The sequence below is a fragment of the Ascidia mentula genome, chromosome 5 (genome assembly GCF_947561715.1).
Source record: "Ascidia mentula chromosome 5, kaAscMent1.1, whole genome shotgun sequence".
NCBI classification, from domain to species: Eukaryota; Metazoa; Chordata; class Ascidiacea; order Phlebobranchia; family Ascidiidae; genus Ascidia; species Ascidia mentula.
In genome coordinates, this window is record NC_138570.1 from 17,252,638 (window position 1) to 17,362,609 (window position 109,972).

General features: G+C 39.1%; 3 protein-coding genes and 1 long non-coding RNA gene across 4 annotated transcripts; 1 reads left to right on the forward strand and 3 right to left on the reverse strand.

Annotated features, from left to right (window-relative positions):
- Positions 1-43,594: 43,594 nt before the first annotated feature.
- Positions 43,595-78,410, forward strand: LOC145904046 (complement receptor type 1-like). The gene is made up of 63 exons (XM_082992268.1): positions 43,595-43,822; positions 47,379-47,490; positions 47,849-48,013; positions 48,911-49,047; positions 50,081-50,151; positions 51,326-51,505; positions 51,744-51,882; positions 51,976-52,061; positions 52,168-52,341; positions 52,554-52,736; positions 52,858-53,037; positions 53,301-53,431; positions 53,636-53,717; positions 54,473-54,673; positions 55,004-55,180; positions 55,465-55,588; positions 55,744-55,829; positions 56,210-56,332; positions 56,562-56,741; positions 56,921-57,097; positions 57,302-57,540; positions 57,759-57,912; positions 58,078-58,254; positions 58,503-58,795; positions 58,989-59,145; positions 59,357-59,533; positions 59,744-59,994; positions 60,241-60,394; positions 60,549-60,725; positions 60,921-61,147; positions 61,343-61,499; positions 61,714-61,890; positions 61,990-62,210; positions 62,365-62,524; positions 62,657-62,833; positions 62,987-63,210; positions 63,301-63,457; positions 63,618-63,794; positions 64,097-64,335; positions 64,522-64,675; positions 64,744-64,974; positions 65,304-65,551; positions 65,765-65,921; positions 66,077-66,274; positions 66,355-66,578; positions 66,756-66,909; positions 67,113-67,313; positions 67,483-67,724; positions 68,048-68,207; positions 68,425-68,610; positions 68,763-68,968; positions 69,072-69,225; positions 69,435-69,611; positions 69,769-69,841; positions 69,924-70,030; positions 70,199-70,378; positions 70,598-70,679; positions 70,794-70,900; positions 70,987-71,090; positions 71,160-71,316; positions 77,137-77,297; positions 77,372-77,526; positions 77,725-78,410. Exons 1-63 carry the CDS (start codon positions 43,665-43,667, stop codon positions 77,780-77,782), a joined length of 10,437 nt encoding a protein of 3,478 aa, XP_082848394.1. The 5' UTR covers positions 43,595-43,664; the 3' UTR covers positions 77,783-78,410.
- On the reverse strand, positions 73,463-75,092 carry LOC145904048 (uncharacterized). The gene is made up of 3 exons (XM_082992269.1): positions 74,498-75,092; positions 74,132-74,262; positions 73,463-73,877 (listed from the first exon to the last, which is right to left on the reverse strand). Exons 1-3 carry the CDS (start codon positions 74,926-74,928, stop codon positions 73,516-73,518), a joined length of 924 nt encoding a protein of 307 aa, XP_082848395.1. The 5' UTR covers positions 74,929-75,092; the 3' UTR covers positions 73,463-73,515.
- Positions 78,411-94,577: 16,167 nt separating the features above from the next.
- LOC145903720 (uncharacterized) lies at positions 94,578-96,329 on the reverse strand. Its single transcript, XM_082991848.1, has 3 exons — positions 96,204-96,329; positions 95,597-95,791; positions 94,578-95,169 (listed from the first exon to the last, which is right to left on the reverse strand). Exons 1-3 carry the CDS (start codon positions 96,280-96,282, stop codon positions 94,835-94,837), a joined length of 609 nt encoding a protein of 202 aa, XP_082847974.1. The 5' UTR covers positions 96,283-96,329; the 3' UTR covers positions 94,578-94,834.
- A 7,059-nt stretch (positions 96,330-103,388) lies between these two features.
- Positions 103,389-107,004, reverse strand: LOC145903341 (uncharacterized). The gene is made up of 5 exons (XR_014402639.1): positions 106,939-107,004; positions 104,962-105,101; positions 104,343-104,419; positions 104,151-104,232; positions 103,389-103,796 (listed from the first exon to the last, which is right to left on the reverse strand). It is a non-coding gene; the product is annotated as an uncharacterized LOC145903341 (long non-coding RNA).
- Between the last annotated feature and the right edge of the window lie 2,968 nt (positions 107,005-109,972).

Sequence of the window (109,972 nt, forward strand, 5' to 3'; positions counted from 1 at the left end):
TTTTTCTGTAAACAGACATAGCGACCTACGAAGCTTACAATTCAACCTACAAATAATTACGTGTAATAGAATCATGCCGATATCTCGCATGATGACCAATCAATTACGCTCAAAATTTTAAGAGTTTCTGGAAAATATTACTTACATTTAAAAGGTTTTGCAACTGTTAGAGGATTCGAAACATTCACAGCAGGGCAAGCGTTATTTGCTACAGTTTTGTAAGTTTTCAGATAGTGTTGAGTTTAGATAAAGTTGCCATTTCGCATGTCAGAAGAGAAATTCAAATGTTACTGATAACGTTATTTGCTACAGCTTTTCGGGTGAACTAACATTGCACGACGGTTTCCAAGTGTTTTGCTTGGCGGAACAATGAACAGAAGCAAGAAATTTAAAACAGCGGAAACACGGAAACACAAACCACGCAAGCCCAAACGGAGAACAAACTATTCATTACAAGATGTTGCGGTTATTACAAATTACAAGGTGTTATATACACACAACAGCGCTTACATACCATTGTCGCATAATTTGCGGAATGTGTAGCAATCTATTCTGCGTAATTTTCACTTGTGTGTGTGGTGGTATTTTGATGCAATTACCCACCGTTTAAAGGCGTGAACGTTAGCTTTGTTATTAGTTCAAATTTCTTCAGTAACACACGGAGAAACTTATACGATGGCAACGTTTTAAGAAAGTTAGTTAACATTGGCATAGCACAATAGTTAACTGCACCGAAAGTAAACAAATTGTAAGGTTAAATGAACAACTAGAGAATTTTGTAGCATAATTTTCAAACTCGCAAAATAATTAAAATTGATCAGGTAATCGTTATAGGTGGGTCTGTGGTCACACTCCAGTGTGAGGTCGAATGTGAATATTCAAGCTTCCTTTATGTTTGTACATTTTTAAGCAAAACGTGCATTGAAAAGGTTTTTCTCCGTTGTGAGTTCGAATGTGTTTGTTTAGATATACTTGCATGCTAAACACCTTCGAACAAAATGTGCATTCAAACGGTTTCTCTTCAGTATGAGTTCGAATGTGTCTTTTTAGATTTTCTTTCAAGCTAAACACTTGCGAACAAAGAGTGCATTGAAAAGGTTTCTCTCCGGTATGAGTTCGTTTGTGTATTTTTAAATACGATCCCCTTGCGAAACACTTTTCGCAAACATCGCATCTGAAAGGCTTTTCTCCGGTGTGAGTTCGAATGTGTTTGTTTAGATTATCTTGCATGCCAAACACCTTCGAACAAAATGGACATTGATAAGGTTTCTCTCCAGTATGGGTTCGTTTGTGGATTTTCAATTTCGATCCTGTTATGAAACACTTTTCGCAAACCTCGCATCTAAAAGGTTTCTCTCCAGTATGAGTTCGAATGTGTCTGCTTAGATGTGCTTTAGAGCCAAACCCTTGCGAACAAAGAGTGCATTTAAAAGGTTTCTCTCCAGTATGAGTTCGTTTGTGAATTTTCAATTTTGATCCTGCTATGAAACACTTTTCGCAAACCTCGCAACTGAAAGGTTCCTCTTCAGTGTGAGTTCGAATGTGCATGATCAGAGCATCTTTATAACAAAACATTTTAGAACAAAATGTGCACTTTTGAGGTTTCTCACAAGTTCTGTTTCGAATGTGTCTGCTTAAATTTCCTTTCTGGTTAAACATTTTCGAACAAGACATGCACTTGTAAGATTTCGCTTCAGTTTTTATTCGTTTGTGGATTTGAAAGGATGCACTTTTTGGTATTTTTTCCCAACGTAATGGCTTCTCTTCTGTGTGAATGATGTCATGCTTCTCCAGTAAGTCTTTGGTTTGAAACGACTTTTCACAGATCTTGCAGTAAAACTGTTCCATTTTTGTTTGTGCTGCGTTTTCTTTTTGGACAACAAAGGTGGAATTTCTTGTCCACCAGCAATGATCGAAATCCACAGTACAACGTAAGTGTAGATTAGCCTTACACCTATGCCAACAATAAAGCAAATTGATTATTTTGCACCCTCTGTCTGGACATTTACTACAGTTTTAGGACGTACATTAAAACAAAAAAAATGGACTCGACACAAAGCGCAACAAAAGTTACCACATTTGTACCTGCAGTTCACTTCTTAATTTTCGTGTAGCCTTTCTCAAAATACACCAAATTTCTCGACAAATAACGTTACTAATTCTGTAATTACGCATTCGTATATCTGATATTATACGTAGGAGTGCATCCGAGTACGTGAAAAGCTCTGCGTCTAAAAAGGTTGATAGGTGTGTCAATATTTAAAGGTTGAAGTGCCAAAGAAAGAAGTTTTTGAGCTGTGGTTAGAGGTTTTACGGAGTGGTTGTTATCTACGTCTTGGAGGGTGGGGTGTTAATTTCGGCGATACAAAGGGATGGGAAATGACGAGAACACAAAACGTGCCAACTTCCAACCGGGGGGTTTGAATCAAACAACTGCGCAAAAGTCGACAGACTGAAGGTTGCAATGACTAGATAAGAGTATACGGGTCATCACCACTTCCAAATAGTAGTTGTGATTTCGAATTACAAACAGTATGTTCATCAGCATATAACTAGACACAGGTTTTCTATGCTTACTCATTATAACTAATGGTGTTTACTTTTTTTCAAACAAAATAATCATTCTCTGTTTCCTTATCCTTCACCCATGCAAAATCTTCATTCACCCTGCGACGAACCAACCACCAGATTAAGAAACACTGCTCTGCAACAAAGGCAACAAACCAACGACAAACCACACGTTGTTTACACCTTTACTGTTTCCCTATGCTCAGCTCACACAGTTTGGCGGGCAAAGTTCACACAGTTCGGCGCCTAAAGTTCACAGAATTTGGTGTATAACTTTCACAATGTTTGGTGCGTCGTGTTACTCAACAAAAGACCCAACAAAACAGGGCAGATATTAGTTGAGTATTTGGAAGCAGTAGAAGAACAAATATTTCATTTAGCGTTGTGAAGCAACGGTTGAACCTGAAAGTACGTTGATTTTTTTTGCAATTTAAACAACTCTGTCTAGTAAACAATCAAAATAAGAAACATTACATAAATTCGCACATTTATGAAAGTTTCTGCCACACGCAACATACAAATGACAATACATGACTGGCAATAAACAGTTGCAAAGCACATTATATACGTAACAAAGGCAGTGGAGACTGGAGAACAAATGTAATTGACACCAAACTTCGTGAACGCATTTCAGCAAACTGTGTGAACATAGCCAACAGGGCAAGCGTTATTTGCTACAGTTTTCTTAGTTTTCAGAAAACGTTAGGCTTATATAAATTTGCTGTTTCGCAAGACAGGAGAGAAATACAAATGTTACTGATAACGTTATTTGCTAAAGTTTTTCGGTTAAATTAATTTTACATGACGGTTTCAATGGTTTTCGCTTGGCGGAACAATGAACAGAAGTAGCAAATCTGGAATAGCGGAACGACGACAAAGCTCGGAAAATACTACTACACCTGGTCACAAGGTTTTTCCCAAACTTGATCCACATATAAGGATGCATAAAATGGAAATCTGTGCGAATTTTAATGATTGGGTGTAAACAGGGCCACCGCCTGTCATTTTAGCGTTAATATTCGCACAGATTTCTATGTTACATAGGCTTACATGTGGATCAAGTTTGGAAAAAACTTTGTGACCCGGTGTAAAAGTATCTTCCGCAAAACTCACGCAAGCTTATACAGAGAACAAACTATTTCATTACAAGGTGTTGTGGTCATTACAAGGTATTATATACACACGGCAGCGCCTACGTGCCACAGCCGCGGAATGTGTAGCAATCCATTTTGCGTTTACTTGTGTATCTGATGGTACTTTCATACAATTTCCTATACCGTTTAAGGCGTGAGTGTTAGCATTGTTTTTCATTCTATTAATATTCTATACGTTCATTCTATTAACTGCAGCCATAGCAGCTTGGAGGAAAAACACTCTTGCTTGGCGATTGCTGTCTCAGCCCATTAGCGTATGAGTCTCTAGTAGGAATTGACGGGCAGTAGATTATGGAGACTGTCATTTCAGAGCAAGTTCACCAAACCTGGCTTAGCATGGGCAACTGTTATAACTCTGAGTATTGTAATTAAACAAAACCGAAGGGTGACAACAATCTTGTGATTGGTAATACTTCGATTCAGCAACTTGCTAAAGAAATATATCATAACTTATTTCCACCTGGTATGGAACGTGTGTTCTGTTTTGCCCATGGAACCAAATGGTAATTTATGACGCGATGGTGGGACTTAGTGAAAAGGTACAGCAACCAAACAATAAGCCTACGATTCAGCCTATCAATAATTATGTGCAAAAGAATCATGTTTCTATCTCGTAGGCTCGCCAAATAACCCACGCTAAAACTTGTCGAAAGTTTCTGGTAAAAGTTATTACCAGTATGACTGCGTCAGTGAATCAATTGCTTGAACCGCTGAAACCTTCATGACATATGTTGCATTTGAGAGGTTTTGAAACCGTTTGATGATTGGACTTGATGCCTTGTTCGAAACATGCACAGCAGCAGTGACAAGGCGCGGTTAATCACATTGTGCTTAGCAAAGTCACCAAGATACACTCTATATATTGTCCCTTATCGGAAAAAATCTTTCTCTCTAAAACTGAAATAACACTTTTAACGCTTCATGACTTATTGCTGCCAAATTTCAAAACAATTTTTGCTACTATAGTTTTACAAGTTTGTTTATCGTTTTAAAACATTTCCTTGCCGCGCCCAACTCTTGTAAGTTCAATACTATCGGATTTTTGTAAAATATTAATGGCATTGAGTATAAATGTGATACATATTACACTTGTTGTCATGTACATTACCATTGTGGAATTATCCTTTATATCCAAACACGAGTACAGATTATTTCTCTTTAACAAGATAGAATTCACTTTACGATGGTCATTCAGTTAAGCCCGTTCTACTTTCTTACGTGTACATAAGTTCCCTACACACTTTTGATAACTCCAGATGCAGGACTCGATATTGACCCACAAACTGCGAAACAGCGGCGTAGGATGTTGTTGAGAGTATCACCATGTTTGATTAACATTAGTGTTTTTTTGTTCAAATTTCAATAGTAAAGCACGAAGGAAGTTAAAAACTGACGATGACGAAGGTGTCGTTGTAGAAAAGTTACTTCACACTGGCGTATCATTATAGTTAATTGCACCAAAAGTAAACTCGCAAAAAAATTCAAATTGATTATATAATCGTTATAGGTGGGTCTATGGGCACACTCCAGTATGAGTTCGAATGTGTCTTTTTAAATTTCCGTTTTGGCTGAACCCTTGTGAACAAAACGTGCATGTTTTACTTACACCGTTTCTCCCCCTGTGTGAATTCGCACGTGCTTGAATAAACAGCAGGTTGGGAAACGCAACAAAAGAACAAAAGTGTGACCTTATGTCAAATGCACTGATCAAATGGGATTTTCTTTTCATCTGCTAACTAATTTTGCTAAGACCCAGCTTCAAGCTGACACCCGGCATATAGGTCGCAACACAAACAGTTATGCGTTACAGAGTTGGGTCGAATGTAAAGACCAAGCAAAGCATTTGATAGCCTGTCAACTTGATTGCGAACAGGTCATGACCAGTGCGGTTCATTCAAAAGTCTATATCATTCGTTTACTGAAGAATTATTGACGAGACTGAAAAAAAGATGGCACGTACCAAGCAGCAGTAAGCGCAGCGATATAACAGCAAAGAAAGCAAGTTTGTTTATGGCTAGTTGCCTCGGATTACGGATATTTGGATTATATCATCTGGGATTTTCCGGAACGTATTCCAGCACCACAAATCCAAACTGAGCGGTTGAATAAACTGTCTTAAAGAGTTTGCGCACTGAAGTATAGCAGGTCCTACGCAACCTGCGGGAACATCGTATGCTGCAGAAGCAGCGATAAACGTTGCCCCCTCCGTAAATGAGGATCCCTCCCTTATCGACTGCCAAGGTGAGGTAAAGGCCCGTTTTATACCCGGGCTGAACCAGGAGGCAATTTACGCCCTCCTCAAGGAGATCAATTACCCTATCACTAATTTGGATGGAATAATTCTCCTTCCAAATGGCAAGGTTATATTTTACACACCAAACGATGCGCAAGCAAAAAAGTTAGCAAAGCTGATCACAGACTCCTCGTCGGCGGTCTACGCTAACGCGTGGACTAACGACGAGGAGCGACTGGTGATCAGTTACGTTCCACCTAAAGTTAAAAAAAAGCCAATTTAGGCACTCTTGAGCCAATATGCTCCCGTGTCACGAGGCTGGCGTCTATATGATGAATATAGAATCAGTAACGACAAAAGGGCCTTCGTTCTGAAGAGGTCAGTGCTAAAAAGAAATCCAATACCAAAGGAGCTGAAACTTGGACAACACGTGGTTTCAGCTTATCATCCCTCGCAGCCACCGCACTGCGACCATTGCAAGGTCGATGGCCACAACAAGGCTGAATGCCACATCCTCGCAGAAAAGGGAAAGAAGAAACACACCAAACACAAACAGATAGAGACCGATGAGACCAAGGAGCAGAGCGATCATGACGCTAACTCCACCGAGGAAAACGGGGACACTTCCTCTCCCGATGAAGAATCCACCTCCGCCTCCACAACAACTGATGAGGAAGCCTTAACCGAATTTACATCCCCATTAAAATCCACAAGCAAGTTGTCACCAAGACTCATACCCCTTATAATTGAAGCACGCGCTCAAATCCAAGCCCAAGACTCGGCACCAGGTGACATTCCATCTGATCTCCGACGCGCCGATCATCCACCAACAACCTCTACCCCGTTTAAGCCGGTGGTAGGAAGAAAGCAAAAAAGGAAGAAAAGCCCCTCACCCAAGAAACAACATTCAAGGTGCTGTCACACTATGTTTCCGCCCGACGAACCGATCTACACTTGCAAATGCAAGATCGATCACCTTCGATGCTCGTGCGGGCAGTGAACCACCAAAGCATCTTATACAGGCAAACGATGTCCTAATACAACCTGTAAACGGCTACATATGCAGTGTACCTGTGGTCGTTATCATGCAATCGCAGAAGCACAAACCTGCTACTGCGAAATTAGGATAACGCAGGACTTCATTGACACTATGTGACGTGTTTTTTCGACGTACTTTATCCCAACCCCTTGGATTAAATATCCCTTTTCGCCTGTCAAATGTTAGCCCAATAACCTTTCTGCAAACAGGACGTGTCCAGCGTGACTCCATAGGAAACCGCACATTGGAACGCATATTCGTTTCACAATTTAGTGACAAAGAACTTAAAATGAAACGGTTTGAGTGATTCAATTTTAAATAGACGTATCACGGTGCAAAATTTTTGAACCTTTAGCGAACAGGAAATGGGTGTACTAGAGCAGCTCACTGAAACGCCGATTCGTTTATATTTCCCAGTCCAATTGAAAATAGATAGCAGTATCATGACTTGTCTGCCAAGTTCTAATTTGCTTGAATGTAAAGCAAAAAAATGAAGATTGTAGTGGAATATAGTTTTCAGGCTTCAATATATCTGTAATACTTGTCTGTATAATTTTGAGTCTTTTGGATGCAAAACAAATAATTCATAGTGAATTTCTATCAAGAACAAGCTTAAACAGCATATGCTTATATGGTTTCTGGGGTATGTCTTCCAAAAGCAAGCATTAGCCTGTTTGATAAATTCTAAGTCGTTTGATTCATTATTAAGAAACCTAAGGTCAACAACTATTGCAATTACCTCAATGCCTTTTCGCCTGACAACCAAAAATTCTGTTTACCGAACAACAATTCTATTCCCGGAACGAATTTTTTTCCAGAAACGATAATTCTGTGCACGCAACTCGGATTTTTTTCGATAGACGAAAATTCCGTTCCCGTAACGAAAATTCCGTTCTCGTAACAAAAATTCCGTTTCCGTAACGAAAATTCCGTTACCATAACCTATATTCCGTTCCCGTAACGAAAATTCCGTTCTCGTAACGAAAATTCCGTTTCCGTAACGAAAATTCCGTTCTCGTAACGAAATTCGTTCCCGTAACAAATATTCCGTTCTCGTAACGGAAAATCTGTTCCCGTAACGGAAAATCTGTTCGCGTAACGGAAGTTATGTGCCCGGAAAGGTTTTTCTCATTTGGGAACAAAATTTCGTTTTTCGGAACGATTTTGTAACGAAAATTCGAAACAAAGGCAAATAACATATGGTGACTTTACTCTTTAGTCAACATAACGGTTTGAATGATAAAAGTACATTGCAAAATTATATCGGCCTAATGATTTGTTTCGCGAAATATAAACTTACTATATGTTTTTTCATGGGCCCTTACATACAACATTATACGCTCCTTAGAAAGTGCATTGGTTTTGACGTTGGGTGCTCTTCGGATATCAGCCTTGTTGCTTCACTCACCAATAATTGTTATCAATGCAGATTCTGGTTGCCCTTATCGTTCCTGGAGGCTTGGTTGCGTTTGTCACAAGCAACTACAAGAATCCGGGGAGTGAGGCTTCTTACACCGAAACAGTCCTTGCCAAGATGAAGAATTTACATGAGAAATCTCATCTGGCCACAGCGGTGTGTAAATTACTTAAATGTGCATGCGTTTTTTCTTGACAAGGTTAAACGATGGATAAATCACACACAACTTAATACCCAGATTTGATTATTTAGGTCCGTTAGCTTATATTGATTTGAAAGTATATTTGGAAATTAGTTGGGTTGTAACTTAGTGGTGTTAAGTTTGTCAATAATGTTTACCAGCAAATATAGAAGTTGTACACCTGAGACTGACAGGCGTGTTGCAGAAATTATGTAGTCACCGATATATTGTTTGTTTTTTCGCCAGAAGAGCCATGTTTTAAATATTACCAATTACTAGTGTCCTAAAAATACGTAGGGCGTATGTAAATATTTGCCAAATGCCACAATATAATAATAATACACTCCAAATAGCTCTGCCTTTAATTTACAAGAGTAATTGATTCGTATTAGGATTACATGTAACCTGCAAGATAAAGTCAATGCTCTTCACAAACGCGCTGATAAGAATCTCCAAGCTGGCCTGTACTAAAAAGAAAATAGTGTCACGATATCGGTGTATATTCCGGCACCCTGGTTGGATTTTTATAGCCTTTCTAACTTTGAAAAAGGCCAAATGGAAAAAATCTTTTCGACAATTACCCACGAAAATAAGGTCACTTTATTAATGTGATGGATTTCTGGTTTTTCAAAATAGAAAAAAACTATCCTTCATTTATGTCCAAACACGAGTACATATTTGCAAGATAGATCAATTCACTTTACGACGGACATCCAGTTGAGTCCGTACTATTTTCTTATGTGCACATAAGCTTCCTACACACTTTTGACAACACCAGATACAAGACTTGATATTTTCCCACAAACTGCGAAACAGCGGCAACATTAGTATTTTATTGTTCAAATGTCAATAGTAAAGCACGAAGGATGCTAAAAAACGACGATGAAGAAGGTGTCGTTCTAATAAAGTTAGTTCAAGCTGGCGCATCACAATAGTTGTTTGCACCAAATAATTTTTGAATTTGCAAACAATTTCAAATTGATCAGGTAAAGGTTATATAGATGGGTCTGTGGTCACACTCCAGTATGAGTTCGAATGTGAATATTCAAGCTTCCTTTACGTTTGTACATTTTTGAGCAAAACGTGCATTGAAAAGGTTTTTCTCCGTTGTGAGTTCGAATGTGTTTGTTTAGATATTGTTGCATGCTAAACACTTTCGAACAAAATGTGCATTCAAACGGTTTCTCTTCAGTATGAGTTCGAATGTGTCTGTTTAGATTTTCTTTCAAGCTAAACACTTGCGAACAAAGAGTGCATTTAAAAGGTTTCTCTCCAGTATGAGTTCGTTTGTGGATTTTCAATTTTGATCCCGTTATGAAACACTTTTCGCAAAAGTCGCATCTGAAAGGTTTCTCTCCAGTATGAGTTCGTTTGTGTATTTTTAAATATGATCCACTTGCGTAACACTTTTCGCAAACATCGCATCTGAAAGGCTTTTCTCCAGTATGAGTTAGAATGTGTTTGCCTACACTGTCTTTCACCCTAAACACCTTCGAACAAAATGGACATTGATAAGGTTTCTCTCCAGTATGAGTCCGTTTGTGGATTTTCAATTTCGATCCCGTTATGAAACACTTTTCGCAAAAGTCGCATCTGAAAGGTTTCTCTCCAGTATGAGTTCGAATGTGTCTGCTTAGATCTGCTTTAGAGCCAAACCCTTTCAAACAAAATTTGCATTCAAAAGGTTTCCCTCCAGTATGAATTCGTTTGTGGATTTTCAATTTCGATCCTGTTATGAAACACTTGTCGCAAATGTCGCATCTGAAAGGTTCCTCTCCAGTGTGAGTTCGAATGTGCATGATCAGAGCATCTTTATGACCAAACACTTTAGAACAAAATGTGCACTTTTGGGGTTTCTCACAAGTTTTGGTCCGAATGTGTCTGTTTAGATTTCCTTTCCGGGTGAACATTTTCGAACAAGACATGCACTTGTAAGATTTCGCTTCAGTATATATTCCTTTGTGGATTTAAAAAGATGAACTTTTCGAATTTTTTTCGCAACAAAATAGATTCTCTTCAGTGTGAATGCTTTTATGTTTCTCCAGTAACTCTTTGGTTTAAAACGACTTTTCACAGATCTTGCAGAAAAACTGTTCCATTTCTGTTTGTTTTGCGTTTTCTTTTTGGACAACAAAGGTGGAATTTCTTGTCCACCAGCAATGATCGAAATCCACAGTACAACGTAAGTGTAGATTAGCCTTACACCTATGCCAACAATAAAGCAAATTGATTATTTTGCACCCTCTGTCTGGTCATTTACTACAGTTTTAGGACGTACATTAGAACATAAAAAATGGACTCGACACAAAGCGCAACAAAAGTTATCACATTTGTACCTGCAGTTCACTTCTTAATTTTCGTGTAGCCTTTCTCAAAATACACCAAATAACTCGACAAATAACGTTACTAATTCTGTAATTACGTATTCGTATATCTGATATTGTACGTAGGAGTGTATCCGAGTACGTGAAAATTTCTGCGTGTAAAGAAGTTGAAAAATGTATCAATATTTAAAGGTTGAAGTGCCAAAGGAAAAAAAACGAAGTGGAGGAGTTGAGATTAGAAGTCTCACGGAGTGGTTATTATCTACGTCTTGGAGCGTGGGGTGTTAATTTCGGCGATACAAAGGAATGGAAAATGACGAGAACACAAAACGTGCCATTTCCAAGCGGGGGTTCTGAATCAAACATCTGCACGAGTCAACAGACTGAAGGTTGCAATGACTAGATAAGAGTATACGGGTCCACTTCTAAATAATAGTTGTGAGTTCGAATTGCAAACAATATGTTCATAAGCATACAACTATTAGTCACAATGCAATTTTGTTGATCGTATATCCATTGTGAATTCGGATTTGCTTCGTGTTGTGATGTTAATTGTTTATTTCATACATGAGGCTTTAAGTCACTGTAACTAAGGAACAACTGCAAAACACATAGGTCAGTACATACGCCTGGACAAGAACGAAAAACCACACTAACAGAACACGTGCGCGACAGCACACAGTCAATCACTCACGCAAGCGTAGAGCGCGCACACTAGAAAATTAGACGTGTTGTTTTGACACTGCTACGTGTTGAAATGACACACTTCTGTGTTGCCAAACGTGTTGTTTTATAAGCACCGAGTGAAAACAACACGCTTGATGTGTATTTCTAACACGGCGGTGTGTGTTTTAGCGTTAAAATCTGCAAACAACACGTGTGTTCTTTGGAAACAACACGGCAGTTTCTGGCAAACGTGTTGCAAATTTGCATAATAACACATCAACGTGTTATATGCACTACTGTTAGCAACACGCTTTCCGTGTTGTTATCAGACATCTATGTTTGCATAGGATATTTACGGTCAAAATTCGAAGGCTGGTGACAAGATAAATTACTAAAGAAGTGTTTTGTATTGCATATCAATATTTCTATTGAAGTAAGTATTGGCGATGGGAAATGCCCAACATGTATTCCTCTGTCATAATGTATTTTAAATTACGTCATAAAGCAAGCAATCAGTAAAATGCATTAATGCTGATTTTACTGCTAAGCACAGTTGTATGCGCAATTGCTAGTGTATAATTAAGAGCGTTTTGAGTTAGATATTATCAAACTATACTCCTATCGTTTAAGGGCATTGCGAGTAAAATTTAGGTTCTCTCGCCCACGTTTCGAAAACGCACAATCCGAAGCATGGGGATCCGGCAAATGTAAGTATAAATTAATTACTACCTACTTATTTGTCCATTATTTTTAAACGTAAATAAACTGTATTAATACAATAACATCTTGTAATGTCAGATTGTTATAAACTTGGAAGCTGAGAATTTTTGGTACTGTGTAGACAAGGTTTTATTTACCCCTTGCCTTGAAAATATTTCGGCGGGAATTTGTGGCGAAATGTTTCAAAGCAGCTTGCCAGGTTGGCTTGTATGTTAACTATGTTGTTACAACTACAAGGGTAAGTCGTGCCACTTCGTTTTTAGCTATGTTAAAATGTGTATTTTGCCATTTTTAATATGAGCTGTTTGGTTTGCAAAATTCTTAGGTTATCTTGTATAAACTAGGTCCTTGTATACTGTTGATCAACTTGTTGCAACACAAATTGTGGATTAGATGGATCACCCTGAGGTTAGTTTCAAGCACTTTATCAACATGTGTGCTTTTTAAGCATGTGCTTTTATTCACATTAACAATTGCATGTACAATAAACCAAACACCAGGCACTTTAAAACATACATAACAATAAATGTTGTGCAGATGTTATTTTTGTTGTTGAATGTGTTGTAGATTGTCTTACTTGCTGGTTTGGGCCAGATACCAGAAGAATATGTTGACACATGAAAAGTAATGTTCAGTAAGTATTGTCATTTCTTATCAAAGTAACAAATATAGCATTTTTGTGTTCTGTATTTCGCCTTTGCCCTTCGGCAAATAAAATTTTTCAACAACAATTCCTTTTAGGTTAATTAATGTTGGGGTGGACATCATGAAGATACAAAGGAAAAAGTAATATCAGCAAGCATTCTACTGGCATTTTTGTTCTGAGGAAGGTAAATATTTTTTTTATTCACAAACTATAAGTTAGTTTTGTAAGTAGTATGTATGAAGCCGCTTACAAAAACAAGTCACTGAAAATGCTCATTTTGTGGTAGCAAATTACTATATGGCATTCTTGTTTTCCATTAATTCGCATATTCGAAGGCTGAAAACATGTTGGTGATAATTCATATTCATACATTGACTTTTCAAGGCAAAGTTGTATTGTTGTCTCAATTTTGACATGGTTTTAAAAATAACTAATTGTGTTAATGTCAATGCTATTTTCATATATTTTATCTTATGCCTATTTATTTTCTTTTCAGAATGAACAGCCCAAGATGCTAGCCCATGCTTGTATTGTAATCAATACAAATAATGTTGGGTTCATTGGACTGATGTCCATTGCTGTGGATATCTCTATATAAAGTAAAGCTACCAAACATATTTGCTTGGTTGGCTGTTCATTATAGTTTGATTTTGTACTTTGCAGCCATAAAAAGTTAACATAGTTGAAGTTAATGCCTTAGACAAATTTCTAAAACAACTGTTGACTTTGACATTTTGCATGTTCAACACAAAAATGTGCATGATATGTATTTCAACTACTTATGCTACTTGATGGTTTCAAATTTGGTTATAGTTAGTGCCATATACAAATTTTCACAGTTGTATTTGTTTTTCTGCATCTCGTTCCAGTCCTTTTCAATTGCCTTTACTATTGTAATACAACTTGGTGCATATATAACTGTGTGGTTTGAAACAACACGCATTTCCCGTGTAATGGGCTTGTAGCCGTATACGACACATTACACGCGTGTTGTTTAGGCAGGATCGCAGATTTTCACGGCAAAACAACACGTTAGGTGTGTCAGAACATTCACAGGGAGAAACAACACGGCTGTTATGCAACACGTGTACAGTGTTGTATACGGCTACAGAATTGCCGTGTTGAAACAACACGTTTCACTTTTCTAGTGCAAGGCTCAGGGCAACTTGCGTACCGCCATTGGCTCATGCCTTAAGACAAGTCTTGTCACAAGAAACAGTTATGCGTTACAGAGTTAGGTAGCTTGACAACTTTATTGCAAACAGTTCATGACCAGCGCGGCTCCATACGAAACGGCGCATTAAAACGCATATTGGTTTAGTACCTTAAAGTGGAGGCACTGATAAGAAAAGGGATTTCGTAGTCCAAATCAAAATAGACGGTAGTGTCACGATGCAAAATTTTAACAGGGAAATATGGTAGTCTGTCAACCTGTTAGCGAACATGTCATGACCAGTGGGGCGCGATGTAAAGCAGCTCATTTAAAAGTCTATTCGTATCACACTTTGAAACCAATACACTAAAAAGAAAACGGCTTTCATAGTCCAATATTACGTAGCATCACTATGCAAAATATTTATTAAAATTCGCTTCAAAACACGCAAATGTTAGTCTATTCACATTCTTGCAAAGATGACGTGTCCAGTGTGACTCCGTAGGAAACCGCACATTGGAACACGTATTCGTTTTATAATTTAGTGACAAAAAACTTAGAATGAAACGGTTAACGCGATACAATATGAAATAGAAGGTTGTATCATGGTTCAATATTGTGGAACCGATCGCAACCAGCAAATCGGTGTAGTAGGGCAGCTCACTGAAACGCCGATTCGTTTCACATTTTCCCGGTTCAATTTAAAACAGATAGCAGTATCACGATTTTTCTGCCAAGTTCTGATTTGCTTGAATGTAAAAACAAAAATAAACAAAACAACTGAAGATTGTAGTGGGACACGGGTTTTCAGGGAACACCTTCAACATATCGGTAACATTTGTCTGTCCAATTTTGAGTCTTTTGGAAACAAAACAAATAATTCATAGTCAAGTTATATCAAGGACAAGCTTAAACAGCTTATGCTTATATGGTTTCTGGGGTACGTCTTCCAAAACCTGGTAATACTTGTTTGATAAATTCTAGGTCGTTTGATCCTGTGATTATGAGATTTGAGCCCAACAACTATCGTATTTTTTTTTCTTCTTCCAGGAACGAAAATTCTGTGCACGCAAAATTTTGTTCCATTGACAAAAATTTCGTTCCCGTAACAAAAAATCTGTTTCCGGAACAAAAATTCCTTCCCGTAACGCTTATTATAACAACACGTGTTCAAGCGACGCGGACAATTTCAACATGTTTATTAACGTGGAGGTATGATTTCTATTCCAGCTCACTGGTTTAGCAATATTAACAATTTCCAACCTGCACAAGTTGAATTTTTATAGCCTTTCAGACATTAAAAAGGAAAAATAAAAATTCTAAAATACTACAAGCTGTGTTAGAGGAACTGACGCCTTCAGTTGAAGCAAATCAAGCCATCTATAAAAAACGCAACAAGGCCTATGACGATGGGTCAGATGCACTCGGCCAGAAAATACCTGGCAAAATGTCTGCGAAAATCCTTGAGTTTTTTAACGTAGTGTGAGATGCAGGGTTCGAATTAGCAGTTCACAATTCGCAAATTGCGAACCGTTTTTTGGAGTAGTTGCGACCCGGTTTTGAGATTATTGCGATGCAACACGAAGCAGATTATGAGGCGCCGCATCGTTCTTTATCTATTCATTCGTACACGCAACAAGCGCTGATGCAAATAACGTTGTTTACTTTTCTTGGCAATGTCAACGACTATTTTCTTTCATTCCTCGTATTTTGTCAAGCCTCTATTGCGCAAGTCAATGAAACGATGGCGATGTGTGACGAAACAAATTTTGAGTCAACGAGTTTAAAACGGCAGGTTTTAAGCGTAATGCACAATCGCGTACGAAGCAAAATTTAAGTATTGGAATTTAGGTTGTAACGTTTTTGCGATACGTTTTTTTACCGCTAATCCGAACCATGAGATGTGATAACAATTATAATGGAAATGCTTAGAGTGCAAGTGGTAAGTATTTCAACATGGTTATAAGACGCAATATGCTCTGGAGGTGAGTCGTTGGGATTGTAAAACGAAGCACCCGCGATAAACAGCAAAACTATGCCTATGACGAAACAATTGTTTTCCCTGCACATTTAAATTGTTTTTTTGTGAGCGACATTTTGTTTAATGTTCAATATACTATGGTTGGTCAAAATGAATCAGAGAATCAAGTGATTGAGAGATGCGAATCCATCTAACAATCAAAAACGGAAAAGGGTGAGTTTTGTTAGTTTTCGTCAATGCTCTTCGGTTTCTGAACGGTTGCATTTATATACGCCGGCATGTTGCTTACTTGATCGTATAAATGTAGAGATGGGTCTGAAAAACAGTAAAGAGTTTTGTTTAACTAAAATATCATTTAAACTACATGTTACCTTGTGTTGGTGCATCTTCATTCCGATTTGTCGATTCTTGATAATCTTTTTTGTGTTTGTTTCTGTACAAAACGAAACAAGTTTTTTTTTTATCGCGTACAAAAACGATTTCACGCAGCAGCAATTTTGTGCTAACTTTCTTATATTCCAAACGAAAAATGCTCCAAACACAAGTATATTCAACATTCCCACGACAATTCCGGCCAAAGTAACACGACCAATGCCCGAGATGTCGTTGTATTCCTTTATGGTGCCATCGACAGCCGAAGTGCAATCTACAAGAAAAATGTTAAACTTTTTTCCAACCGATTGAATTAAAATGTTTACAACAATAAACCCCTGGAATTATTACTTATAACTTTCACATTTGTTGCGAAACAGTTTTCCTTGGGCTTGCTGAACGTAGTGATATCTATGACGATCGTAAATGTTGTCTTGATGCATCCAGTTATAACTGCAGTTACCTGTAAGTTTAAAGGTTGCTTGTGTACAAGTAGCATCGGTCTGACTAACTTTCCTTTATGGAGCAGGGCTTCTCAAAATGTTTGTTTTGCGCTTCTCTTTTCTCAAGTGAGAGTTTTCTTCAGCATCACCAAAATTACATTTGGAAAAATGTCGTCGCAATCGATTATTTGAGAAGCCATGCTTTAAAGTGTGGTAAGTATTTCTTGCACAATGTAAATTTCAACCATACCGCCACGTTGTATCGTGTTGTGTTCCGAAGACTGGAGACTGTATATGATTTGTATGCATACGGAACAGATATACGCACATCTGTCTTGGATATGCGTATATTTACCTGTATAATATTACCATTAATTACAACGCTGTGTAAAAAAACTTTCGAAAATACCGTGGATTGTAGATGGTTTCTGTAGATGACGTTGTCCAGACCTCCCCAACTAATATCAATAGCTGTTGTGTTGCAAGGAAGTGATTCGACAGTGGCGAAAACTGCTCGCAGGCAAATAAATGATCAGACAAAAAAAACAACATACCACTGTCATACAAAAATCATTACACTTAAATTGACAAGCGTAATAAGCTGGCTGTTCATTACAGCCCACGCTTGACTGCTCCCATCCTATCCCATAATGCAACGCTCTCTGCTGACAAGTTGTGACGTTGGTAACAGAGAAGTTTGCTGGAGATCCGTCGCTCCAATACCAACCATTGAGCGAAGTGCTAAATCGAGCTCCAATCATAACACTAATATCTACACATATATGTTTGTATGAACCATTCTCCCATATTTAATCATGTAGTATATATTTACACACTTGCCTGGAACAAAAAACGACCCCTGGTACATATCAAATGTTTTGTATGGAACCTTGACATTTCTTAACATTGCTGCCCAGAATCCATTATTTAGATACAAATGAATCTCCTTGTGTCCTGGTCTTCGCGTTTTCGATCCAAATAACTTAAATTTGAAGTCCCAGCCTGAAATCAGAATGGACCAATGTTCTATAAATGTATTTGCTGCTAATACATTTTTTAGTCACAAAGAACAACTGTTTATTCTGACAGAACGTAAATTTATTACATTCTATTGTTTACCATTCCAAGGCTCCGCAATCCTGCAGTTTTTACCAGATGTCACCTGCCATTTTCTTCTGTAATCCCACACAAGCCACGCGCTACAAAAGTAAACTCCTTCCGAATTGTTTTCCGATTTTCTAAAACGTTGACAATTTTCCGTTAAATAAAAAAATGTTTCAAGCGGAACGTGAATTATGAGAAAGGAACAAAAACGTCAAACATGATATTTAATAATACTGATTTTTTTACGTTGTGTGAAAGTCGAGATACCACAAGGTTCCAAGTGATTTTGTACTTTTCCAGTGATTCCTCTCCGTTCGATTCTTAAAGTATCCGAATGTTGTTAAGTTAACCGAATCGTAAAATATCCAAATACGTTGCAAGCCTGAAATCATAAGTTTGCCGATAAATTAAACTATAGAATTTCATAAACTTTACCTTGAGTGTATTTATCAATCATCATTTGAGTTAGAGTTGTGTTGATTTGTGGGTCATCAGTCATTATAAGATTTCCATCCATTAATCCACATTTCTTGTGTGCAGTGTTCGCATCCACAAGATCATCGGATAACATTATAATACTGTCTTTAACTGCTGCAATGGTCTGGCTGCAGTCTGTTCAAATATGTGCGATAATATTATGTATGTTTCATTTAATTCCTTAAAAAAAGACTTACTGCTTGTTATGACAAGGTTGATATTTGACAATAATAAAATCCACAGCAATTTGGAAATGAAAGCTCTATCCATTGTCACATTCTTTAAATTGGTGTTATGATAACCTGCAAATGTTTAACACATGTTTCTTGTGTGGTATATTTTTGAATGCGGTTATGTTAGCATTTTCCGCTGTATTAGAAATTAATAATGCCGTTTCAAGCTGGTTGTTCCCAAAAAAAAGGAAAATCCAACCGGGCCCACAAGAGTGCAACCAGTGCAACGGGACCCAAATCGAATTTAATTAGGACACGAGTATCATTGTCAGCTCCAAAACTGAGGTATTTCAACTAAAACAAGCTCCGAGTCAACATAACGGTTTGAATGATAAAAGTACATTGCAAAATTATATCGGCCTAATGATTTGTTTCGCGAAATATAAACTTACTATATGTTTTTTCATGGGCCCTTACATACAACATTATACGCTCCTTAGAAACTGCATTGGTTTTGACGTTGGGTGCTCTTCGGAAATCAGCCTTGTTGCTTCACTCACCAATAATTGTTATCAATGCAGATTCTGGTTGACCTTATCGTTCCTGGAGGCTTGGTTGGGTTTGTCACAAGCAACTACAAGAATCCGGGGAGTGAGGCTTCTTACACCGAATCAGTCCTTGCCAAGATGAAGAATTTACATGAGAAATTTCATCTGGCCACAGCGGTGTGTAAATAACTTAAATGTGCATGCGTTTTTTCTTGACAAGGTTAAACGATGGATAAATCACACACAACTTAATACCCAGATTTGATTATTTAGGTCCGTTAGCTTATATTGATTTGAAAGTATATTTGGAAATTAGTTGGGTTGTAACTTAGTGGTGTTAAGTTTGTCAAAAATGTTTACCAGCAAATATGGAAGTTGTACACCTGAGACTGACAGGCGTGTTGCAGAAATTAAGTAGTCACCGATATATTGTTTGTTTTTTCGCCAGAAGAGCCATGTTTTAAATATTACCAATTACTAGTGTCCTAAAAATACGTAGGGCGTATGTAAATATTTGCCAAATGCCACAATATAATAATAATACACTCCAAATAGCTCTGCCTTTAATTTACAAGAGTAATTGATTCGTATTAGGATTACATGTAACCTGCAAGATAAAGTCAATACTCTTCACAAACGCGCTGATAAGAATCTCCAAGCTGGCCTGTACTAAAAAGAAAATTGTGTCACGATATCGGTGTATATACCGGCACCCTGGTTGGATTTTTATAGCCTTTCTAACTTTGAAAAAGGCCAAATGGAAAAAATCTTTTCGACAATTACCCACGAAAATAAGGTCACTTTATTAGTGTGATGGATTTCTGATTTTTCAAAATAGAAAAAAACTATCCTTCATTTATGTCCAAACACGAGTACATATTTGCAAGATAGATCAATTCACTTTACGACGGACATCCAGTTGAGTCCGTACTATTTTCTTATGTACACATAAGCTTCCTACACACTTTTGACAACACCAGATACAAGACTTGATATTTTCCCACAAACTGCGAAACAGCGGCGTTGGATGTTGTACAACATTAGTATTTTATTGTTCAAATGTCAATAGTAAAGCAAGAAAGGATGCTAAAAAACGACGATGAAGAAGGTGTCGTTCTAATAAAGTTAGTTCAAGCTGGCGTATCACAATAGTTATTTGCACCAAATAATTTTTGAATTTGCAAACAATTTCAAATTGATCAGGTAAAGGTTATAGATGGGTCTGTGGTCACACTCCAGTATGAGTTCGAATGTGAATATTCAAGCTTCCTTTACGTTTGTACATTTTTGAGCAAAACGTGCATTGAAAAGGTTTTTCTCCGTTGTGAGTTCGAATGTGTTTGTTTAGATATTGTTGCATGCTAAACACTTTCGAACAAAATGTGCATTCAAACGGTTTCTCTTCAGTATGAGTTCGAATGTGTCTGTTTAGATTTTCTTTCAAGCTAAACACTTGCGAACAAAGAGTGCATTTAAAAGGTTTTCTCTCCAGTATGAGTTCGTTTGTGTATTTTTAAATATGATCCCCTTGTGTAACACTTTTCGCAAACATCGCATCTGAAAGGCTTTTCTCCGGTATGAGTTAGAATGTGTTTGCCTACACTGTCTTTCAACCTAAACACCTTCGAACAAAATGGACATTGATAAGGTTTCTCTCCAGTATGAGTCCGTTTGTGGATTTTCAATTTCGATCCCGTTATGACTTTTCGCAAAAGTCGCATCTGAAAGGTTTCTCTCCAGTATGAGTTCGAATGTGTCTGCTTAGATCTGCTTTAGAGCCAAACCCTTTCAAACAAAATTTGCATTCAAAAGGTTTCCCTCCAGTATGAATTCGTTTGTGGATTTTCAATTTCGATCCTGTTATGAAACACTTGTCGCAAATGTCGCATCTAAAAGGTTCCTCTCCAGTGTGAGTTCGAATGTGCATGATCAAAGCATCTTTATGACCAAACACTTTAGAACAAAATGTGCATTTTGGGGGTTTCTCACAAGTTTTGGTCCGAATGTGTCTGTTTAGATTTCCTTTCTGGGTGAACATTTTCGAACAAGACATGCACTTGTAAGATTTCGCTTCAGTATATATTCCTTTGTGGATTTGAAAAGATGCACTTTTCGAATTTTTTTCGCAACAAAATAGATTCTCTTCAGTATGAATGCTTTTATGTTTCTCCAGTGAGTCTTTGGTTTAAAACGACTTTTCACAGATCGTGCAGTTAAACTGTTCCATTTCTGTTTGTTTTGCGTTTTCTTTTTGCACAACAAAGGTGGAATTTCTTGTCCACCAGCAATGATCGAAATCCACCGTACAACGTAAGTGTAGATCAGCCTTACACCTATGGCAACAATAAAGCAAATTTATTATTTTGCACCCTCTGTCTGGACATTTACTACAGTTTTAGGACGTACATTAGAACATAAAAAAATGCACTCGACACAAAGCGCAACAAAAGTTACCACATTCGTACATGCAGTTCGCTACTTAATTTTCGTGTAGCCTTTCTCAAATATCTCGACAAATAACGTTACTAATTCTGTAATTACATATTCGTATATCTGACATTGTACGTAGGAGTGTATCCGAGTACGTGAAAAGCTCTGCGTCTAAAAACATTGATAGATGTATCAATATTTAAAGGTTGAAGTGCCAAAGAAAAAGAAAGAAGTGGAGGAGTTGCGATTAGAGGTTTTACGGAGTGGTTATTATCTACGTCTTGGAGGGTGGGGTGTTAATTTCCACGATACAAAGGGATGGGAAATGACGACAACACAAAACGTGCCAACTTCCAACCGGGGGGTTTAAATCAAACAACTGCACGAGTCGACATGCTGAAGGTTGCAATGACTAGATAAGAGTTTATGATTCAACGCCACATCCAAATAATAGTTGTGAGTCCGAATTACAAACAGTATGTTCATAAGCATATAACTATTAGCCACAATGCAATTTTTATGTTCGTATCCATTGTGAATTCGGATTTGCTTCGTGTTGTGATGTTAATTGTTTATTTCATACATGAGTTTATTTCATACACACCGGAAATAATATTGGAGGGAAACCTTACAAGTGCACGTTTTGTTCGAAGGTGTTTGGTCAGAAAGGACATCTAAACGTACACGTACGGACTCACACTGGAGAGAAACCTTTTAAATGCAAGTTTTGTTCTAAACTGTTTAACCGGAAATGGACACTAATCATGCATGTTCGGACTCATACCGGAGAGAAACCTTACAGATGCGATTATTGTGAAAAGTGCTTTGCAACCTTATCAGGGCTGAAAAATCACAAACTAACTCATGGAGAGAAACATTTCAAGTGCACATTTTGTTCGAAAATGTTCATACAGAAGGGAACCCTGAATGCACACATTCAGAACGTGTTCAAGCGACGCGGTTCAAGCGACGCGGACAATTTCAACATGTTTATTAACGTGGAGGTATGATTTCTATTCCAGCTCACTGGTTTAGCAATATTAACAATTTCCAACTTGCACAAGTTGAATTTTTTAGCCTTTCGGACTTTAAAAAGGGAAAATAAAAATTCTAAAATAATACAAGCTGTGTTAGAAGAGCTGGCGCCTTCAGTTGAAGCAAATCAAGCCATCTATAAAAAAACGCAACAAGGCCTATGAAGATGGGTCAGATGCACTCGGCCAGAAAATACCTGGAAAAATTTCTGCGAAAATCATTGAGTTTTTTAGCGTAGTGTGAGATGCAGGGTTCGAATTAGCAGTTCACAATTCGCAAATTGCGAACCGTTTTTTGGAGTAGTTGCGACCCGGTTTTAAGATTATTGCGATGCAACACGAAGCAGATTATGAGGCGCCGCATCGTTCTTTATCTATTCATTCGTACACGCAACAAGCGCTGATGCAAACAACGTTGTTTACTTTTCTTGGCAATGTCAACGACTATTTTCTTTCAATCCTCGTATTTTTTCAAGCCTCTATTGCGCAAGTCAATGAAACGATGGCGATGTATGACGAAACAAATATTGAGTCGACGAGTTTAAAACGGCAGGTTTTAAGCGTAATGCACAATCGCGTACGAAGCAAAATTTAAGTATTGGAATTTAGGTTGTAACGTTTTTGCGATACGTTTTTTTACCGCTAATCCGAACCATGAGATGTGATAACAATTATAATGGAAATGCTTAGAGTACAAGTGGTAAGTATTTCAACATGGTTATAAGACGCAATATGCTGTGGAAGTGGGTCGTTGGGATTGTAAAACGAAGCACCCGCGATAAACAGCAAAACTAAGCCGGTGACAAAACAATTGTTTTCCCTGCACGTTTAAATTGTTTTTTGTGAGTGATATTTTGTTCAATGTTCAATATACTATGGTTAGTCAAAATGAATCGGAGAATCAAGTAAATGAGAGATGCGAATCCATCTAACAATCAAAAACGGAAAAGGGTGGGTTTTGTTAGTTTTCGTCAACGCTCTTCGGTTTCTGAACGGTTGCATTTATATACGCCGGCACGTTGCTTACTTGATCGTATAAATGTAGAGATGGGTCTGAAAAACAGTAAAGAGTTTTGTTTAACTAAAATATCATTTAAACTACATGTTACCTTGTGTTGGTGCATCTTTATTCCGATTTGTCGATTCTTGATAATCTTTTTTGTGTTTGTTTCTGTACAAAACGAAACAAGTTTTTTTTTTTATCGCGTACAAAAACGATTTCACGCAGCAGCAATTTTGTGCTAACTTTCTAATATTCCAAACGAAAAATGCTCCAAACACAAGTATATTCAACATTCCCACGACAATTCCGGCCAAAGTAACACGACCAATGCCCGAGATGTCGTTGTATTCCTTTATGGTGCCATTGACAGCCGAAGTGAAATCTACAAGAAAAATGTTAAACTTTTTTCCAACCGATTGAATTAAAATGTTTACAACAATAAAACCCTGGAATTATTACTTATAACTTTCACATTTGTTGCGAAACAGTTTTCCTTGGGCTTGCTGAGCGTAGTGATATCTATGACGATCGTAAATGTTGTCTTGATGCATCCAGTTATAACTGCAGTTACCTGTAAGTTTAAAGGTTGCTTGTGTACATGTAACATCGGTCTGACTAACTTTCCTTTATGGAGCAGGGCTTCTCAAAATGTTTGTTTTGCGATACTCTTTTGTGAGAGTTTTCTTCAGCAACACCAAAATTACATTTGGCAAAATGTCGTCGCAATCGATTATTTGAGAAGCCATGCTTTAAAGTGTGGTAAGTATTTCTTGCACAATTTAAATTTCAACCATACCGCCACGTTGTATCGTGTTGTGTTCCGAAGACTGGAGACTGTATATGATTTGTTTGCATACGGAACAGATATACGCACATCTGTCTTGGATATGCGTATATTTACCTGCATAAAATAGCCATTAATTACAACGCTGTGTCAGAAACCTTTCGAAAATACCGTGGATTGTAGATTGTTTCTGTAAATGACGTTGTCCAGACCTCCCCAACTAATATCAATAGCTGTTGTGTTGCAAGGAAGTGATTCGACAGTGGCGAAAACTGCTTGCAGGCAAATAAATGATGAGACAAAAAAAAACATAATACTGTCATACAAAAATCATTACACTTAAATTGACAAGCGTAATAAGCTGGTTGTTCACTACAGCCCACGCTTGACTGCTCCCACCCAATCCCATAATGCAACGCTCTCTGCTGACAAGCTGTGACGTTGGAAACAGAGAAGTTTGCTGGAGATCCGTCGCTCCAATACCAACCATTGAGTGAGGTGCTAAATCGAGCTCCAATCATAACACTAATATCTAAACATATATGTTCGTATGAACCATTCTCCCATATTTAATCATGTAGTATATATTTACACACTTGCCTGGTACAAAAAACGACCCCTGGTACATATCAAATGTTTTGTATGGAACCTTGACATTTCTTAACATTGCTGCCCAGAATCCATTATTTAGATACAAATGAATCTCCTTGTATCCTGGCCTTCGCGTTTTCGATCCAAATAACTTAAATTTGAAGTCCCAGCCTGAAATCAGAATGGACCAATGGACTGCTAATACATTTTTTAGTCACAAAGAACAACTGTTTATTCTGACAGAACGTAAATTTAGTATATTCTATTGTTTACCATTCCAAGGCTCCGCAATCCTGCAGTTTTTACCAGATGTCACCTGCCATTTTCTTCTGTAATCCCGCACAAGCCACGCGCTACAAAAGTAAACTCCTTCCGAATTGTTTTCCGATTTTCTAAAACGTTGACAATTTTCCGTTAAATAAAAAAATGTTTCAAGCGGAACGTGAAATATGAGAAAGGAACAAAAACGTCAAACATGATATTTAATAATACTGATTTTTTTACGTTGTGTGAAAGTCGAGATACCACAAGGTTCCAAGTGATTTTGTACTTTTCCAGTGATTCCTCTCCGTTCGATTCTTAAAGTATCCGAATGTTGTTAAGTTAACCGAATCGTAAAATATCCAAATACGTTGCAAGCCTGAAATCATAAGTTTGCCGATAAATTAAACTATAGAATTTCATAAACTTTACCTTGAGTGTATTTATCAGTCATCATTTGAGTTAGAGTTGTGTTGATTTGTGGGTCATCAGTCATTATAAGATTTCCATCCATCAATCCACATTTCTTGTGTGCAGTGTTCGCATCCACAAGATCATCGGATAACATTATAATACTGTCTTTAACTGCTGCAATGGTCTGGCTGCAGTCTGTTCAAATATGTGCGATAATATTATGTATGTTTCATTTAATTCCTTAAAAAAAGACTTACTGCTTGTTATGACAAGGTTGATATTTGATAATAATAAAATCCACAGCAATTTGGAAACGAAAGCTCTATCCATTGTCACATTCTTTAAATTGGTGTTATGATAACCTGCAAATGTTTAACACATGTTTCTTGTGTGGTATATTTTTGGAGGCGGTTATGTTAGCATTTTCCGCTGTATTAGAAATTAATAATGCCGTTTCAAGCTGGTTGTTTCCAAAAAAAGGAATATCCAACCGGGCCCACGAGTGCAACCAGTGCAACGGGACCCAAATCGAATTTAATTAGGCCATGAGTATCGTTGTTAGCTCCAAAACTGAGATATTTTAACTAAAACAAGCTCCGAAATGTCATTTACTTCCTGCTTCTACAGAGTAACCATAACTGTTCCTCAAGCATCGTTTTCGCTGCATTTTGTATCACTGTAAGCCCTAACCTTCCAGACGACCTTGACGTATATGTGTATAAATATATCTACTGTCCACACGAAAAAACCATGCGCACTTTGCCATGTTGAGACAGGGTGGGTGGAGAATCTCAGATATGATATGTCGATTGTATATTGAAACTTTTTTAGTGGCGAATATGATTTTTGAAAAGTAAAATTTTGCCGCAGATTCTTGTTGTTGAAATCGTCTCATGTTATCAAAATATCATCTCCAAAACGAAAAGTCGAAGCTATACATTGCTACTTAAGCCGAAGCAGACGTTTTAAACACAATTGTATTCATCATCAGAGTCAGATAAAACTGAATTTCAGTAAAGCCCTTCTTTGACATGTTCCAACTCTGCACAGTTAAATAACAGATAGTGTCGTGAATTTCTTCAAAGTGCGACCTCCAACATTGGTTACGCAGGCTTTTCTTCTTCTTTTCCAAAAGTCCTTGTGTGTTTAGACAACACTCCAAAACACATAACAAATGTGTGGTTTGTGATGGTAAAGTTGTGGTGATGTGGAGTGCTAGTGTTGTGAGTGGGAAAGAGGAAAGCTTGTGTTTTGATATTCAAGAAAGGTTTGCTTTCTGCACGAAGTATGTTGAATGGCGGGAGCAAATATGATGTTTAGCGTGTCTCCATGAAATGTTGTTGTCATTTTATTGTTAAATTACGTGTAAATTCTAAATTATTGCAAATTTGCTACATCATTGCTACGTTGATAATTATATGATAAAGACAATAGATGAAATCGAAATTTCTCCCTTTCCACGGTCAAACTTTTAATCACATCACGACATTGCAGAGGTATCTGATCAAAGCAAGCAAAAAAAAATAAAACGTTTTTTGGTTCGCGGGCACTTCTGTAGATTGTGTTGTGCAGCTGCATTTCAGCAAAATGTGTAAAAGTTTTTTTTAACAACAAACTACCAAAAAACAATGTTTACATAATGCAAAGAACTTTATTTCAACTTTACAATGTAGTTTTGATTTTGTTGTCAAAAATTACAATCCTCTTTAACGTCCTTTGGTTGTTCTCTATTGTATTTAAGTTTTTGGCATCACCATTTGTCCCAGCTCCTTAGCTTATGTAATCATTACATAATCGCTTGTCCAGCTTATGTCAAACCCTTATTAAAGCAACGTGCGAGGTGGTAAGTTCAAAGTTGAATAATGATGATGTACACTATTTTTTAAAAACGCAAGACCCACTGAACACGCGAACGCTTATGCCAAAACTAAAGATGCGTAAGCACATGTACTTACACACCTTACTGTGGCTTGCAGTGCTGAGCGTCAAAACATGAAATATAAAAAATTTCTCTGCGTAATACTTGGTTACTGTTTAGATATGTTATATATTGTTAAATATAACAGCAGTCACTGTAGGGCTTTGTACGTTAGCAAAATACAAAAAGTATATTACAAAGTCAAGAGGAATTCCTTTTTACAGGTAAATATTTTCTAAAAAAATATCACACACTCACACAAGGTACAAATTAGAATACAATGCGTAAATACTTTACACGGCAAATTTACAGGATATTAGACAAAATATCCGTTTCAAGATACTGCATTTACATATTATAAATCAAAACTTAAAAATTTTCATTTGTTGGCTGCCAGTGAGTTGCTATATGTCCAGAAAGGACAAGTTTTCCTGACGTACGAACTTCTTTGTGTGTGTTTATTTCCTTTGCAGTTCTTTATGAAGTAAAAATTTTGCACATCTATTCCTTCTACATATTTGTTGGCTTATTATCTTGTAGAAAAACAAAATATAAATAGTTTCATGAACTAATATATATATTTTGCTACTGGACAATACTGATTTGAAAAAAGCGAATGCAATTTTCGAGGATTATTAACTGGCGTTAATTTTATATATTTGTTAATTATGTATGTATGTTATATGGATCTTTCTGTACCCGGCTTCGAGTTTCTTTAACTTCTGTAACGCTTTGCATACTTTTTTAAAAAAAAAGTACTTAAATTTTACAAAAAACGTACACGGTTGATGTGCAAATATGCATTGAAAGTGTTCATCATAAAAGTTTAGGAAAGTCAAGCAAACGTATTAATCTCTTCCGCTGCTACTTGCATTATTGGACAGGTTGGAATGCTGGTTGATTGTCGGTACTCGTAACCACAAGCAACAGAAAATATTGCGTATTTAAATACTGCAATGACGTACAACCGATGAGTAAAGATGATAAGTGAGCTACATATATGCCTGAGTAGAACCAAGTAGCTACAACACCTGTTGATTACAGTACTGAGCACCATAACAGGAAATATGACACATTTTTCCACGTCACAACTTCGTAGTGATCGACTGAATACTTTTGTTATGGCAACACATTGGTCAAGAAGTTAGTGATGTACTACAGGAAAATATATTACAACATAAGGACAGGGTATTTTGATCATCACTTGATTCAGTACGAATCGTCACGTTGTCATTTTAACGATATTTATGTGAGGAAAATAACTTTCCAACTTATTTAATACTTTCTGTATGTTTCAACTCGTAAGCGACTTAAATTTAGTTAAAGCTATTTCAACTAGATGTCGCCGTTAACACGTTTGGCTACACCAGAGCTCCCCAACCAAGGACGGGTGATTGGCAGCATTGGTCAAGCGCCCGACCCATATATCAAGACGAAAACCTGACCGGGATTCGTGCCCAGGATGTCCTGGGTTCAAATCCCGGTGTGGTCAAAAAAAAAAACATATACCAAGAAGAAAACCTCATCGGGATTCCTGGCGAGGATTTCCATGTTCGACTCCGGTGTGTTAATAGAAAATACAATTTCGGTTACTGTGTTGTGCCTGAAGAACGTTAAAATATCAACATTTTGTTTGCTTTTAACTTCCTGCTTTGTTTCCCCTGTATATCGCTTTCAGTGTTATTGCAACATATGTGATTAGCGGGGATGGTTCACATGAACATACGAAGTAGTTTAATCAAATTCCGTAAATGCTGGCTGTTGCATAAAATGTTTTTGCCCAATTTTTTAGTCTGTCCTTTGAAAATCAACATGATATCAACAGTGGGAATGTTTCGTTGATGTGGTACAGATTGTGATTGTCAAAACATGAGTTTACACAGAAAAGCAATTACGTTCCTGGTTTGAAACGAAATATAATCTGACAACAATTTCTTCTTTACATTTCGTTAAGAAACTGTCGTTTTGCCGCGAGTTAGTTAAAGGCGTTGTCGTTCAACCCGACATATTATTATCTTATTAAGTTGTATGCTTCTGTACACATGGAATGTAATTAAGCTTACTCTAAGTACATTCCAATAGAGTTTATTTATATACAGCCTTATTTCGCATGACGTTATTTCAATTTCCGAAAATGTCTTGAAAATGAATTTATTGTGATTTGAAACTGAAGATAAACACTAAACGTAAAGTGACGCAATATGAGCGGTGCCATGTTTATGTATACGGGTAATTACGAGAAGTTTAATACCAAGTTAATTGCGTCGTTCCAAGCCCTCCAGAATTCCTCGACAACTTTTTCAACAAGTGGGTACCGCGCAGTTTCTTTGATAAATACACATTCCGGCTAGAAGCAAACGGAAAGAGTTTTTTAAATCCTCAAATCTAGAGCTGACAATCATTTCAGCAGAGGTTATTTCGTGTTGTTTCAAAATTCACATAACGTATTCTTTCGTAGATTACTTTACTTGTGGAGTCAGCCACAATCAAGAAAGCGCGGTGGCTGCACTGGTTGATTTTCCCAACCACGTGATTTACGACGCAATTATGATGCAATAATAGTAATCGACATGCATTCGTTAATTGTGGTGACGCCTACCTTGGCTCTGAACAGGGAATTTTTTTTAAATCCTAAACAAATTAAAGCCTCCACTACGTAGTGGTGTGCAATATAATTGAATACCGCTAATACTCCGTGGTGTTTATCATAACTTTGATTTTTGTGCACTTTACTACAGGATTGTGTATCACGATCGAGAAATATGAAACACACGACCGGGCAGATGCCGCTAATAAGGTGATAATCGACTATTTGCGTTATCGCAAAACAGCACGAGCTCCCATTGGCAGAGTTGATGACACGCGAAACATGGACACGATTATGAGGGTAATCAAATGAGGCGGAACCGTCCAATGTGTTTGAAACGCAACTTGGAACATTATGAGGATTTGTGGGAAGTTCTCGGAAATCCTGGCGTGCCCAAATTGCGTCACAACTTACGTTTAACGTCAATTGGCGTTGGAAGGTTAAAGGTATTTGCCCTCTGAACGTGGTTGGGAAAGGACGAAGGTTGACACGTGTGGAAATGGGTATGAGGGTAGAATGGTAATGACACTTACTCGTTTGAAATGACTTAACAGCAATGAGTAACGAAAGGACGGAACATTTAAATGAAAAATTGATCTTTCAAACTCTTTAGTGTGTGCTGTAATAGGAGCACATATTTTGCCTGCGAAAGGATTTAATTGTTTTCTAGAACTTAATGCTATGAAATCCACAAATCAAATTTATTTTACACAAAAAAGTAATACTTTAATTTAAAAATAAATCCCAAATCTGACAACGGAATAAAAATTTGTTGATATATTTTTGAATTTGAAAGCAAAGCACTGCAGTGCCATTTGCAACCGAGCCAGATCAATTAATTTGCATCCAAAAGTTTTGCGATCCATAGTTAAATAGGTTTAAGATGGAAAAGTTCCAAATTCGCTGTTGGAGTTTAACGAAAAAGTCACTGTCTGACATTTAGTTTAATTAAGAGCAAAGCCAACATTTAAATTTTACCGCCCGCATGCATGTGAAGTTGCATAATCAATGACGTCATACTAACACTATTACGAGAAGTGCGACTGTTGCCATGTTAACGGCCAAACGTTTGGATCGCTGCCAAAAGGTCCCTTTGCACACTCAATGATTTGCATACAACTGATCTGTTTAAATATGTTTCGCTCTAAACTGTAATTTGATTTTAGGCTGCACAGGAATGTTGTTGCATTTTCGCTTTTTACGATTGCAGTTTGCTACATATGGTTTGTTTCACAACAATTAAAGTAAAATGGAATATATGTTCATATTTTATTTGCGGGTTTTCGCTGCTCATCAAATTGATTATCAATAGTTGTTTATATTTGCAACTAAGACAAATCAAAAATTTTCATTTCGATCTCAAGTTCTTAAAATTGTGTGAGGTTTATGTACTGTAGTTTATTAAAAAAACGTAGTTAAAGAACTCCTGATAAATTAAATTTTTCAGTAGTTTCGAAAATGCAGTGTAATTTTGGTGTAAATGAAAGATGAACTACTTTGACATTTTTCCAGTCTTTTTAATCTAAACTTTTGGTCATTGCAAAATGTAAATCGTGGGGCATCTTTCCTTAAACAAATTGCAGAATACTGAAAAGCAAGCGAAGCGCTAAACACTATTTTTAGAACAGACTTTTCAGCCTAAACATGACCACTTTAGGTAACTGTTGGCGGCTGGGAGGGGCATGCTTTCGCCACGCCACCGTCTGCAACATAATGATGTAATTTTGATCTTTAGCAGGCGGAACGTTATATGCCAAACCGTGCCCACGTAACGTCAATTAGCTTTTAACCTTTCCCGTGCAGTCTGTTGGAATCACGTTGTGCCGTTGCAAGTCTTCTCCGATGATCTTCCCAATTTTGCTCCTGCCTATAGCGAATGGAACTACCGAACTCGAACCACTTCTTGGTTTAGATCTCATTTTTTTACGAGGAAAGATATTTAACCTAAAACACTTTTCACTTTTCTCCCAAATATCAGAGTTAAAAAAAAAACTAACAAACAGAATTATTTTTTATTGTCGGAAGCAATTAATATCAGCTTTTTGCAAAATTAAAATGTTTCCCGTTAAAAAGTTGTCTGTAATTTTATTTTGAATTTGGACACAGGTTGCCGTTGGGTTTAATTAAGAAAGCTCCCGAGTGGTCCCAGTTCGTGTGCATTCACTTTTAGGAGGAACCCAAATCAATAACACTTTGCTATTTTTTGCTGATCATGTGCTTGTTTTCAGCGAACTCAGAACATGAACCTAAAGCGTAACAAACTTGCTCGAAACAACGGGTAGAATGAATTGTTGTGTAAGATTTAAATTCTGCTCGATTGGTTGTCTTTACATTTCGCGCCCGCTGGTTACATATACGTCACGCTGTTTGTTTCCGGTTTGCTACTTTACAAATTAGAAAATGTCACAACTCAACAAACACTTCGTGGGAAAATATTTCCGCCAGATGGTCGTAAATTCCTAAAACATATTTGTAATCACCAGAAAATCCAAAAAAGACGACGTTACATAATCAGCTGTAGCCCGTTAATCGATTCACAATTTGTGCAGTGCAATGGTTACATTATGACGTAATTTATTATTCCGAAATAAGTTTTTCCACCTAATCGGTCGTCATGTCAAACAGCAGGATAAATAAAATTCAGTTTTTGACGCGCCATGACAAATGTTGGGTGTTTTGTCAGATTTTAAAGCAGTCGTTCTCAAAAATGCGTGAATATTTGTCTCTGCGGTGATTGGGGGAACCAAGTTGGCTGGAATTTCTTGCACGATGGACTTTTTCGCAGTCTCGCGGATGTCGATCTATATTATAAACATATAAGATTGCGCAATGTTTGTTAAAGATTAGCTGATAATCCTATCACAAAAGTGCATTTTAGTGTTTGAAATATTGAAGTTTTTGCACCAGGCAATTATCTCCAGGTGGAAACGAGGCCAATTTTAGATATTTAGACAGAATAAAGCAATCAGAACCTCACTAAGTGTAAATTTATTAAAACATTGCTTTTTTATTGAAATATAAACAAAAAAGGTTGAAAATGAATCCTGTTTTTACATCAGAAAAATTCCGCACTCACATTTTTTAAATTTGAACAAAACTGGAAGAAAGATGTAAACACAACAACCCGCTCTTATCCGAAATCCCCACCCTGTAATTCATGTGTAAAGCGATCACGCCGACCAGCCCCCCAAATTTTCCCGACTAACTCTGTTATCGTTGCAATAACGATGTGACGTCATGCTTGTCGCGACTAAGCCGGGGTCTTCCCCAGTCTGCAACGCGGCATGCATTGGCACAAACAATCAACCACATCAGGACATGCGACAATGGTTGATGTCGTCATAGGGGCTTTTCCCATAGTTGGGATTTAATTCCTTCAATCACCGCATGACGGCCAGCTAATGTCCTCTGATGTTTGCTAAACTGTTTTTGTTTTTTTACCAGCTCAGTTCATAAGTTCAAAGCGTTTGTGCCTTGCGTCATTGCAACAACAAAAACATCGTGATAGTCCAACTCTGTTGAACGAGTTTGAACCAAGCACAGTGTTTGGTTCCATTTGTGTGTCCATGAGACATGCATACAGCACATAAAGAAGCCCAAGCGCGCTTTAATGTCTCACTGTTATTTTCCTTTTCAACTGCGCCAATATTAAATTTGAATGGGAATTTAATTTGGTTCAGTATTTTGCACAAAACAATGTGTTTTGGCACGAGACAAGTTCAAACTTAAAGTCGTGATATGGTCAAGATGTGCATTGCGTGATTCGACCACGTTGCAAACAACCGTTGGACAGTTTAATCTCTAACATTTACATACTTTAGCACGCTGCAACGGGGTATTAGAGTTGCATTAAATTATAAGCAATGGCTTGGCGCCAGATCGATCAAATGTACATATAACACAGTTGGAAAAGCGGTTTTTGTGGATTCGGAAAGCAGATTAGCGTGCCTGGAAGCAATAACAATCAACGCTCCAAAGCAAGTTTACTTTAATTTCCAGCTATTGGAACAAACGAAATGCCACAGCGCGCGTCAATGCACCTTATAAGAATTAATTTACAGTCACGAATCTGACTGAACATATATTTCGGATGAGGTTTAAAAATACGCGTCCTGATTGGTTGAAAGCTTGCATTACGTCAGCAGTATTTTGCAGCAGTAACGATATTTAATATCTTGCAAACGGATTGGATGACGAGCCTGGATATTTATACCAATGTTGATGGGAAAAGTTTTCTCTCTCGAAAAAATATTTAGACTCACGTACTAGTTATAAAAGATTAAGATTTCGTGAGGCTGTTGGCAGTCACACCATTTGATTACCACAGTGGCAAGTTACAAAGGCTTTTCTGGGGCCATGATTGAGGTAAGAGCGAAGTTTTTTTTTGCTTTGTCATATTTGGTCGGTAACGTTTTGTATGCCTTTGTGTGTTTCCTGGACTCTGTTCCCAGAAAGGCCGATATTCTCTCGGTTCGTTTCGACAGAACAACAATAAACAGTAAAATACATCGCGTTTAGATGAGATGATTGTTACTTTTACGATAAACCGGTTTTACCGACGTGTATCTGGCAATCGGTTGTCTACCTGCCGCTCTTGTATAATAACATCTGTCATCTCGTAAGTTCACAAAAAGAATAATTTTTGGTCGTAATTTAATTATTTTTTACACGTGACGATCGCCAAATCCTGACAATCAACGTTAAATTTCGTGAACAAGATACTCACGCAAACCGACATTAGAATAAAAGTGTCAATTTAAACCACATAGATTCCGAGCCATTTATTACATGCGTTGCAATATATCAATAATTACCCTCGACACGCAATTGGCTCGCGCACTCATCCATGCCTCTATGACGCCATAATCTCGACTTGTCGCTCGCCGAGTGAGCCTCCGATGCCAACGCGGTTTTACATTCCAACCATTCCGATTGCGGAAGCTGTGTATTGGGACAGATTGAAATCGTGCAGCGGTGACATAACTACAATCGCAATACCGGGTTAATTACAATAAAATTTCATGTCTGTAGTTTTTGACATTTGCTAATGAGCTCGTTCGATAGGATTTCAAACTTCCGAGATAATTTTCTGTTGGTCACGCAGGCCAGAAACAAATTGTTGTTTTGTTATTTGCAAATGTTTTGTCGATTTAAAATTTGTTGAATAAATTTAATAATATGGCAAAGTTAAAATCCTAAATTGGCTCGACAAGATTCTTTGCTTCTTGTACTTTTGCGCAAATAATATTCATTCGATGTCGGGAAATGGTTTGCAATTTGTTGGAACCGATAGTTAAACTTAAACTTAATAATCTGTCCTTCTGGCATATATAAAAACGTAACTTTATTCCGACGTTTCAAAGTTACGTTTCTATATATGCCAGAAGAACAGATAATTAAGTTACAATATGCCTGGCAGCAACAAAAACATTATATTTGTTAAACTGAAAAGTCGAAACTCGGTACCCGAACAAAATGGATCTTTTGCAAGCGATTTGTCGGATCTGCTAAATTTTCACCATCAAACTCACAATTATCAAAGCTTTTCGGCTTCATTTGGGCTTGCCACTGAATACCGATAATTACAGTAAAAATCTTGCGGACCAGATTGCCACGTTTTGCGTAAATATGTTGATCAACTTTGACAGGAATTTTTCTATTAAGATTACGGGAAAAACTGTTTCCTACCGTTTAAGAAACAATAATGCGTCTATTGTTTTGCTCACTGTCAAATATTATCGAGCCTTCGTTTAATTTTCTAATTTAGTGCTTGAAAATATTGGCCAAAAAATACAGTCGATTTATCCTGAAGGAAGTTTCTTTAAAAAAAATGCTAAATTATAAATTAATAGGTTTTATCGGTGCTTCAAACAAGCTGATGGATTGGCTTAATTTTGAAAATCCAGTGCTTGGTAACTATTTAAAGTTCCACCGAAAAAAACGTAATTTGGTTAATTAACATCCTAGATAAAAGAAACCAATTAGCGCAGTATCGAACCGATGTAAGTGCATCAAGTACGTTTTCAAAAATTCCACCCGGCACAGTCGGTTACTGGCGTCACTAAACGTCAATAAAATAGCACAAAGTGAACGAAGCTCGTTATCTTCATTGGTCAATTTCCTTCGGCTGATTGCGCATGCGCGGATGACGATATAGAAAATCTGAGAGCATCGCGATGACGCGGTTACTGAACGTTGGTGCGCAAAAAATGTGTTTTTAATACTTTGTTAAGTTTGCTTGCAAAAATTGGGCGAATTACTTTTTGATTGCACTACAGTGGCAACATGAATCACATGACGCCAGAAACCTGATATTTGTTACTCTGCAGCACGTGGGTAAATTAAAGTTGAATTGTCATTGGTTTATTTCGTTGAATCCATCATTCTTGTTACCATGGGTGCATTGTTATGCAGTTGGTGATCACGTTTCACTCGTTTTTAATCGGACAAAAAGTACCTGGCCTACTTACGTAATAAAGAACGGAAAGTTGGCATTTTAACAAATTTTTCAGTTTAAGCATTTTAATGTTCGACCGTGCGTTTGACTAAAGATCAAGTGATTAGGGTGCCGTCACTAAAAACCAAGTCTTGCCAAATCGTCTTTCGATCATCCAATTTCGTGCTGAAGGATACCGGGTAACCTTATTCTCCCAATCATACAATAGCGATGCTCTTCCTAAACCAATACGAGGATTTTGATCCAAAGTCGCCTCATCCAAAAGCGCTACATGTGGCGACCACCATCGCCTTTACCTTATTTGGGGCCTGAGAATTAACACTAACGAGCCAGTCCAGTGAGCTTTGAGGAAAGGGCACTCCTACACGCCCACGCTTTTTAACGCAAATCCTCGCTATAACTGGTTGTGACGCCTCCCCGTGCTTCGACCGGCGCCTTGCCCATTATAATCGCCACTTCTTCGGTGTGTTATAATAATTCTTGTCAGTGCAACGAGGACGGGCGTAGTTGTTCCAGTTTTGCAACTGTTGGCGTGGGCACATGAATCCTCTTACGTGAGCAATTTTCCATTTTTAAAACGAAACGCATTTTAGGTTGCGCATTTTTTCCATTTATATTTTTCAAGCTTAGCTTGGTCCGTCATGTTTCTTCCTGCTCATGCTGAAATCCAACAAGTTGAAACTGAAATAGATGTTAGTGGGTTTGAATTTAATTGGGTCGCTTAAACTGGGCAATTTACATCCAAATGAATAAGACAGAACAAATAAAAAGCGATAGTAATTTACAATACAGTTTTCACCAATATGTTTCCAGTACTTTATGATTCATCATACCATTTCCGTCGCACCTTTCTGTATTTACAACAAACACAACGCATTCCGAACGAAAGGTCTTTCTTCCACGAGGCCACAACGGTAATACCCAAGTTGCGTCAAACAGTGCAACACCATCTGTAACCTAATGATTGATTCATTCTCTTCACCACAAGCAACAAACACTGCATGGTTTTAGTTGGCAATTTCTCAAACTTCGGCCCAACCCCTGTTTAGTTTGGCAGTAATAGAGAAACGAATTTATTTCATAAAAATACCAAATCTAAACAAATTGCCACGTCACTTTCTCGTTCAGCCAATTGGAGCTTACAAATCAGATCTCGTGACCTTGTCTTACAACTTGTAGCAACTTTAATTGTGACTCAGTGTTCGTGATCTTCGCAAGCATAAGCACCAGTCTGACTTGTTAATGCAACGTAGAAACTAATTTTGGGGTAAAAATAAGGTAAACAGACAGGAGTTTTTCATCTTCAGGAAGCCAAGATTCTTATCATCAAGCCAGAAATATTGAATCACCGAAATTGTCCCCCAGGCAACCGAATTCACATTTTAATGCGACCGATTTTATTAAACCTAAAATTGCCCGCACTCTTGATGTTACAGGTTTGCGAAAATTTTGTTATTTTTGTCGCGATGTTGTCCCATTTACTCAAGACTGAAGTTAACTTCCAACCATATTGCTTCAGGCAACGCTATTATTTTGTACTTTGTCTGAAAGTGCGACCGACTTTTTCACAGTTACGGTCAAGTCAAATATATTGTTATAACAAAACATTGTTATTTTACGAATCAGATTCAAGAAACTTCCCAAAACTTATATTTGAAGTGGATTTTAATCCATGGAAGGTAATATCAGAGTTCGTGTTGTGTTACTGCAGGTGAGGCGAGATGCTATCTTTGCAGCAGATAACCGCTAAAGTGCGATAAACCGACGATAAGCGCTTTGCAAGTTGGTGCCAATTCCAATGTTTTGCGTGCAAACTAATTGAACTCGTTTTGCCGCACAAGTATAAGCGCTCAACCCGCGGTTTGAGTTCTAACATGGTTATATTTTCTGCTCGTTGTAACTGTCGCCATAAATTGTAAAGGACCAGGTTTTGTGATATTACAACACTTTACATTTGAGACAAAAATTATAGCTTAAATAACTGCTCTGAAATCCATTTGCAAACGTTTCGATTGGATCTACAATCATTGTCAATGCAATCGCATGTCAATGTATTGGCAAATCAATGGCATTGATATTGTTTGTAGATACGAATAAATTTTGGAGCAGTTCTAAGGCTAGTTTCTCTTAAATATAAAGATTACAAATCTGTTAGTTAAGTTCCATAGTTTATACTTACATATTTGTCGTTGTCAGGATGTTTAATTTGTGTGGGTTACTGTTGTTCGTTAGCGTAGATTGTTTCTACAAGTTTGGGATTTTTTTATCTTGGTGTTAAACTTTTTACAAAATTTTAAGTTCAGCAAGACAATTTTTGTGTGAAATTAACAAGTTCCACCCGGCAATTTCTTTTAAACTTTAGTTAAACTTCAAAAGGCATACTTTACGATGTCTCATCGGCAACAACCATGTATTTCACATCGTACGAGGTAATACACCGCTGTTTTTCTATTGGGTTTTGTAATTTTAAAATTCCAGCTCCATCGCTTCAGCCATTTTCCTCACCTGCAATTGAGACGTGAAAATTGGTTTGAACTTTTGGTTTGGCGAACCTCAGTTTAAGGATTCGCCTAATTTGGTCGCAAAACCTTAGGCATGATTAATTACAACTTCTGTGTCTCATGCGACCGGCCCGTTTGTAAAATCCCGGGCAGTGTAATAAACAACTTGCTTTGCGTGGCAAAAGACTTTCGCGAATGCCTAGATTTGTTTTTGAGTAAAAGTCAGGTGAAAAAATGATATCCGCATTAACAAACATTTCGTTTGTGTCTGTGACCATTCTTAATGGAAGAAATGAGGCTTGTGTTGAGGCTTAACTGAGAATGTCGTCTTGGTTAAACTATTGGTTTTCGGAAAATCTGGAAGAATTTTTGGTACAACGCCCTTTTCACAAAGCGTTATGACGTTAAGCGGCTGCTGCCCACGTCCGTTCTGTTGCCTTTCTCATTTTCGACTGGAATTCGCTTGTATGTGGCCGTGGGCACAAGCGTTTACAAACACTGGACACTTGAAGGTGGACACCTTGCCAACACGTGGGAGGCATAAGGAGGACAATTTGTACATGACAAGGATCACGCCTTGCTTAACGTCCAAGTGTGGCGGCGGCTTTTTAGGTTTCATCTTCAGTGGGCGTTGAACTGTTCGCTATGTGCTACGTCACAGATTTTCTGCCATCGTGGGATTTTTCATAAATTTTTTTGTCGGATTGTAAATATTTAACTTCTTAAATAAACTTAGTTGAAAAGGATTGTTTAAACGACCATGAAACCGCTTGCCCACATCACTCTACACCCGTGAAACACGATTAACTAGTTTTCCAGGACTATAGGTTTAATTAAAACTCTATACATGAACAAATGCGACCGCATCACCGTGTACTTGCGTTTAGACGGTTTTAACTAACTTTGAGGATGGATGACGTGTCATTGTATAATCCGACTTCGTAAGACGTGTTTAACCCAGCTTTACACAAGAGGAGTCACGACAACGCTTGCTGCGGTCTAAGTATATTTGTGCAATTGAGGGCAAACCGAATTCTGGAGGAATATTATGTTGGCGTTGTGGAGGAACATTATGTTGGCTTACCTGTTGACTTTTATTATACTGCAAATAGATAATGTTTTAGCGTTTATTCCAAATGTTTTTTAGCATGTTCGTTGTTTAACAATCAGCTACTTGATATTTTCCTTTCATCCATTTTCTGGCGATTTAAATAAATTAGGCTTCATTTTTATTGCCGATCGGGCAAGCCCTTTAATTCCAACCACGTTTCGAAATCTTTGGGATTGCCCAACCCACAAACTCAATCTCGTACGATGAAAAAGCATAAAACCTGTTTATCCACCAAGTTGACCTTTATGTATTTGATATGAAACCAACATGCTTGTGCTGATGCTGTTTAGTCTTTAAAACCAAGGTCTACTAGGTTCACACTGGTAGTGTGGGATTTTACATAAGACAGCTTTCCACAGGGTCACGATCTGCTTGCGTTGCAAAATAAGACTATTTTTTTTTGTGAAAGCTTGACGAGCACCGAACACTATATACCAGTGCACGGTATTATTTAACTCAAGAAAATGTATGTAGAAAGTTTTTATGAACGGTATTTATTTAGACAGCGGCATAGTTTATGTTGCCCAAATCTTGTCAGAGTTTCTTCATTGTGACAACGTATTTCATTAAAGCTCGAGGCAAAATTGTTTGTTTTTGCGAAAAATTGTTTGGCCGGTCGGGACTTCCAGCAAATTGCTGGCGAAAAGTTTGTTTTCTGAACTGCGTTTTCGCCAGATCGCATTTATTATCGCGGTTCGGAGAACAAACGCATAAAACTGCGGTTTACTGTTTCGCTGTCGCCAATACTTGCACGTGTCTCTTCGCCGAATGGACCGAGTGCTACCACGGGTCGCCTGCCACACGCTTGTGACGTCACAATCAGTTGATTGCCGCGAAGAAGGCAGCGCGCGTTAAATTCTGCCGTTTCGCCTTTACGGGAAATATTTATTTGAGAATTGGCCAGCGATCAGCCAGAAGCGCGGTTAAGGTGTTCGTATTTGAGGTGGAAAGTTTGGATTGGATCGAAAAGTTTGATAAAGTTCGCGAAAATACATTAACAGGTTAAAATCTCATTACAAGCCGGGATAAATTTGTTTTGTTACTGGTTTGGAAAAAACTCAAAAGTTTTTTACGCGCACTGTGGATGTTCTTGAAGGTGGTTGTGTAACAAGGAGCATTTTGTACATTTTGCGGTGCCATAGTAAGGCACAACATGCTTCGGGCGTTTTATGGCAATGTTAAGAAATCGTGTCGAATACATTAAGGAAGTTTTGGCACGGTTGCACAGAGGGAAAATCGCAAAATTGTTTCTACGTTTTTGCAGTTACTCAACCTAATGTCGCCGTGTCCAGTTTTGAAGTTCAGAACGTATTTTCGTTATCTGAAAGAATTTAGGTATTTTGAAAAATGTTGCAAATTTTGAAAGAAAGAATTTTAAGGAAGTTGTAGATCGTTTGTGTCCAGAGTAATCCCTTTTTCTCAAGCGCGAGTAAAAAAGCCTTTACTTTACATTTGAAAGGTCGCACTATAAAGAGTAATACATCATTGCAAGCATATGATACCATCAGCTTGCCCGTTTTGGCATAGCGGACTCCAATCGAAGGCATGGGAGTGGCCAAACCGTGTTACCACCTTCCTCGAAACTTTCTGCGCCAATTGTGTCACTAATAACCACGCTTTGGCCACCCTTTCACACGTTTTCACAAACGCATGCTTTGCACGTATGTTGAAGCTCCATGCAATAAATCGTTTCTCGATGACGCATTCTTAACGATCCGATGAGCGCGTGGCCAAATTCACGTTGACCGATGACAGTTCCTCATTTTTTTTCTCACTTTGAACGTTGATATTTGAACCCTTGTTGAATCTTTTTGATTGGACATCGTTTTACTGGAGAGCCAGCTCGAGACTTGTGCGGTGAACTCTCGCCAGTTTGAGTTAGAATACATTGGACAATGGATTACTATACAAATATCTAGATATACAGATTTGCACCGCATGAAATTGTTTACTCATGAAAAGTAACTGCGGTTTGGAGGCAAGAAGAAAAATGCAATATTTTGCTCAAGCTTTTTTTCACTTTTCGAAGATGGACAACCACCTCTTAACATTGTTGGTTTATTGCTTGTTTTTGTTTTCCCGCTTATCCGCCGGGCGACAATCGTGCCGTTTGTTATGCCACGAGATAAAACCTCATAACTCAGTGACCATCAGACACATGGTTCGTGCCAGCTAATCGTAAGGTTGAATTTAAGGATTAGCCGAAATTCTTGGCCTTCGCAAGCCTCAATTCTTAACTCGAAGCCGGGAATCGGATGCTGAACGTTGACACGAAAGAATGTTTACTTGATTTTTTTGGACCTTTTCTCGATGGTGGCTCGATGCTATCAATGAAACAGTAGTACAATTTTAACATAAATTTATTTGATTGTCAAGTTAATGTTCATTGCAACTATGTATAATTTTCATGGTGTTGGACGTCGCACTTTCCGTAAAAGAAGACAAACATTGCAAGAAAGTAAATAAGTGATCTTTGTGAGTGGAGCGTAATGTTGCATAACTACTTTAGTACTTTAATCTGAAAATAGCAACCGCTGTGTAGCACCGATGTCTGTAATTGGGCAATATAAATTGGAAATTGTCTTTCGAAAGATCATCGATTGCGACAAATAAGCAAGTGGAGCCGTTAAACGGGCACATAAAAACAATAACCGCCTTAAGCACTGAAAAACGAACCGCGAAAGAACGGAAAAAGGTGAAACGCTTTGAAGCAATTATGTTTAACGGAATTTCAAACATCCGTACGAACTTACCCGACAAAGTTGGCACTTGTATAAGTTAGTAGCCGTCGCAGTGGCACCGGTCACAACGGCAATTGTCAGTTCAGCTTTGGACTTAACTGCTCCGGCAACCACTTAACACTCTTCTGTTCCGTTAACTGTCGACCTGCCTCGATAATTACGCCAGGTTCGGATATTTTATCACAGGTCATTGTATATAGTGCCAGGTAGCTTAACCCGCAATCTTGGTTTACCATCCGAGGTTTGGATATTTCGGGCTGTTATTAGCGGGGTGACTTTGTAAAGCCATTCTTGTGAGAGGGAAGGCATTACCAACCGCGCGATTAGTGTAATTTCATCTTTAAATGTAGATTTGATTTAATACTTTCGTCAATAGGAAGACGCAAGCAAAGATAATTTTATTGTTGGATTCGAATTGAAGTTGGTTTCGAAAAAGTATTGTTTATGTAAATATTTTTGTTTGCTCTTCGTCGTGCTATATGACTTTCCGCATCAGTAAATATGTTTGAAAAAATATCAGTTGTTAGTTGTTCAATACATTTTGTTCATTTACAGTTCAGTAGGTTTTAGTTGTATTGCTAATAACGACCTATAATATCCTGATCAAGAACAGTATTATTTACACAACGAATCATGAGGTTGTTGGCACTAGCAACCGCTCTGTTGTTAACAATAGCGGTAACAGAAGCTCAGACGAATCGTCCCGTTACAATGCAGTTGAACTTCGAAGATATCAGAGCAACCTCGATTAAAGTCGGCTTTACCTTTGCGCAAGGGGCGAAGAAATATCGGTAAGTAAACACTTGACATTGATGCTTATGTGAAAAATCGCGGAATACCGATTTTTCGTGTTTTTTAAGTCTTCCATTGTGTTATACCAAAATATCAAAATAAATCAAAACAAATACGAGAATAATCTTGGACAGAAAAGCCAAACAAGTTCTGATTGTCATGGTGATGTTTATGCCATTTATGTTTAGTAAATCAGCGCCAAATGCATCTTTATTTTCACCACTAAAAATGTTGTGTTTTGGATTTGCCGGACAAAATGTTGTTAAAAACCACATTAGAGCAATTAATTAAAGCAAATTTTCCTTTAAAACCAATCTTTTCACTCAGTTTCAACTTTAACATAAATTGGTGGTGGTCCCGTTCACACATCCAAGAAATTACAAAGCCGCCGTTCCGGTTTTGGCACTTCCTTATCTTCTGTGCTAATTAGTCGTTACATGCTGAATGAAGCCTCGTATGTAGGACGTAATTTAACCTCGTTATGGTTTTACAAGGAGCCAAATGCGTATTGTAGACTCTCATCCAAGTCACGTGCGCCCACCCTCTCGTGAGAGGTGGAGTGGAACGGATATATCGTGACGGGTTGACCTTTAACAATTTAAACGATCTGCCAGGTTTGGACCTCAGCCGAAAGCTAATGATTTGCAATTGCAACGGTAAAAAAAGATTTGATTATCATTAATTCGGACCAGCGAATCATCAAAATGTAAATATATGAAAGCATAGGTGAATAGGTTATTGATTTTCTCTTTAGAATATTCGTAATTTATAAGTTCGATCCTGCCGATCACAACCCCATTTACAAGTATTTGCCACTTGCTTCCAGGGTTACGAAAACCAGGAAAGTTCGCTATCCGGAAAGTCAGGCACTAAAAATTTTTCTAGCGAAGCGCAGCTGTATTTACGTTTAAACCACAACAACCGTACACGGAAACAATGTTGGCGGGCGCCCAGTTAATAGTAAAGCGGTCCAACATTGGCCTGAACGCTTTATCGTCGGTGGCCGACACGAGTCTCGTAATCGCTTCGGGGGCAGTGGAGGACGGTGCAAGTCGCAACCTGAAGCGTCTAATTAAATCAGTCTGGTGAAATAGATCGTTTAAGGTCTGCAGTAATTCGTGTTTTGACCAAAAATATGAGAATGAAAACCCCATATAAGGAAGTGACGAAGTTTGACTGAATTTTAGTTGAACAAACTGTTGGGAGTACTTCCAATTATACTAACGTATGCGGAAAAATGCATGACCAATAAATGGTGAATTATTCTGGCTGAATTACATTTGTATCTTTACTAAAATATTTCCCTGTGTAAATTGTTGCTCATTCTCACATAGAAATCAATACAAAAACAATCAAAATTATCAAAAGCTCAGTTTAAAGTGTTGTGAGATTATCTTGGCCTCGGTAATTGTTTCTCCTTCATTATTCCAAGGGCATCGTGACCCGATCCCGGTATAATTGCACGCAACATGTTTACACATAGTGATGTAATTCCAATCACGTATTCTGTAAATATTTGCGGATCATTACCTTGCGTTACGTGACAAGAGTAAATCGTCCAGTCACTGTGATTGTTCTGTACCGAGAATGTCTGGAAATATCGCTTTCACATATCCTGATTACCTGAAAGTAAATGTTCGACATTTCTGAAGTCTTGCAATGCATCATAAATTTTAACATATATTTTTAGTTGCAAGCGCATTTCTGTTTTGTCAGCAAAATGTGACAAATCAAATAACACTTGCGAAAGAATATCAACAAGTTTGGAAGTAGTTTTATGTCCAATTCCTAATAAACTTTCGCAAATTATTTTTTGAGGTCCAAGCTTTGGTTTCTAACTGCCAGCTAATTTTTGTTTTTCTGTGAGTAAGGTTGAAAACTTAACGATATGTTTGTGGCATCCAGACGTCGGAATTAGCGTTCCATCGGTATTGCACCGTCTCTCGTCCACCGTTACGCTAATAACAGCGCACGTATCGACGCAAACACTCCAAAAGCAATCGTACGAACGCAAAGCGCGTGCGCCGATCACAGACCTCGGCCTCTCATTAAAACTATCAAGATTCGCTGCTTGCTTTTGTTACTTGGGAAGATCAAATATCTCGTCCACTTCCCACGCCCGAGTTTCTAAGGATTTGCATGGTATTTAGACTTGGACTTTGAAGTGTCTCGTTTGTTGTTCAAGTAGTTATTGCTCGCGATTTGGCCAACATTTAGACCAATTTATGTGAAATAATTTGACACAATCGAAAAATGCATGGTTCCTTATTTGCGGATTAATAGTTTTTTATTAACATGTCATTCGCGTAAATACGAGTCTATTTAGACATATTACTTCCTAAATTCCATTTTTTCCGATTTAATCATTGAATCTTGACGCAAGAATCAAAATCAAGTACAGACCGCCACTAATCGCTATCACGCGCGAACCGTTTGTTGCGTCAACAAAGGTTGGCACGCAATTCATTACTTGTGCACGTGACGTCATTGCACGGGTGCCAACGTCTCCCAGTGCCGATAAAACGTGACGTATCCAGTGGAGCTCAGATAGGTTTTGGTTGTGATTGATGTCGTCCACACAGGGACGTGATCGCTATAGAATGAACGATTACTGTCTCTGTTTCGACGTACAAACACAAAGTGCATAGATTTTGTCCATTAGAGTACTCTGTTTTGTGTCCAAAGACTCCTGCATATTCAGTAAATGCATGAAGCAAATAATTATATTTACCTCATAGTAACAATTGTTCAAGTTTAAATTTACTTGATTGATAATTAGGGCGGATCTACAGGTAAATTTTATTTCAGTTGTATAAGTAATGCCGACCCAATACAAAAATAAAAATTAAGTTGGCATGCGACAAGTTCGATAAATTCGCACAACAAAACCGGTTCCAAGTTTTGAAACAAGGTTTCCTGTGTGTTGTGTTCGGTTGTCTAAGTTCGGAATACGTCCCAAGCAAGGCTATGGTTTGGGTTACCGGAACCAGCAATCAAAACCTGGAAGCTGTCGTGCGAAACTCTCTCAAAAGGACATTAAAAACCAAAGCGTGATTTAGCATTCTTTGGACTTGACCAACACCACATTGTCCGTAATTAGCTCATGCGTCAACCGAAACGCGAATCATAATCCACGATTTTCATACCACCAAGTGGGAAAAACCTATCTATGTTTGGAGAGGATAACCACCGTCGGCTGTTTTGCGTGGGGCATTGCGAACGTACAAACAATAGCCGTAACATAGATGGCATTTTCGATAACCTGCCTCTTTTGTCAGGAGGACGTAATGTTTTTCAACGAGTGCTGTTTCGCCGTTGGCAATTTTCGTACATGGCAGTTTTAATCACCATCCTAATTCTTTTCGCATGACTATAACAAATACTAAATCGGGTGAATGCGATATGTGTTTTCTCATTCAAACTGCATTACCCACAATGTTATTCAAATCAACAAAATCCTCACCAGATTTGGCACAGTTTTATTACACCTGACTTTCGCATGGTATTTATGATTACATTTCAGTATTTTAAACAAACGTGACATTTACATTCCAGCGTCGCCGCAAAGGAGTGGATTGATAACAAATATGAACAGACGGTGGCAACCAGTCAAAAGTTTGCGTCCGAACACGTGAGAAATGCACGTCTAACAGGGCTCGCATCTGGGGTAAGAATTTTCTTCATTATTTTCTCCAAAGTTTTGATTTTGTGTAAATACTCATTGACCACGTGTGACCTTCCGTTATGGTCTGAAGGTCAAGTGTCGTGTCATGGCCTAAAGCATCCAGTTAATCAAAGTCGATCTCGTAGAGTTGCTGATCTATATAAGGAGTAATTCGTTTTCCAAGTAATTTTAATTAGGCGCGCTCTGTGTCGCTTACTTCCGTACCTGATAACCAGCAGGAACAACTACGTTTGGATTCACGGCCTGAGACCCGGCGTCATGACCTATAGAAATGATGACGTTCCAAAAACTAATTGCTTCAAGTGCACTTTTTGCACAAAAACAATGTTTTTATTTTTAGAGGGAATACCTCATACAAGTCCAGGCCTTAAACCGTTTGGGAAAACCCATTGGATCCGTCGCCGAGAAAGTTGCTCAAACCCTTCTGCGTTGCTATGTGTGTGACGGCAAACCTAGCAACCGCGCTTGCAACAGAAATGCAATCAAAAACTGCCCAGTCGGAACGGTAAGATGTGTTGAATCTCCATTAACTTCATTTAATCTAGCGATATATTACATGTGAAGCTTATTGCAGGTTGGCAGCAATCGAATACTTTATCTTTGTAAGTAGTTTTGACGGATATGTAACCGAAAAGCATCAACAAATATTTCCTCAACACAAACAAATGCTGCCTAATCGAATACTTAGTTGTGACGACTTTTCAAAAATCCAGATATACCTGTTAGGTGGGAATATTGTAAACCTGACACTTAATGTTAGCAATTCCATGGCCAATATTCCGCAGGTGTATCATTTGCATTCTAGCACCACAACATTGTCATTCCGACACGATAACCTTAATGCGATCAACATTTTTGTCCTTTCATGTGGTTGTACCTTGTGCCAGGGGCGACAACACCAGATATTCACGTTCAAGTTTTTCAATGCAAAACTTATCCGTTTCTCCTGTTCGTTTCTATCTCTTAGGGTTGCATGACCTGACTATGCTACAGACTTGAAACGTTTTGTTTGTCGGTTAGGAAGAGATAAATTGCATTTAAATTTGATGTAAACTTATAGATACCAGAGCGTTGTGTGATAATTAGGGTTTTCGGTAACTTGATCGGTTTCCACGGCGCCAGTTGAGCAAGAAATTTTGGCAAAAAAAATTGCATGGCTACCATAAAGCGCTATGTGATGCTTATTGTAACCACACACCAAAAATTGCAGGGCAACCATCAAGCGCCATGTGATTGTAACCACACACCCGCCCAAAAGATTAGATCTTAATGACTGTCTTCTAAATACCGCAGTCAAGCAGGTTTATGTGCTCAAGGTGTGATTGCCTGACACCATAGATCGCAACGTGGACATCCAGCATCAATCATGATTACACATTTTGATTGTTTTCAAATGTTTTAGGACTCTTGCCTCAACGAGATGCGATACCAAAACGGAAGATTGTCCATCACGAAACGATGTGCTCAATATCGGCCAAGTCTCGCTAAGAAGATCAGAGGAGGCAGAGACGTAACAAAGGCTTGTCGCGGAGTCCACGCGTAAGTCATGCCAATACCCTGTTTTAAGAAATATACGGAATTTTTACACATATAAAAATTTCTCATGGTTAAATTAGATTCGTTTGTTGTCGGTGAACTAAACAGTCACATAACAGATCGACTATAGTAGTTAATAACAAGTCACTTGAAATGTATCCACGTTATTGAGTAAATCATTTTCGTGATCTACCACAAAGCGCATGATGTTTCGGCCACAAAAGAATTGTCGTCATCAGCATTTTTTTCCAACTTTCCCCGGGATTATCCACTGTTCCGAGATTTCAAGGTCACGCTCAAGGGCAAGTGTCGGGCGGGGATTAAGGTTGGATTAACTCTCGAGTAAAGAGGGCCGAGTTGACCGCTTTATATTTCGCTGTGACAACCACGTTGCCAAAGTGGCCAGCACGAAGGTTAAGCCTAAAATCCTTGTTGAGGTTTCCAACAAACGCTGTTTGGTGATCGATTTTAAAAATTTGTTGTGAAGTCAAATTGTTTTTGACATAAATCTTTTTTTGACAACAACTTGATATAAATGTTTCAGTTCGTTGTAAGACGTACACTTACTCAATTCGGCAAAAACTGCCATTGTCAAAAAGTAAATCTCCAAGTAATTAAACTTGCCTCGCTGGATAATTCCTCCAAAACGTTTTCCCGCTAAAAAACGGTTTCCGCTGCCAAATTGTGGTCGAAATTCCTAGCCTTAACCTTGGAAACAAGTGTACGGGCCACAGGAATGCAAATGTCGATTCACGTCAGTTCAGCTCCGTCCGCTAATTTTAACTGCGGCCCCTCGGACGCAATGAGCAGATACCGACGTGCTACTGCCATATATGGTCTGCACTCGACACGCAAATGCGTAACACTTCTGGGGAAATATTAATACTCGCATGAACCAACCCTTTGAGAAAACTACTTCTTTGGTTGATTCATATTTTCCAACGACTTTGAGTGCACACATCATGCATTTTGCAATTGCGTAAATTTAGTGACAACCTCCGGGTGTTTTTTTTTCAGTAAAACTTTTTATTTGCAGTAAGGACGCCGTGTGCAAATGTATGTGCAAGAGTGATGTGTGCAATGCGGCCGATCTACCGTGCAGCGATCGTAAGTAATGTTTTTTATTTATATTTTTCACACTTAACCTTGCTTTGTTGCTGTTTCTTTTTATATATTTTTCTGATATTTTTCCTCAAAACGGATGATGACGGTGGCAAGTTAACCATACGCGACTTAACAAAGCAGCTTCTCCTATAAACAGGCGTGATATGTTTACTTGTGTCTCAAGATTTGATGAAATAATCCTTTTGTTTTTGCGGTAGCTCAGTGTGTCACGACGGTGCTCAAGGCAATTGTTCATCCCGTCACCAATCTATTTGTAGGGATCGAAACTTATGTATTTGTCGGTACTGAGTTAACCCTATTTTTGCGGATAAAGAGTTAAATATAGTTTTAGACAATGCACTAGTTTCCTTTTTGTATACTGTACTGTGTATACTTGACGTAGTATTTATTGTTACTTTATCAAACATAAGAAATTACATAAAACAAGGTAATAATAAATTGGGACGAAGAACGTAAATTCCGATTTGAAACATTTCAAAACAGATAAGTTTGTTTGAAAATCTCGACATTGTAGATGACAATACAAGAATCCAATATGACACCGTATCGTAAAATGTCTCCTTGTTAAGGATTTTAGTTTGCGTTAACATGTTATGGCATTTACAACCTAAACTATAGGTTAGATACGACCGCGCCAAGTTCACGAGAACAAAACACTGCACTTAGCTGCCACGCGAAACGTCTCGCCAGATTTATGGACCTTATCAGTCATATCTCTTCGATCGCCGCCCACTGCGCGAAACAGCAATAAATCCTTCGAGTTGTGATTCACGATTCACCCGCAGACGTGAAAATCCTGCAGTTTTTTTACTTCTAATCGGTTGTATTTCTTGTGGATACGTGTGCGTCATTGCAGTGTTTAGTAAATACGAAACCACGCGACAGAACTGCGCCAAACTTAGGCTATTTTAGGCGCTGCAAGATTGTCAAAAACCCGTTTTACCCGCGAGAATGTATCCTACCAGCGTGAATATATGTTCCTCAAAAACGTCACAATGTTGAAATAAATTCAATTCTTACTTATGTGGTTTTGTATCTTGGTTGTGTTGGTTTTGTTGTGTTTCAATCGAAGCGAACTATCAGCAGATGTAAATCGCAAATCTCCTCAACCTTTGTTCAAAATGAAAATATTCACTTTTCTTTTTTTGTTCACTAGGTTGTCACCCGGCTCTGCGTAAGCCAAAGGATGGAACCCTGAAATGCAACAACCAGAACAGAGTCAACTCCATATGCACATGGGGATGTCCCGAGGAAACTGTGATGATTGGACGAGAAACAACTAGGTGTTTGACTGATAGGACATGGAGTGTTTTAACTCCCCCGATCTGCAGGCCTGGTAAATATTCTTTGATGCAGCTTGAAAGTTGTTTGTAATAGTTCAGTTTTATTTGTCTTTAAAATATATGAATGTATGGTGTGTATGTTTTCACTGGCAAATCAACTATACATCCTGAAAGAGGTATGACAAAATTGTCTAGCAAATTTAGTAGCATGGGCAGAACACTTTCCTATCAAATCAGTAATTGCTGAAATAATAAAATACAGATCAAATAAAACAAGTATGTTTTCTGCAGTGAAAAGCGATCGCGGCATGTACGTGAACGGAGAATTCAAAGAATACATTTGCCCGGAACTAGATTACCCAGAGAACGGAAAAATTACTTGCACCTTCAACAGAACAAAAGATTCTGTCTGCACATCATCATGCAACATGTAAATCTTTGTTTCCCTTATTAAGTCAAAGGCTTTTAAATTTTTTAAACTTATAAAGGCGTAAAATTACATATGTGTGTTGTATTGTTCCAGTGGCTACAGACCCACCCACCCTAAATTAACCAAACGGGAATGTCTAAGCTCTGGAAAATGGACTAACAGAGAAACTGTATGCAGAGGTAAAGATCTAAGTTAAGCTTAACAGAATAACGGCTTCTCAGAAATAATAAATCAATTTCACGTAATCTTCCACCAAAAAAAATAACCACTTGTTTCTTATTGAAGTAATCTCCTGCCCTGCTCCTGAAAGTTCCCGTAGACTCTTGATGGACTGCGAGAACTACAATGTTGGCTCTATTTGCGAAATATCATGTCCAGGGAACCTAAGTTTGACCGGCGTTAACAGAGTCGAGTGCGGCGTGAAAGGAACCTGGTCGGCTCCTTTGCCAAATTGTGAAAGTACGTACACCGTGACCCTTCACTGTTTGGCTCTTTTGTTACATTAGCGCCTTGGGTCAAGGAGAAAGACATAGTTTTTGGTTCACAATGTTCTGTTTATTTAATCAAGCTGAGAAGTCATGTCAGAATATTTCTTTCCAAACTTGCCTGCACCGGTTTTACGCAGCAATAGTTAAACTTCACCAAAGCCAGAAAATTGCATTTTTTTGTAGAAAGAGGTTGTCAAGCTTGGCCACGCACAGGCAACAACGTCATAAAGGAATGTCATGACGTCAGTGTACCAGAGGAGGGCGCTTTTTGCGAATATTCGTGCACTACGGGTTACACGATGAGAGGAGAATCAAGCAGCACATGCAGGAAAAACAAATGGTCGAATTACCCACCTACATGCCAACGTACGTTGCCATACCGACCGTATATGTGCTGTGTAACGACATTTTTTCATTGGATTCATAAATCTTACCACTTTTTATCGTGGAAAGATTACAAGTAATTTGATGTACATTTTTGCAACAGCAATCCGCTGCACACCTGCCGTGTCCCAGCCAGCTTTTGGTGTGGCGAGATGCACCTCCTCAAATCGCTACAAGTCCAAGTGCACATTCACATGCACTGAAAACTACGTTCTGATTGGTGAAAGCTCGATCACGTGCCAAGCCACCGGCAGCTGGAGCGCTCCACCGCCAACTTGTGGACGTAAGTTTGGTGGAAGCTGAATTTATGTGAAAGTAATTTCTGCACCAGACCCCACAATTCTTGTGTACAAATATTTACCACATTTGCATCAAACTAAATCAGTTAGGTGATATCAACCTTAGCATAACTCTTTATTAAGTGAATTTTTGTTTTTATCTGCCGTTGGTGCACAAGTTGGTATAGTGCACATTGTAATTTGGTGCACACGATGATTTGCTGCACAATGTAATTTGGTGTCCAGGGTAATATCCTTCTGTATTCAGGCATCTCGTGTCCACCGATTGGTGAATTTGCTCGTGGTTCCTACAAATGCAGCAAAGGGCAGAATGTACGTAGTCTTTGCTCGTTCAATTGCAACGCCCGACATGGGCTTTCGCTTGGATCTGAACGTCGGGTAAGATTTCTATGAATAGCTGCACAGCGTTGGAAAATACAAAAGAGGAAAAAAACGACGACGCCGTTCAGGCAAAATTATTATTTCTGTTGATTTTGATGCTATTAGATAAACCATATAAACCAACAGCTTGGCATTTAAGCTACATTTATTTGTTGATCGAAATTTTGGTTGTTTTTTCTTATGTGTGTAATATTGATGCAGGTGATTTGTAAACCACCTAAGGAACTCGACCCGACCAGAGAATATCAAGGTGTTTGGTCTGCGGACATACCAACGTGCGAAGGTCAGTTGTAAAACTATCTATATTTTCGTTATTATGACCGATCGCCTAAAACGGACAAACGCACAGAGGATCCTATCACAGTGTTTGCCATCACAGAAAGAAGCTCATTCATTTGAGAAGTTTAGTTTGGATAAAATTTACGCACGTGGTAACGACCTGACCTATCAAGTGATAACAATGTCCAAGTCGCATAAACCGAACCCATTTTTGCGCTCTTTCAAACCACGACTTAGGACCACGACCTTTGGCCCAAACCCAACAGGTGGCATTTGACCAGCGCCCAGGCCTCATGACGTCATTGTAACACGCCTGCGACGGGTTTCGTAGATTCCAGGCCATTACTGCAGCTCGATCCCAATCTATGCAGAGTTAATTCGAAGAATGCTTTGAATATATGTGGCCATATAAGTTTGTGCGCGTTTAAGTGCGTGATTCTTTGCAACTGGCCAACACGATTTCGTAAACAATTATCGGAAAAAACACTTCTCCATTTTTGGAAAAAAATATTGATTTTGCCTTCTTTTCGCAGTTCATTTGCTAAAACCATATTTGCTGGCGGAAACCATGTCTTGTTTGTTTTAACAATCGATAGAATTCCAAGCGAGTCGCTTATACACAAACGACTGCAACTCTTTCATAAAAAAAAATCCGCGTTTTTTTTACCTAACTGACATTTTTCCGAATTTTTTTATCAATATTTTACCACTACACTGATAATGATTAACTTTAACGCATTAAAAACTTTTACCTGACAGAAATACGCTGTGCCCCGTTCGAACTCGATGAAGACGTGTCACGTGTTTGCACCAAGACGGACTACAGAGCACTGGGTAGTGTGTGTAAATTCAGGTGCGCGTCAGGTTATCAGGTGGATGGTCGCACAATCACTGCATGCATCAGCGAGTCAAACGGTCGTGCTCTCGGCAAGTGGACATTTTCTCCTCCAACATGCGTCAGTAAGTTACTGTTATTTTTTATGTTTTATTGTTTTCTGTAGATTACTGCTTTACCGCACTGGTGACCTCGATTTCCAAATATTAGTATCAATTAAAGTTAAATGATTTCGAACTTGAATTATTGTATAATTTTCAAGTTGCAAGATTGAATGCATTCATAAATATTATTTGCCCAAAAATATCCTTAATTTTAATTACCTAAAACTATGTTGAAAGTATTTTTATCAAAGTTGCAGGAAGTAACAGTTTGGCTTAATTTGCGCAGTGGATAAATATAGTTTTGCAATCTGATATGATGAAAAAGGCATTGAATTTAATCGGTGATTACAGGACGACAGTGTGAGAGGTTGTCTCTGTTCCGCAACGGCGAAGTGGTTTGTACTGACGAAAGATACGCGGGTAGTGTTTGTACGGCGGAATGTAAGCGCGGTTACAAAGCCATCGGCAACCAGGAAATAACCTGCAACAACGACGGCCTATGGAGCAGTGGGCTTCCAGTATGCAGGGGTATGTGTTATTTTTTTTTGTTGGTGAGAGGATTGTTGCTGGTTTTCAAAAGTTTTTAAGTCATTTTCATAAGGAAGGTTATTGTGGAGTCTTTGGAATTGTTGTTAAAAAAATGTTGAGAGTTTGAAAACCACACTCGTGGCCGTAATTATTGATAAAAAACAAAAGACCACAGCTGTTCCTTGGTAAATTCAACATATATATTACTTGGGATCGATAACTTTCGATCCAACTTTGTATATTTTTAACCAGTTCCTGTTTTGTAAACACACATATCCTTTCAGTGGTGGTTTGCAAGGCGCCTGCGAGACCCACAAGCGATCATTACGTGTACGAATGTGGCCAAAAGCTTCGAGATCCGAGGCTGAATCGGTATCTTGTCGATTTCGTGTGTCCACTGTCATGCAGGTGGGGTATTTATTTTGCATTTCACATATATTTAATACTTCCATGCTATATTTATGCTAGTATCATTATAGTTTAGCAGATGGTTTGCATCGAGTCTTGGGGCATATTTTTCCTGATTCTGTGTCATTTACTTGACTCACTTTATGCGTCCACAGTGCCGGCTTCACGATAATTGGAGGAAGTTCAGCGAAGTGTGGGGATGACGGCGAATGGGTCACAGAACAAGAAGTCCTTTGCCAAGGTAAAGGTCGTTGCTCACTTCATCATGATAGTTCACCACGGTTATGATTCGAGCCATGCTTTCGCTTGGGTGACAGTTAAGTTTGATAATTGCTCTAGCGAAGAAGGTCATGCTTTGGCATGAGGAGGAATTGACTAGTATTGATAATAAAGGTACAAAAAGCTACAACTTGACAGAGGTTATATTTATTAACTGTAGAATTAAAGCACAAATTAACACTGTAGCATTAACTTCTACTACATGTATTGAAAAATAAACCATCGGACACCACCCGCCTCAGACGGTGATGACGTATCCGCAATTTTTTTGCCCTCACTAAACTCACAGCAAAAAAACTCATTGTAGAAATCCACCCGGTCATATATTCGTTTACATTGCAGACACAAATGAATGCGAGATTTCGAATGGAGGTTGTGACCAGAATTGCTCGAACTCCTACGGTTTTCACACTTGCTCGTGCGACGAAAACCATCGTCTTATGGCTGACGGAAGGACTTGCAAATGTTAGTATGGATGAAATGACATCCACGTACTGGACTTGAAATTAGTAAAAAAAAGTAAACTTCATTCACACTAGCTTTGTATTCTTGCATTCAAATGACGTCATCGTTTGTTGTAATGTAGACATTGCATAAGGTTTGTAGAACTTTTGCAGACAAATAATCTTCTGTTACGCTTTGCTTAGTTTTTTTTTCTTTACCGCAATTTGTAAAAGCCTTTACCTTGTTGCAGTGATCGTTTGTCCCGTATTGCCAGCGGACCCACAGCGCACTCTAGTGTGCACAAACGACCGCTCCATCGGTTCGACTTGTCTGATCATGTGTGAGCAAGGATATGAACCACGTGGTGGCGCCTCAGAGGTGATCTGCAGTGAGGACGGATCCTGGAATCAACTTCAAGCCACTTGCCAAAGTATGAGGAATTTGTTTTGTTTTGAAAAAGGACAACATATTTCTGTCGAGTCTAGAGAGTAAAATGCTTAATTTTAGCGCCTTCTGTACTCAATGCCAATGTTTTAATAACACTCTTTGTAACATATAATTTTTACTATTTGTCTTTAAACTCCTGACAAACCTTTATTTATTGCTCAGGAGTGGAGTGTTCAAGCTTGCGAGCGCCCTTTAACGGCGAGATGGTATGTAACGACGCCAACCGCTATGAGTCGCTGTGCATCAGCACGTGCAACGAAGGTTTTGAGTTGGTTGGGGAAGACCTGACCAGGTGCACTCACACCAAGGCATGGACGCACGCCGTACCAACCTGCAGAAGTAAGTCTACTGTGTGTTTCACTTTTAGTGTATCTTTTATAAAATGCCAATGTAAGATTCTGTCTAAGCCTTGATTCAATAAAACGTTTTTTTTTTATGAAAATTACTTGAAATTACGTATATTTAGCTAATTTTCTTTGGCAATTTAGCAAATTTAAAGTTTCTTCGTGATGCAAAGAAATGTATGTGAGATTTTTTTATTAGAAATCCAGTGTTCAGTCGAGTTCACGTCTTTACTAAACGGACGCGCTCTCTGCAGTGAAGCCAACTTCTTTCAATCCGCGTGCAGCTATTTCTGTAATCCCGGTTACAAATTTGTCGGCATTTCGTCGACCGCCTTTGTGCTCCCTACCGCCACATGTGGAAGCGACGGAATTTGGAGCTCAGAGGCGCCCTTGTGCGAAAAAATGAGTTGCGACCCGACTGTGGAGATTATGCAAACGGTAAAAGCTATTCCTCCTTTTACTTTTGCTGTACAATTCACAGTAAAGAAAGTCAAGTGCTTGATTGGATACTTCCATCCGTACGAAATAATAAGGACAATCCGAAACATTTTTCAATGTAATTTCTGAAAACTAACAACAATAAATATAAATACAACTTGTTGATCTGAGGTATGCAGAAAATAAGGAAAAATTAATTTTACCCCTTTTTGATGCAGCAACGTCCCAATGGCGGAATTGAATGTTCCGATGGAAATCTGTTTGAGTCTACCTGCACAATCACGTGTCCTACAGGCTACCAGCTGATTGGTCAAGCTCGAACTACGTGCAACCAGTTTAGGTCGTGGACACAGAGCTTGGGTCATTGTGAAAGTAAGTAATAAATAAACAATTTAAAAAATGAAGAAATGAAGACGAAAATAATACCACAGAATCTTATTTATGTTATTTCTTTTTTTTAATCCGTTTCTTTTACTCTTGCCATTTTTTGCTTTAAATCAATTTGATGCTACAACGCGGTTTGATTGTTTTTGGTAGAGGTAAGATGTCCAGTTCGAGAGGCGCCACAGGATGGCAGCTTGGAGTGCACTGACGACAACATATTCGGTTCCGTTTGTGTGGCTACGTGTGCCGTTGGACACGATATGATTGGAGAAGCAGAGTCACATTGCCAAGCCAACAGAATTTGGAGCCAACGATCCCCAACATGTCAACGTTAGTCTTTTTAAACGAAACATTATGTTTTCTTACAAGTTGCGTTCACAAATGGAGTACTCCAAAATCTTTGTTTTCAGTAGACATTTTGTTTGGGCTGACATTCTCACTGTGTGGGATTTTCCTAGTTAACAATAAATATTTAACGATTTAAACGAAAGATAAACACATTGAGAAAGGTAGTTTGTTCACCAGGTGCCAAATTGGAAAAAAATAGAATTTCGTTTTTAACGCATGACGTCACTTAGGTGTGACGTGTGACGAATCGCGTATGTCCATTGTTCACGGCGAGGTCACGTGCACGCAAGAAAACTTTTACGACTCGAGCTGTTCGGCATCGTGTAACCTTGGTTACGAGTTTGACACCGAGACTGTGATGGAATACATCAAGAAGACGAGAATCGCGCGACTCATGAACGCGACCAAGGGCGGTGCCGGTGACGTCATAATTAGCCGCTGCATGGCTACTTCACTGTGGGACATTGGAGCGCCCACTTGTGTCAAGCACTCGTGCATTCCGTCCATGGAATTCCTCATAAACGTATGTGTAACATTGTATCTGTTTAATGACAGTGTAAGAATCATGAAGTTGTTTAATGGCCTTCACAAATTTGAGCTGACCTGCAGAACCTAAAAATCCTAATGACAATCGTTTAATTTTACATGCATACGAAAATGTATGCAAGTTTTGTCATTTTACGTTACATGAAAAACACTTCTTTTGTCGTTTGTAGACTCGTCCAAACGGACAGGTAACTTGCACGGATGGGGAATTGTTCCAGTCTCAATGCAATCTCGCTTGTAATGTTGGTTATGAACTCACTGGTGGAGTGGATACAACTGAATGTGGAAATCGGAGACAGTGGATTAATCAGCTTGGAGTGTGCAGCAGTAAGTTCAAAATATTAAACTTGTCATTACTAGTAATATGTCTCTACACCTTTCAAGTACATGGAATCTGATTATGAAATATACGCAACATTGTTCGTAAGGATAAAAAAAAATTATGGATAACAGTTTCCTTGAACACGCTATTTCGAAGTTTTTGCACATTTGTGAATTTTTTGGAAATATCTCTCATAATATTTGTATCATTTCACAGGGGTGCAGTGTCCTGGTTTCACCGACTTCAACAACGGAGTACTGACTTGCGACAACAGCTTTTTGTATGAATCAGTGTGTGAATTTAGCTGCAATCCTGGTTACGAACTGATTGGGGAAAGCACCTCTACGTGTCGGGCCGACCGAACCTTCTCGAATCCACAACCGGTTTGCCAGAGTAAGCGTCCATTGCTTAACTAACATTCTGCAATAATTCCTACATTTTATTAACTTTCATTACTGATAAAAAATTATTGAAGACATATCATTTTTAGTTATGTTGATGTTGTTAGTCATTTAACATCATCTGCAAATCCTGACACAACTAAAAAGACATTTGGTGACTTTACCTACGTTTTTATTCACTAACACTTCCCTCAATTACCAGAAATCGAGTGCCCGTCAACGCACACAAGTTTAGAAAACGGCAAGGCGACCTGCTCGGATGAAGCAAGATTCCAATCGGATTGCGTTTACGTGTGCAACCCCGGCTACGAAATGACAACCTCCCCCGAGGCCAACACGGAAGACAGTGATGACGTCACGACGGTGACGTGTCAAGCGGATCGCACTTGGAGCGGAGATTTACCTTACTGCAAAAGGAAACAGTGTTCTATGCACGACGGGGCTCTCACCAAAGTAGGTTGTTGTATTAGTTGTGTTTGGAGTTGTGAATATAGTTTTAAAATGCATTGCCTTTATTTGTACAAATGACAACCTAAGTTAATTCATTTTATGCTGATGGCAGTAAACCACAAGTCATGGCTTTGTTGAGAATAATAGGTTCGGTGCACTTTTTATTTGGGACGTTTCGACAATAAAAAACTCTAAGGAATCATGACAATTAAAATATATTTAGAATAAAACCTTGTTTTTATTTCACAGGCAAAACTTAACGGAAATGTTGACTGCACTGAGTCTGCTTGGTACGGATCCCAATGTGCAGTCACGTGTCACGAAGGCTACCTTCTGATTGGTCCAGACACGACGCGGTGTACAGCTTCAGCCGACTGGGCTCCAACCCTAGGATATTGCGAAAGTATGTTTCAACATTTTTGTTTTAAATTATATCGTGGCTGGTCAGGATGATTTTGAAAATAGGTTTAAAAAAGAGGATTTGGTTTGTGGATCTTGTGTTGCTATTGTTTCTGTTGTTGCAAAACTAACCCACGTTTTTTTCTGTGTGTTTGCAGAGATTGAATGTGGCGAGTTAGTTGCTCCTAACAACAGTAGGATGTCTTGTACTGACGGATTCAGATTTGAATCAACTTGCTCTGTGACTTGTGATCGAGGTTATGAGAGAATCGGCTCGGCTTCCGTTTCTTGTCAAGCTGACAAAACGTACAACAACCAATTGCCAACATGTAGAGGTAAAAACGCACGATTAAAGTTAATGCGTTACATTCTATCTTGTAGTGCTGTCTGTTGAAGTAATTATCGTTTGAAACGAAATTATCTTACAAATCTCATTTAGCATTTTATCATGAAATCACTGATGTTGTGTGATAATCTGGAAACATTATTTTATGTTGAAAGATGCCAATAAATCGGCAATAAACGTTTAGAAATCCTCTGTTCCATCTCATTTACCGAACTGGAGAATGGTGAGGCCACATGTAGCGACAGCAACCGTTTCGACTCTGAGTGCACTTACCGTTGTCACCCGGGATATGAAATGACCCCGGAAAGCGTTGGCAAGGCAACTTGTCAGGCAAACTACAGCTGGGATGCCTCCGACAAACCAATTTGCATCAAAAAGAGATGTTCCCATGCTGATCCAATCCTAATACAGGTTAGGAGTCGATATTATTTGTGAAAAGAACTCTTGATAAGAAACGCTGCTGCTTGATACAAATATAAAACAATTTAATGTACTAGACAAGCTTTATCTTGAAGCTAACTGTATATTTTACAAAATTGTTTAGCTTTTTTAGCGGCTTCAAAATAGTTTAATTCAAATTTTTGAATATTTATTCTTCGTTTGAAGGCATTGCAACATGGCACAATCACATGTACAGATGAAGATAGATTCGAATCTCAATGCACATTGACTTGTAATGAGGGTTACGAGTTGACAGCAGGAACAGGCGTCACCAGCTGTTTGGAAAACCAAAGTTGGGAAGAAAGTTTCGGACATTGCCAAAGTAAGTGGAGTTTAATGACATACTGTTAAGATAGTTTTCCAATCACTACAGTTTTAAAAATAAAAAGAAATCGACATTTTATTTGATTGTAACAGCAATATTTAATTTAAGTGACGATTCGTGCAGAACGTCTTGTAATTGTAATGCACTAAATCCATTTGCGTGCATGTTTCCCAAGCCATGTTGTAACTGTTCGAAATTACTTTCCCCATAGAAATACAGTGCTCGGAATTGGAAGGTTTGGAAAACGGCCAAATCACGTGTTCTGATCACAACAGATATTTGTCGGTGTGTTCATTCACTTGCGACTCTGGTTACGAACTGACAGGAGAAGAAACGTCCACTTGTCAGTCAGACAGAACTTTCACCCACTCTGTTCCGTCCTGCCACAGTAAGGAATGTTCTTGTTTTTATTTTTGTTGCTTTTGTTGGTGTTCTTGTTGTTGTTGTTTAGAATTTGCTTTACAACATCGCTGTGAATTCTTTTCAGAAACAACATGTCCTGATTCACATCTTGTCGTTGTAAACGGCGCCACCACGTGCACAGAATCAAACCTGTATGAATCGGTGTGCGAATACGTGTGCGACGCCGGGTACGAGATTACCGCTGGGAGCGCTAGAGCGCAATGTCAGGACGACCAAACTTGGGATGGAGCGAAGGCGACTTGCGAAAGAAAAATATGTCCCAGCAACACTAAAGCCTTCGCCGCGGTAAAAATGAAGTATTTCTATCATTTTTGTGCATAAAACCGGGTTTTATTCTCTCCGAATCAAAGGTTTTCAACTAAACTTTTAATTTAACAAAAGCTGATCCGATCTGTGGCACGAATGGTGGCAAATAAAATGGATTTTAAACCATTTTTAGGCCGACCGTAACGGAGTAGTCACGTGCACGGATGGTCACGTGTTTGAATCGGTGTGCTCAGTGGTGTGTGACGCCGGTTACAGGCTTGTCGAGGATGGAAGCAACCAAACTCGCTGTAACGAATCAGCAAAATGGGAACCGACCCTGGGATATTGCGTCAGTAAGTATTAAAAGCATAGTTTACCAAGGCGGTTGTTCGTTACTCTTTGTGGTTGTATTTTATGCTGATATGATTACTTCTGGTGACAATAAATTGATCAAAAATATGAGAGGTAACAAATTTCTTTGATAGAAATTGAATGCGGAATATTCGATAATTTGGTAAACGGACAAATGTCGTGTACGGAGGAAAACCTCTTCCTTTCTACCTGTGAATTCTCGTGTGATGCGGGATATGAGATGGAAGGTTCCTATTCCAGTGTTTGCCAAGCTAACAAAACGTGGAACTCCCCGGCGCCCGTCTGCTACAGTAAGATGTGATGTTCGTGACGTAAACTTTTACAACGAAGTGATACCTAAAAATAATTACTATACTTCGATTCTAGAAACTGTCTTTAAATATTGAATACCTCTCTGCCTTCCTTTCGCAATGTTTATCCTACATTTCACTTCGTATCAACAGAAATCAGCTGCCCGCGTTCATTCCTTCAAATTGACAACGGCGTAGCTGAATGCACAGAATCGAATAGATTCGGATCCATTTGCACTTACACATGTGACGAAGGATACGAAATGGCCACGACAGATTTCAGCACAACTTCTTGCACGGAAACAAAAACTTGGGGGTTCGCAAAACCGACTTGTTCCAAAAAGAGATGCCCACGAAATGATCAAAGTTTACTCAAAGTAAGTTAAGCAACCTAACCACAGAGAGTTGTTGCAAGTAGCAACTTCTAACTTAACGGATGAATTTGAATTTAATGTTTTTATCAACAGGCCGCCGAAGTTGGACTTGTCTCCTGCACCGACGCAAACTTGTACCAGTCAACTTGCTCGGTCACGTGTCCTGTAGGCTACGAGCTGATTGGAGGAGTCGAATCAATCAGATGTCTGGCTACAGCTAAGTGGGATGCATCGATGGGATTTTGCCAAAGTGAGTTTAGTGTTATGATCAGTGGAAAATGTGTTTTGTTTCACGCAAGTCATTTAAAGATATAACAAAACAATTAAGAATCAATGATTGGTTTCAAACATCTTCAGTTCTCATCTCAACACTCAACACACATTTAAATATTTTCCTCGGTGTTGCGTAGAAATTCGTTGCCAGGAACTCTCACGACCATCAAACGGTGAACTATCCTGCAATGACGCAAACCGATATGGTTCGATTTGTGAATTCGAGTGTCACGAAGGTTACTACATGGCCGGGGAGGTTACGTCAACATGTCAAGCCAACAGAACCTTCTCGAACCCTGAACCAACATGTAACAGTAAGTTTATTAGGGATGTTAGTGATCTGTCTATAGCACTTTGCGGTGTAGATATTTTTGCAATTTCTGGTTGGCCATTTTTTTAAAGAAAATTTTTTCTTTTTTTTTCTTTTCTATCATCCGGTGTAGCTCATGGCAACACAATGAAATCCGGGTATAAGTGCAAAAAAAAGTAAAAAATCAATCATTTTTAAAGTGTTAAGATTAGAAACGTGCAGTTAAGTGTCAAAAGACTTGACACGGCTTAATATATAATTCAAACATATTTTTTACCCATTTTTATGATTATTCTTCAATTTTAGAAATAAGCTGCGCCATGGATCACACAACTATTGAGTCCGGAACTGCTCAGTGCTCGGAGGAAAACCTGTTTGAATCGGTGTGCGCTTACCAGTGCAACCCCGGTTACCGCTTTTTCCACAATGACGTCATCGCTGACGAGGTCATGACTGCAACTTGTTTGTCCGATGCTTCCTGGACGGACGTGGTTCCAATTTGCGAGAAGGTCACCTGCGACCATTCTGACGAAGACTTTATGCTGGTAAGTAGACGTAAATGTGTATTTGTTTTAGTAGCGTAATTGAAACCTATTTATTGAGGTGGTTGAAATATCTGGTTTATGTGAATATTTGTATCAGCTCAACTTCTTCATCTCACATTTTGTTTCATGTAAAACTTTCACCTAAACGTGCGAAACATTTCTAACCTTCTGCCACTTGTGTTTCAGGCCCACGAGACTGGTGACGTATCTTGCTCTGAGGGAACTCGATTCGGTTCGACTTGCACGATCACGTGTGCTGAAGGAAGGGACGTGGTTGGATATCAGGCAACCACTTGCACAGACAGCGGTCTTTGGAATGTCTCTCTTGGTCATTGTGAAAGTAATTGTCGCCAATTCTTTCCACCCAACATAGTTTTTGGACAATTAAACATGCTCTCGATTTTGCAGATGTTGAATGCGATACGCTGACTTCACCTTTCTTCGGAGATCTATCTTGTTCCGATGGTTTCGAGTTCGATTCCCGGTGCAACTTTACCTGTCAGGAAGGTTACGAGTTTACGTCGGAGTCCTGGGACATGGTGATCACGAACCAACGTGACATGGAAAACACAAACGTCATCACGGCCGATTGCTTAGCTGATGGAACTTGGACCGTCTCGGGATCACTGGAGTGTGAAAGTGAGTATAATAGTTCAAAAAGAAATTATGATAGACCAAAAACTACTCATATGCACTCTTGTAAGAAGTAAACCTCATATTATTTATTGTTTACTGCAATTAAAGTTCAACAACAATATGATGTTTCAACGCTTGTCGTTAACATCAACATAGGACTGAACAATGTGGAGCCAATAATATGAACTGTCTGCAGCTTATACACAATAGGACTGAACTGCATTTTTTGTACACACCGAATTCTAATAATTACTTTTTACGCCATTCGTCTGTTGCTTTATTTGCTTTGTTGGTGATCGTATAGTAACAGTATCACATTGCGTCATCTCCAGGAAAAGTTTGTCCTTTGGATGGTTTCGATTCGATGGAGAATGGCGAAGTCACGTGTTCCGACAGCAACTTCTACATGTCGCAGTGCCTCTTCCAATGCGACCCGGGTTACGAGGCGATGCGACCCCAAGATGACCTTGACGTCACTTCCGTCCTGGTCACGTGCACTTCCGAGGCGCAATGGAGCGTGCCAGAACCTCCCAGATGCCAGAGGATGAAGTGTGAGATGAACGTGACGGAACTGCAAAATGTGAGTGTTTGGTCCCACCCACGTGCAAGTAGGGTACGAGTAAAGTCTTTTCAAATTTAGCCTTCGAACGTAGCCTGTCGATATAAAAGAAAAAAATGAAACATAAATTTAAACAAACAACAATTTTGCGAATTATTCAAATTAAACCCAGAGGTTAAAGAAAATTTAAAACCAAAATTCTGGTGGCTAAAGTAACAGGAAAAGTTTGTGCAGATTGAACCACACGGGAGGGTGTCGTGTACCAACGGAGCTATGTTCGGTTCAGAATGCACACTCAAGTGTAACAAGGGATATCATTTGACGAGCGATTTCAACTCCACCGTTTGCGGAATCAACAGGGAGTGGACTGCGGTTCTACCGACATGTGAAAGTAAGTGTAACAATCATCGACAAAGCACAAAGACCACGCAGCACTTTCTTGTCAAACTTGTAAATTTCTTTACATACCCGAATATCAATTACTTTTATTTGCATTTCCGTTTTCATCTCTTTGATCCAAACATTTAAAACCACTTTGAAACACAGAGAATCAGTGTGAAGAGTTGGTTGATCCTAATCACGGACTCCTAACTTGCACTGACGAGAACTTCTTCAAATCCCACTGTTACCTGCAATGCGAGCCCGGCTACCGGATCGTCGATCCCGAGGAGGAGTATGACGTCACAGGAGGAATGACGTGTCGCAGCGATGGCACGTGGTGTGGGGACGTCCCTAGATGTGAAAGTAAGCAGTCTTTCCAACTCACAGTTTTAAGTAATTTAAGTAACTCTTTTCACTTACATTTGACCTTGGGTTTCTTGCAGAGGTCACATGCCCCAAGGAGCAAATTGTTCTTGAACACGGTGACGTCACCTGCAGCGACTTTAATTTCTACCAATCGGAATGCTTCTACGATTGTGACCTCGGTTATCACATGATCAGCGGTCAGTCATCCATGACGCGATGCACAGAAAGTGGACAATGGAGCGACCTCGCGCCCGTGTGCGAAACAAACCGATGCCCAGCGAATGAAACCAGCATTTTGGAGGTACAAGTCACTGACAGCGAAAAATATCGATAGTCATAAATCACTGTGCAAAGTCTTCAGGGCTCAAAATTCATGTAATTAGGTATTAATTGTCTGCATTGTTTGACCAAATTTTACCCCAACTTTGTGAAAACTGAATCTTGATTACAACGATTCATGAATATTTATATTTTTCAGGCGCAAGAGCGTGGTGAGGTCACGTGCTCAGACGAGAACAGGTTCGGATCGCGGTGCGCCCTCAAGTGTTACGACGGATATCAGCTTACCGGGGAGCCCAACACAATATGTATGCACTCTATGGAATGGAGCAACGGACTTGGACTCTGTCAACGTATGTTGCCTGAACTAACTGTGTATATATTGTTTTTACCCAAATGAGATTTGATGATACACCATTGTAGCAAGTGATTTTATTCAATGCTTAATGTCTGGTAATTGCGCATTGAAAAAGTATTTAGTTTTGTGTGGTAAACTATTTAAATGGTCCGATAATTGCGCAACTTGAAATTAGAGAATTGATTTCCGTATCTCCAGGCATCAGCTGCCCCCACCTGGCAATAAGTACGCACTCTTCGTTGGAATGCACCAACCAATTCCGCTACCAGTCATCTTGCGTGACTAAATGTGATGCCGGCTACGAACGAGTGACGTCATCGGTGACAAGTAATGACAAAGCGTATGACGTGATGTGCGAAGCGGATGGACGATGGGCTGGAACTCTTGCGGATTGTCAGAGTAAGAATTACTTTATTATTTGAATAATAATTGATATATTACTCTGTGTAACGACTCTGTGGTCTCTGTTAATCATTTACGACTCATTAACAAACAACTGGAAAACACGATGTGTTTTTTGTCAATTGAAAAGCTTAGCAACCAGTTTCAATCAAATTTGCCGACACAGAAAAAACTTGTCCCTGGGAAGGATACAGTTCAGTAACAAACGGCCACGTCCAATGCTCGGAGAACAATATGTACGGAAGTTCGTGCGTATATATTTGCGAGCCCGGATACGAGATGAGGTCTTCAGTTGGTTTCGACACCACAGTGTCGATCGTTAACTGCTCGGTGAACGGGACTTGGAACATGGAGCCTCCCGTATGCATGCCATCCCAATGCTCACCCACTGTGAGAGAAATGAAACAGGTAGCCATGCTTGTGTGGTTGTATTTCTGTTTCTACTTTTTTGAAAGTTCATGCAGTAAGCTGTATCGCAGCCACGTTTTAGTTTACACCTTCAGCAAAGTTAATTTGTCGTAATACAGTCACATAATCTCACTAGAGAGGAGTGTTTGAAGTGATACAAACACGTACTACAAAAGACTTTGTCTTTTCCTCAGTTTTAAAGTAATTTCTAGATTCTTGAAAGCGATTTTTAGTCCAGTAATTTTCCGTGAAATACGCAAGTGAAACTGCAGAAATTACATACTCTGTAACTAGAACAGGTTTAAATACGTCGAAATTTTCAGAACGTGGTGAATGGAAATGTAAGTTGCACCAACGGGTCGGCCTTTGGTTCCAAGTGTTCCGTAAAGTGTGAATGTGGTTATCAAAAGACGGATGAGGGTTCGGTATCAACCGTGTGTCAACGTAATGGCAGATGGTGGCCACCCATCGCTAACTGCAAACGTAAGTTTCTTGAAAGTTTTTTCTCATCAGAAATATTCTTATGTTTCCCCTTTAACGCAAAGTTAGCAAAAATATGCATACCTTACTTCTTCAAGTTTATTCGCTACTTTTAAAGAACCAGGGGCATCACTGACGTATAGATTCAAACTATTAACGTAGATTGTATTCAACCCGCAACATAGAAGGTTTCAACTTTTTTTTCATGTTATGTCAACAGGAATCACGTGTCCCGCCCCACAAGTCCCAGCTCACACCCAGATTCAATGCACGAACAACTATTTGTTCGACTCTACCTGTTCATCTGTTGGTTGCGACAGCGGATACATGTTGACATCAGAGGATGACGCCATTATCACATGTGCAGGGGAAGGACATTGGCTGGGCGAATTACCAGCTTGCAAAAGTGAGTGTTTTTGCCGAAAGTTCTGCTGCCAAGCATAATATTTAGTTAACATAAAGCCCTTCACTTGCCAGAAGTTCTGCTAGAAACTTTTTTGCCAATTACCTAAACTAAATCTATTTGATTTTGTACCGAAACAATTCGTTACATTTCAGAACGCGAATGTTCGGCATCGTTTTTGACATTGGAGCACGGAAGAATGGTGTGTAGCGATTCCAATAACTACGCGTCTACCTGTGAATTCTCATGCAATCCCGGATATGTGCTGGCAACTGACGACCAGGTGGCGCAGTGTCTCGCCAGTGGAGAGTGGTCGGTAGAGGCGGTAGTGTGCAGAAGAAGGATCAGTTGTCAATCCACTGTAAGAACTGGCGCTAGTGTGTAGTTTTTGCATTGTTATTCGATGTGTTTACAATTTGTTTAATCGTTTATTGCCCAAGATGCAGCAGGTAATTTTGTTTCAGTATTTTGCTTTTGGTTCGGTCGAATGCGGGCGAGACGGTCGATGCCAGTTATCATGTGACGTGGGAACGCAGCTGATTGGTCCGGGAGAGAGCACGTGTCGTGACGATGTTCCCGGAGTTGTCCAATGGGAACCCGCACTTGGCGTTTGCAAAAGTCAGTTTTTTTATCATCCTCTGATCGTCAAGATTTAATCAATCTCAAAGTGTTTGCACAACCATTTAATTTTTATTGCTTGGTGTCAAAAAGCAAAAATGGTTCATGCCTCGTTGTGGCAACAACGTATATTTTCTTTTTGTTAAAGTTGTTAAACCCTGATCATTACTTTATACTATTATTATTAATTATTAATTTTATTATACCAGAACGAAGTTGCGAGGCTTTGTCGACGCCGCCAAATGGAAGCGTCACATGCAGTGACCAAGCTCTTTACCGCTCCATGTGTCGCTTCCGTTGTAGTGAGGGATTCCGCTTGGTGGGAGAAATGAACATCAGATGTCGATCTGATGGCCGATGGTCAGGGGAATCCCCGCAGTGTGTTGGTAAGATAAATTTTGCTTGCTTTAAACCACATTTCCTGCAATCGGCATTCAAAAGGCCCTTTTTAGGTTAGAAAATTTATAGCTTTTTTTACAACAAAATAATAATAGCCTTACACAGAGTAGCGAATGTTGAAACATCTGTTTGTATTTGATTTAGAACGAACATGCAGCGCATCGTACTTGACCATCGAAAACGGTTTAGTGCTTGCCTCCCAATCAGTTCGCAATGGGTGAGTCGTAATATATTTATATAACTGCGTCCCTGTCAGTAAATAACTTATCCTATTCTCATACATGATTTTGTGTACGTAGGTCGGTTGCACAGTACTCGTGCGCTGAAGGCTACGAGCTGATTGGCTCAGCGGAAGTCACGTGCCTTTCGTCCGGAGTCTGGAACAAAGCGAAGCCTTCTTGTCAACGTAAGTTGATCGAAACAAGATTAACAAACAACAATAGAATGCTTGTGCTATATCTATTGCCTCCCTGTTTCGCACCGATAATATTAATCAACTTTATTGTAGTTTTATGGGGTTTGAGGATGACACTTCTGCGTCCACATGATGCGAACTATTTTAACCGCTATGTAGGTCTAACATGTGCTCCCCTTAAACTGGAGAACGGGATGGTGGAATGCAGTCGAGACGCATCGGAGGAGCAGGGTGTGACGTGTACATTCCGATGTAACTCTATGTACGAACTGACCGGAGCGTCTAGCGCCACCTGCCGTGCTGACGGCTCGTGGTCGAACCAGACTCCATATTGCAAAGGTAGGGAAACACTTGCATTGTTTGTACAACTTAATTTATTTGAATGTAAACTATTCAAGTCTCCGGTGATAGAAGTTATAAACTCACATGACATGCAAGTGTGGGCGTATGTACTGGCTTATATGCAAAGTATATCCTGTATTCCTAGTAAAGTTTAGGAATTTGCTTGACGCACACTACCGAGTAGGTATAGTTGTAATAAGTGTTGATATATTTCAGGTTTCTGTGACAGTTCCTTCACTCAGTTCAGCGGCGGTAGAATAAACTGTTCTAACTCCCACTACCATCGCTCTCAGTGCAGGTAAAACTTATTTCAAAACACCTTTAACCAATCTCCCAATCCCAATGCATGACACACATATAAAGCATAACATTCAGAAGCTACGCTTAAAACTTCTCAACCTTTCTGCTTTAGGTTTTGGTGCGACTCCGACAATGACGTCACAAGTCAACTTCACGGTTCACCAACCATCACGTGTGGGGAGGATGGGCGTTGGAGCGAAGTCCCTCCGTGTTGTGCACGTAAGTTTGCTATTTAGATGGCTTTTGCCAAGGGCGTGCTTTGAACCCACAACCATAGGTGTTTTACTTTGGATTTTCTGTTGCAGGGGAATGCCCCCAACACGCGAAGATCGATCTCTTCTTCGTGCTGGATAGCAGCGCCAGTGTTGGTTTTAAAAACTGGACAAAAGTCTTGGAGTTTGTAAACACAGTAAGTTAGATTTTCCACTGCGGGAAGATGTGTATTCACACATACCTAATTCTTACTCGTCTTGCTCAGTTTTTGTCGACGCTTTCTATTGGCGGAGAGGACACGCAAGTGGGCGTGGTTCGCTACAACCGAGAAGTTGACGTCAGGTCTGAAATCAGCCTCGGGAAGATAGAAACACTTTCCGAACTTCAGCATGTTGTGACGTACATGCCGTACGGCGGCTGGGGTAAGTCCCGCTACTGTGTTTTACTTTCCATTCACAGAAATTTATTTTGGATAGCAGTTAAACTGTTTTATTTGTGGGAATTTAGAAACATACATGGGTGTATAGGTTGGCAATTTATTCACTTATTTTTACTCAGTTGTTTATTAGAAGCAAAAAAGACGCGATTAATTTTGTACAAGCTTACGCACTGTTTGGAGTAAACATTTATTTAAAGGCGGCGCTTACACGGAAACGTGTTAGACGCAAACCAAGCGAAAGCGTGTTTAAGCAAACAAACAAATGCTTACAGGGCTTATATGTTGGTAAGCTATAGCTCGCTAGTCTTTTCATACAACGGGTTTTCAACCATTACCCCGTGCTGCTCCGTCACGATGCTATCGTCAAAACTAGCGTCATCACCATTAATAGACGCGCACACGTCGTAAACCGCCTCTTCCTTGTGTGACCGGTTGTCGTGGCAACCCGCACCTTGTTCCTCGTATTCATCGTCTTCAAACTCGTTCACTACAACACTCACTCTCTTGGTCGGTGTTGCGTCGAATACGGTCACAATTTTGGGTCTTCCTTGTCTGTTCTTATGCTTAGCCAGCTTCTTCTTATACTGCCAGTATCGCCATGCGAATACCGCACTTACGCCCAATACAAGCACTGCCGCCAATGTAATTAGGACAGCTGCAACCACATAAGTCCATGTTATTTCGCAAGTTGTAGGTGCATTTGTAGCTTGCGTTACATTCCTTGTCAACAAGTCATTCAAAGTGGTTTCCTCAGTTGAGTCTGTAAAGCTTCCTTGGCTCGTATTTGTCGTCGTAAGGCCGTGTGACGTCATGTTAAATTGTGACGTCGTTGTTTCTTGTGATGTTGTTGGTTCGTATGATGCCGTGCTGTCTTGTGGCGTCATAGGGCTGTGTGACGTCATATTGTCCTGTGACGTCATGTTGTTTTGTGACATCGTGGTGTCATCTGTCACGACTGGAGATGTATAATTATTGGGTATACTGGTTGCCGTCGTGTTGGTTGCGTCGGGTGTGGAAACATATGGTTGGGAAGTTGCTGTGGTTGTGGAGCTGTTAAATAACATTATATCTTTACTTGTTTAACATACAGCGTCGTTTAGTTTCGAAATGCAACAGTTTTCCGAATTATAACTGATAGGAAAAATGTCCAGATTATTTTCGTGATGATTTTAGGAGTAACAATGGCAGGTTAAAATAAATTATGAGTCGTGAAATTTTTCATAAATATTAACGTCAGAATTCAAGCACAAATTTGGTGACATCTATGGTCGTCAAAGTTGACTTACTCGCAATCTGCAGCAATTTCACAACTGCAGGTTTCATTATTTTCCCGCCATAATATTTTGTAATATTGGGCGTTGCTGTCGACCTCCGGACAACCGCATTCGCAAAATAAAACATTTTCCGCATTAGAATTATCGTATGCTTGACAGTTTCTCCGATTCCTGGCGTTTGTGTTGGAAATCAGAAGAATAAAAGCACAACCAACGCCGAACAAACAAAACCAATACTTCATACTGCTTCAACCCCTAACGTTGTTTGTAAGGAAGCATCCAATAAGTGATTTCCTGAAAAAGTAGTTTGAAGTCGTTGAACTCAAAATAATCGCTGCTACTCATAACTGGACACAATTTCTGCTGTTCTTGATGTAATTATTCACATATTCAATTAAACCAACTTTCAAAACTGAGCAGCTTTAACTTCCCATGTTCTCAATGCTTAAATTTTCAATCCCACACTTTGTGAAAAACTTTGTAGTCTCCTCGGTCAGGTTTTATACAAACGCAGTACGTTCTGCCTCTTCAACGCGAGAAATGGTCTGACGAAAATAAATTCGAACCGAGAGGCCTGTCCCCTATTTCAGCTTCAGGGTTGGTATTATATCGATCCCGGCACTGGATAAATTTGCTTTAGTGCGGAAAAATTACCTTAAAATAACTACTTTCGCTTATTGGGTTGTTTATGGCTCAGACAATATCCTTTTATTTTCTGTCGGAGTGTCGAGTCAAATGCTTTCGTTTTCATTTCGTATCGCTTTCAGTATCCGTCCCACTCTTACTATTAATGACGTTTATTGTAACTCGAAAACGTCTTAGACAAAAAATGCACTCATACAAAACTAGTTACAGTGTAACAATATTTGTAAAAACCGTCTCAGTGAAACTAAAATCAAAAGCTCATGTCATTTTTTAACCTGGGCGTATAAGGCGCTGATGTCATCGACTTTGGGTCGATCATTACTTATGTAAGCGGGTGTTACGGCGTCGGCATTAGCACTTCCACCTTGATATGCCACATTAGCCGTCATGCCATAGTCGTTAGACTGGCCATTAGCATTAGCATCAGCATTCGTTTTATGTTTCTTGCGTTTAATGCATAAAACAATTAGAATTACCACGCCTGAAAGTATTGCCACACCACATAATGCAGCCACAATTGCTATGGTTGTAGTTGAAAGAACCCTGATGCTGGTTGTTTTATTTGCTGCAGTTGTTGCAGTGATTGCCATACCGGTAGTAGGTGCTGGAGTTGGAAAAGAGCAGCCTGCACATATATGAGAAACCTTTTTTAGTAACTTTGCTTTTAAGTTACGGCTGATTGAAGGCTTAATTATTATTTTGTTCGCCACGTTTAATATATGGTTATCAGATGCTGGGCAAATACACTTTTATCTATTTAACGACCAAGGTTTAAGTGCAAAACACGTATTGGGCATATAGAGATTATGACATATGCGTGTTTCGAAACGAGATTATACCGTTAGTTGTCATGTAAATATGACATCCTGTTCCATATACCTGACAAACTTTCATTCTGTGGAGCCCAACATGATGTGTCGTTTAGTAGGGCGCAAGTTCCGTTCAAATCTGTAATGTTTAGCTCTACCTTTATTTGTCCAGCAAGGGAAAGGTTAACGTGAATCCCACACCTGCAGAAGCACATAGAAATTTTATTTTTTCACCAACTTCCTTGTGACTTTACGAAAATGAAATTACGTCAGCTATGAAAGTATAGAAAAATACGCACTCAATTCGCCCTATGTGGTTGGTTTGGGTTTTTTTAACGACGTCAAGAGAAACTTTTATTTTTCCCTTAAGTTTTTCGTAAGTGTTTATACACCGTGATGACTGTAAGGCCACACTTCCTTGTATTTCATAACTTACTCTCTGTAAAGCGTATGGCAATATTTCCTGCACGGGAACCGTAAAGTCTGTGGGTTTAACGACTGCTGAATACATTCTGGTAGTAACAAACGCCAACCAAAGACAATCAGTTTGTCGCTGCATGAACAGTTGAGATCCGGGATTAGGCTGCGCTTCTGGCACAGTCGGTTGACTGGAAAGTGACTGATGTTAGCGCTGTACCTCTTCCATAACCCTTCGTCAGTGTGGTTGTAGTTTAGCGTCTGTACGGTGCAATTGGCGGTCACGTTAGCGGGAAATTGCTGACAGGGTGGTGGCGGAGGTGTTATAGAACTTGTAGATTCTCCTGTTTTTTTAGCCGGGGAAGGTGGCGGTGAATTATTTTTACAGCACATGTATCCATTTGAAAGCAACAGTAACAGTAGTATCCTTATAAAAGTTATCATTTTCATAGTGGTACAGGTCTGCGGTATACTCTACTCGTTTCGCTATTGAATCATCCAATTCAACAACAACAACAACAACAACAACAACAACAAAACAAATGCTGAACGTCCTAGAATAACTTCACCCTGCCCGAAAAACCTCCATGTTAAAATAAAGCTTGCAGCAAAACTACGACCTAAACTGGCTGTTGTTTTGTTACGAAACGCCTTGAGAATCTGAAACTGCCCAGAAGCAGATACAAAGTGTTGTGAGAAAAGGCACGTATCCCATAACAGAAAAAAGGTGGTGACCATTTCTTGGCCCAAAGGCGACGCTTCCTTATCGCTAATTCTCTCCCTTCTCGTTTTTCGGGTGCAGAGTGCAGACATCGTGCAAAGTATTGTGAACAGCTTCCCTGTTTGTGTTGCCCCACTGGTAAATTGAAAACGGAAATTCACGCCAAACATGCGTTCAATGACGCATCGCCATTCACAGCAACTGCACAAAAATTTCGCAACAAGAACACGATGTCAAAAACGAGGGCACAATTTCTGGTCAGCAAATGCGTGAAAAAACAGATTAGGCTCCTAATGCTTATCGTGAAGGCAATTGGTGCGAACTGACAAGTTTGTTACAATCCAAATGCAAAAATTGAAAAGCATAGAACTGTGGCATCATTTTGCAATGGATCATATTCTCCATTGCACTGTTACTTCAAATTACCACACTACGATGCCAATGTTTGCCTGCACAAAGCATGAGATAGCGCAAAGGATAATAATCTTATAATAATCTTAAATACGACAGCAATAGTTTGTAGGTTCGGGGTGGCAACCTTTTTTCAATTGTGAGTTACCACACGAAGGAAGGGCAAACGTGTGACACGTGGTTTCCAAGCAACGCACAAGGGCGTTTATTTACGTCATCACAGACCGTTGATTGATGACGCTTCGTTAAAGCTTGAGTCGGAAAAGAAAGACGCGTCACGACCAGATAGATCTATGACGAAATCCGGAACTTGACTCACTCCCGATGTTGCTCTTTGGCTCCTCCTGCTGCGTCGACTCCGGATGCTGGCTTGAATGCGGCGCATCTGCATCATCTCTCTTCTCCGCTTCTCCTTTTTGCGGTGGTAAATTACGTGTGCTGTGAATAAAGACCAGCCCACCCCCGCCACTCCAGCCAGTCCGTACATAATGTACGTGTGTAGCTTATCCGGTTCAGCTTCGATTTCTGTTGTATTGTTTGCCTCATTTGTGGACACTTCAATTTTTGTCGGGCTGTTGTCAAATTGGGTCGTCGTGTCGATGTCTTCGAAATCGGTTCCAGCTGCTGTAGATACGGGAATTCCATTGGTGTTAGTGACCCCTACATGAGTAACCAAAGTGTATTGTTGGTCTTTGGTTTCAGTGGCAACAGTTGTAACGCTTGCATTTGAAGGATAGCTGGTTGTAGCAGTGTCTTGTGTAACACCCGTTTCTTTCTGTGTTACGACAACCACGGCGCTAGTGAAGGTAAAATACGTTACATCATCGTCTGTGATTGTGCTATTTTCCACTGCTGATGTCGTGTTGTCGCCAAGACAGCCATTAATAAATCTTTCCGGAGCAACGAACAATAACAACAGCACACACCACAGACATTGGCCGCCTAAGATAAACATTCCTTCTTTGTGCAGCAATTTCCTTTAAACCTTTACCTGTTCAAACGCAACTTGCACAATGCCAGTTTAGACATGTTGTGTATGATCTGCAGCGTTTCCTGGCGAATGGACTACATCGCATAGTGGGCCGCTTTTCTGTGTTGGAATTCCTGAATTAAGTGGGCGCTGAGCTTTGCGCAATGTGAGGGTGGCGCTGTTTGTGATTTTCCGTCTATCTTTGGCCACATCGTTCCGGAATTCGTTGAGCTTATTGTTGTATTATGGCTACGTCACATACTGCCTATAGTAGTGTGGAAACGCATAACGTAACCGAACTTACCTGTCTTCAGAATGACACACGCTAAAGCTATAAACGCAACCGAAATTGGAACCAAGTCACAAAGTTTTTTAAAAACAGCCTTTATTTATGTGGAATGCAGCCCATGCCAGGTTTCATCCAGCAAAGTCGCTATGATGTTGGATTACCAAATTTAAACATCCCGCAATACGTTTCACTACGTCACAGTATTTTTTGGATATTTGCATATCGCAACCAAGCAACCGCTAATAAAAACATCTATCTTTGTTTTAGGAACCAACACCGGCCGAGCTCTTACTTATGTGGCTGAGAATGGTTTCAAGACGCCTGAAAACCGACCAGACGCAAGTGACTACGTCATCCTTATCACTGACGGCGTCAGCGATGATGACGTCACTGGGGCTGCCCAAGCCCTTGCACTCAATCAAATTACGGTAAGCCTTTGCCCGAAGATACGTTTGCTAAAAACTATGACTTCGCAATAACATTGTTGTTGCCTTTTCGTCAGGTGTACGCGATTGGCGTTGGTGAAGTCGATGACGAACAACTTCGACAACTTTCGTCTAAACCGGAAAACGTACACACAGTTGGCGAAAACTTTGAAGGTCTAAATCAAGATTTGGTACAGAGAATTACGTCGAGTATATGCGAAAGTCCGTGCCTGTAAGTTTTCGTTGTTGTAGTTTGAAATCTTTTCATTCTAGTCGCATTTCCAGTGCTGTTAACGCAGCAAAGATTAAACACTTTCAGCTGCACGACGTTCTGTTAGCCTAAGTTGCTTTACGTGGGAAAATGCACGCAGTAGAATTATACACATGTAGAAAATCTATACAAGGTTGTGATATGCATTGTCTTTTGCAGAATGCAAAACTCGTGGAGAAATCTCGCCAACTCGTATTTAAGCACAAGTGAAGGCTGATCTCGAAACTACGTCACGCGAAATGAGAGAATGTTCTCGAAATGCACCAACAGTTTTGTGCAATGCATTCAACTTCCTGTTTAACCATACGGAGATTCAACGCCCTTACTACTGTTATAATTATTATTATTATTATTTTGTTTGTTTTCTTTTGTTATATTTTATTGCTTCTCTTTTGTTATGTGCGCTCGCTGCTTGACTGTATTTCATTGTACAATTTCCCTTTGAATGTCACTCGCCATATCGCTCGTACTGCTGCTGGGCATAGATAGTTGATAATTACATTATTAGGTACTGTGTTTTCTACGCTCATGCCAAAAGAATGTGCCTGGGTATTTAACAATTGAAAGCCAAAACGTACTGTATCCCGCCCCAGCGTTTCACAAAACAAACTTTATGTGTTTTTTAAAGTTTGAAGCCTGTGGTTTTACCTACGCTAATGCAATATTTATAATTTCTCTGTACTTACCATCATTTGCTACAAAAAAATTGTCATGAAAAGTTATCGAATTCACAACTTTTTGGTAAGATTTACTAGAAATGTTATTAACGGTTACAAGTTTTATGGAATAGTTGCTACTTTATACCAAACTGTACTAGTGTCGTCTTTTAAACAATAAATTCATCAAAGTTATGTTGACTTTCTGGGATTGCCAGTGTATCAACCATTAACCTGGCCACGAATCCCTATCAGTTGGTGCAGTGAATTCAAAAGCTCTTCTGGCAAAACAACTATTTGCTTGTTCGACGTTTTGGTCGTTGTGCAATCGTCCCTCATTGGACAAGATTATGGCAAGCAGCGTCAGCAACAAGTTTTTATCATTGGTATGTGGGCATTATCGGCAATTCTGTGTCCTAGCACTATCTAGCGGTAACGCCGCACCCACAATAAGCTAGACGGAAGTAATGTAATATTGCGACACAACGTCGGCAACATCAGTCAATGTTAGTGCTGGATAGTGCAGTCAATATTTGGACCAATGGTTCCATTGGCACCAAACACCGGCAAACCAATGGGCGACCGCCGCGCTGCAATCAGCCATTTTTACATACATTGGGTTAATATCATTTTGCTTCTGGTAAACCACACGGTGAAAAATTACCAGAAGGGATATAAAGAAAAGCTCGCGGCACATCTGGAAGTTACAAACGGCACCGCGGCACCTTCGTTGGGAACCAATGATAAAGACAAATGTATGGATTTGAAAAATAAAGATTAAACGTTGAAGCACTGAAGACAGTCACACGATTTCGGCGTAAACGTTGTTCTGACCACCCCAGTTTTCGTACTCAGAATTGTAAATTACGTTATTCACAACAGATGTTTCCATGTTGTTGTACTCAGGTTCAGAACTGAAGGAAGGGGACGTCTCCTCGACCCTGCTGGCATACAGTACATTGTCGACCACAATTTTTTCAAGGGATTCGTCCATTCCAATTTGCTTGCGGTTCTTCTTGTGTCGTCTTTTATTGCAGTAGTTGCAGCAAAGGGCACAGACGAACAGAATAAACAAACCAACGCCAATGATAACAACTATTCCTGGCAACACCGCACACACCCACACATTGTTTTGAGTTATGCAATCCTCTGTAAATGTTGTTATCATGGCTGTATTTTTGCGGTGTTTCTGTTCAACCAGAGATGATTGGTTAAAGTTGAAAGTTCTAATTCCGTGCAGTTGTTTTATCACCGGTTCGAATTCCCAGTGCCGATGTCCTTCCGCTAATGATGTGGTTTCAAATCCCTTTATTAGCGGTGGCACCTGAATTTTGAACGAAAGACAGATTCAATAAACATAAGTCTAGTTGCTGCTCCTGTAAAAATATTAAAATATTTCCTTGATTTCTATGTTGTCGACTGTGACATAGGAGGTTAGAGTGACATAAATTTTGCAAAATGCCGTTTATAACGTTTTCTGTTTTTCAACTTTCGTTCTTTGTTGTACGATTTCAAACAACCTGTCTATTTCATGCTGATAAACTTAACAGAAAAAACTTTTACATTTTACTGTTCACATTTTATTATTCACAACAATATAAGCAAACCTTTTAATACCCCTTCGTCTTCGTAATACTTATGCAAGTATACACAAGCCGTTTTGAAATCTATTGTGACTGGTTGCATGAAAACCAGCTACTTGCAATGTGGGCTCCGCGCACTTTGTCTAACAATATTTCCTCTTGACGGCTTGCCAAATTCTCGCCCACATTGCTATGTATTGTTTGCACTAATTTGATGTGAGTCTAACGCCGTACAATACTAAAGCTAAACTAAATTTCGAAAATTCATTTATTTCTTCAAGTTTATCCTAATTGTACGCAAATAAAAATTTAATTCAACAAAAGCAGTCTAAAGAGAAAAACCGGATACCATGTTATTTTCACGCTTCAGTGCGGATGGTTTCCAAGAGCTCCACGCGTCATTTACAATTAGTCCACATTGATGGAACGTTCTGTGTATATTGTTTCATCCATTTGAAATACCTTTATCACTAAATTGCTGTCTCCTGTAATGATATATGATCAAGGACAACATTTTGCTTCAACTATTATGCTGTATTTGGTTTAAATAGCATTTATTCAAGAGTATTTGCCACAAGGATGAAACTCATTTTATTGCACCAAACAGCACACAGGGCATTGAGAATTACAAAAAGCCGTGATGACCGATTCAGAGTCGCACGATAACAACTAAACCATTCTTATATTGGCCGTCATTACATCAGTTTTCATGTAACTTGATAATCGGAGCACAAACCATAATTACGAAAAACTCAACTTAAAAAAATTATGAGGTTTTTCAGGCTTGGCAGCCCAGGCAAATTAAACATCATGATCGCGATACGTTAGTTGTGATCGTCAAGCAAGGACCTGCGCAGTGGGGCGATCCTGCCTATCATGCCATTGCATAAAATATTACTGCGCTAATAAAATTATGGTTCGATTGATATTTCGAGGCAATAATCGCATGCACTGAAAACAAGTTCTCATACATTTAAGAAATGAATATTTGCAAAAAATCTACAACGTTCACTCAGTCAACATCAAATGTCGATAAAACGACAACAACTGGAACACGCTTATGGTGTTAAGCTATGTAGTGGACGTTTCATTGCTTACATTCCCCATAGGGATGTTTGGCGGTCCAACAGTTGCTTTTGCCGGAATTAGAAATCGTTTTCGATAATCTTTGAATGTGAGCAGGACACAACAGGTGTTCAACAGTCCGTTAGATGAATGTACCAAGGGTGAAAGTGTCACATTGAAAACCGGGACCATTGCTACAATAATAGCGTCAGAAACCAACCCCACGATCGTGAAGACAGCTATTCTTTTAATGGTTGCTTTGTTGTGGTGCTTTATGTGGAGAAACGGGTACAGCGTGAGTCCAAGAAGTAATATTTGGGAGATTGAAAAACAAATCATGATCACACGAATAAGAAATGTTGGGTCGTTTTCATCAGGGAATTGACAGCCAAAGGCAGTTGGCGGGCGTCGGTAAAAAATAGCAATCACATCACCGACTAAAAAAGAAATCAAGGCAGAAGCCACAAAAGGAAACTGCACGAGTTTAATGAACTTCATGGTGATGGGGCCGTATCGGAATGAGGTTTTTTTGACAATTGTATTTTGCCGAAGCCATAGCAGAATTACAAATATAATTATCCTAGCACAACCCGCAACTCCCAAAGCAATAACAACAGTGTGGGACAGACCGCTTTTGACTGGTGGTGATGTAGCCCCTGACGTGAACTTGCTTTTGTCGTTGCTTCGGTTTGTAGTGATGTACAACATGTAAGTAAATGCCTTTAATAAATCCCCACTTGCTGGTACGTTAAGTTGCAATAAACAAATGGTAACATTATTATTAACACTTATCATAGAATTATACAATACCTTGTCGGTCACCTTTCTCTCCTACCCCAAAAGTGTGCATTAGATTCACACGAGTGCTTGTGCAAATCCCAATTTGCGTTTTAAATACTTTTTGATGAGTGCACAGCATGTAGCCTACTTAATAAAAACTATATAGTGACACAAATTTAAGAAAAACTGATTATTATATCCGAGATCACAAAAAACAGAAACAAAACAATCAACATCAGTGTGTGTGGTTTGATATTACTGTAACAGAAATAAAAATTTCGCCCTTTGGCATCGTTAGTTTCTGTCTCATTCAATAGAATCAAACCTGCACAGGCCGATTCCTGTAGTAACTTGATGACATTTTCTATCGTAGCTTATTGATTCGAACTAAAATGCAAGTTAGACAAATCATGTACGCAAATATGTTCAAAGACAAAGATTGTACCTTACCTAAACCATTGCCTTAGTGAGTCCACTCTTTTATTGGGATTTTGTACCAAACTCAGGTTCAACCAAACACGACAAGTACGGAATAAACAGTTAAACAACGAATACCTGGAAACAATTAATTCGTATGTTCGTTAAGATGTCGCGCATCATAAGCTTGGCTATTGCCAAGGAGAAGTGGCTCAAAAAATTGATGCCACAATTGACATTTGGAAACGCTTAGCTTGCTTACGATTTGGAAGCTTTTAGCTTAAATTCAAGTTTTTCTGTGCCATCAGATGAAATGCTGCAACCATAAGGGCCGGTCCTAGTGCGGGGCCCGATTATATATAAAAAAAACGAATGCGAGCCTGTATTTAAACCAAAAAAAAGATCTCAATTACATTTGCCATGTACTTACGATAAATTTAACGTGAAGCAGCTGCATCAGCAACTTATATCGGATAAACCCGATTCACCCGACAGGCTGAACTAAAACTTGTTTTTAACAAATTGTGTGAGGCAATTTTACATTACTCATTTTATTCCACCAAACAATACACAGAGCATTGGGAATGGCATAAGCTGTGATGTCCGCTTCAAAGTCGCACAATAACAACTAAACCATTATCATGTTTGCCGTCATTACATCAGTTTTCATGTAACTTGATATTCGGAGCACAAACCATAATTACGAAAAACTCAACATGAAAAAATTATGGTTCGAAACCATAATTACGAAAAACTCAACATGAAAAAATTAAGGTTCGATTGATATTTCAAAGCAATGCACTGAAAACAAGTTCACATACATTTAAGAAATGACTATTTGCAAAAAATCTGCATCATTTACTCAGTCAACACCAAATATCGATAAAAGCAACTGGAACACGCTTATGGTGTTAAGCTATGTAGCGGACGTTTCATTGTCATTGCTTACAATCCCCATAGGGATGTTCGGCGGTCCAACAGTTGCTTTCGCCGGAATTAGAAATCGTTTTCGATAATCTTTGAATGTGAGCAGGACACAACAGGTGTTCAACAGTCCATTAGATGAAGGTACCAAGGGTGAAAGTGTCACATTAAAAACCGGGACCATTGCTACAATAATAGCGTCAGAAACCAACCCCACGATCGTGAAGACGGCTATTCTTTTAATGCTGGCCTTTGTTGCATCTGTGTGGTGCTTTATGTGGAGAAACGGGTACAACGTGAGTCCAAGAAGTAATATTTGGGATAATGCAAACAAAATTACGATCACACGAATAAGAAATGTTGGGTCGTTTTCATCAGGGAATTGACAGCCAAAGGCAGTTGGCGGGCGTCGGTAAAAAATAGCAATCACATCACCGACTAAAAAAGAAATTAAGGCAGAAGCCACAATAAGAAACTGCACGAGTTTTATGATCTTCATGCTGATGGGGCCGTACCGGAATGAGGTTTTTTTAACAATTGTATTTTGCCGAAGCCACAGCAGATAAATAACCAAGAGTCTACTGGTTCCATAGCACACGAAGCCTACAGGAAATTGGATGATGCAAATCACTTTGGTGAGCATTTGTATATATACTGTTGGAATATGTCCTAAAACTCTAAGCAGAAGTGTTAGCGTGGCAATTGTGCAGAGACGGTTGGTCCACAACAAGTTTCGATTATTTGCTTTAGACTGGTAGACGACAGTACAGACGAACACAAAAATGCAACCAAGCATTAACGGAGGCAAGAATATCATCTCATAAATACGAAATGGAAGCACTTGAGTTGTAGTATTTGTTGTGTGACTTCCGAGCCCTTCTGCTGCTGTGGTAGTTTGCAATTTTTCCATGTTTCCTTTATTGACAGCGCATTATTTTCACCTGCGAATAAATCGTTTTTCAACAAATGTAATAAAGTTTTTAGTCCACTCTCTGATTTTTAACGTTAGGTGCAGCAGCATAACTTTTATTAATTTAAAAAAACCTACAATTGAGAAATTTTTAACAGAAAATTTTATTTGAATTATCATTTATGTTTATTTCTGCAACGTAATTTTATCTTGAAACTTCTATCTTCTATAGGCCTGTGGTAGACTTAAAAATTTTCCGATAATGGTTGCTAGCCAAAATCAAAATTATCTACCTTATCCAGGGTAGACAAAACACATTCCCAACTTCATCTGCTTTACAGTGCGGTGGCGCTGAACTAATCATTTTCGGCAACCGTTCGTCGAGTTATTTCTCTGCTCTTTGTTAGATTATAAATGTTTCAGTAAATTTTGTCCGACGTTTCAGAATTAAAACATTTAAGCGACGTTGAAACGAGATCGGGTGAAACGTGATATGAACAAGCTTTTAGAACCGCGTTTGGTTTCCAATTGCCATATGTCAAATTTAACAAAAGCGCTAGGTTGCATATGCTGCCCTAATAGTCTATAAATAATGCTATGTGTGATTTGCTCCGTAGTGACGAATGTAACGATTTCAAATCAACACTCCTGTTGATTGAAAAAACGCAAACAAATTTTTAGATATGGTTGTGTTGTTGGCTGGGTGACCACCATTTATCATGAAAATAATTACATTAAATCCCGGCCAAACTCAACTGTCTTTATGGCGACGAAAATGAAAGTTGCATGGAATGTCAAAACGAAATGTTATCCAGCATCTTGCGTAACCGGTTGCGGGAAATTGCCACTTTATTTGACGAAGTTTCTGAGGTACATTCTAGCAAAAAAAAGGATGTAGACATCATCTGCTGGCTGCTTATGAAAAACTTTACTTAATTTGTATTTGTGTTTTTATAGTGAAAGAAAGTCTGCATTCTTTCTTGGGCAACTGAACAAGACTTTTACGCAATAGCTTACTTTTGGTGCAACTCATCTATTTAACTTTAAAAAGCCGCAAAGATATAAACCGCGGAAGTAATTGATGGATGTGGCATCAAAACAGTTGTACAGAAGAGTGTTGACTTTGCAAATCGACAGATAATCCCAGAAAAACCATCCAAGGCAATTTTGGGCGGATTGCCAAAGCGTTGATGTAGAGAACGCAGTTTCCACTTGTTTATTTGATTAGTGTGGTTTGGTAAGTGTAAACGTAAACGTAAATGTAAGCTTTTCTACAACATAACAAGTAACATAACAATGCATCAATACATATAGCAATCGTCAACACTACACAAACGCACTCACCGACAGTATAGGATCCTTACAACAGATTAGAAGCATGCGCCTTATAGGTCGATATTTAAATTAGGTCGATAATTAAATTATTCAGGTGTGTTCGAAACTACACTTGGCGAATTCAAAAGATATTTAAACAATCTGTTACTTTTTCACTTGAGCGTAGTAATGTCACCGTCATATTCTGTCTCATTCAAATAGAACAGGCTAATTCCTGTAGTAATTTGATGACATTCTCTGTCGTAGCTTGTTGATTCGAACTAAAATGCAAGTTAGACAAATCATGCACGCAAATATGTTTAAACACAAAGATTGTACCCTGCCTGAACCATTGCCTTAGCGAGTCCACTCTTTTATTGGGATTTTGTACCAAACACAGTTGCTACTTTACACCAAACTGTACTAGTGTCGTCTTTTAAACAATAAATTCATCAAAGTTATGTTGACTTTCTGGGATTGCCAGTGTATCAACCATTAACCTGGCCACGAATCCCTATCAGTTGGTGCAGTGAATTCAAAAGCTCTTTTGGCAAAACAACTATTTGCTTGTTCGACGTTTTGGTCGTTGTGCAATCGTCCCTCATTGGACAAGATTATGGCAAGCAGCGTCAGCAACAAGTTTTTATCATTGGTATGTGGGCATTATCCGCAATTCTGTGTCCTAGCACTATCTAGCGGTAACGCCGCACCCACAATAAGCTAGACGGAAGTAATGTAATATTGCGACACAACGTCGGCAACATCAGTCAATGTTAGTGCTGGATAGTGCAGTGAATATTTGGACCAATGGTTCCATTGGCACCAAACACCGGCAAACCAATGGGCGACCGCCGCGCTACAATCAGCCATTTTTACATACATTGGGTTAATATCATTTCACTTCTGGTAAACCACACGGTGAAAAATTACCAGAAGGGATATAAAGAAAAGCTCGCGGTACATCTGGAAGTTACAAACGGCACCGCGGCACCTTCGTTGGGAACCAATGATAAAGACAAATGTATGGATTAGAAAAATAAAGATTAAACGTTGAAGCACTGAAGACAGTCACACGATTTCGGCGTAAACGTTGTTCTGACCACCCCAGTTTTCGTACTCAGAATTGTAAATTACGTTATTCACAACAGATGTTTCCATGTTGTTGTACTCAGGTTCAGAACTGAAGGAAGGGGACGTCTCCTCGACCCTGCTGGCATACAGTACATTGTCGACCACAATTTTTTCAAGGGATTCGTCCATTCCAGTTTGCTTGCGGTTCTTCTTGTGTCGTGGTTTAATGCAGTAGTTGCAGCAAAGGACACAGACGAACAGAATCAACAAACCAACGCCAATGATAACAACTATTCCTGGCAACACCGCACACACCCACACATTGTTTTGAGTTATGCAATCCTCTGTAAATGTTGTTATCATGGCTGTATTTTTGCGGTGTTTCTGTTCAACCAGAGATGATTGGTTAAAGTTGAAAGTTCTAATTCCGTGCAGTTGTTTTATCACTGGTTCGAATTCCCAGTGCCGATGTCCTTCCGCTAATGATGAGGTTTCAAATCCCTTTATTAGCGGTGGCACCTGAATTTTGAACGAAAGACAGTTCAAGATTTAATAAACATAAGTCTAGTTGCTGCTCCTGTAAAAATATTAAAATATTTCCTTGATTTCTATGTTGTCGACTGTGACATAGGAGGTTAGAGTGACATAAATTTTGCAAAATGCCGTTCATAACGTTTTCTGTTTTTCAACTTTCGTTCTTTGTTGTACGATTTCAAACAACCTACATTTTACTGTTCACATTTTATTATTCACAACAATATAAGCAAACGTTTTAATACCCCTTCGTCTTCGTAATACTTATGCAAGTATACACAAGCCGTTTTGAAATCTATTGTGACTGGTTGCATTAAAACCAGCTACTTGCAATGTGGGCTCCGCGCACTTTGTCTAACAATATTTCCTCTTGACGGCTTGCCAAATTCTCGCCCACATTGCTATGTATTGTTTGCACTAATTTGATGTGAGTCTAACGCCGTACAATACTAAAGCTAAACTAAATTTCGAAAATTCATTTATTTCTTCAAGTTTATCCTAATTGTACGCAAATAAAATTTAATTCAACAAAAGCAGTCCAAAGAGAAAAACCGGATACCATGTTATTTTCACGCTTCAGCGCGGATGGTTTCCAAGAGCTCCACGCGTCATTTACAATTAGTCCACATTGATGGAACGTTCTGTGTATATTGTTTCATCCATTTGCAATACCTTTATCACTAAATTGCTGTCTCCTGTAATGATATATGATCAAGGACAACATTTTGCTTCAACTATTATGCTGTATTTGGTTTAAATAGCATTTATTCAAGAGTATTTGTCACAAGGATGAAACTCATTTTATTGTACCAAACAGCACACAGGGCATTGAGAATTACAAAAAGCCGTGATGACCGATTCAGAGTCGCACGATAACAACTAAACCATTCTTATATTGGCCGTCATTACATCAGTTTTCATGTAACTTGATAATCGGAGCACAAACCATAATTACGAAAAACTCAACTGAAAAAAATTATGAGGTTTTTCAGGCTTGGCAGCCCAGGCAAATTAAACATCATGATCGCGATACGTTAGTTGTGATCGTCAAGCAAGGACCTGCGCAGTGGGGCGATCCTGCCTATCATGCCATTGCATGAAATATTACTGCGTTAATAAAATTATGGTTCGATTGATATTTCGAGGCAATAATCGCATGCACTGAAAACAAGTTCTCATACATTTAAGAAATGAATATTTGCAAAAAATCTACATCGTTCACTCAGTCAACATCAAATGTCGATAAAACGACAACAACTGGAACACGCTTATGGTGTTAAGCTATGTAGCTGACGTTTTATTATCATTGCTTACATTCCCCATAGGGATGTTTGGCGGTCCAACAGTTGCTTTTGCCGGAATTAGAAATCGTTTTCGATAATCTTTGAATGTGAGCAGGACACAACAGGTGTTCAACAGTCCATTAGATGAATGTACCAAGGGTGAAAGTGTCACATTGAAAACCGGGACCATTGCTACAATAATAGCGTCAGAAACCAACCCCACGATCGTGAAGACAGCTATTCTTTTGATGGTGGCTTTTGTTGCATCTGTGTAATGCTTTATGTAGAGAAACGGATGCAGCGTGAGACCAAGAAGTAATATTTGGGATGATGCAAACAAAATTACGATCACACGAATCACAATCCTTGCATCGTTTTCCTTGGAGAATTGACAGCCTACGACAGTCGGTCCTCGTCCGTAGAAGATAGAAACCACAATACCAAGTAAGAAAGAAATTAAGGCAGAAGCCACAATAAGAAACTGCACGAGTTTTATGAACTTCATGGTGATGGGGCCGTAATGGAATGAGGTTTTTTTGACAATTGTATTTTGCCGAAGCCACAGCAGATAAATAACCAAGAGTCTACTGGTCCCAAAACACATGAAGCCTACAGGAAATTGGATGATGCAAATCACTTTGTTGACTATTTGTAAATAGACTTCTGGGATATGGCCTAAAACTCTAAGCAGAAGTGTAAGTGTGGCAAGTGTACAGAGACGGTTGGTCCACAACAAGTTGCGATTGTTTGCTTTAGACTGGTAGACGACAGTACAGACGAACACAAAAATGCAACCAAGCGTTAACGGAGGCCAGTATATCATCTCATAGATACGAAATGGAAACACTTGAGTTGTGGTATTTGTTGTGTGACTTCCGAGCCCTTCTGCTGCTGTGGTAGTTTGCAATTTTTCCATGTTTTCCTAATTGACAGTGCAATTTTTTCACCTGCGAATAAAACGTATCAATTTAAAAAAAAAAAATAAGGCATTTAACAAAAATTTTTATTTGACTTATCATTCATGTTTATTTCTGCAACTTAGGTTTACCTTGAAAATCTAAACTCTTTTAAATGTTGTTCTGACGAACCCGAAGGCAAACGATCAAAAGTCTAATTCAGAAATCGATAACGCTGCGGTGAAAAATATGATTTCTTCTAGCTTTCAAAATTTTCGATAATGGTTGCTAGCCAAAATCAAAATTATCTACCTTATCTGAGGCAGACAAATCACATACAGTTCCCAACTCCAGCTGCTTTACCGTATGGTGCCGCAGAACTAATTACTTTCGGCAGCATCAACCGTTCGTTGTGTTATTTCTCAATGTCGGGTTATAAATGTTTTAGTAAATTTTGTCCGACGTTTCAGAATTAAACATTTAAGCGACGTTGAAACGAGATCGGATGAAACTTGATATGAACAAGCTTTTAGAACCGCGTTTGGTTTCCAATTGCCATATGTCAAATTTAACAAAAGCGCTAGGTTGCATATGCTGCCCTAATAGTCTATAAATAATGCTATGTGTAATTAGCTCCGTAGTGACGAATGTAACGATTTCAAATCAACACTCCTGTTGATTGAAAAAACGCAAACAAATTTTTAGATATGGTTGTGTTGTTGGCTGGGTGACCACCATTTATAATGAAAATAATTACATTAAATCCCGGCCAAACTCAACTGTCTTTATGGCGACGAAAATGAAAGTTGCATGGAATGTCAAAACGAAATGTTATCCAGCATCTTGCGTAACCGTTTGCGGGAAATTGCCACTTTATTCTACGAAGTTTCTGAGGTCCATTCTAGCAAAAAAGGATGTAGACATCATCTGCTGGCTGCTTAACTTTACTTAATTTGTGTTTGTGTTTTTATAGTGAAAGAAAGTCTGCATTCTTTCTTGGGTAACTGAACAAGACTTTTACGCAATCGCTTACTTTTGGTGCAACTCATCTATTTAACTGAAAAAAGCCGCAAAGATATAACTGCGGAAGTAATTGATGGATGTGGCATCAAAACAGTTGTACAGAAGAGTGTCGACTTTGCAAATCGACAGTTTGTCCCAGAAATACCGTCAAAGGCAATTTTGGGAGCATTGCTAAAGCGTTGATGTAGAGAACGCACTTTCCACTTGTTTATTTGATTGGTGTGGTTTTGGTAAGTGTAAACGTAAATGTAAGCTTTTCTACAACATAACAAGTAACATAACAATGCATCAATATATATAGCAATCGTCAACACTACACAAACGCACTCACCGACAGTATAGGATCCCTATAACAGATTAGAAGCATGCGCCTTATGGGTCGATAATTAAATTATTCGGTTGTGTTCGAAACTGCACTTGGCGGATTCAAAAGATATTTAAACAACCGGTTACTTTTTTACTTGAGCGTAGTAATGTCACCGTCACACGCCTTTTCGTTTAGGAGATCAGAATTCACAACACCCGCACTTTGGTACGCCACGTTGTCCGTCAATGCGAACGTTTGCTCTTCAGAATGTTCTGTTCTCTGCCTTTCGCGTTTCGTGCCAAAGGAACTCATAAGGATTACAATTATAAGTATCCCTGCACCACCCGCAACTCCCAAAGCAATAACAGCTGTGTGGGACAGACCGCTTTTGACTGGTGAGGGTGTGGCCCCTGGCATGCTGTTGTTTTTGTCGTTTAAAGTTGCTTCGGTTTTTAGTGATGTACAACCTGTAAATAAATGTCTTTAATTAATCTCCACTTGCTGGAATGACATACTTTAAGTTGCAATAAACATACAGTAACATTATTATTAACACTTATCATTGAATTATACAACACGTTGTCGGTCACATTTCTCTCCTACCCCGAAAGTGTGCATTAGATTCATACGAGTTCTTGTGTAAATCCCAATTTGCATTTTAAATACTTTTTGATGAGTGCACAGCATGTAGCCTACCTAATAAAAACTATATAGTGACACAATTACAAGAAAAACTGATTAATATATCCGAGATCACAAAAAACAGAAACAAAACAATCAACATCAGTGTGTGTGGTTTTATATTACTGTGACAGTAATTTAAATTTCACCCTTTGGCATCGTCAGTTTCTGTCTCATTCAATAGAATCAAACCTGCACAGGCTAATTCCTGTAGTAATTTGATGACATTTTCTGTCGTAGCTTGTTGATTCGAACTAAAATGCAAGTTAGACAAATCATGTACGCAAATATGTTCAAAGACAACGATTGTACCTTACCTAAACCATTGCCTTAGTGAGCCCACTCGTTTATTGGGATTTTGTACCAAACTCAGGTTCAACCAAACACGACAAGCACGGAATAAACAGTTAAACAACGAATACCTGGAAACAATTAATTCGTACGTTCGTTGAGATGTCGCACATCATAAGCTTGGCTATTGCCAAGGAGAAGTGACCCAAAAAATTGATGCCACAATTGACATTTGGAAACGCTTAGTTCGCTTACGATTTGGAAGCTTTTAGCTTAAATTCAAGTTTTTCTGTGCCATCAGATGAAATGCTGCTACCATAAGAGCCGGTCCTAGTGCGGGGCCCGATTATATATAAAAAAACGAATGCGAGCCTGTATTTAAACCAAAAAAAAGATCTCAATTACATTTGCCATGTACTTACGATAAATTTAACGTGAAGCAGCTGCATCAGCAACTTATATCGGATAAACCTGATTCACCCGACAGGCTGATCTAAAACTTGTTTTTAACAAATTGTGTGAGGCAATTTTACATTACTCATTTTATTCCACCAAACAATACACAGAGCATTGGGAATGGCATAAGCTGTGATGTACGCTTCAAAGTCGCACAATAACAACTAAACCATTATCATGTTTGCCGTCATTACATCAGTTTTCATGTAACTTGATATTCGGAGCACAAACCATAATTACGAAAAACTCAACATGAAAAAATTATGGTTCGAAACCATAATTACGAAAAACTCAACATGAAAAAATTAAGGTTCGATTGATATTTCAAAGCAATGCACTGAAAACAAGTTCACATACATTTAAGAAATGACTATTTGCAAAAAATCTGCATCATTTACTCAGTCAACACCAAATATCGATAAAAGCAACTGGAACACGCTTATGGTGTTAAGCTATGTAGTGGACGTTTCATTGCTTACAATCCCCATAGGGATGTTCGGCGGTCCAACAGTTGCTTTCGCCGGAATTAGGAATCGTTTTCGATAATCTTTGAATGTGAGCAGGACACAACAGATGTTCAACAGTCCATTAGATGAATGTACCAAGGGTGAAAGTGTCACATTGAAAACCGGGACCATTGCTACAATGATAGCGTCAGAAACCAACCCCACGATCGTGAAGACAGCTATTCTTTTGATGGTGGCTTTTGTTGCATCTGTGTAATGCTTTATGTGGAGAAACGGATGCAGCGTGAGACCAAGAAGTAATATTTGGGCGATTGCAAACAAAATTACAATCACACGAATCACAATCCTTGCATCGTTTTCCTTGGAGAATTGACAGCCTGCGACAGTCGGTCCTCGTCCGTAGAAGATAGAAACCACAATACCAAGTAAGAAAGAAATTAAGGCAGAAGCCACAATAAGAAACTGCACGAGCTTTATGATCTTCATGCTGATGGGACCGTATCGGAATGAGGTTTTTTTAACAATTGTATTTTGCCGAAGCCACAGCAGATAAATAACAAAGAGTCTACTGAACCCAAAACACAGGAAGCCTACAGGAAATTGGATGATGCAAATCACTTTGTTGACTATTTGTAAATAGACTTCTGGGATATGGCCTAAAACTCTAAGCAGAAGTGTAAGCGTGGCAAGTGTGCAGAGACGGTTGGTCCACAACAAGTTGCAATTATTTGCTTTAGACTGGTAGACGACAGTACAGACGAACACAAAAATGCAACCAAGCGTTAACGGAGGCCAGTATATCATCTCATAGATACGAAATGGAAACACTTGAGTTGTAGTATTTGTTGTGTGACTTCCGAGCCCTTCTGCTGCTGTGGTAGTTTGCAATTTTTCCATGTTTTCCTAATTGACAGTGCAATTTTTTCACCTGCGAATAAAACGTATTAATTTAAAAAAAAAAAAATTATGCATTTAACAAAATTTTTTATTTGACTTATCATTCATGTTTATTTCTGCAACTTAGGTTTACCTTGAAAATCTAAACTCTTTTAAATGTTGTTCTGACGAACCCGAAGGCAAACGATCAAAAGTCTAATTCAGAAATCGATAACGCTGCGGTGAAAAATATGATTTCTTCTAGCTTTCAAAATTTTCGATAATGGTTGCTAGCCAAAATCAAAATTATCTACCTTATCTGAGGCAGACAAATCACATACAGTTCCCAACTCCAGCTGCTTTACCGTATGGTGCCGCAGAACTAATTGCTTTTGGCAGCATCAACCGTTCGTTGAGTTATTTCTCAATGTTGGGTTATAAATGTTTTAGTAAATTTTGTCCGACGTTTCAGAATTAAACATTTAAGCGACGTTGAAACGAGATCGGATGAAACTTGATATGAACAAGCTTTTAGAACCGCGTTTGGTTTCCAATTGCCATATGTTAAATTTTACAAAAGCTAGGTTGTAGCATGTGTTCTCCTCATAGTCTACAAACAATGCTATGTGTGATTTGCTCCGTAGTGACGAATGCAACGATTATAAATCAACACTCCTGTTGATTGAACAAATGCCAACAAATTTTTAGATATGGTTTTGATATTGGCTGGGTGACCACCATTTATAATGAAAATAATTACATTAAATCCCGGCCAAACTCAACTGTCTTTATGACGACAAAAATGAAAGTTCCATGGAATGTCAAAATGAAATGTTCTCGAGCATCTTGCGTAACCGTTTGCGGGAAATTGCCATGGTATTTGACGAAGTTTCTGAGGCCCAGTCACACTTGCTCAAAAGGATACAGGCCCAAATCACGTTATCGGTGCTTATGAAAAACTTTGCTTAATTGTGTTTGTGTATTTTCGGAGAATTGCTGAGTTTTGGGGCCACTGAGCAAAGCTTTTCACGCAATCGTTTACTTTTGGTGTAACTCATCTATTTTACTTAGTAATGAAAAGCTCTTCTGGCAAAACGAAAAACTTGTTTTCTCGGCAAGAAAGGAAAAGAACGCGCGTGACTATTTATCACCGTGTTGGCGTTTAACTTCGATTATCCTGATGAAGGTCCGTTGAATAACGACCGAAACGTCGTACAAACAGGTTTTTCATTTTGCCAGAAGAGCTTTTCATTACTAAGTAGTATGCCTCGCAGCATCAGCAACAAATCATCTATTTTACCATGAAATGCCGCTAAAATGTAAACTGCAAAAATAAATTGGTGCCTGTGGCATCAAAACAATTGTACAGAAGAGTGCTGACTTTGCATATCGACAGGACAGTCCTTAGGCAATTTTGGGCGCATTACAAAAGCGTTTATATATTCATACGCACTTTCCACCGTTTAATTTGATTGATGTGGTTTGGTAATGGTAAAAGTAAGGTTTCCTGCAACATAACAAGTAACTTAATAATGCATCAATACACATAACAATCTTCAACACAAAACAAATGCCACTTACAGATAGTAGTATAGGGCCTTATATCAGATTAGAAACGCACCTTCCAAAGGTCGGTATTTAAATTATTCGGTTGTGTTCGGCATTATACAATTGCCGATTTAAAAAGTCGCCAGAGTGCAGACGGAATATCATCATAACAAATTTAAACAACCAGTTACTTTTTTACTTGAGCGTATATGGCAGTGACGTCACCGCCACACGCCTCTTCGTTTAACAGGTGATCGGGATTCACAACACCAGCACTTTGGTACGCCACGTTGTCCGTCAAGCCGAGCGTTTGCTCTTCGGAATGTTCTGTTCTCTTCTTTTCGCGTTTTATGCAGAAGAAACCGATAAGAATTACAATTATTAGTATCCCAGCACCACCCGCAACTCCCAAAGCAATAACAACAGTGTGGGACAGACCGCTTTTGACTGGTTGTGATGTAGCCTCTGACATGCTGTTGTTTTTGTCGTTTGAAGTTGCTTCGGTTGGTAGTGATGTACAACCTGTAAACTAATGCCTTTACTTAATCTTCACTTGCTGGTACACAATACTTTAAGTTACAATAAACATACAGTAATAATGTATTAAAATCCCAAAACAGCGATCTGTAGACAGCTCAGATCGATTTATTGAGAGAAAAATATATTTCGCCTAAAACGGCATCATCAGTTTCTCCATTTACCAAAACTTATTCAAATAGAAAATCGATCTGAGCTGTCTACAGATCGCTGTTTTGGGATTTTAATACATTATTATTGATACGGTGTGCGATCGACAGCCTGCCAGGGGCCTTTGGTTTTTTGATCCAGTTTTGATTTACTAATCACATTGGAAACATACAGTAACATACTAATTAGCCCAAAAGTAGCAGCACCATGGCCATTTTAGTGTTCGAGAACAACCCTGGGAAAATGGTTTTTAAACATTTACCTGAACAAAACAGTGTGAGACCAGATTTTTCAGTTGAATCCATAATCTTTAGTTGGCCTGTCGTTACAGAGGGTTGATGTGTGGTTGATGCGGTTGGCTGTTGTGGTATTGTGGGCAATTGTGTGGTGGGTTTTTGTGTTGTGGGTCGTTGTGTTGTGGGTGGTCGTGTTGGTTTGTTACCGCAAGCATTAGAACCTGGGATAAGGAAATAAAAAGAAAGAAAATGTTAAAAAAAAACAATCATCGTATTCTGTATTACCGGTCGAATAAAATTAATCGTATACCAGTGTTTTTCACTGCAGACTCACAAATTAAAGCTTGCTTAACGATAGAGTTAAACTGAATGTAACCATTTAAAGATTTCTATAGTTTCTGAGGCACTTTTTGTGACAAACTGATTGCAGAAATTGAATTACGACAGGCACTGAATAGATCTAAAAGTTACAAAAGCCAGAGACTGGCGGCACTCCAGACATTTAAAAAACGTTTTATTTAAACTTACGCAAGTGACAAATTGTCTGAAGTTTTAAAAATCAAATAGATCACAGTGAAAATAACATTCATATTACCTTCTCGGCATTACTTGTAAGAATTCAAGAACACCTACCTTTGTTCATTAGCAAAATTGTCAAAAGAAGCATGAAAGTTCCTTTGCGTAGAAGGTCGGTTGCAACAAACTGGTTCATTTTCTGCCTTCTCCTTTAACACCTGCTGTCTTCGAGTCACACTAAAGGCTTGTGTCTACTTTATCTCAACACGAGATTTCCGGTATAATATGTTTGTTGTATTACGCCCACGCCATATTGCCGAGGCCGACGATATAGGCTGGTTTACGCGTGAGTGCCAGACTTACAGGAAAAACCTCTAATATCGAAGTAGAATTTTGTTTGGCTCAATGTAGTAACATTTCAAATTAACATTTCTAGAGCTCCAAAAGGGGTTAAAGACGATCACACCAGTGTAAGATCTTTATTAAAGAATTAGTTTCATTTGTTGGTCTCTTCAGTTTCTGTCTGAAAAACAGAATAGCAAATAAAAATTCTATTCATTTCAAATTAAATAAGTCTTTGTAAACTACGTGTCGCTTAGCTCTGGTACGTCAGAATTTTCAAGGGCGTCACACAATAATTTTTCGTTGTGGCTGTGTTATGTCAGAGGACACTGCTTCCCAAAAATAGGTCGCGCAATCGTTTTTATTTTCAAATTTCGACTTTTACTCGCTTCTGTAAGCTGTGAAACAAATCTTTCCATTATAGTTAGTGTGCCACAAGTGCGGTAAACTTTCCAAGTGTGACGCACGCAGTTCGGAAACCACAGCTAGTTTGAAAGGGGAATTTTCATCACAAACAATAAACGTAAGTCAGCATGATGGTCACACCTCTTTTTGTATAGTCGCTGATATTTTAGACGTGGAGTGTGTGGGGATTTATATGGGGGGTTTTGTCTGGGACTTTTAATGGCGCTTGATTTTCATGACAATTTGTTCTTATACTTAATGCTGGGCGTTTAAATGACAAGAGTCAGTGACAGACCTCAACCTAACCATGTTTGTAACTATGTTGTCGGTCCTTATCATCCAATTTTAGAACTACGTCATACGCTTGTCGGGACGTGTTTACAATACCTTGCTATATATATATATATATATGTGTGTGTGTGTGTGTGTGTGTGTGTGTGTGTGTGTGTGTGTGTGTGTGTGTGTACTGTACATGAGATTTAAATTTGTTTTTAAAACGCTGATAAAACAAGATGGGCGTTGGGTGAAATATTTATATTTAAACAAAACATTTATATATATGGTGCATCACAAACTGGCAAAATCAACTTTGTTACGTAACAATTAAACAATTGGCATGAAATAAAGGTAAGAACGGTATTCCAGAAAGCTGAACAATATGTCAAAACCTAGACCAGTGACCTTCAACCTGTGGGCCGTAACCCAGTGGTAGGCCACAAAACTGTTTTCGAGTGAGTGCTAGTTAAAAATGCATTTGAACACCCAAGCGAAGCGAAGCGAAGCTTTCACGACAGAAAATCTGGGCCACTTATAGAAAATGTTTGAGAAACACTGGCCTGGTCAAACGGAAACACACTTTTTCACAGAATAAATGACACAGAAAGTCATTCGAAGTCGTAGAAATTGCCGGCCTCGTGATAGACCGTTTCCTCCCTCTCCATATCATGATATTGCGCAGCGGAAAGTTCGTAAGTGTGAGAATACCTTGGTTCAATCGTCCCGAATACGGGTTCGTCGGCAAAGTCGTCTCCGCGGTAATGCAACTGGTGGTTCATGGCTGGCGAATAGGCGACTGGAGCGTTTACACTGACTGTCGATGGGTCAACGTTTAGCGTATACTTAAACCTGCTCTGGGTTTGAAACTGCGGCGAGGGGATTGTGTCGGTCATTTGGAACTGGCGGTTTCTTTCGTCGGTTGCACTGCCGGTACTAGATGTCGAATAAAGTGGGTTCCGCTTCTGTACGCCGTAAGTGTAAGTTTCCGATCCTTGTGCAAATGTGTCGTCGGAATTAACACTTATCGTCGAATTGTACAGCACGTTGTCGACCACTTCTCTCTCCTGTCCCAGTGGGAACGTGTTCTCTCTTCTGTACTCGTGGTGATTTACCTTTTTCATATGCTTTGGTGTCAGAGCTTGTTTCTTGGGTCGGGACAGGTTTTCCATTGATTTTGCGTTGTGCAGACCATTTTGGGGCGTGTGAAGCTGGTTGCTGTGACCCTTCACATGTCTTGGCAGACTAGATGTTTTGTTCCCGAAATCGTGGAGTTTTTGGTGCAACAGGTTTTGTGGAAGACGCAATCGGTTGCCAGTGAACATGTTATGATTGTGTCCGCTCGAGCGAAGACGTAAATCTTCTGCACTCGCCGATTTTTCTTCTAGGGAGCTGTAATCCGAGCTGGAAAAATCTTCGTACACTCCTTCATCCGTTTCTTCGTAATTGTAATGGAGTTTGGGAGAATGATGAGGACTCTCCGATGCGAATGTGTAAACGGAATCTTCATTTTGTTGGTTCTTCGGCATTGGTGACCTTGTCGCTTCCGACTTGTTCATCTTTTTCACTTCTTTCTTTAATTTGTCGGCTTGGACAGCCATTTTCTTCCACAGTTTTGTTTGCGTGATTGTCGCCATTTTCAAGGCTTTTTATACGTTTTAAATTTCTGAAACGTGACGTCATGAATAAATGCATTAATCTGGTACGCTACAAACCATTTAGGAAAATGATACCTTGTTAATTTTGCATTAACAGCACTCTATGGTTAAGATCCTCATTTCCCGTACCAAGTCATTTAATCTATGGTCGATACAGTTTGACAGCTTTTAACAAATGCGTCGTACAATGAAAACAATTATTTGTTGCAAGTATTTAATCCCTGGGATCAACATCCGACATCTGCCCTAATTTGCTTGTACAAAACGCACCAACTATACAAGCTTCCGAAACGCACACGTCTGCAAATTTTTAGTTTACGCTGACCTGCATTCTGTGTATGGGACCCGGACCATCAGCGCACGTTCACTTAACGCGGCTTGTGCGCGACTGCTTGGAAAACCAAAGCCGACCACCAGCAACAAACCCGCCTTCACCCACGCGGGTACATTACTCCATGCACGTATGAACCGACAACAACCTTCGACAGTTCCTTCCTAAATAACGTCTTTTATGACGCATTGTATATGGGGTGTGTGCACAATCATGCGTCCGCAGGAAAAGGTTTTAATGATCGCGACTGCGCTTAATGACGCATTAATTTGTTCCGTTTAACGTTTGCTATGACCGAGCTAATAATTTTGGATTAAAAGGGAAATTCCAATTGCAACAAATATTGTGATGGTAGTGACGTAGTTACTCGCGTTGAATCAATATGACATCATCGGAACTTTATTATGACGTTTATGTTCTATTGTTTTCTTCATTTTGTTGGGAATTGTTGCAGCTGGTTTTAGCAGGAGTGCGATATACTTTTTTAACACATTTGTGAACAATAAAAGTTAGTTGCGGTTAAATTAAATAGGTTCGAGAGAACTTGCTTCAACTGCACATGATGATATTTCGCGTTAAATTATTCTTGGTTGGCCACAATTTGCCCCTTTCTCGGTGATTTACCTGAGCTTTTCCTTGCGTACAGTAAATAACCGCATTTTTTGCCTTATCTGTAAACCTGTCTATCAGCTTAAAATCTGGACAAACATAATTAAAATACAAATCTGCAATAACAATGTTCGTCCTGTTCGTAGACTGCACGAAAATCTGCTCATTAAACTTGTTCATCCAGCATCATTCCTAGGTAAGCTCCACTGAAATTTAATCGCTGTTCATTCGCCAAAGGCTCATTTATCTCAACTGCGTATCTGTTGACGGAAGATGTAGAAATGAGTGGGGTGAGTCACGTGCTGCACACTGATATACCGATGCGTCGGAGTCATTCTACGTCACACAGATATACCTACGTCATTCCACCATGGCTCCGGTGCTGAGACGTCGCGTCAAAGTATTCAGGTTTGCATGATAGTCCGACGAATCTGTGATGAGTATTAAAAATGTCGGGTTTCAAAACTTGAATCAGGTCTGGTTTTTTGCACTTTTGAGACGCAGATTTTAAAGTGTATATTCATTTGTAACACAAAGGTTTCTGACAGTAGGGATGTTTCGTCCCGAGTTCGCTTCGGCATCGCCCTTTGTACGTTTAATATGTGTATTTTCCAGGGGGTTTCCCAAACTTTTCGGGGGGTCACTGACCCCATATTTTGTAAATCTGGTTTTCTCGGTCTTAGGTTACAATTTTTCGCCCAATCAGCGTGAAAGTTTATAATAACAAAAAGTAAATAATGCAACAAACCTGATCTGAAAAGCTCATGGACCCCACTTTGGAAAACCCAGTTCGACAGCAATATATAACGCGATTGCGACACATTTGAGACCTTATTGTTCAAAACATCGGCAACAACGTACATTGTAAACGTCATCAACAACGCACATTTTTATTGTTGCTGATGGAAAACTATTTTAGAAGTAAGAATGTTTCATGTTAACAAGGAAGTTAAAAAAAATATACGTGCGTATTCTCAAAACGAATGCGTGCCTAAAATGACGTTCCCAATGGATTGTTACGTCACAATTAAACGGTTTGAATGATTTATAACCGACGATGACAACATGCGGTTTTGGAATGCAGATAGCATGATTGACTGTTTATGAGCTGCCAGGGTGACGTCAGTTTCGGATGATTAGTGCTGATCGGTAGGTGGTTGTGAGCAATTTATGGAATGGAATGCAAACGTCATGTCAACACATCCCGTACGTTAGTTTTTTCAAATGGTTTTCCTACAGTAAATTATAGTTGTATTGTCATTTAGAACAGCATAATTTCCCGCTTACACTAAACCGGCTTTTGGCAATAACAATGTAAGGGGTGATTGGCCTTACATAAAACACTAAATGTCATCAATTTAAACTATAACACTATAGTTTACTCCCAATCCTACAAAAGAGCTATTTGGCGCCACTAAGCGGACATTTCTCGTTGTGTAAAACAGTGTCACGATTTCTATGCATTTGGAATTAGTTGCCGCTTTAACCAATTTTAAATAAACCTTACGTATTATATTTGTGCTTCTTTTTGCGCTCTTGTAGTTTGGAATGTTTCCATTGTAAAATGAGAGAATATTTTTGTCAAAGACATTGGTTGTCAATGAAATGGAACGTACACCGCGGACCATCACAAAGCTTTGCGAATGCTTGGGTCTGCGGTACCTGTGTGGACAACCGCTGTTCAAAAACGATGGCTCAAAGGGCAGATTAACAATAATGATTTTATATGAGAGTCGTTGTTCACTTTTCAACAATAAAACAAATGGCCGAGAAGCAGCTTTAGCTTGTGTGGGCTACGTCAGTTTACCTTCACTAATAGATTATTTACCGAAGTATTTCGAAATTCTGTTTGCACTGGAAACCACACACATTAGCACTTTGGACACCTATAATAAGACAAAGGGCCTATACTTAGTTGAAAGATAAACGTTTTATGTTGGTGACTACTTTATGTAATCAAACCATGATAAAGACATATTATCCTCATTTCCTCGGGTCATTATACTGCCTAGGCCTTGTTTTTTAAAAGTGATTATGGCATCAGACACATTGGATACAGTTGTTGCGAGTTTTTCTTCAGTTTTATCTTTCCAACCGAAACATGATGTCATGAATACGGTGGTTCCCAAACTGTGCGTTGCGGACCCCAGGTGCAAGAGAATTTAACCTTTGATGGTGGGGGGGATTATATCATGGTAAACAAACGGGGATTTTCAAGCTCGGGACCTGATTTGTACATAGCGACCAAATGTGCCCAGGACCTGTGCACACTATGTAACTATGAAACAAGGAAGGTAAATACTTCGATCATTAAAAAACGTCACTGAAGTTCTGCATTCCTTATCTTCTTGATAACTTTTCCATTGTGTCGTAACCACCGTAAAAGAACATTACCTAACCAAGCGCCATTAGAGTTTTTCAGGGCGGCGAATCTTTCTAAATGCGCCCCTCTCGGATAAGTTTGGAAACTACTTGCTAAATGAGTACCCAGCGGTGATTAAATTTTATTGCGAACGTTTTATTACCTAAGAATTGCTTGAGTAAAGACCATTTTCGTATGTATAATGTAATTTGCTTTCTATGACCACGATTATTTTGTAGTTTCTTCAACTTTTGGGCGTTCGTTGGTTGCCAAAAAAGGGCTTTCAACTGGCGGTGTTGTTGCAAAACTAGCTCGTTGTAAGAATCGAAATTTGGTGAGTGTTTGTTAAGGTACACCGAAACCAGCGCTATGTACTTATGCGTTTACCTATTTACTTTTATACGGTACAGCCCAGGGGATACCAATCTAGGGGTGAGGGGACATGAGTGTCAGTATTTTCTTTGAAACTAAGAGATTTCTACCAGGTCGGTTTGGTCAAACGCTAATAACCCACATTGTTTGTAATTTCATGCCAAATACATGCGGTATCCAAAACAGGCACATTTTTATGTCTTTCACGGGTCGTGTCTGAATATGGGGCCTTCTGATCCTTTTTGGTTACTTTGGTGGTTTTGATCGTTTTGGTCAGTCAGGTGGAGGGTTGAAACTTTCAGGGGAGGCAAAAGCAAATGCCCCCTCTCTCCAAACCCATGATTATGGCGGTGAAAGTAAACGCACTCGTGACTGAGGTTTCGTGGGAAGCCATTGGCGGCCTGGAATGCTTTACGCAGCTTAAACCGAAAAATCCCTTTTTTCAACAAGTTCGGTCAAGAGTCAAAAATAAATTGGTGGGGTTTCAAATCGACCGCTTCTTTATTTTTCGAAAACTTTTTCTCTTATAATATGCCTTGTAATAATATTTGTGTTACGTCTGGTTTGTAGAGTACAGTATAAGGCGCACGGAGACAAAATTGTCCACCACATGATTGCCAGTTTTTGATCCAACAAGAATCCAAGAATCCACCGCCATTTACACAAAAACATATTTCCCATAGCAAGCCTGTAATGTGGCACCGTGGTAAGCTTAAACTGTATGTGGGGTTTTCCACAAGGGTTTCGGTCCAGCAAAGTTAAACACCGTATAATGATGATGGCATGTAAGAACCAAGTATTTCTGGCATGTGCTCGTGGTTTAATTCAGGTTTCGGTCTAGGTATCTGTTTGAATATCTTTTGGTAATGCTCAAGTAGTGGTTTCAAGTATCTTGCTATACAACGTGTTAACGAACTGCTTGGAGAATAAATGGACGTTTTTTTGACACGCCAACTTTAATACAAAGATTTTCACGGAAAAGTGTTTGTTTGCAGCACTAAAAGCAAAAAAAATAAGTGTTCAACAAGATTACAGGAAAACATAGTGTAAGTACAAAGTAACAAACTGCATTGTTTGGTAATAAACTAATTGTTTAGTCAATGAACTTCGAATAAACAAAGAAACGCCTAAAAAAATGGTTTGGTTCAGTTGGTGGCAAACTGTCAATTTTTGCTGCAGAAATTCGCACGACCTGCATGTCGCTGCATGGTACGACTTGCATTGGAACAACGCAAGAATATTTTTTGCACATCAAAGGCAATCTTTACAAACATTTGTACATTTTTACACTCCGTAGTTTCAATAGAATTTCCTTCCCCGGTTGCACTTTAAGGTTTGTCGGCAGAAGATGCAAATATCTGATAATAACAACAAAATATCATCAATATTCAGGTTCAAACTGCTTAAATACAATAAAAAGTGTAGGTTCTTCCAACGGTTGACTTGTATTCTGCAATGTCTTTCCCATGTATATTACCACGAACTGATTAATATGTGCAGGGATTTAGCTGCTGCCCTTAAGTCAAGGGGAGTGTCAATGTCTAAATGTGTGGTTTACGATATTGCCATGTCAACAATTATGCACAATTGGCGCAAATCAACCCGCACTCCCAATTTATACAGCTGTGATTGTCATAACACTTCCCCATAAATAATATGTGAGCAACCTTATCTTAACGTCGCCGAACCCTTTACGAATGAAGTTTACTTACAACTTCCACCCGGGCGAGTGACATCCGGACAATTGTAGAGGAATTCCCCGGTTTTGTAAATTTGACAATGACAAATGCAACCCTGCATAAAACAAAATTACAAATCAAATATTAACAATAAAAGTGTTAGTTATAGGGGTTAGTTTTTAAACATTTCTTGCACATAACCACATATTCAAGTTCTGTACTCACAAGATTGTATCTGGGAGCTGTGGTTTCATACTTGTTTCGCAAGCAGTATTTCGTCAGGGAAAAATGGTGCCTTTGAACTGGAAAAGAGAACAACAAGGCTTTGGAAGTGCCAGGAAATTTTTTTTGTTTCAGGTAAGTGCGCATTGAAGTATTATGTCATCGTAAGATATAGGCGCCAGAGTGCTGTTTAATCTTTAACAGTGTTGTAAAGACCAAACACAATGAGTTTCTTTTTCACAACCACTTAGTCACCACAAAGCAGAGTTATGCATGGTTTGCGTAATGTCATCTGACAATTTAGCAAGTTTGTTACTTGTTCCTATAATAAGTGTGGCGTTTATGCATTTATTGCCTGAAGCTTTTAATTCTCAAACATCGCGACGTAAATTGAAACTTGTTCGTTTCAAGGAAACAATAACCACAACCCCACACCGGAGAATTTCAGCGAACACAAACCACACATATATCAGATCGATGGCTGCTATACAAGTTCAATCTTTAAATTGAAGCGTGCGCGTAGCGGTAAACCCAAACTCAAGCTAACTTGGCTTACACTGGGATTAAGGGGGGTACTACATGTAATGTACCATAAACATGCCAAACCATATTATTCACCTACCTTTGTTGGAGGAAGTGGAAATCACGCACAGAGTCACAAGAACCAGAAATCTGAAAAGCGGATATGCACACATGCTGAGTGGATCCGGTGGGCTTTAGATTTATGATAAATTTACTTTGAAAATACCAGATGCGTTTCTCCTTCAAATAAAAAACAGTTGGTTAATATATTGAATGTTAAACTAAGCAACGTTTGCGTGGAACAACATACTTTCGGAGGAATTGACAAAATATTCTGCATATGTATTTAAATTGCAAACAAAAAACATTTCAACCTCCAGAAAAATAAATTGCACTTGATAATAAAGCAACTACTTTATAGCTTCACCGCATTTTAACTGCCTACTCAAGAACCTTCGTCATTCAAGAGACAAAAAAAAAGTGGAAAAAACACTATAGTATGAGAACAGTGGGTCAATTGCACTCTGCCTGTTGCTGCCAACAAGAGTACAGCCCTCACATCTCGACTTGATTCACAACTGAAGTATGTTAATTTGCACACGCAAACATTTATTGCATCGACAAACAGGCCTTTGGCAACAGACGTTAATGTTTAATTTCAACGTAAAGCACCGACGTTTGTTACTTGTAATTGCAATAACACGCAATTGCCGTAACAATAAAAGGTCTCAAAGTTCGTTCGTGTGCCATAAAGCATACTTCCCTTCCGGTAACGTTTTCCGCGGTGCTTCACTTACTACAAATGAATTTTTACTACACATAATCACGATTATACAGGCGGTTAAAATATGAAACATAACCACAAATCTCGCGAACTTACGCATCGAATAACGTTAGCACACGTCGGAGAAACGAGTTTCGCAAACCTTTCGAGCCATCCGTCACAACCCCTGTCACCAGTGCCCTCAGCGACAGATCAGCGCCCATTGTTCCTCGGATGAGTTCCCGACCGAGCTTTAAACACGCCGTGAACGCATGACCGCGCAAGTCACGTGACACAAAGGGAAACCTTTTTTCTGCGTTGGTTCCTATTCACCCACAGCCATGTTTGCTTGAAAAAGACTTTCTCATTAGCTCTTCCGGGCTCCAATGACGTAGTTGTTGACAGACTGGGAGTTATCTTAAAGCGACGGCGCATTGATAAAGTGACTACCAGTTACCCATACGGTGGATTGCAAAAGCGTTTTTAAACGTTTTGTCGTTGGTAATCTTGGCGTTTCGCCAAACTCACTATCGGTTTTACTTCGCGGTTCTGCAAAACCGCTTCGGAGGAAGGCGGATACTTGTTTTATCTTGAACGCGATAACCAGACGGGGTTCCGTTACTCGTTACTTGGGTCGTTGCAACCAAGTGGTAATCAAGAAACCACTTTCAAAAACATCTTAGTCAGCTTTTTGTAATGAGTAATGCAAACTCTTGTTTTCGGATATTTTCGCAAAGAATCCCCCTGTTAATACCCAATACTTCGTTTCCTCCTTGTGGCCGCCTTCGCAGCATGCTTAACGTTTTGTAACACCACTAGCACAAAGGGAAAATTTCGATTCCGCAAATAGCTCAACAACTTTTCCATGCCCAGCTGGGCGCGTTTTTGTGTGACGTAAAATGCGGTAAACCGAATACTTGTAAGGCGCAAGTTCGCCTGGAATAACCGAAACTGTATGAGTCATGCAGGAAACAAAAAGAAACGAGAACTGATAAAATTGCACCACTTCAATGTTATGGAAGATACACCATAAACACCAAAGCCTACAAAAGAAATCGCATGCAAGCTGGGTTATATACAGTCTGGTTTATCTTTATTTGTAAGTGTTACATAAAAATCGTTAAAATTACGACAATGCTAATGTAAATTTAAACGCTGAAGAAAAATAAAAACACACTGACCCTTAGTAAAATAACATAGACTAAACCGATGCTCATATGCCTGCTTGGCATACTCATTAGCAAGTGTTGGCTATCAAATATGTGTCCTTTCGTCGCATAAAGCATGCGTCATACGATTTTGTGTTAGACGTACCTTCAAAAATTGGCAGTGTTGGCATCGCCATTTCTCTGCTCAGCAGTTTTCGAACAATCAATGACGTTGAAAATAAAGCAAATCATCATCAATGCGACTGATTCGCAATTCGATTGTTGAAATAGAAAAATTGCTTCTTGTTTATAATAGCTATAGCGGCAAACACGTTTCATACTGAAGAAACCTTGTTATAAAATCTTTTGGCCAAAATTGCTTGCGTTTTAAAATACAAAAACCACTAAGTTTAGGAATGATTCCTTAACGCAATCATAAGTTCCGCTCCGTGGGCGGGAGTAGCTACCTCCTTCTTTGTTCGGGAAATTCTTTTGAAATAATAACTCACTTGACATTTACATTTGTTTCTCTTGAACACCTTCCCTGCTACGTTGGGTAAAACGGCGGCAGAGCAACCGATCTCTGGTTCTCAGCTAAATATAAACTATTGATGGCGTTGTGGTTTTTTGGTTAGGTCTCGGGTAACTTGTCGTCATTGCTGGGCGTCACAGTGCTTCTTGGGCATTGTCTGTCTGTTTGGGCAACTTCGCGGCATTTTAAAGCCTATTAAGTATTCAAGTGGTTAAAAAAGCTGTTAAATGATTAAGTGACTCATCTTTATGGTCCGTTACCGGGCATTTTAGTTATTTCTCTGTTGAATAGAAAAGTTTTTTTGTGATTATGATTAAAATACAATTGCATGACTTTTTTGAATTAGGTGCCTGATGGGAATGTAAGATAAAAAGCAAAGTGTCAGAAAAACTGAACAAAGTAGCAAATCACCACCAAAATTAAACGTTTGCCATACCAAGCTATATGTTTATTTATTACAACCACTTATATTCCTGCTTGCTATATTATTCACTACCACGTTAAAAATTGATTGACAGGTTACAATATAACTACAAAAGAACTCGGTTTATCCGGATGGAAAAGTCATGCCTTGATCTTGAAAAGATTTGATTAAACTTTCCCGCCACACCAACGTGGATGAGGGTATCAGAGTATAGCAACATAATATCAAGGACTTTTGTTTTGGTTATTTGTTTGTATTTTACATTATTAATAATTATTTACAATCAAATTTTAGCCTTTTTTATGATTCTTTCAAACGAATTGTTGAAAGCCATGGTATAAAATCGCCAAAGTTTTTAATCTCATCCACGATACGGTCGATTGATTCCAAAAACAACAAACAAATCAAAAGGACCCGGCATCGGCATTCCGTGTTGTGATTGCGATTTGACCACCCTCATTCTGGCAGAATTCTGGCAGAATAATTTTGCAAATTTGCCACATTCTACAAGGTACAACAGGCATTTACTCAAAAATTGTTTTTTTTTTGATTAGAATCAAATTACAGAGATGAGCAAGCAGATCAAACCTCAAAAAACATTTAAACAACATTTTCCGCAGCTGTATCAATCAAAAAAATCGCGAATTAAAAAAATCGCCTGGTTTTGCGATTCAGCATAATGGCGGCATGCGAAAAACTAGTCTAATACAAAGAATTCTGCTCGGCGTTCTGGCAATAGGTGCCAATATTGACCAATATCAAGAGAACGGAAATTTAATTCTCTACAACATGCAATTAACAAATTTGAAATTAAGGTGCCGGATGACCTTCAAATCGCCGATTGAAGACGACCCGCTTTGAGCGAATCAGCAGCGTAATGGCGTAATGTCGGCATGCGAAAAACTTCCTTATTAAAACAATTCTGCTCGGCGTTCTCGCAATAGGTGCCAATATTGACCAATATCAAGAGAACGGAAATTTAATTCTCTACAACATGCAATTAACAAATTTGAAATTAAGGTGCCGGATGACCTTCAAATCGCCGATTGAAGACGACCCGCTTTGAGCGAATCAGCAGCGTAATGGCGTAATGTCGGCATGCGAAAAACTTCCCTACTAAAACAATTCTGCTCGGCGTTCTCGCAATAGGTGCCAATATTGACCAATATCAAGAGAACGGAAATTTAATTCTCTACAACATGCAATTAACAAATTTGAAATTAAGGTGCCGGATGACCTTCAAATCGCCGATTGAAGACGACCCGCTTTGAGCGAATCAGCAGCGTAATGGCGTAATGTCGGCATGCGAAAAACTTCCCTATTAAAACAATTCTGCTCGGAGTTCTCGCAATAGGTGCCAATATTGACCAATATCAAGAGAACGGAAATTTAATTCTCTACAACATGCAATTAACAAATTTGAAATTAAGGTGCCGGATGACCTTCAAATCGCCGATTGAAGACGACCCGCTTTGAGCGAATCAGCAGCGTAATGGCGTAATGTCGGCATGCGAAAAACTTCCCTATTAAAACAATTCTGCTCGGCGTTCTCGCAATAGGTGCCAATATTGACCAATATCAAGAGAACGGAAATTTAATTCTCTACAACATGCAATTAACAATTTTGAAATTAAGGTGCCGGATGACCTTCAAATCGCCGATTGAAGACGACCCGCTTTGAGCGAATCAGCAGCGTAATGGCGTAATGTCGGCATGCGAAAAACTTCCCTATTAAAACAATTCTGCTCGGCGTTCTCGCAATAGGTGCCAATATTGACCAATATCAAGAGAACGGAAATTTAATTCTCTACAACATGCAATTAACAAATTTGAAATTAAGGTGCCGGATGACCTTCAAATCGCCGATTGAAGACGACCCGCTTTGAGCGAATCAGCAGCGTAATGGCGTAATGTCGGCATGCGAAAAACTTCCCTACTAAAACAATTCTGCTCGGCGTTCTCGCAATAGGTGCCAATATTGACCAATATCAAGAGAACGGAAATTTATTTATTGTTTCCTAATACATATTTTGCTATATTTATGTGTAGCTGATGGATTGTTTTCTTCATTTCTTTGTCATGTGCTGTTCAGATAAAATTGCAAATGGAACAAAATAAAAAGGTATGTAAGATGCACAATGCTTTATGTTGGTTTATTACATAAGTTACACACTTACTAAAATATGTTTATTGGTGTAATAACAACTTATTTATGTGTTGCATTATTTTTTGGGGAAAACAGAC

Excerpts from the sequence above, each read along its gene's own strand:
- LOC145904046 (XM_082992268.1), top strand. The coding sequence starts at position 43,665 with ATGAGGTTGTTGGCACTAGCAACCGCTCTGTTGTTAACAATAGCGGTA. Across the intron at positions 50,152-51,325 it reads CGATCTACCGTGCAGCGATC|GTTGTCACCCGGCTCTGCGT; the intron begins GTAAGTAATGTT and ends TTTGTTCACTAG. Across the intron at positions 54,674-55,003 it reads TTCTCCTCCAACATGCGTCA|GACGACAGTGTGAGAGGTTG; the intron begins GTAAGTTACTGT and ends CGGTGATTACAG.
- LOC145904048 (XM_082992269.1), bottom strand. The coding sequence starts at position 74,928 with ATGAAAATGATAACTTTTATAAGGATACTACTGTTACTGTTGCTTTCA. Across the intron at positions 74,263-74,497 it reads TGCCATACGCTTTACAGAGA|GTGTGGGATTCACGTTAACC; the intron begins GTAAGTTATGAA and ends GTGCTTCTGCAG. Across the intron at positions 73,878-74,131 it reads ACAGAATGAAAGTTTGTCAG|GCTGCTCTTTTCCAACTCCA; the intron begins GTATATGGAACA and ends ATATATGTGCAG.
- LOC145903720 (XM_082991848.1), bottom strand. The coding sequence starts at position 96,282 with ATGAACCAGTTTGTTGCAACCGACCTTCTACGCAAAGGAACTTTCATG. Across the intron at positions 95,792-96,203 it reads AATTTTGCTAATGAACAAAG|GTTCTAATGCTTGCGGTAAC; the intron begins GTAGGTGTTCTT and ends TCCTTATCCCAG. Across the intron at positions 95,170-95,596 it reads TCTCACACTGTTTTGTTCAG|GTTGTACATCACTACCAACC; the intron begins GTAAATGTTTAA and ends ATTAGTTTACAG.